Source organism: Harpia harpyja, chromosome Z (assembly GCF_026419915.1).
Source record: "Harpia harpyja isolate bHarHar1 chromosome Z, bHarHar1 primary haplotype, whole genome shotgun sequence".
Classification (NCBI taxonomy): Eukaryota; Metazoa; Chordata; class Aves; order Accipitriformes; family Accipitridae; genus Harpia; species Harpia harpyja.
In genome coordinates this window covers 77854577-77998755 of record NC_068969.1, presented here as the reverse complement: position 1 = coordinate 77998755, position 144179 = coordinate 77854577, and the positions used below count along the sequence as shown (strand labels likewise).

At 40.7% G+C, this 144179-nt stretch overlaps 4 protein-coding genes across 10 annotated transcripts; 3 read left to right on the top strand and 1 right to left on the bottom strand.

The window, feature by feature from the left end:
• Positions 1-69988: 69988 nt before the first annotated feature.
• OSTF1 (osteoclast stimulating factor 1) lies at positions 69989-90199 on the bottom strand. Its single transcript, XM_052777871.1, has 10 exons — positions 90036-90199; positions 79979-80025; positions 79281-79331; positions 79132-79195; positions 76343-76396; positions 75780-75887; positions 75265-75314; positions 75070-75148; positions 74504-74602; positions 69989-71707 (listed from the first exon to the last, which is right to left on the bottom strand). The coding sequence occupies exons 1-10, from the start codon at positions 90067-90069 to the stop codon at positions 71649-71651; spliced, it is 645 nt and encodes a 214-aa protein (XP_052633831.1). The 5' UTR covers positions 90070-90199; the 3' UTR covers positions 69989-71648.
• Positions 90200-90441: 242 nt separating this feature from the next.
• Positions 90442-100032, top strand: NMRK1 (nicotinamide riboside kinase 1). Of its 6 annotated transcripts, none has more exons than XR_008233584.1 (9): positions 90443-90569; positions 93084-93143; positions 93561-93651; positions 94320-94368; positions 95824-95995; positions 96074-96145; positions 97174-97280; positions 97779-98339; positions 98722-100032. XR_008233584.1 is itself a non-coding variant. In XM_052777873.1 (9 exons), the coding sequence occupies exons 2-9, from the start codon at positions 93115-93117 to the stop codon at positions 98739-98741; spliced, it is 630 nt and encodes a 209-aa protein (XP_052633833.1). In that variant the 5' UTR covers positions 90445-90569; positions 93084-93114; the 3' UTR covers positions 98742-100032. The 6 variants fall into 6 exon arrangements, 5 of the variants coding, with proteins under 5 accessions (XP_052633834.1, XP_052633832.1, XP_052633836.1 ...); XM_052777873.1 differs by having other exon boundaries at positions 90445-90569; positions 98250-98339; XM_052777872.1 differs by having other exon boundaries at positions 97779-100032.
• Positions 100033-104657: 4625 nt separating this feature from the next.
• CARNMT1 (carnosine N-methyltransferase 1) lies at positions 104658-130142 on the top strand. 2 transcript variants are annotated; one of them, XR_008233583.1, is made up of 8 exons: positions 104658-105075; positions 108954-109149; positions 110154-110317; positions 117604-117744; positions 123070-123248; positions 126130-126239; positions 127145-127248; positions 127538-130142. XR_008233583.1 is itself a non-coding variant. In XM_052777870.1 (8 exons), exons 1-8 carry the CDS (start codon positions 104726-104728, stop codon positions 127637-127639), a joined length of 1350 nt encoding a protein of 449 aa, XP_052633830.1. In that variant the 5' UTR covers positions 104659-104725; the 3' UTR covers positions 127640-130142. The 2 variants fall into 2 exon arrangements, 1 of the variants encoding a protein (XP_052633830.1); XM_052777870.1 differs by having other exon boundaries at positions 104659-105075; positions 126130-126243.
• Positions 130143-130447: 305 nt separating this feature from the next.
• Positions 130448-137450, top strand: CZH9orf40 (chromosome Z C9orf40 homolog). The gene is made up of 2 exons (XM_052777878.1): positions 130448-130815; positions 135644-137450. Exons 1-2 carry the CDS (start codon positions 130480-130482, stop codon positions 135800-135802), a joined length of 495 nt encoding a protein of 164 aa, XP_052633838.1. The 5' UTR covers positions 130448-130479; the 3' UTR covers positions 135803-137450.
• The last annotated feature ends 6729 nt before the right edge of the window (positions 137451-144179 follow it).

The following is a 144179-nucleotide window of genomic DNA, read 5'->3' as shown; positions in this document are numbered from 1 at the left end:
TTCATAATGTGTCAAGCATCCACACTGTATGGAAATCTGACTTGAACTTACTGTCTTATCCCAGAATAATCCAATGTAGCAAGTATTTCTCTATAGTTAAATTCAAAAAGTACTGTAGACAACCCTTAAGAGGATTGTTATTATGTGAATTAGCAACCAGACATGGTAAAAACAGCAGTTCTCTTATTCCAACAGTAAACCGAGTTGACTCATGTGAAGCATGCAGGAGCAGGTCATAAATGCAATCTACCAGCTGTAAGAGCCAAGTGCATAGTGACAACATGGGCCTCTGATGTACACCCTCGTGTAATCGCCCATCACATAATCCATGTAGCAATTTGCCCTCTAATGAAAGGAGGAGAACATAGGCTTATAAAAATGAATTAAATTTGAACATCAAACAAGCAAGCAATGATACAAAATGAGAGTAAACATTACCCAGGATACAATTACTTCAGAATGTGACTTCTCAGTTGTCTGTTATCTATACGTTTTCTCAGTTATCATACGCAGGGTTTGTAGCATCACCTATCACTAAGATTGCCTAACATCTCCCATTATAAGACCTAGTTTTCAATTGCTTATAACTCTGCTAAAATATAACACTAGGCTGAAGTTTTATGCCAGATGTCTGTCTTGTCTAATTTTTTAAAACATTAACCAAATACTTTCAGCTGTTTCCAAGGTCAAGAATAGAAAGAAACGAGGCTTTGTGGGGAAAAAAAAAAAGGGGGGGGGGGGGGGGAGGAGAAGAGGCCAGGGAGAACTAATAGAACTTGACTGCTGCTAGTACTTATGTTTCTTCACTTCAGTTGAGTTCAGGTATTTCTGCAGATGACTGTATTAAGCCTGTAGACATATCTTCAGTGTCCTGAATACAGTCTAATTGTCTTCTGCAAACTGGGGGATTGACAGAGAAGCTGAAAGTCTGAAACAAGACAAAAAAGAATAACAAATTATTTTAATATCTTCTAAGCACTCAGGGCAGCTTAACCTGTTGTAACTTTTCAGGTACTAGCTAGTAGTTTGTGCTAGATTTGAAATATAGCCATTATTTAGTGTCTGTGGCCTTTTTCACACAGTGATAAACGAGTAAGATGACTGTTCAGGAAATGCACTATACGCTTATAATTAAGGTAATCAGACCATGCAAGGCATTGAGTCAGATGCTGTGAAAGGTAATGTAATAAGGATGGCCAAATCCTGAGCTCTTCCAAAGGCAGTTATTTGAGATTTTTGGTCTTCTGGACTGATTCTGATTTCAGACAGGTTTTACAGGCTTCGCAGAGGTGTATCAGAAAGCAGAGTCAGTCCCTTACAGCACTTAGGCATTTTGGCCTTTTAGACAGCTAGAAATGCCTTCTCTTTCAGGTCCGAAGGTCACTCGCTGGAAAGAAGTACAATGATCCTGCCATGACCCTGCAGCGACCTTGAAATCCCTTAGTCATTGGTTCTTTATTCATAGCTAAGTGTGAAATTGCTCCTTCTGCTGTTCAACTCTTTCTGAGTCACAGCAAAGTTTTTTCCCAATGCTTTGTCTCCTGTGAATATTGGTTTTATTATTCCTCAGAAAAATGTATTCTTTTACTATTTTTTTCTCTAATTCCTGATATTTTCAGCATGATTTTGGATGCATTGTAACTGTTTTACCATTCTGGAAAGCATATTGTACAGCAAGAAACCAGGAATCCAGCCTCATTCAGAGAGATTCAAAAAACTGACTTTTTCACAACAGTATGATGTTGCAAAATGTGTCATTGTTGGGGGGGCGGGGGGAGGGTTTAAATGCACCAAGATTACTTGGTATCAACAGAGAAGAAGATGAGGAGGAATGTGGTTTTGGTTTAGATCAGTGATGGGCAGTAGTCCAGGAAGCTAGAAAGGCAGGTTTGACCAGTGACAGACTGGAAGCAGAGAAAACAGAAAACTTAGAATGGTGCTTTTCATCTTCATGTGGTACAAACTGAAAACTGCCAAACAAGCTTTGGGTTTCCTCAAAGCTCTTAATGTCATCTCCACAGTTTTGAGTCCCTTCTTCAGTATCAATTTTTAATAACTCCTAGGCTACTGATGGAAGTGGCCTGTCTACCCCCATAGCCAATATTCAGCATTTACTTTCAAGAAGTCTGCAAATGTAGCAGCTGAACAGATGTGTTTGAAAATCTAAATTTTAGAGATGTATCCCTCTGAAGATCCCTTCCCAAGATTTTTTGTGCCTCAGTTTCTGGATGTGCAATGAATGTATCAATGATTCCTCACCATGCAGAGGTGTTGTGAGAATCAGCAGGTTTGAAGTGTCTGAGGGATGGTGGGCACAATGTACTTGGAATAAGCAGACAATTTGGGGCCTTAGAGATTTTTAAAGGTTTTACTTTAAATACGCATCAGAGAATTTTTATTGTACATAGAGCCATGACATGCTAACATCAAATACCCCATTAGAAGCATCTAACTGCACTCGACATGGTGAGACATGTCCAGTGCCTCCAGCCTGGGGCTGCCTGTACCCAGCCTGTTCTACTGGGGCAGCAAAAGTACTCTTCTCTTTGTAAGATAAAGGCCACATTGTGTGGGCATGTATTTGTCCTTTCATTCATTTTTCACTCTGCTTTGTTTTGTGAGCTTAAAACTGACTTTAGATTACTTCAGATTTCAGGCTAGAGAAGTGATAGTCATTTCAGTCAATTGGGTCTTGAAGATCCAAATTCTATTAACTGATGGCATGGGCAACCTGCTTGACTTCTCTGTGTTGTCCTTCCTTTCTCCCTATTTATTCTTGTCATCTCTTCAGAAAGTTAGAGCCTATCTTCATTTATGTGCTTACCCATTGCCTGTTATGATGGGACTTTGTTTTTTAGATTCTGTTCTGGTATTGCTAATTCTTTATTTCTGTATTTGTTGAGAGAGCTATTGCTAGTTCAGAAGTTTATAATTTAACATGAAATAGTTAATAATAAAACCCTAGGGTCTGGCAAGCAGAAAACCCTGTTTTTATTTCCCATTGAAGTTGGACTGCATGAGGAATGAGAGTAGGGATGAGATGTTACATTACTATCAGAAACAGTATTTCACTAATGCTGAAAGCAGCAGACTAAACAGTAGTCTGTCTAACGTTGCAACATTAACCTTACTGTTCTATTCAGAAATAGAACTCACAAGCTGATTGTGATTGGTCTAAAATTAAAAATCAGGTAAAAGGTTCCTTACTGTTGCAGTCAGGAGAGAGGACAGAGAACCTCTGCATTGTGTTTGTCTTCATAGTTGTTTTTATATAGATCAAAAGAAGTATGGAGCAGTGAAGACAAATGTAATGTTAAAACTGTTCAACATAGAAAGTAAAGCCAAGGTTAGGAAGTTAGAACAGCTATGATCTGCTTAGGTCAAGCATTACTTTATGATTCAGTAGAATAAAAAAGAAAACACTGTTCTTTTTGACTGCAGGAATTGTTACACATAGTAATGAGCTAATCCCAGCTATGGCTATGCAGGCACAGTAGGCAAACTAACCAAAATCATTGTGCTCTGGCCAGTAGCTTTTGCACAGCCTTAGAAATTAGACTTTGTTAGTGACTGTTGCCTGGATCTCATTGAATATTGCCAGGGACTTTTTTATAATACATTACAAATGTTAATAGATTTAGCATGGTTCTGTTAACTGAAGATTATGTATTTATACAACAGGAAAAAATAAAAATTCCTGACAATACAAGGAAGCTTTAACAGAAAAGTAAAGCAAACACATTTTTTTTTAGGGCCCATGCTCTTTAAGGTTTTTATAAATTATCTGGATACAGGAGTCAAATGCACATTAAGTAAGTTTGCTGATGATACTAAACTAGGAGGAGCTGTGGGCTCCTTCGAGGGTAGAGAGGTCTTACAGAGAGATCTGGACAGAATAGAGAGCTGGACAGTCACCAACCGCATGAAATTTAACAAGAGCAAGTGCCGGCTTCTCCACCTGGAATGGGGTGATCCTGGTTATACGTACAAACTGGGGGACAAGAGGCTGGTGAGCAGCCCTGCAGAAAGAGATCTGGGGGTTTGGGTTGATGGCAAGTTGAATATGAGTCAACAGTGTGCCCTGGCAGTCAAAAAGGCCAACTGTGTCTGGGGTGCATCAAGCACAGCATCGCTAGCCCGTCTAGGGAGGTGATTGTCCCACTCTACACTGCACTGGTGCGGCCCCACCTCGACTACTGTGGGCAGTTGTGGGCACCTCAGTATAAGAAGGACATCAGACTACTACAGTGTGTACAGAGGGGGGCAACCAAGATGGTGAAAGGCCTTGAGGGCAAAATTTCTGAGGAACGGCTGAGGTCACTTGGCTTGTTCACCTGGGAGAAGAGAAGGCTGAGGGGTGACCTCATGGCAGTCTCCAGCTTCCTAATGGAGGGCAGTGGAGGGGCAGCTGCTGATCTCCTCTCTCTGGTGACCAGCAATAGGACTCAAGGAGGTGGAATGACACTGCATCAACAGAAGTTCAGATTGGACATTAGGAAAAGGTTCTTCACTGAGAGGGTCAGTCACTGGAATGGTGTCCCCAGGGAAGTGGTCATGGCCCCAAGCCTGTCAGAGTTCAAGGAGCATCGGGACAATGCTCTTAGTCATATGGTTTAGTTTTAGGTAGTCCAGGTGAGAAGCAGGGAGTTGGATTTGATGATCCTTATGGGTCCCTTCCAACTTGAGATATTCTATGATTCTGTGATTTTATGATCTTTCATATCATATGGTATGAGCCACAGCATTCCTATCAAGACCAAGTAATTTACAGCACGTTATAGTTGACAGACAGTAATGCCAAAATTTCCCAAACTGCTGAACAGCTCCATATTGTTCAACAATTTCTAAAGCTGTAGTCCTACCTTCAGATAAGTTGCCATGCAGAAAGCCTACGGAACTTGTATGATGAGTCCAGTGTGAATTCTTCCCCTGGAATCATTCTCAAAGCCCATGGACATGCAGGAGGTCAACCCAAGCATCGCTTTGTGAAGCTGTAACTGTCCTGAGCCTGTGATGAGGACTGATTCTGTCTCACCTCCAGTCCATTCTGCTAAGACTGGAGAACCCTTCAGCTCATGCCCTTATCTCAGTGATAACCAGCCTCAAATGGCTGCTGTAACACTCTAGGAGAACTTATTTCAGATCTACATAGAATATGCTGTAACAATCTCAACGTGGAGAGCATCCCAGAGAGAGTTAACTTGATTTAGTAAATGGGTTTTGACAGAAAATAGGCTGGAGATAATTAAAGCAGCATTGTGTAAGGAACTAATTAGTGTTGGGTGGGGAAATGGAATCCCTTCTCCATCTCCAGCCACTTTGTATGCCATGCAGAGCCCCATCCTCTGTTCATGACAGTAATATCTAAGTGCTTTCCAGTACTGTAGTGAGCAACAATTTGGCCTGTTACACATCTTACTATTTTAATTTCTCTCCCTGAGGCCAAATGTGTTGTGGAATGGTTCTTATTCTGAGTTTCCTTCTGGGTAACATAATACATATGTTAAGGAAAGAAGTTCAAAGAAAAGAAGTGTTGGTATAAGCTATCTTCTTCCTCCTCCCTTACCCCCAGAAATCATATATCTAGATGCTACTTTGAACATCAAAATTTGAACTTCACCATCTCAGATTCTCCAATTAGCATTCATCCTATCATTTAGTTATGTATAGCTGCTTAGGCAAGTTTCTAGGTGACACTTTGGGAGATCTTTCTTTCTCACCAACCAAGTCAACTCATTCTTACTAGGCAGCTGGATATTGACAGTGGTAGAATAATACCCTGTATGTCTGACTATTTATGGGATAAATAACTACTTACTAGGAAAGAGAGACTGAGAGAGAGAGACTGAGATTCTACCTGCCCATTGTTAATGTTTTTTCACCAGTGCAAACTGGAAGTGAGAGAAGGAGGTAAGAGACATGATTCCTCTAACTTGAGATGAGAGGAAATTGCAACCTTTGTCTTGTGTTTCACGGTATTCTAAATAACAGGATATTGTCTGAGAAGCACTGACCCCTGCATCTAATATTAGCTAAGGTTTACAGCTGCAAATCTTGTCTGGGGGAGGTGTCTCCCTGAAACAACAATAATTGTTAGCATTTCAGGGAGGCTGGTAACAAAGAGTTTGGATGAGTATCTTTCTTGCTATCAAGGGTGCCTCTGACCCAGAAACAAGAGGCAAGGATCATCTTCAAGTTATCTATTTAGACAGGAAATGAAATGTATGTTTTCTGAAAAGGACAGAAGGAATTAGTAGTAAGACCACAGCAAGGTCTTATTAATAACTTTCCAGTCTGCCTTCTCTTCAAGGTCTGGGAAAGTGTCCTCTTTTTAAACCATTGGTATTTAGAGCTTAATGTTTCAGAGCTTTCTGGGTACTTATGGCCTATCCTACTTCAGTAAAAGGAAAGACACACCAGAGTTATTGTTGGTAGGACCCAGATGAAATAGTTCTGGCAAGAGCTGACTGATTCTTGCAAAATGTTGTACTACCTAGACTCCAGCAGAAATCAAGGAGATGATACAGCTTTGTTAAAACACCCCTTGATTTTCCAACAATTTCATTGCCAGTTGCAGGTTTCTTAGAACCATAAGCTTTAATGTGGTAAGTTTTGTGGACTTGGATTTGTTTTGTTGAATCTCTGTGCAAACAAATGAGAGTTCAATATAGATCATGGAAGCATTCCCAGCAGGCAAAAGGCAGTATATAAAATACTATGTAGAAGGACGTCTTTGTTAATCATTTTTCACCTTTAAGTACAGTGATTGGAATAAGCAGACAATTTGGGGCCTTAGAGATTTTTAAAGGTTTTACTTTAAATACGCATCAGAGAATTTTTATTGTACATAGAGCCACGACATGCTAACATCAAATACCCCATTAGAAGCATCTAACTGCACTCGACATGGTGAGACATGTCCAGTGCCTCCAGCCTGGGCTGCCTGTACCCAGCCTGTTCTACTGGGGCAGCAAAAGCACTCACAAAAGTGTTATGGAGCTGGAGGGAGAATGAAGTCTTTTGTTTGCTGAAATGTTGTGCTTCTGTGGAAGACAACCACATTCAAAAGCCTTTTTTTTCTTTTTATTTCCCTGGCTGCTCTTCCTGAAGGATGTTCAGCCTGTAACCCCCAACTCCAGCCCACCCCCATGCTTGGCACTGCACATGCTTTGCAAAGCTGCAAGGCAGGCGACCCTAACACATTATGTTTCTTTAAAACAGGTACAGAAACTTCCTTTTTCTATTTTCCAAACATATCCCAATGCCACATCTATATCTTTCATTTAAAAATGAACAACAAAAAAACAGGTCAGCCTGGCCTTTCCCAAGGCTGCCTTATAAACAGTTTTCACTGTTCTGTGTGAAGGATGACAAATTTACCTAGGGCTTGGAGAAAGACAACTCAGCTGATGGCAAGTAGACAAAGCCAATCCCCTTGGTTATGGATACATAAAGAAGTAAGGCAAAGGGAGAGAGAAGAAAAAAAACTGGGGAGAAGAGGATCCATGTTATTGGATGTACAGTAACAGCTGGATCTCAAGTTCCTCTCCCCCATGACTGTTTTCCAGGAAATGGATCCCAGGTAGACATGAAACTTGCCTGAGTCTACAGGAAACAATGTTTCTCCTATGAGACCCAGCCCTTAGCCTTTCTGGTTTTCCAACATAAAATAACATCTTCTCTGGAAAAATGGCTGTGGAAGACTAGATTCCTAGATCAGGCAGCTCTTGAGAAACTGTTGAACTAAACCCTTTAAAAAGGAATTTTGGCTGCTTAGCTCTTCAGAGGCCAGCTTGAGACATGCACCTGCTGCCAAGGCCCACTGTAGCAGATGGTTTCCTCTCTCAGCCAGTGGTGCTCAGCACCTGGCAGAAATGGGCACTTTTTGGAAGCACCACTGATTATTTTCTCCATAGTTACTTAATCTTCATACCAATGTGGCTTCATAGACACCAACAAAATTTCAGTGGCATGGAAGCAGTGCAACAGAGTGGGAAATTGAGCATGAGCCTCTGAATGCATTAAAGCAAACCTGTTTTTCTTCTTCCTAGCCTTCTCTCTCTCTACCCTTCTTCTTTACATTCAAATAGTGATATGAATTGCTTCTGATAATTATGTCTTTTTCCCCTTGCACTTAATTAAAATCTTTAGTAACTTTTTTTTATTAGTGTTCCAATTTAATTGAAACATACAAACAATTGTTACAGTTTGCTGTGCTGCATTTGTGGCAGAGTGAAAACCCAATTTCAGTTAGAGCAGATTAACTTGTGGGGAAAAAAAAAAAGCAGCTATATTAACATGGTTGCATAGAATTTTTTAAGGAGGGATATTGCTGATTATGGGTGAAGTTCTGGACAACACTGGGATGCAGGAGTTACACTCACTTCAGAGGTTAATTGCTGCAACTTACAACCAGCAAGCAAAATCACTGATTGGATTTAGACTCCAAATGGTAGTCTTGTCGGTGTAGTCCCAAGACATGGGTTTACAAGGAGTGCCAAGTGACCTTAGCATCCTCACTGCTACATTGTCCAGTGTTGTACTTTTACATATCTTGTGGTGTGGTTGTATTGCAGTATATTTCCTTTCCTCTATTTCAGCATCAGTGGTTCACCTGCCTCTAGCCTACATGACATCACTATTAGTAATATACAAAATTCCACAGGACTATTGCATTAGCCTATGCAAAGACATGCTACAAAGAATGTCAGAGCAATAAACTGTGGTTTAGCTGCTTATCAATAATGCACAGAAATGAAACAACAATAATTACATTTTCTTTACATTTACTTCAAATTTAAACATTAGTTATGATAAACTCTTACAAAAGTCATTCTAGAATACGTATAGGTCATGTCAGAACAAACATCTTTACTTTCAGAGCATTTTGAATGAATAGCCTTTTGTCTTCTCAGCTTGACCAGCTCAGTGACTTGGTTGCCAGGAATCTAAGTGTACACACTTTAGAGAGAAAGAAATATTAAAACAGTTCTATGAAATCTTCTCCAGGAATGACCTAAAACTATTTCCAACACAGAAAAATACCACTCGGTTAAAGTCTGATATCTTTTAGCCCTGGCAAAATCCAGTACTATAACTTTCACCAAAAGGCTAGGGTCCTTTCCTTTCTGAGATTCCCATAAAGACCCCAGCAGAGCTATGACAGACCAGATTTTAAGGACCTGACAATGTTACATGCAGGAGAAACTGCTGGTCACTCTTCTTAAACACTGGTCATCAGTGCTGTTGCTGGAGCAGACCATGTTTTGGAAGGATGTTTTGCGTCTGTGGAAGCAAGAAGACACCCTCTGGCAGGTGATTTGCATGCTCAATTAGTTGCTCTTTGGAACAGTTGAGGGTTTGCAGCAGTACCGCATTTCTCCAGGATGCTGACTACCTGATGGCAGAGCCAGACCCTGGTTTACAGCCCTGCCTTGGCCTGTAGCATGTCCCTGTGAAAGAGAGGCAAAGCCTGAGTGCCGGCTGTCCTGCTGTGGGACCAGTCAGGGCTCTAGGACGACATTTGGCACTGCTGTATGGAGCACCATGTAAAGGAGTGTTGCAGGGAACAGAGCACCTCCTCATCCTGCTCTGTGCACATGAAATTGATCAGGCGGTACCTGCTGCCTTCCCCTTTCCCACAGGTGGTGAGTTCAGTTCAGTGCTGTAAGTAAGGGTTCTCAGCCCAGTGCTTGTAAACCCTCCAACCCAAGATCAGCATATGTATCAAATGGACATGCTGGCAAACAGTAGTCTCCTACCAATTGAAACCCTGTCCCAGGATGTTGCGGCATTTTTTTTCTATGTATTCTCTGCATACAGAGTATTTTATAGTAAGCTCATCTTCTTTTATTTAAAAACAACAGCATTTTACTCCCAGCAATTTATTGTGCAGTTAGAAGGGTTAAAGCTGTAAGATAACCTGTTGTCAGGATGGGCTTAACATGTAAGGTTTGCCTTGATTGATCCCAGTCCTCAAGTTCATTCACATAAAAGTTCCTCATTTAGGCAGCGCAAAGGAGATGAGTGGGTCAGCATCAGTACTGAAAACGTACAGCACCAAACTGGGACATGCCAGACTGCTTACTTCTAGTAGGATGCAACAAACTTGAGCGTGCCTCAGTTCCCCACTGTCGTGGTTTAACCCCAGCCAGCAACTAAACACCACGCAGCCGCTCACTCACTCCCCCCCCACCCAGTGGGATGGGGGAGAAAATCGGGAAAAGAAGCAAAACCCGTGGGCTGAGATAAGAACGGTTTAATAGAACAGAAAAGAAGAAGCTAATAATGATAATGATAACACTAATAAAATGACAACAGCAATAATGAAAGGATTGGAATGTACAAATGATGCGCAGTGCAATTGCTCACCACCCACCGACCGACACCCAGCCAGTCCCCCGAGCGGCGAATCCCTGCCCCCACTTCCCCATTCCTATACTAGATAGGACGTCACATGGTATGGAATACACCGTTGGCCAGTTTGGGTCAGGTGCCCTGGCTGTGTCCTGTGCCAACTTCTTGTGCTCCTCCAGCTTTCTCGCTGGCTGGGCATGAGAAGCTGAAAAATCCTTGACATTAGTCTAAACACTACTGAGCAACAACTGAAGACATAAGTGTTATCAACAGTCTTCGCATACTGAACTCAAAACATAGCACTGTACCAGCTACTAGGAAGACAGTTAACTCTATCCCAGCTGAAACCAGGACAGTATCCACCCCTTATTCTATACCATTGACGTCATGCACAGTTCCCATACCTTTAGTTACATCCTGATCAATCATCATCACCTTTGCATCCCTTTAAGACATGAACAATAAGATAGATATATATATATATGTATACACACACAGAGATACGATTCCTTTAGTTCATGGGTCATGTTCATAAAATGTTCATTGAGTTCATTTAGTTTCCGACTCTGGGCTCCATCTGTCATACCAGTCTTTCTGGGCAGGAGGGATGGTGCAAAGTCCTCTCAGTCGGTAGAGCAGAATTGGGCTTCAGTGAGGTGTGACAAGCAGGTGACATTTGGCGCAGCAGGAGGATGGTGTGCACCGTTGGATTGTTGCATGCTGGAGTCAGTTCTGGTTCCATCACTACTGCGCTTTGCTCAGTTTTATCACAGTTCTTTTCTTGCTTGATCTAAGTGATTCTTACTATAGTACTATGGATATAGCATATAACAATTATAGTAAGGATAACATACAGTAGCAGGGTTATATAGCAACTAATATACAGTTTAATTCTGGCTATTCTCACCTAAAATTAAATCCCCTTGAGGCACACATCGGACTTCCCCATCTTTTCGCATCACCCACCAAGTGCACCCAGGCCCTCGAGCAAAAGCAATCCCACGAATGGGTTTACCTTTGCCTGAGGCAGGAGTAACCCAGACTGTCTTCCCTAACATATTTTTTATGTGCACTACAGGGACTTTATCCCCTTCTACAGTATGTAAAAATTCTGACTGGGCAGGGCCACCCCGATTGGCAGATCCTCTGGTGTTGACTAACCAGGTGGCTTTTGCTAAATGTGTATCCCAATGTTTGAAAGTTCCACCCCCCATTGCTCTCAATGTAGTCTTTAACAGTCCATTGTATCGCTCAATTTTCCCAGAGGCTGGTGCATGATAGGGGATATGATACACCCACTCAATGCCATGCTCTTTGGCCCAGGTGTCTATGAGGTTGTTTCGGAAATGAGTCCCGTTGTCTGACTCAATTCATTCTGGGGTGCCATGTCGCCACAAGACTTGCTTTTCTAGGCCCAGGATAGTGTTCCAGGCGGTGGCATGGGGTACAGAATATGTTTCCAGCCATCCAGTGGTTGCTTCCACCATCGTGAGCACATAGCGCTTGCCTTGGCGAGTTTGTGGGAGTGTGATATAGTCAATCTGCCAGGCTTCCCCATATTTATATTTCAGCCATCGCCCTCCATACCACAGGGGCTTTAACCGCTTGGCTTGTTTAATTGCAGCACATGTTTCACATTCGTGGATAACCTGTGCAATAGTGTCCATGGTCAAGTCCACCCCTCGATCACGAGCCCATTTATATGTTGCATCTCTTCCCTGGTGGCCTGAAGCATCATGGGCCCACCGAGCCATAAATAGTTCACCCTTATGTTGCCAGTCCAGGTCCACCTGAGCCACTTCAATCTTGGCAGCCTGATCCACCTGTTGGTTGTTTTGATGCTCTTCAGTGGCCCGACTCTTGGGTATGTGAGCATCTACATGACGTACTTTTACAACCAGATTCTCTAGCCGGGATGCAATATCTTGCCACAGTGCGGCAGCCCAGATGGGTTTACCTCTGCGCTGCCAGTTGCTCTGCTTCCATTGCTGTAGCCACCCCCACAGGGCATTTGCCACCATCCATGAGTCAGTATAGAGATAGAGCACTGGCCACTTTTCTCTTTCAGCAATATCTAATGCTAGCTGGATGGCTTTCACCTCTGCGAACTGACTCGATTCACCTTCTCCTTCAGCAGTTTCTGCAACTTGTCATGCAGGACTCCATACGGCAGCTTTCCACCTCCGATGCTTTCCCACGATGCGACAGGATCCGTAAGTGAACAGGGCATATTGCCTCTCATTTTCTGGCAGTTTATTATACAGCGGGGCCTCTTCAGCACATGCCACCTCCTCCTCTGGCGACATTCCAAAATCTTTGCCTTCTGGCCAGTCTGTGATCACTTCCAAAATTCCTGGGCGACTGGGGTTTCCTATGCGAGCCCATTGTGCGATCAGTGCAATCCACTTACTCCACGTGGCATCAGTCGTGTGATGTGTAGAGGAGACCCTCCCTTTGAACATCCAGCCCAGCACTGGTAGTCGGGGTGCTAAGAGGAGCTGTGTTTCAGTACCAACCACTTCTGAGGCAGCTTGAACTCCTTCATATGCTGCCAATATCTCTTTTTCAGTTGGAGTATAGCGAGCCTCGGATCCTCAATATCCTCGACTCCAAAACCCCAGGGGTCGGCCTCGGGTCTCCCCAGGTGCTTTCTGCCAGAGGCTCCAGGTAGGGCCATTCTCCCCAGCTGCAGTATAGAGCACATGTTTAACATCTTGTCCTGTCCGGACTGGTCCAAGGGCTACTGCGTGAACAATCTCCCGTTTAATTTGTTCAAAGGCTTGTTGTTGCTCAGGGCCCCATTTAAAATCATTCTTCTTTCGGGTCACTTGATAGAGAGGGCTTACAATCAGACTGTAATTTGGAATATGCATTCTCCAAAACCCCACGACACCTAAGAAGGCCTGTGTTTCCTTTTTATTAGTTGGTGGAGACATAGCTGCTATTTTGTTAATCACGTCCATTGGGATCTGACGACGTCCATCTTGCCATTTTATTCCTAAAAACCGGATCTCCTGTGCAGGTCCCTTGACCTTACTTTCTTTTATGGCAAAACCGGCTTTCAGAAGGATTTGGATTATTTTCTTCCCTTTCTCAAAGACTTCTTCTGCCGTGTTGCCCCATACGATGATGTCATCAATGTATTGCAGGTGTTCCGGAGCTTCACCTTTTTCCAGTGCAGTCTGAATTAGACCATGGCAAATGGTGGGGCTGTGTTTCCACCCCTGGGGCAATCGATTCCAAGTGTACTGGACACCCCTCCAAGTAAAGGCAAATTGTGGACGACACTCTGCTGCCAGAGGGATTGAGAAAAACGCATTAGCAATGTCAATTGTAGCATACCACTTGGCTGCCTTTGACTCTAGTTCGTATTGAAGTTCTAGCATATCTGGAACGGCAGCACTCAGCGGTGGCGTAACTTCATTCAGGCCACGATAGTCAACTGTTAGTCTCCACTCCCCATTAGACTTTCGCACGGGCCATATGGGACTATTAAAGGGTGAGTGAGTTTTGCTGATCGCTCCTTGGCTCTCCAGTTGGCGAATCAACTTGTGGATGGGAATCAGAGAGTCTCGGTTGGTGCGATATTGGCGCCGGTGCACTGTCGTGGTAGCAATTGGTACTTGTTGTTCTTCAACCCTCAGCAACCCCACAGTCGAAGGGTCTTGAGAGAGACCAGGCAGGGTAGACAGCTGTTCCGTGCCCTCCATCTCCAAGGCAGCTATACCAAAAGCCCATCGATACCCCTTTGGGTCCTTAAAATACCCTCTCCTGAGATAGTCTATGCCAAGGATGCACAGAGCCTCTGGACCAGTCACAATGGGGTGTTTCTGCCATTCATTCCCAGTTAGGCTTACTTCAGCTTCCAATACAGCTAACTCTTGGGATCCCCCTGTCACACCAGAAATACAAATGGGTTCTGCCCCTTTATAACTTGATGGCATTAGAGTGCACTGTGCGCCGGTGTCTACTAGAGCCTTATACTCCTGTGGGTCTAACGTGCCAGGCCATCGAATCCACACAGTCCAATAGACCTGGTTATCCCTTTCCTCCACCTGGCTGGAGGCAGGGCCCCTCTAATTCTGGTCAGAGTATCCAGTATTCACTTCTCGTAAAATTGGCCTAGAAGTCCCTTCAAGAGGATCAGAAATAAGATCAGCCCTTCTACTCTGTTTGGAAACCGGAGCGGCATTTTTCCTGGTAGAATCCCCTTTTGTGGTGTTTTTTCCTCGCAGCTCACGTACCCGTGCATTTAGGACTGAGGTAGGTTTTCCAACCCATTTCCTCATGTCCTCTCCGTGATCACATAAGTAAAACCACAAGGCACCTCACGGTGTGTACTTTCTATATTCTCTCTCTTGGGCAGAGGAGCGCTCACTCCTAATAGCTGAGACATTGGTCCTTACAGGTGGGCAATAGGACACCTCCTCTTTGAATTGCTGGAAATCCTCGGACAGCTTCTCCACAGCCGAAATGCAGGCTTGTAGGGAGGAGGAGAGATTTTCTTCGTATTGACGGAGTTGGCGAGCCACTTCATCCACTGTCGGTGCCTCTTCGTCTTTCCAGGTCATTATTGCCAGTGAGTTGGCATAGGACGATGGTGCGCTCAGTACAAACTTCTGCCACATGGGTCGTGTGCATTGGACTTCGTCTGGATCTTTGGGTAATTGTGGGTTGTCTCTAGCACAGCTAATTCCCTCAGATATTGGATACCTTTTTCCATGGTTCTCCACTTGCTTGATTGACATATAACATCTTCCTTAAAGGGGTACCTTTCCTTCACACTTGACAGGAGTCGCTTCCAGAGGCTGATGGCTTGTGTCCCTCTTCCAATTGCCTTGTCAATGCCACCTTCCCTGGCAAGCGATCCCAGCTGCTTGGCTTCCCTACCTTCTAATTCCAAGCTATTAGCCCCATTGTCCCAGCATCGGAGGCCAGGTGATAATATGCTCACCTATACGGCGGCCAAAATCTTTTCGCATATCCCGCAGCTCACTCAAGGATAGGGACCGGGTTATTACCTCTGGTTCTGCCTCTTCCTCCTGTTCCCGTGATGACCCTGGTTCACCTTCATCCTTTGCTAAGAGAACTGATTTTTTTGTATATTTCTTTTTCTGTACGGGGGCAACTGATACTGGTGCAGGTTGGTCTGCTGGTTCAGTTGCAGTACCACTTGCCGGGTCTTGGATAACCGCAGTGTCTGTTGCCAAGGTTTGGGTAGCTGCTGTGCTCGTTGCTGGGGCTGGAGGGACCTCAGTGCCCGTTGCCGAGGTTTGGGTAGCTGCCATGCTCATTGCTGAGGCTGGAGGGGCTGCAGTGTCTGTCGCTGAGGTTTGGGTAGCCACAGTGCTCGTCGCCGGGGCTGGAGGGGCCGCAGTGCCCGTTGCCGAGGTTTGAGTGACCGCAGTGCTCATCGTTTTGTTGTTAGGTCCAGAGACCTTCTCTTCCCCTTGAGGGTACTGAGTGGTGTCAAACAGGGCTCGATAGGCATGGGCCAGGCCTCAGCACGTCGCAGTAATTTGTATCTCTCTGGAGCTGCCGGGGTGACAGCATACCTTTTCCAAATATTGTACTAGTTCTTCTGGATTCTGCACTTGTTCAGGGGTGAATTTCCAAAACATTGGAGGTGCCCACTTTTCTAGGTACTTGCCCATACTACCCCACACACCCTGCCACTCATAATTATCCAGCCTTGGGGCAGATCTCTGGGTGATTTTCTTAAATAGTTGTTTAACCTTAAACGAGAGCTGAACCACATTCAGAAGCATGCTAATTCCTAGCAGTAGGGCTAGGACCATGCCGGTCCCAACATCCCAAGAGTATTCAAATTTTTCAAAATTCTCAAACACCATTGTAACTGGACTGAAGGAGAAAGGAGAGGGGAAGAAAGGTATCTCCCGCCCATAGACTGGTTTTCCAAGGAGGAAAGGTAAATGGTATAATTATTAATAGTTTCCCACAGATGGCTCCCACAGTATAAAGGTGACAATGCTGAGTGCAAGTACTGGATTAATCCCACAGCCGACGACTTTATCATACCATAAACCAGTGTTATACAATACATCAAAGCGAAAACCTTAATCCACCTCCCACAGATGATAAGCAGCAGAAGAGGGACTACATACAGCAAGCAAGGTGATACATAACAGAACTTTAAAAACCAGAGCAACAACTCTAAGAACACATAAATCAACATAATGACCAGCGACTATTAGACTGATATAACGAATGCTTATAACAAATTTGTTTTAACAAGCTCTGGTCAGGTTTGTCGTTATCTCAACCCTTCGTGCCCCACGTTGGGCGCCAAAAAGGACTGTCGTGGTTTAACCCCAGCCAGCAACTAAACACCACGCAGCCGCTCACTCACTCCCCCCCCACCCAGTGGGATGGGGGAGAAAATCGGGAAAAGAAGCAAAACCCGTGGGTTGAGACAAGAACGGTTTAATAGAACAGAAAAGAAGAAGCTAATAATGATAATGATAACACTAATAAAATGACAACAGTAATAATGAAAGGATTGGAATGTACAAATGATGCGCAGTGCAATTGCTCACCACCCACCGACCGACACCCAGCCAGTCCCCCGAGCGGCGAATCCCTGCCCCCACTTCCCCATTCCTATACTAGATAGGACGTCACATGGTATGGAATACACCGTTGGCCAGTTTGGGTCAGGTGCCCTGGCTGTGTCCTGTGCCAACTTCTTGTGCCCCTCCAGCTTTTTCGCTGGCTGGGGATGAGAAGCTGAAAAAACCTTGACATTAGTCTAAACACTACTGAGCAACAACTGAAGACATCAGTGTTATCAACATTCTTTGCATACTGAACTCAAAACATAGCACTGTACCAGCTACTAGGAAGACAATTAACGCTATCTCAGCTGAAACCAGGACACCCACCTGTCAAATAGGATAAAAATTTGTCAGGTAGGCTAGTGCTGTTAGAAGGACATGTATTTCTCTTGAAGGTCATGGAAAGCCCAGAGCCTATGAAGAACACTGGCAAGAAACAAATGATAAGTTTGCAGAATTGTGGGCATCTTCAGTTAATCATACAATACAGGTGCACAATGCACATACTACAGAAACAGTGGTTTATGCTTAGCTTTTAACCTGCAACTGAAGAAACTAAAACATTTACCAACAGCAACCATGGTGCCTCCTCCAGGATGTTCAGGATGTTTTACTGACCAGAATTCAGAGCATGAGAGTACTCATGAATGTCTGACAATATTTATCAGGCAAAAGAATCATTTTCATAAGGTATATTTAGTATTTCATACTTAATTGGACAGAGAAGAAAATACTTGGCAGGGATCTGCTTTACATGCTGTATCCACTTAAGGAAGAAGAAAAACATGACTCCTTGGAAGAATCTTCAAAATTATGAGCAGTTCAGTAAAGCATCCCGGGGATTGCATTTTCTGTACATTGCACGGAGAGGTTGGCACACAACACCTGCACTCCATAAAGTCTTCAGTCTGAAGGTCTATACTGACTAATAAAAAAATAGATAAAACAGTATTAGCAAGTTAATGGTGTTCCAGTATTCCCCTTTCACAACTGATTCTGAACCCTCTGAGTCAAAAAGAACAACTTAAAATTGTCTCAAACACCTGAGAAACTATGGGGAAATGGTGAACATTTTCAAATTTGATGAAAGTATTTTGATCTGGTTTTGCAATTAGATGAGACCCACTGCAGATGGCAGATTTAGACTGTAAGGAGACAGGCTTTCATGCTCATAGCAGGTTGGGGACAAGGAAGACACACAAAGCAACAAGCTCAGTTTTCATAGCAGAGGAAGGAATTTCCTTATGGAGAAAACATTACTTCAGTTATGACTGGCAGTCAAAAAGGGCAAGTGTACACTGAACCATCCTTATTTTGGTACAAGTTTCCCTGTATTTCTGAAGGTGTAGGTCACTGTATGATGAGTACTCTTTTATGCAGGACATTAATTTTCCTTCTTTGCTGCCTCCACATCTTATCCATGGAATGTTCAGGAGCTAGCCATGTATTATAGCTTTATCTAATATAGCTTTACCTTTACTCTTTGGTAATATGCTTCTGCAGCCAATTGAAATTGTCAGTTATTGTCACAGAAGTAAGCATTAATTATGAGAAAACTCTTGTGGTCATATATTTTTGCATGAGAAAAATAATTAGGAGAACATTTTGATTTTCAGAATGGAGCTTGTCCTGGTTTCAGCTGGGATAGAGTTAATTGTCTTCCTAGTACCTGGTACAGTGCTATGTTTTGAGTTCAGTATGCGAAGACTGTTGATAACACTGATGTCTTCAGTTGTTGCTCAGTAGTGTTTAGACTAATGTCAAGGTTCTTTCAGCTTCTCATGCCCAGCCAGCGAGAAAGCTGGAGGGGCACAAGAAGTTGGCACAGGACACAGCCAGGGCACCTGACCCAAACTGGCCAACGGTGTATTCCATACCATGTGACGTCCCATCTAGTATAGGAACTGGAAGTGGGCGCGGGGGAATCGCCGCTCGGGGGACTGGCTGGGTGTCGGTTGGTGGGTGGTGAGCAATTGCACTGCACATCATTTGTACATTCCAATCCTTTCATTATTACTGTTGTCATTTTATTAGTGTTATCATTATCATTATTAGCTTCTTCTTTTCTGTTCTATTAAACCGTTCTTATCTCAGCCCACGGGTTTTGCTTCTTTTCCCGATTTTCTCCCCCATCCCACTGGGTGGGGGGGGAGTGAGTGAGCGGCTGCGTGGTGTTTAGTTGCTGGCTGGGGTTAAACCATGACAGAGCTGTTCTGAAAAACAGAACAGTATTATGGTTCAAATTCTGGTTTTCAAATCCCAAATTGCTTCAGTTAAGGAAAAAGGACAAGTATTATAAATACTTTTCCTGTGGGTTTTGACACATTTTCATGGTATCAAAGGGAAATTTTAATTATTCTTTAAGAACAATCTCTTTGGGGAAAAAAAGTCAGGTGCAAAATAAGTGCACCAACTCTACATGTGAAATTTGAGGCCATCTTTTTTTAAAGCAATTGCTGTGGCCTCCATATAATAGATGTTCAGGCAGTGTAACCAGCTGACACTCTACATATGGTGGAGCCCAGGTATGGTTGGTTATGGGCTAATGACTCACCAGCTGTAAGTAACTAATCAGTTAGAAGCTGGTAAAACAAGTTTCAAAGCGGGTTGGTTCTGATATCAGTGTATTCATAGAGTGATTCCTGTGATAATGTGTGATGAACAGGGAAGACTGAAGTAGCTGGGAGGGAGGGAATGAATGAATGAGTGAATGAATGAATGAATGAATGAGACCTTGTCCTGTCTCAAACATGGGCTCCATGGATGACAGCCAGAAACAGAGGTGAGCCTGGATCAAATATTTTTTTGCCTCTGAGGAGGTTAGAAGTGGCAATAATGCTAAGCTAAACTGAAGAGGCTCTCTTAGTGACTGAATTGCATAATATTTTTACGGTTTTATCTTTTACATGAGTAAGAACTATAAAAAAAAATCCTCACTTCAGTTGTGAACTGAAAAATGGAATAATGTGATGATTAGGAGTTGTTTATGGGCTAAAATTTGGGGTTTAATTCTTCTTTTCCTTTCTCTGATTTGAAAGTAATGCATCCAGTGTGTCAATCTCAAACAGCACAGCCTGAAGAGCTCCTCCTTCTATGTGTAATGACATAGGCAGGTACTGCCTGATTGATTTCACATGAAATCATGATATGTCATGATTTGCTGTGATATATTCCTCTTGTAGCTCTTCTGTTCAGTACAGGCAGATTTCTTCCACTGTTTATTCATACTTCTCTTTTCTTTTCTTCCAAATAAAGCACTAAATATTGCATTTCAGTCCAGCAAAAAAATCTGCTTAGATTAATTCTATGCCTTTTATAGAAAAAGTTATTACATGCTCTACCACTGTTACCGCTGCCTTTATTTTTATTATACTGCTTATAATTACTACTGAAAATGGCAGCTGTTTACAATCTGATGTTCATCTTGATCACATTTGAATATTAGTTTTTCACCATGGCTAGAAGTTAATTGGCAGGTAGGTCTGCAGTGTACACAGAGTTAACACAGGAGGTGCAAGATGGATGGAAAGGAAGTCATAAATACTCACCGCAGATGGCTTTATTCTTTGGCATGGAGTCAGCAAGGATCATTGTCTCTGAATGGTAGTATGTTCCAGGTCATTTAAAGATGCCATCAATGACAGCAATGTGTTGGCCAAGACATGGATTAGATGTCCTAATAAGATTCTTTGATGTTTAGATCCACTAAACTAACAGAAGCTCTAATAATAACGTAACATGGTTTAAAAATACCCTCTGATAATGGAGTTTGGAAGAAGCCTTAGCACGTCTTGGGACTGATTCTTGGGACTGGTTCTGACCTGGGTCAGTCCAGGGCGACTGTGGCCTTGAGCATGACTCAGTGCCAGGCACCAAAGATGTGTGCCTGCTTACTTCCAGCTGTTCTTCATGCTCAATAAGAAGGGTGAAGGAGGGCAAAGGCTCTGCTCTGTAAGATGCTGTGAACATGCTGCAAGGCTAAATGCTGCTTGTGTTTGAACTTAGAGAGCTTCAGGAGGCACAAAAAAGCAAAGAAACAACCTGGCATGTGCTACCAGGGCTCCTTATAGGCTTAGCCTATATTCAGTGTGTTATGTCCAGATTCACATGCAACCTAAAACACAGTCCTGAGAAGGAAAATGGGAGAGTTGCTGTTAGCATTGTCATCTCTCCCTCTCTGTAGTGGTAATTTTCAAAATTGATACCAATTGATACCTCCCAGCTAGGAATTGCACTTTTTCCAGTTAGCGTTGTTTAACTGTGACAACTTGCAGCAGTATAGCAGAAGTATTTCTACCTGTACCAAAGTGATTGTACTAGAACAAGTCTTCTTTTGCAGAGAATAACTCCCTTTATCACTGAGGTTAGTACAAATTACATACATTTAAAGACTTTATGGTTTTGTGGATTAAACAATAAGGTAAAAATTGACCCACAGCATTAGATTCTGTGGAAGACTCAGGTATAAAATTTACTGAGCACCAGTTCCTCCGTGTGTCAAGGATGTATCTGAGCCACTCCCCTGGCTGAGCTTAAAAATCAAGAGAAAGAAATACAAAGTGATTACATTCCCTTCTCAGCCAGACCTAAACCATGAAATTAAGAAATTACATAAAAACTCTTTTCCTAGGTTAATAACTATGTTAAAAGACTGGAAACCTACTTGCTTGCTTTGTAACAGACATGTTTCCCAATAAAGTAAAAAAGAAGAAGCTCACATCTGCAGGGATTGAAGTCAGCAGATTTCTTTGCAGGGGTGCTGCTCCCTGGTGTGTAATTAAAACCCTAGAAGAAATCTACCTAAACAAACAATAGCTTTGTTATGACAAGAGTTGCCAGATGGTGCTTGGTCATGCAGGTTTACAAGTTGTTTTTGTTTTTTAACATATATATAGCAAACTTCCTTTGAAGTAAATTTCTCTTGCTGTAAGTGGATTTATGCAGGAGAAAACAGATAGCAGGGGACTTTGATTTCTGCTTTATCCTCCCTGTATTTATGCCCCTCTTCCAGCGATACATCTGCTTGCAGACTGGTAGGCTCAGTGGTACCGTTTGGTGTGATACTCCATGTCATTTACTTTTCTCTTCTTCCCAGAAAGCACTGCCGGTCTTTGATGTCTGGTTCTGCATGGGAAAGAGATCTGCCAAGAGCATCTCATGACATGTTTTGTGCTCAAAAAGGGCCTTTTTTTCCAAAAAGGAAATGTGATTTGAAAAAAATTGAGAAGATCTTGAATTCCCAGTTGGGACCTATATTTTCTCACTGCAGTGTTTGATGGACTCCTGTGAAGAAAAGCACTTAAAGGGGGTTGCAGGTTGGAGTGGGCTGCCAGCACCCTCTGTGCCAGATGCCAGATCCGGGTAGTGGGGTTCCTGCTGTGTGGTGCCACAGCCCTAGCAGCCCCCCTGGGGACAGGGCTCCTGGATCTCCTCTGTTCCTGTTGCAAGGGGAGATTTTAAATCCAGAAATTGTCCCACTTCACACACCCTCTCCCCCCTCAAATTGTCCTATCTCAGCAGTTCTCATTTTTCTTCCTCATCTTTTGAAAATATCAATATTAATCAGAACAGAAATTCTGCATTTTTATTAGCTTTCCTCAGAAAAGGTGATGCAATTTGTGCTTTCAATAAACAGATCAGTCTGCCCCTGCTTTACAGATGAAGAAGGTAAACCACAGATAAAGTGGCTTCTTTGAGATTGCACAGAATATCATGGCAAAACTGAGAACAGTGGCTCGGTTCCTCAACTTTCCCTCTGTATCTGCTGCTCCAGGGACAATATCCTGGATTTATTTCAGAGATCACATAATCAGAAACTGTGTCAAAGTGTTTCCCGAATCAGGAAGATTAGCTTAGTTCTGTGGTGCTAAATCCTGGTTCATCTCAAACCTTCTGCTTACAGAAACAGTCAAAAGTGCATGCTACATGTTTGGGTCGTTTCAAGTTTGAGATATCCAGATGTGCAGGGAAGAAAAGGCTGGAGGTATAACTGGGCTGCACCGCATTAGTTGCTAACCCATTGATAAATAACATCCTTGAAGTTTGTCATTTATACTGGACCCAGAACTGTCACTGATTGTAACTGAACTATTGTATAAACACAGCCGTGGCAAAATATTTGGGACAAATGTTTGACGTGATGGTGTGGCGAAGTACATGGCAATCATGTGGTATCACCTCATTAAACTACTGTTCTGTGATCAGCTCCATCTGCCTGTCACAAAGGTGTTTCCTATCGCAAGCGCTTCATTTTTAAGCTGTGTTTTTCTGATGCGGCTGTACAGATTCAACCTCGGAATTAATTTAAAAATCAACCCATATAACATCAATGTGCAAACCTCTTCTCCACTGACTTGTCATCTGCTGTGTACACCAAGATGACAGGTAACTTTATCAAACAGTTAAAAAGGAGTTTGTCCATTTCATGGGCTTATCATTTGTTCTTATCTTGTCAGGGTTCCAGAGGAACAAAGGTGTCCAGCTGCTCATGAACCTCAAAGAAGGAAAATACTTGCTTCCTGTTGCCTTTTGGGTGTGACTAAGTCATCAGATGCTAGTACGCTCAGAGGACAGCTCCACATGTATCCCTTTTTAAACAGTGCTGTTTCATTACAATGATAAAACAGTTACTAGTATGGTTGTACGATTAAGAATTATAGAAATAGAAATTATCTATTTCCTTCACAGCAATGGGTGAAAAACACAGGAGGAAATAAGAATGGAACAAAAATGTGAAAATAACACAGAATGTAAAACTACTAAGTACAATGAGAGATGCAGCAGGACTTTGAAGGGAATTCAAGTTCAACAAGACAGAGAGATTATCCTGGAGACCTGGAGGTGTGGAGCAGGGGCTTTCTAGAAATCCTGCTGTGCTCTGCATCTGCCTCCCTCTGTGGGGCACTCAGTGATGTGCAACAGGGTTCTCCAGGTCTGGGCAGAAAAAAGTTTGCAGCAGCACAGAGATGCATTAGCAGTGGCATAGATCAGAGCAGTGGGAGCTTCACAGTCTCTGGAAGGAAGGTGACAATGAGATGTCTTTACAGCATGGACTCATCAGAGCAATGGGAAAAACATCAGTGTCCCCCACTAGCCGTGAGGCAAGCTGTGAAGAAGGAGGGGGCTGGTAGAGGAGAGTCAGGGACCCTGTCTGGGCTGCAGGTAGGGGTCTGAGGCGGGGGGGCTTGCTGCACCTCTAAACATCCACTCAAGTGAATTTCATTTACTGGCCTTTAGCAACCATTCCTAAGAGCACAAAACAAGGGAATTGCAATCAGCACAGGGTAATAGCCATGGCTGTAGTGGCTTAGCTGGGAGGAGAAAAAGGGTAAGGTACAAGTGTTTCAGTCCTCCCAAGGATCCTGAGGGCTTGTGAGTGAAAAGACCCAGAGGTAAGTGATGCGAGTTTGGTTATGTGGAGCTAGAAATAGGAGTCAGCTCTGAGTCAGGGTTCAAGCAATTAATTTGTTTCAGTGCAGGACGCTTTGACAGACTGAGCTCAGCCCTTGCTGTGGCCATTGGCAGCAGCCAGTGCATTACATGGAGCTATGGCAACGTAAAAGAAATATTGTAACTTCACTTCTTTGATGTATTACACTTCCAAATTTTCACTTGCTGTCTAAGAGTCAATTCAAGATAGATACGTGGAAGGAATAATACATGCATGGATGTGCCTGTCTACCACAGCCATGTCTGTTTGCTAATCATGGTACTTACAATGCTGAAAAATACACTGTGATGTTCATGAAATGAAGACATTTTAGGCCATGCCTTGTCTGAACCTGACATGTTACTTCACCAGTTGTTGGGTTTGTTTATTGGTTTACCATCATCCTGCAATTTGTTTTCCGTAATCTTTAGGGGAACCCCACCGATTTATTTGAACTGTCTCCATGCTGCTACTTTGATGCTAACCTGCAAGACTTTCCTCCTTTGAATCTATTCTGTGTCTGCCTTTGTCATGATGTCTTTTGACATAAACGGCAGGCTCCGGCAGAAGTCCCAAGGAGTTCATGCTCTTTTCAAACTCAACTTTATGTTCTCATCCACAAAAAAAAATTAGAACACTTTTACATACAGTGCTTTAAAGGCAAGTTGCTCTTATTTTCTTCTGCCCCTCTTCTGCCTGTCTGAGTCTCTAAGCTCTTCAGCCCAAAGATCATGCCCAGGGTTATAAAAGCTTGTATGAAAAGTAACAGGTATTATCCTGATCCCAGCCTATGGTCCTTGTGCATCATAAACAAGCACAAATTCCAGTTATTTTGGTGGGGGTGTGTTGGATATAAAGGCTTCAGTATTGTTGGGTTTACCAAAGAGTTTGACAGGAGCTTGTCTGAAAGTATGCATGTCTCTGCTCTGAAGGGGATGAGACATTTTTTTAATGCCAGCAACAGGGTACATCTTTCTAAAGCTGTTTCTGAGCACTGTGGAAAGAGGATCCGTCAGCAGATTTGGGCTGGCTGGCTGAAAAACAGTCTCTGCCTTTCCTGCAGAGGCAGACTGAAGTAGATGATTTGATGGCATGGAATAGACAGATTCTTAAATAACATTGTTGGTTTTGTAGGCTAGTAAGTTTTATACTTTTAAAACTTTTGTGATGAAACCACATTGTTCTAGCACAACAACAACTAAATGTAACATAATGTTGGGGCCGCTGGGGTGCTCAGATGGATGAGTAGCTAGCTTTGAGGGAGGCATTTTCCCCTTCTGTAATAGTTTGAGAGGTGAGCTTGTTTATTGTTTAAGTGAACTGGCTTTAAAAATGACATAAAGGCATCCCTTTATGCTCTGTTGTTGCTTGCTTTAATCCTCAAATTTTGCTTAAACTGAGCACTTGGTAGGATGCCTTTTCTATTACTGTTACTGTCGTTATTACTGTTCTTTCAGCATCTCTGTCTCCTTTTAGTTCAGGGCCACAGAGTCAATGAGAATCCATTTCCCCTGCCACAAAATTATTGAATGTCACTGTGTTAAATCCTGGTCCAATCAAATAATAAGGTCTATAATTAAGAAATTATGGCATTGCTTAAGTGTCCCCTGTTCTTTGATCAAAAGGTCTAATTTAATTTGAAAACATGAGGCTGTGCTGATGTCTGGGCCAATCAGTCTAGACTAGAGCAATGTGTGTGGGCCAGATGCAGAGTTTGGCTGCTCTCTTCACTGAAGTCGCAACCCTTGTTTTAAAATTCTTGAAGTACTGGAAGTTGGGGCAGGGGCTGTTTTGTTTTCATTTATTTGTTTTAAACTGAAGACAGCAGCCAGCTCACCTCTGTTCATGGGACTCTGTCAACACTTGCCTGCTTTATCTGGCAGGACAAGATGAGCTTTGAAAAAAAAGATTCTCCTGCTGAAAAGCAATGAAACTTCAAAAATGAAATGTGAGGAATTAAATGCTCCTGGAAGTTGAAATCTTGGATGCTCGCCTCTCTGATGTAAGCACTTGGCATTGCAGAGCCTCTGTCCAGCTTAGTGCACCCCAGGATGTGTCAGGAGCATGGGACAGTGACTCAAGGAAGCCCCTGCACATACCAACAGCTGCCGTGCCATGGTCCTGGTCCCACAGCCCCATGCCTCCCGTGCCAAACCACATGGCAGGAACAGGAGAGGTGAAACTGTCTTATGTCCTGTTTACTTACACATCTGCTTAGTTTGGCTTCCAGCCTCCAAGAGTTAACTGTAGTGTCCTGTCCAGGTGATGGTTTCTATACTGGCAGGTGGCATGAGACTTTTTGAGGACTGCTAGTGTTCAGGGTCTATCTTCACTGGAACAATTACTGATGCAGAGAAAAAGCACTAATTCTCTGGAGCATCCGTATCTGAGCAATTCTGAGGAAGGCAGAGGGTGACTACATTCACATGCCAATAACTGAGTTTATATATATGCACCAATAACCATGGCTCTACCCCAACTGCACCACATGCTCTGGCCCATCTTGCTCCTGAATGTCCCTTCTCACTCCAGCTGTCTTTCTCCTCCAGGGAGGGGGAAAGCAGTGTTATAAAGAAACTCATGTGGAGGAAAAAATGTGGACTACTTGTCTCTGGCTTATATTTGATAACTGTAAAACTGAGTAGTGGCTGTGTCGATATGAAATACCAGAATACCAGCTTGAAATTGGCTTTATTAAATAGCTTGTGTGTGGGAAGAGTATATGTAATTTTTAGTGGTTTTTAATAATTCCCTTTTTATTAAATTTTTCAAGTATAACAAGATATGTTACAATGTTATCATTTTCAAACAACGATAACCTGTTTCCCTTGGGCACTAGTGGTTTATAAAACTCTTGAGCTAAGACTTGTTACATTTTCATAATTAAGGCTCTATCCTATATTCTTTGATATTCCCACCTTGTATTACCTGTAGTGGCAGTTTTAGACATACAGACAATCTGGTATGGAGCCCGTAATAGTGAAAAAAGTAGCTAGGACCATATATTTAGTGAGTATAGAAAAAAATTGTTTGCTTAAATTAAAGACAAACCAATAAACGAACAAGAAGAATAAAAATATTTCATGAGTAGTTCACCAGCCTTGCAACATTGCTATCACAAAAGTCACTCAATTCAGCTACTGCTCTGTAGCATCTCTCTGAGCCTATGTCATGGATTTGTGACAGAGATTTTTGTGCTTGAACCCAAGCTTTCCAATGCCTACTTAAATCACTCCTGAATTGAATCATGGTGTATATTCTGTGTGTAGTGCTTTGTGTCTTTTGATTTAGAGGTGCATTTAAATCTCAGTGCTTTTTTTTAAGACCTTAGTCTTATTGAGGGACAAACCTGAATCTGCTTTGAGCTTCACCTACTCTGTCAAATATGGACATATAGGAATAGCTACAGACAGGCAAAGCAGGACACATTGGCCAAACCCATGGAAAGCAACATCAAGAACTTCATCTTGTACAATCCCTGCGAGCAACAAAGCTAAGCAACCACTTAATGGCTTCCCTAAAATCTCTCAAGCAATTGCTGGGTCTAGAAGACCACATCTTATCTAGCTAGTCACTGAGACTTTTCCTCTTTAACAATTCTTTAATTATTTGTTTCCTCTGAAACCCATTTAAAAGGACGTTTCATTCTTTTGTAATTTCTTCCAGAAAACCTCTCCTTGGTTGCTTTGGTTCTGATGGACCAATTTATTCCAAGTCAGATAATAAGATGCAAACACCTGTAGACTTCTCGCTCTGCCTATGACAAGACTGTGGTCTGCTCCTCTTCCTAGAAATTCCACACAGAGAAATCAAACCACACAAACTGAAATTATTTTTACATGTTTCAAGTTATTTCAAATATATTCTCATGTTTTCTGCAAAATGGTAATGTAAGGATTTAATTTTTAATAATGTAGCTTTTCTAAAGCTAAGAGTCTTCTAGGCTAGAGAAATGTTATTCCTTGTGTTATTTTTAGCTAATTCTGTAGTAGACTTGTATGTCATCTTGTCTGTTTCAAAGACCTATGTTTGGACTGCAGGACAGTCCAAAAGACTCAGATACATAAAACTATTTGTTGTAGCTCACTACATTCATCTGCAGTTGCAGATCTTGTGAGGTTGAGGAATTTTGCTTTCACGAATGTCACTACCTCAGATTCTCAGCAGAAAAACCAATACCATGAATTGCAGTTCAGCAGTCACCATTATTTCAGAAAGTTGCCACCACCTTAACATCTACCACGTTGCTTGAAAAGCAAGCAAAAGATTTCGTTTTGAATAGTGCGTTTCAAGAATATAAAAAATTCAGCTGAAAATACTTCCTGAGATAATAAGATGAAGAACAAAAGAAAAATAAAACTAGTGCAGCCTCATTAAACAGAGCTAGGTAGAGGATTTTCCTTCTGCAAAGGGGATCCCATCTCTGATGGGTGTAATTGCCTGCGTTATGCCAACAAGAGAGGCTTCTCTGGTGGTCCTGGGTTATTCTGAAGAGTAGTGGTGTTGAACAGTATCCATCGGTGGACAATCCCTAAAGACAGAGGCTTATTTGGAAGGCAGGGGACACTGATTTTAAACCTTGGTGCAAACTGTCCTGTTTCCTCCAGTAAAACCTAACTTGCTGGAGTTTTTCCATGTGGCATTGAGTACAGTGAAGCACATGGAGGGAAAGCTCTGTCTTCTTTCTAACAGAGCCAACAAGGCTGCCTGGGATGGATGGAGACGGTGTTTCTCTGGATATCAGTTTCAAAGGCCCAGGAGCTCTGTTTTTACATCAGCATTTCTCCCTTGCTCATTTTGCTATTGAATACAGCCATTCCCCTGCAGTCCCTCTCATTACCTCCAGCCTCTTCTAGCCACAGCCATGAAGGTTTTTCTTCTCTGAACTGCCCTGAGCAGCAGAGGAGGGTTGAAGGAGGATGAAGATTCCATTTGGGTGAGAGCAAAGGCTGCCAAGGCATGCTGGGGAGACCTGCACCATGGTGTGGTACTGGGGGTGGTTCTTGTAGCTTTGCCTGTGCCCAGTGAATATGTCTGTACAGCAGGGTATCAGAGTTATCAAGACTGACTGAGATATCTTGGTGGTTAAGGCATTCTTTCCAGAGCTGGGAAGTGATCCAAAGCAAGTGCCAAACCCATGGGAAACTGGTTGTGCCTGTCCTGAAAACCTGGGCTTTCATTTCCAAAGGCATTCCAAAACTGTTCCAAAAGGAAAGTATTTTATTTCCAGTTAAATGGAACATCTGTTTCAACACAAAATACATTTATCCTGTTTTCTTTTCATTTGTTACGGTGAAAAAAATAGACTCCATGTAAATGTTGAATTTTCCATAGTTTTCTCCTTACCTTTCTGCTTCAGCTTTTGAACAAAATTGGTAGTTTATTCACATACCCCTGGTCAAATGTGGGAGCTTTCCTATGCCGTACAGTTCCTTGTGGAAGGGAGAATAATGTTGGGGTTTTTTTAATTCCCCTTATTGTTTTATTTAACAGTAGTGGTACTCAAGATGCATTTTTACAACCAAAGGAGCTCAGCAGAATCCTAAAAGATAACTTGTAATGGTAGGATAAATGTAATGCTGATCAGTCCCAGGATTTCACTGCTGGTGATCTGAAATAAGCAATTGCTTCTGAGCAACAGAGAAAGACAAAAGTGCAAGCAGAGGACATGACTCTAGGAATAATAATAAACAAAGCTGCAAAATGAACCACTATCTTCACTGACTTGGCATGGCTCACAGGGGTCTGGGAACTTGCTAATGAGGCTGCCAGTATTCCAAAGTTTGTACACCACTCTTTTTAAATAAAAGTAGCTAGGGGTATATCTCCCAAAGTCAGAACAGTCTCCAATACGTGAAAAACATCCCTGATAATTCACAGCTATTGGCTTATTACAAAAAGCTGTAATTCAACCCAGAGGCATAACTAGCAAATATCACCAACTGTAAGAGCACATTTCAGGGGCCTACAAAAATTAAATTGCAAGGAACATTCCTGAGAGTGCATTTTAGTTCTTGCTTTTCAGTTGAGAGCAAAGATTATTATTATCACTGTACTGGCATTTGTGAGGAGCTCATGCAGCAAAGATAGATTATTGCATGGGGAGATAAAGGAGACAATGGCTTGAAAAGTGTAGTGATGACAAATCCAGATTACAAGGAATGAATCAAAATTTTGGAGAGTGGCAGAAAATGAAGGTACTACCAATATTTTCCCTGCAATTAAAGCTGTCATTGTTTCATTTACCATTTTTAGATCATGGGTCAGGTTTTCTTGCCATGTATGAGCAGGTAAATCTGGACAAACTTGAACAAGGTCACTTAATGGCAACCATTTTGGCAGCTTTGCTGTTAAAGTTAGAATTTCATCAGTGGTGCAGAGAAGGGGACACTGACACTGGATGCATACTGTGAAAGTAATCTGGGTCCCCTGAGCTAATATAGAGCTTAATTGAATCATGGGTCAAGTGATGCAAAAAGCTAAGGGAGCTGTAGTATGGCCCACAAACTGGCAATATTCCATCTACCATAAAGTTTAAGAGGAATAGATGATCAAATATTTTATTGGATATTGAAATGTTAGGAGACCCTGTGTCTCTGATCCAAGAGCTCATCCTTTCTCTAGCTGAACTTGAGCTGCAGCTCCAATTGTACGTGCCAACATGACAGAGGGATTTGAAGAAGGTGGAATTACCTCGGTTTTTTTGAAGTTGTAGTTGTCTAGGTAAATACAAATACTGCTTGACTTTGTCCTTATGTTTGCTAACGCTGCAGTTTTTCTTTTCCTTTTCCGTTTCCTTTTTCTTTTCCTCTTTTCCTTTTCCTTTTCCTCTTTCTTTTTTTCCTTTTCCTTTTTCCTTTTTCCTTTTTCCTTTCCCTTTTAGATATTAGGCCTGCACTCCATAGGCCATATGCATGGATCTCTGCACTTAGTCATATATTCATGTTGTGCAAGGCTGTGTGGTGCTTAGTTGCTAGCTGGGGTTAAACCACAATAGGATTTTAAAAACAGATCAGTGTGCAGGTATTTAGCTAGGTAAATTATACTAAACTCAGAAGAGCCATGTGCTAAAATCCTTGGCACCATCTTCAAATTTCAGACCTGGAAATCTTACTTAGAGCAATAGTGAAGATAGGTAGCTGATGTTGACAGTTTTCCCTTGCCTGCACTGCACCTGTGTTCTGGGGTGCACACATGCACGCGCACATACACACACACACAGAGAACCCACTATATCAACACACAGGCATATTCTGTAGATCCTTGTTCATTCCTGCAGTATAGTTGGTGAACTGGAAAATTCAGTATTTATTATACTGCAATATTTTCACTCTTCTGAAAAATGTCCTGTACTTCACAGTTACTTGGATTTTTTGCTGTTGTCAGTCTGAATCTGCCCACTAGAAGCCTTGCACAAAAAGTGGTTTCTCTTGTGTTAATTGATTCGTATGGATGAGTGAAACAGGTACACACCACACAATAATTGTGGTCATTGATGGAGATATACAGCCACATCCTGCTACTGAAATTGCACACAGATCTATTCGGAGCAGACTCCTCATCAGGTGCTAAGCTCTGGCATATCTGATTTGTCTATGTTTAAAGGATTTGGTCTATTCAAAAGTGGCACATCATTAGCAATGAAAAGAAAATGCTTCATATTCTTAAAGCCAAATTTTCAATTACCAGATTACATACATTTTCTGACTCATTTATGATAGGATTAAAAGACCATTTGGTTGATGTATGTGCCCCATATACAAAACCTTAGATTTTGTTCTTCTTTTATTTTTAAGGAGAGATGAAAGCAAATGCAAAGATTTAATACAGCAAGGCTGTCTCTTACATATATTGCCAATTTGCCATGCCAGAAATTAGTGTACAAATCACTTTGTGGCAATGCTCTGCCATCAGTTTCATGCTCTGCAGCCCTTTCAACATCAGTAGCATTGCATGGCATAAATCAAGAAACAATTAAGATACTCTGGGGAGGAGATGTTCTCCATGTGACCGGATATGACACTTTTTGTCCTGATATTTTAAGACTATTATATGTAAATTTTCTTTACACACATCAGAATTACAGTGTTTGTAAATATAATGAATGATTAATTAGCCTACATTTATAGAAGAGATTTTACTTCAAAACATATCATAACCTCTTCCAGGTTGTCTAACTGCCATTTTTACTCCGGTCTTTTTATGGTAGGGAGTTTATGTATGTGTATCTCACTACTGATTTCAAGAGATTTTCCGATTTGAGTGCAAACCAAGAAGGATTAGATGACCAAAGTAATGAATATCTCAACCCTGGATTGACTTCTCAAGCCTAGGCTGGCTGGACAGCAATGGAAAATCATTGCTACTTTGTGCTTCACACAGTTTAATAGGAAACTTTTTAATTCTGGCACACTGCCCAGTAGGCAGATGGAGTGGTAGGTAGTTTGCACAGTGATGTGAGGAAATGGAGCAGAAAGTGCCACTCCTGCCACTCAGCACTGAGACTCAAATTGCATTTGCTGTGCCTGTACTTTGGCGATCACAGATGGGAGATTTTTTTTTTCCTTTGAGACATTTTCAAGTGATTCTTACTCTCCCGTCCACCCCTACACAGTAGTAACACACAGCTTCTTGTGCAGCCAGGCAGCGACCTGGGCCCTGAATTAAAAATAACCAAAGGGAATCACCTATGACATGAGATGTAATGGCCAAACAGCATCTCAGTAGTTGAAGGGCTTTACCAAACTGGCTGGAGGGAGATTAAGAGCTTCCCACTACCAGCAGAATTAGGCAGGTGCCTTGATGCTGCAGTTGTTATAAGTCTACTTTATGCAACTTTAAACTACACCAACAAGGCAGATTATGAACACAATGTGTGAGCTGGGACAGTGCCAGGTAAAATAGCTAAATACCAAGACATCTAAGCAATGTAAAATGAACTGCTTTATTGAACTAGTACTTCATAAGTGTATCAACATCTCCACATTCTGCAGAGTCATTGTGAGAGACTGGACAGAGTTAATGCCTCAAACACCTGTCGTGACGGACAGAGACTGGGGCCTGGCTTTTGCGGTTGAGGGAAGGAACGGAACTTGATTGCAAGGCACTGCAACAAGATAAGTTCTGCATACCAACACCACATGGGACATGGGACACCAGAGGCGTGTTGGAGGATGCGCAGTCCCATGTCCTGATGAACTGGGTGGAACAACTCACCGTATGTGGTCAGGGATCACCCACAGTTTATTTGGGGAAGGGGCTCATGACCACCCCCAGTGATGCACGGAAAATCGAGAGTTAATATAAGTCTTTAGGGGCTGTGCGCAGAAAACCAAGAGTGGCATGACTGACATAAGAAAAGGCAGGAATCGGGCTATAAAAGACACCAACATGAGGATTCCCATGTGCGCCCATCACCGGAGGATTACCATGACTGTCAGCATCATCGACTGTTAACTTCATCACAGGATCAAAGGGTGGTGATCTCTCTCTCTCTTCTTTTCTTGTTTTCCTCCCTTTTCTTCTCTTTCTTCTCCTTACGTTTGTAGACGTTTCAATAGAAACCACACTGCCTACTATCATGTCTTCCAGGTTTAGGTTGCTTCTGCCATAAATAAAATGTTTAACTGATCATTTGGTGTTGCTTCACCTTAACTTAGCCCAAGGCAATTCTGAACCCACCATAACCCCTCCCTGGTCTGTCCAGCACGGGTTGTGACAGTGATGTTACAGGTTAAGATGACTGAAGGATGCTCTTGGCTAGCTCAAAGCCATGGAGGAAGGAGCTGGAGGAAATAGTTCAAAGGAAAAGAGATAAGTAAGTTTTAACTGGAACATTTTGAAGATCAGCCAACAAAGAGCATTCCAGTGCCCTCCTAGAGCCGGGCCTTCACTGACTTCTTTGCCTGCATATTAGTACTGCTCAGTGAAAAACCATCTCCTATCTTCCTGGGGCCAAATCAAACCCCTGCTGGAATGAGGGGAATGCTGCAGATGGCTTCCTGTAGGAGTAGAACAAATGCATAACTGAGTTAAGCACTCACTTAGCCCAATAGCTATTTGCTGAATTTTTTTGCATCCACACAAATATTTTGGATTACAGAATCAAATCATAACTGCTTTTTTTAAAACATAGCAGATTAGGGTGGGATTTCTGTCTTTCCACAAGCATTCCAGCTGAAGATTGAACTTTCCATGAGATATGCCCTGAATAGTACTACCAGACCATCAGTATGTTGTCTTGTTAAACTGAAAGCATTTTTTTTTTCTGCTGAATTATGCCAGTGGTTCCATCAACCCCCCCTAGTACAGTCTGACTACCTGAGATGGCCAGAAAACCAAGGGAGTCTTAATTTGTTGCATGCTCTATTGGCCTTTGGAAAGTTGTAGCTACTGATCTCATTGCATAACATCAATTCAGCTACTGTGACCAATTTCAGAACTGGAACCAGAACTGGAGGTGATCAACATTTTAAAGTCCTGTAGAAATGAAGGTGAAAATTATTACATTGCTGTTACTGACTTTTTATTGCAGAAACAGATGTTGGGATTTTACTGGCTGAAATAATCAGCCACAGATCTAGTAGGTCATCAGCCCTGCTTTCCTCACCAAGTGCCACAGTTGTAAAACGAAATGTACATTCCAGAAATTACAAGTTTTATGGGATATGCCAAAAACAGCATCTAGAGAATAAGTGTATAGATGGGGGGGGTATGGAAAAAATTGTAATAGCTTTGTATGATGTTGCTTAGAACACTAAATTTTGTAAATCCACGAAAGTGTTTCTCCATTGGGAAGGAAAATTGGAAAGAAAAGTAAGGGTGAAGTTTTATAATAGAATAACTGAGGTGGCACTGTGTTTAAAAAGCAGAAATATGAAAGAGATATTGAAGATGAGCTAAGGAAATTGAAGTAGAAATTAGGATTTGCTAGCTCTTTTGCCTGTGCTTGGATTATGTATGTCTCCACATGGGAAATTCTTAGTTGTGAGGTACAAACAAAACAAATACAGTCCATTGGTTCAAACTGTATGAGATTTTTTGTTTCTACATTTTGGAAAAATTGTCCAGTTTTCATGTAGTTGATAGCAAGGGAGAGTGAAGGGACCCACTGGGACAGTAGGGAACAGTGAATGAAGGACGAATTGCAACTGAGAAATAGAAAGGCTAAGTGAATGCACTTGCAACTGCCGCCTTTGGACAAGCTGATGGTAATTAAAAAGCATTTTACCTAAAAGATATGCAGCTTGTAAATGTTGTTGAAGATATGAAATAAATCAAATAAAAATAAGGTCGGTGGAAATTTTCTAATGTGACTACAGGCCCAATGTCTTACTGACAATTAACGGGATTTCAATTCATAAATCTTTCAAGATTCAAGGTAGGGATTTTTTTAGAGTAAAATAATGGGAGCTGAATGTCCTGAATTCCTCTATAAGTTCAGTTCTAAACCATTCTGAAAATTTTACCCAGATTCTATATGGGCCTGCAGCTGGCAGTTCAGACAAAGTTGCAACGTATGCATACATAGCACGCACAATGCAAATGGGAATGAACAGGAGGATGTATGAAACTTACTCCTAATGACTGTCTTTACTTGGAGGAAAAGAGCAGGTTTTTGCAAGGGGCAATGAGCCAGAAGAAATAGCTTGGTAATGAAAGGTTATGGGTCCTCTTCAGAAAGGAGAGAAGTCAAACTGTTTCCCAGTTATTGTTCTGCTAATTTCCTGGTCATGCAAGAAACTGTGTTTGTTGAGACAAAGCAGTATTTGTGCAGGTGTACAGTACTGTTCATAAGCACATTTCTTCCTCTGTAGGCCTGAGCTGTGAAAGCTTTTATGTCTGTCTTGGGTAAGAAAAATCTGCACATACTGCCTTTAGGAGTTCAAAGCCCAAATTGAATAGCATCTTCCAAATCATCCCTTACAAAGCTCCTCAGACAAAACCTCAAGAGCTTCAGTTATGGTCTTGCCATTATAACACTGGCCCTGGTATGCTGAGAGCACTTGTTGCATGTGTGAGCAGAACCACTTCTGGAGCTGGCAGGCTGCACCTGCCAGAGCTGAGGCTGAATGGCAGTTCACAGGTACCCAGCAGATTACAATAACAAACAGCTAAAATGATGCTTGTCTCAGAAGTTAAATGCCAGGTTACAAGTTCAAGCGGCTGATGAATCTTTTGGACTTAACCAGCATCCATAACATGCCACTGACAGAGCGGAAATAAAGCTTTACATCAGAATGGTAGACACCAGAAGATAGCAATCTAGGAAGCGTCTGACATCTAGATTTGTTTGGATGTCCCTGCTGCATTGTCAACAGAAATGAGATGAGGAAGAAGGAAAGAGCTCCTGTTGAAGTTAGCCTGCCTTAAGTGATCACCAAAGGACCTCTAATAAAAGACCCTACAGAGCAGTGTGATACGTTGTAGGGTTTTCCCTCACTGCTGTTCCTCCACTGTGGGCCATAATGGCATGAAACAGCTATCGCCTATGCTCAGTCAGGCTCCCCATGAGATGGGAGTGTCATAAGGCATTGGTGTTGCTACCTGACCAACAGAAATATGTTGCCACTAATAGATACGGCATTTCCCATAGAAACGTAACATGAAGAAAGTTTTAGGGAGAAGGGCAAACATAGCTTTGCCTAATATCATAGAAGTAATCTACCTCACACGCAATTTTCTCAGACAGGAACATAATTTATGACTACAGTGAATCCAAACAGGATTGACAAGTTGGTTTTTTCCCTGAAACAAATGGTTGTTGCACACTGGGCATGACTCTTCACCACCTTGTTGCAACTGATGTGATGCTATGCAGATGGCAAGTGGCTATACCCTATAAAGATGATAAATAAGGGATTTGGGTTTCTGCAGATTTATATTTTTTCTGAAGTTTGGATTATTTCAGGGAAAGATTTAGCACTTTTACTAAACAGTTTAAGAGGCTCCTGTACAGTGTTTTGTGTCACTCATTTGTCTGCGTGCTAATGCCTGCTTCAATAGGATCTGGTTGACAATCACAAACATAACATCAAAGTTGTCTGTAAAGGATCTTTTAATGTCCCACATTAGCATCTATTTCATGTAATTTGGACTGGCTTCACCTCCTCCCTCAAAGAAACTTGGAGGTCATTTCTAGCAGATCCTGTAAGGGGTGAAAGGGTTGTGGCAAATTGGTGCATGCAGGTGAAGTCTCTGCTCTGGTGGAGCTCCTTAAAGCCTACAGAGAGAGAATGGGGCTGTCAAAGCTGAGTGAGAAACAGGGCTAGCTTGCCAAAGAGATCTGTAATAGAAGTTACACATGTTACTGGCAATTTGTAGTAAAACTCAGCAAAGCTTAGAAAAATCTACCAAGTGAATTGCCTCCTTTATTTGCTTTTCTGTGTTCTTAGAAAAATGTCTGCTGTGAGTACTGAGCTGTCACCATTTGGCAACTGGAAGGCCAGACATGTTAACATGAAGGCAGACCTATGTGCAATGATGTGATTTCCACACACTCTGAAGACATCATCCCATAAACAAAATGCACAGTGCACTGTAGCTTATGTAGCTTACATGGCTACATTGAAAGTAGTGGGAAATATCAGCTGAGGTTATAATACAAAGTCCTATCTTGCTTCCTGAATTGCATCTTATGAAGGTTGTTGTTATGGGTATAAAACTATAGATGTTAACATTTTTAAAATTGCAGCCTACAGAAATGAGCACTTGCCCTAGTACCACCGTACAGCTATGAACACAACCTGAAAACAATATAGCTGAAAACAACCTCAGGAGCCCCCTGGAAACCAGTCTTGCACCTATCATGTTACCAGCTTGAATGTGTGGCCTCAGGAGTGGCTAGGTTGCACCCTTTGAAGAGACAGAGGGTGATGCATGCCCCGGTATGCCCAGCGTACCTAATGCTGAGAGTGTGCACTCTTGGTCAGAGCAGGTGGGTGGCCAGCGAGGCGGGGGAAGGAGTGGAGATGACTGAGCTCATGGTGATTGCAGTTTCTCTTGCACAGTGTAAGGTCTGATAAACCAGTTATCTTGTATCGGTAGTAGGTCCATCGATGATGTTAGAACAAAGTTTATGTAATAAAATGGAGAAACTGATCTCTGAATATGTTTCTCTATGTACTGTGAAATAACACTCCTGTGTTTATCTTGTAGAAGAGTGCATAATGTTATGTTGTAACTAAAGAATGTTATTTTAAATTGAGACCTAACTTTTAGTTATACAGGAATGTGCATTCTTGGACAGAATTCAGGATGCTCACTGTATTATTTACAAGTGGTGATGGAACCTAAGTGTAGAACTAAGCAGTAATTTTACCAAACTATTTTCATAAGAAATTAAATATAACGAGACCTTTTAATGAAAATGTTTCTTAGATTCAAAGTTGTCCTAAGAAGGTTTTCTGGGCCTGGGATGGAATCTGCAATCAGCAGGAGCCAAAGATCTGAGATCAGGGCTTCCCGTATCCTGGCTGAGTACATTACCAACCAGATACTTTACTTGTATGAGGAACAATCTTCTGATAAGCATTTCACCAGTACAATTCAGAGGAAAATAAATTCCAAAGCCAATTCCTGGTTTTAGTTGGGTTTAAGTGGATATCTGATAAACTGCACCTAGAATCTGAAAGCACCTAGTGGTCCTCTTGTACTGATGCCTGACCATTATTTTTGTTATGAATATTTGACTGTAACCTTATCATGAAAAACATTGCAGTTAATACTGAATATTTATTGAATGCACACAGAAAAACCTAACCTGACAAATCTTAAAAGAATGCTGACCTTGTGATGGAAATACTGTGATTAATAGATTGGTCCTTGCATTTTTTTTTTTAAGGATCCTGCTGTCCTTTGGTTTAGACTTTGATACAGCACGATAATTTTAATCAAATGAAAGTGCATGTAGTGGCCTGTGGTTGGACAGGTAGGAACTGTTCTCAGGGAGAGTTTTTTAACTTTTCTCACCCATTTTCAAATGAAGCTCATTTGCAAAGGCTTTGACAAGCTCCATGGTATGCATGCCCTGCAAAGATAGAACTCCTTTGCCTCTATTAATTTGTAGCCTAAAGAGATCCCACTGAGCCACCTACAATCTTTTGTCTTTCTAAGATTTAATCCAAGGATCAGAAGGGGAAAATAGCTGTAAAACGACGTGGCCATCTACTGATAGAAAACTGTATAGCTTCTAAAAGGTGTGCAACTGGAAGGAAGGGTGCATAGATTTCAGTACTTGGTTAATGTGAGTTCTCTAAAGATGCCATCCTCCACAGGGTGGAATTGCATGAAGACCCAACTGTATTTAATGAAGAGCAGGTGTAAACAATGGATGATCAGATTACTAGTTAGAATTTTCCCACCTAGGAAAAAAATACTGGTAGAATTACAGCAGCATTAATCCTCCTGTGGATAATCTGTTGTTGATATGCATGCGCATGCATAAGTTTCACTGCTCTAACTTTATGCAGGTAGTTACACCTTCAAGTCCCCAGTGGGAACATGGCCCTAGAGGTAAGCATGTCACTGCAGGCGCTCAGATGCTTAAGAACTCCAAGGTCCCCTCTTCCCTTTTTCCTACTTTTACACCACTGCCAGTGAAGAGAGACTGTAGAAATCTCCTGAGTATGAAGGCAGTTACACACAGAATCACAGAATGGTTTGGTTTGGAAGGGACCTTAAGGATCATCTAGTTCCAACTCCTCTGCCATGGGCAGGGACACCTTCCACTAGACCAGGTTGCTCAAAGCCCCATCCAACCTGGCCTTGAACACTTCCAGGGATGAGGCTTCCACAACTTCTCTGGGTGACCTGTTCCAGTTCCTCAACACCCTCACAGTGAAGAATTTCTTCCTTACATCTAATGTAAATCTACCCCATTTCTGTTTAAAGGCATTATCCCTCGTCCTATCGCTACAGTCCCTGTTAAAGAGTTCCTCCCCATTTTTCCCTTAGGCCCCTTTTAGGTACTGGAAGGCTGCTATAAGGCCTCCCTGGAGCCTTCTCTTCTCCAGGCTGAACAACCCCAACTCTCTCAGCCTGTCTTCATAGGAGAGGTGCTCCAGCCCTCTGATCATCTTTGTGGCCCTCCTCTGGACTCAATCCAACAGGTCCATGTCCTTCTTATGTCGGGAGCCCCAGAGCTGGACACAGTACTCCAGGTGGGGTCTCACCAAAGCAGAGCAGAGGGGGAGAATCACCTCCCTCGACCTGCTGGTCACACTTCTTTTGATGCAGCCTAGCATACAGTTGGCTCTCTGCGCTGCAAGTGCACATTGCTGGGTCACGTTGAGCTTCTTGTCAACCAACACCCCCAAGTCCTTCTCCTCAGGGCTGCTCTCAATCACTTATCGTCCAGCCTGTATTTGTGCTTGGGATTGCCCCAACCCATGTGCAGGACCTTACACCTGACCTTGTTGAACTTCATGTTTGCACGGGCCCACCTCTCAAGCCTGTCAAGGTCCCTCTGGGCAGCATCCCTTCTCTCCAGCGTGTCAATGGCACCACAGAGCTTGGTGTTGTCAGCAGACTTGCTGAGGCTGCACTCAATCCCACTGTCCATGTTGTCAACAGAGATGTTAAACAGTGCCAGTCCCAATACTGACTCCTGAGGAAGCCACTCATCACTGGTCTCCACTTTGACATCGAGCCATTGACTGCAACTGTTTGAGTGCGACCATCCAGCCAATTCATTATCCACTGATTGGTCCATCCAACAAATCCCTATGTCTCCAATTTAGAGACAAGGATAACTTGTGGGACAGTGTCAAATGCTTTCCACAAGTCCCAGTAGATGACGTCAGTTGCTCTTCCCTTATCCACCAATGCCATAACCCCATCGTAGAAGGCCACCAAATTTGTCAGGCACAATTTGCCCTTAGTGAAGCCATGTTGGCTGTCACCAATCACATCCTTATTTTTCATGTGCCTTAGCATAGTTTTCAGGAGGATCTACTCCATGATCTTGCCAGGCACAGAGGTGAGACTGACTGGCCTGTAGTTCTCCGGGTCTTCTTTTTTTCCCTTTTTAAAAATGAGAGTTATTTTCCCCTTTTTCAGTCAGTGGGAACTTCCCCAGACTGCCACAACTTCTCAAATATGAGAACTTAACCATTTCATTCACCAGTTCCCTCAGGGCCCGCAGATGCATCTCATCAGGTCCCATGGACTTGTACACCTTCAGGTTCCTTAGATGGTCTCGAACCTCATCTTCACCTACAGTGGGCAGTACATCATGCAATGTAAAACTTCAATCAGTCTTCTAAGTGGTGTATGGTTGATACTCTACAAGAAATAAAGACCTCTGTCCAAATCTAAAGCATCTCCAGTTTACATTTTCCTAAAAACAGGTGAGAAAGAGGTTTGATATTTAGACACTGCCTTGGTAGAAGCAATATTAGAAACACCGAAGTTGGGTATTGTGAGTAATAAAGCCATGCCAGTATTTAAGAGATTACCCATCAGGTTTGTTTGTGACTCATCCTTCCTGGTCTTTCTGAGCCCCTTCAGCACTGCTGTGATATAAATGTCAGCAAAGTAATTATCCTGGGGACTTTCAGGCCAATTCACCTCTGACAGTTCTGTGAATGCACTTTTCTCTACAAGGATATGCAGAAAGCAATTAATGGTTCTTCTGTGAGCTGTTCTGCAAAATAATTCTTGCACATAAGGATCAAGTTTGCTATTGGCTGCAGCTGTTTCAGTCACAGTGAAGTACCATCACAGGGGAGATTATACTAGTTAGCCCAGGGGTTTAGAGATCAAGGCCCCCTCCCTACCCTTAAGGGAGGGAGGGGGCCTTCCAGAAGGAAAACACCTCTTTGCTCCATACTCTGCATGAATATCAAAATTATCTGAGGAGAAGGTGAGATCACAGAAGTAGGCAGAATTTAAATGCCAAGCAGGAAGTAGAAATAGCAACATTGACAGAGGTTAGAATAAGCTGCTACAGATTGAGGCAGAGGCACAATACCTTTCAATGAGCATGTGCTGGTTGTGGCTGGGAGTTAGTTTTCTTCATAGTAGCTAGTACGGGGCTATGTTTTGGGTTTGTGCTGAAAACAGTGTTGATAATGCAAAGATGTTTTCGTTATTGCTGAGCAGTGCTTACACAGAGTCAAAGTCATTCCTGCTTCTCATTCCACCCCACCAGCAAGGAGGCTGGGGGTGCACAAGAAGTTGGAGGGGACACAGCTGGGACAGCTGACCCAAACTGACCACAGGGATATTCCAGACCATATGGCGCCATGCTCAGCATATAAAGCTGGGGGGAAGAAGAAGGAAGGGGGGGACGTTTGGAGTGATGGCATTTGTCTTCCCAAGTAATGGTTATGCGCGATGGAGCTCTGCTTTCCTGGAGATGGCTGAACACCTGCCTGCCAATGGGAAGTGGTGACTGAATTCCTTGTTTTGCTTTGCTTGTGTGCACAGCTTTTGCTTTACCTATTAAACTGGCTTTATCTCAACCCATGTGTTTTCTCAATTTTACCCTTCTGATTCACTTCCCCATCCCAACAGGGAGGAATGAGCAAGTGACTGCATGGTGTTTAGTTGCCAGCTGGGGTTAAACCATGACAGAGCATAAATGCACTGCCTTCAGACTAGAAAAAGAAAGTTTAACTTTCCCTCTGTGGAGTGACATGATAAGCTGGATTTGATCTTGCGTATGAACTGTGCACTAATAACTGAGTTCTTATGTGGATATAGGTATATCTGTGTGTATGTATACATGCTCCTTGTGAATACAATGATGCAGATACCTTCTGATGTACTAGTATACAGCAAGAATCACCTTCCATGTGTCAGTCATCTGCTACTGCTATGTTCAGACAAGTCCCTCAAGATATTCCAATTAATTTAGACACATAACCCATTTTAAGGAGACTGTGGACATGAATGACATATGCACATATGTATGTGTATGGAGAAAATCCACTGACAGTTAAGTCACCCTCTGTGATTAGATGGATGAGGAATGGATGAATGGAAAGATTCACAGGCTGACAGCTTCATAATGTATACATAACTAGGAGGCCAAATCAAGCTACATTCATCCTCAATGTCTGAGAGGAAGATAAGGGCAAAGTTAGTCCTTTCCTGTCCTACCAAGTTATTTCATTTTCTGACATGACTGCTCCACAGGTAGAAATACACACTGATACATATTTCATCACAGTGGCTACCTGTCAGATGGAAGTTGGAAAACACATTGGCAAAAGAGGATAACAGCATTAGGTATCTAGCTCTGAGTTTTGCCAGTAAAATAATTGCACTAGAAAGCTACCTTTGACAGCTGCTACTTGTTAGGAAATGCATGCGGCAGGATGCTCAGCCAAGGAAGGAGCATATGCTGTACAAACAGATGAAGTAATGTGACAGCAAAGGGTTAAAGTTCACCTTGTTCTGGTTTCGGTCCCATATTCTCTCTTCTCTTTTCCTATAGCTGAAGCCTTCCTGTTAACCAAAATCTTCCTGTGTCATTCTAGGAGAAGCACTCAACGGTTGCATAGCCAGAGACTGTGATTACTGAGTCACTTCAATCCAATATAAATCCATGCTAATTCTAGGAGAAGTGATGCTGCTTCACCACCACTCATCACTGCTGTGGGCACAGGCACTTGTGAGGCTGTGTGTCAGGCACCGTAAAGGAAATGATTTGTCTGAAAATGTTGGGGTGTGCCAGCAGGGGCATGCATTCATGCTAGATTAAAGTGAACCCACAGCTACGGCCTGAGAAAGGGTGGCTTCTGGCTCAGGTGTCCATGAAAGGCTGGGTGGGGATGTGGGAGCCAGTGGACAATCAGAACCAGCACATGAAGTCAGCTCTCTAGAGACCCTAATCAGAAACTTAGGCGTAGCCGTCCGTAGCTCCAGGGCAAAGGTATGCGAGGCTTTATGCTTCCCCTTTTTTTTTACTTTTTCTATAAAAGTTGCTCTGAACTATGTTGAAATAAACGTGGAGCCCCAGCCTTTAAATGTGCTGTGTTTTTATAGAAGCTGGGGCTAACTCTTAGCTCAAACTGGTGTTCATCTAAAAAACATTGACAGTATGGACATGTGAGTCCAGGGCAGGAACCTAACCACTTAGATTTAGCTGTGGGTGCTAGGTGACGAACGAGTGTAAAGCAAACTGCCTCTGCCTAGAGGTTACATTTTGCCACAGGCAATAGGCATGGCTGAGTGCAAGTCTTGATGCTCTCTCAGCAGTCAGAGCTTCACAGTTGGGAAGCATATCTTAATTTTTAGCTTAATGTGTGCAACAGAATTAATTATCCCTTGTTTAGAAAACAGAAAATATTTGAAACAACAGATTCTTTTTTTAAATGGCAATAGGAGGATAGCAATAGTTGTTTGAAGGGTTTCTTTATTTTTTTGTCAGTATTTTGTGGATTATAAAAATACTTTCATGCTTTCTCTTTTAAAAAAAGGTTGGCAGGAAAATAATCTTTTTCATCTGTTTTTAGCCTTAAATTTGTACTTTCTTTGCTCTCCTGAGGGTTTTTTCACAGTTATGAGGGCTAGAAATGTCTGAACTTTTAATAAAAAGCGCACTGAGATTCTTATAAAAGATTTTGATTTCTGGCAGCCCAGGCTTGAAAGGAAAAAAGCCATATATCACAGAACCTGCATGAAAATTAAGATAGCTGGCAATGTAATAAAGTGTGTCATCTTTCAAACTTTCTGTTTTTCTATACTTTTACCTGCATTTTTTCACAGATCATTATCTCCCATCTACAAACTTAGCTCTTTTGAAGAAGTGTGCTCTATTATCAAGGTGAAAGAAATAATGGGAATTGGGAAGAAAAAAGTAGGAAAAAATACAAGGTATGAGATCATGATTTAATAAAGAAGTTAACAAAAAGAAACGCCTGTCCTAGAAAACAGTGATTCACAACAAGCCAGAATATAGCTTCAAATCCTTTCCTAGGTTTTGTTTGTTTGTTTGTTTGGTGCTTTGTTGTTCTTTTTTGGTTTTGTGGGAAAAGTAAGTTCCACTGTACCTTTTAAACTCCTGACCTCTGATCATTATCAGGTAAGAACCTTATCAATTATCATAAATGTAGTTACACTGCTTTTCGTATTATGCAGAAAATCATGCATGGCAAAACTTGTGCTTCTTATCTACTTCTATAAATGTGTTATGCTGAAAGTAGATTTTTTTAATTTTCTTTTTCTTTTTTTGTCTGTAAAGATGAAATAAGCCTAAAGGATTTTTTTAGAAAGGAGTTAAGAATTTCTCCTGACAAAATACTTTTATTCCCCTTCCCCATTTTCTCCCAGAAGAAATGACTGTTGATTCCTTTCCTTGAAGATTAACAGTTTAATCTTAAATGATTGATGTTATTTTACTCGAAATAGAAACTTTGGTTATGATTCAATTCACAGGACCAAGCCCTTTTGGTGTCATCCTCTAACACAAGAAAATTTCATTAGGCTCTCTGCTGTGCCATGGAAAGGGAATTAAAACACTTAACTAAATTATGCCTCTTAATTTTTTCCAAATTTCTCCTTTCAGTCCCGCATGGTCCCCTTGTTACATCCGGACACTGCCTTCAACCTATTATCTTGAACTTTTTTCGGGTTTCTGACCCAGGATCTGCTTTTGTGATCATTTATTTATTGAAAACAATGATCTGACTAGACATAAGAATGAGATCTGTTCTTTATAAATTATCTAGGTGTTGGCTAAATGTTGGATTCAGTTTATGATTAACTATCATTTGCTCAGTTTTCCAAGGTTTTCTGTTCTGCATTGCTAGTTTCTGGTGGTAAACTCTGGTCCAGGTAGTTCTGACAGGCCTTGTATGGTATTGCTCTTTGGTTTACAGTTGAATACATGACTGGTGCCATGTGGCTTGTAGGTAATGATTTAAATCTTGGATTTAAATCTTTAAATCCAATTCTTTAAATTTTGGAAATATTAAAAAAATACTTAAATTAATTGACTTGACTGTCCTGACTAAAACAGGGCAAGTTTTCTCTGCAATTACAAAAAGAGGGCTTTATGTGAATCTGGCTGAGGCAAAACTACTGCTAGAAACTTTTGCATGAGCACTGCCCTTATGTTAAGCCTCCACAAATTTCAGATCTACAGAGAAAGTGTGAATCAGTTGTCTTGTAACAGTTAAGAATAAAATGTTCCCACAAAACTAAAGCTGCTAAATCTTTTCACTGCTCACATTGCCTGGGCAGTTGGCTGGCTTCCAGCGAGGATAAACGGAGGCTCAGCCCATGGGGATGTGAAAGATTTGAGGGCATCATCAACAGGGAATTAAGCATCAGCTTTTTACTGACAGTTTGCTTGTGTAGAGGCAGCAACTGCCATGACACTTCTCAAACAAGGTCTTCTACAATATTAAAGTAAGGTTTTGTTTGTTGGTTTTTTTCAGGAGAGAAAAGGCATTAGAAAAAGTCTTGTATGTGAATCTTTGTTATCTTTGAAAAATGTATTTGAATTGAAAGTTTTCTCTTGCAGTATTATGAAATTAAACTGCTGAATATGAGGTGGTTGGTGCAGCTCTCACACTCCCAACAACTTGCCAGAAGTCTGAACTTGTCCGTACTGCCAAAATTCCCAGATTGCAAAGATGGAGAAACTATTGTTTTATCTAGCCAACAAGCAATAATGATGGACCCTGGAAAATTCTTGCTTAGTCTTACCTAAGGAACATTACAAATGTTTATAATAAAACCAAAAAAGGTAATATTGCCATCTACCCCTGGCTATCATCAGCAGTGTGTTAAAACTCTATGTACGCAAGACTGGCCTCCAAGGGCTGGCTCTTGGTTGTCCCATTCAAAGTGCCTGGTTGGTCACTCTGGAGCAAGATGCTGTGATGCAGGAGGAGATCAAACCTGTGCTAAAGACTTCTAAGGAATAATGGTGAATACTTGGGATTTGCAAGCCTATGTTTTAATGAAACAGAAAATGCATCACAGTGAATGGTTAATTGTGGCTATGTGTTAGGGAAGGACTGCTAGAAAGGAGTTTGTACAGTCACAAATTCAGATTTTGGAGGACAACATAGATGTTTCAATTGCACTGCTTTTAACATTAAACCTAACTGGTGCTATTATAACACTTTATAATTAATAAGATCATTTTTAAGCATAAACCAACTAGTCAGAGTTAAGGTTTGTAAGATATTGTACGTCATGCTAGTATTTTTTAAAGAAAACATAGTTCTAACCCATTGGATTTCCTCCATGCCATGGCATAGAAACTTCAAACTCTCGTGGTACCAAACTTTGGATTGCTAATGTTTCTGCATCTGAAGCACCTCCACGAATTTCAATATTGTGTGCATCCACAAAAGGAGAGACACTTCGTGATGTATGGCACAATTACTACGTATGGATTGGAATATATCTTATTATAGAGAGGAAATTATCTGCCAGTTCCATAACTTGCTATTTCTCAGAATTTAGGATATTAGATTTTTTTCATCTAAATGAATACCACCACTTTAACTGAACACAAAACTATTTTCTCTCCCCCAAAGATTGATGTTGGACTGACTATATTTTGTCAGCTCTGCAATAAAATAAGGATATCTCTCACTGATTTTGATTTATACTTTCAATATTGTATTTTAGAAAAAAAATATGCTCATTGCTCTTATTATTTTGCCAGATGAAACTTTCTAATAAAATTGTGGTTTATACGTGTGCAATAAATATACATCCAGTCTGTGTTGTGTTATATGTTGGACCACATGGTGTTCCAGCTTTTAAAGAGGATGATTATATCCTGCAGAACTAGAGGTACCATTCAATAGATTATTTTTTTTCTTTTTTAGTAGGGAAAATGAAATTGGGTATGATTTTTTTGTCAGATATGAGAGCTACTTAAGTGTACTTTGAGGCTAAATCTGATGTGCTAAATGCATTTAAAGACTGAGCTGTGTGAAATCTATTAGAATTAGAACAGAAACAGCAGATCAACAGTTTTGTCCCTCCAGCACACTACTGTGGTTTTGGCAGTGGCCAATACCCTATTTTTCATAAAACGATCAACTGGTCACCTACCAAAACCATGGGTGCTACATTTGGTCAGTTACACAGTGTCAGAGACTACATCTTGTGAGGGAGACCAGATTCTTCCTAATCTCCAAAATAATGGATATATTCCCAAATAACCAGGGTTTACACTTTAACTGAAACTTTAGATCTGCTTCATACCTGAGCATTCAAAACAGCCTCCATGTTGGTTTTGTTTTATCTGGCTTTTGAATACAATGGCATGTATGGGGCTGTGTAAACTGAAAGAGTGTTTGTATATTCAGGTGAACTGGTCCAAATCACACAGTGAAAAGGCAAAAAAGGTGGAAAAACAAGGAACAGAAGATTAGCATCAAGAGGATCTTGGTGCTTTTTTATGGCACTTCTATAGTTGAGGGGAAAATTTAAACATAGGTGGTACGAAAGAGAACTGCTAATCTGTATATGATAAGCATCAGGTAATTCCATAAAATATGAGATTTTTTTGTACAACATGAATCAGGGTCATGTATTAATAACAGTTTTATGGCTTCCCACAGCAAGAGTATTGCAAATATTGCATATCATTTGGACTGAAGAGCATTTAGCAGAGGTATTTAAAAATTGTTTACAGTATCAAGGCTAATTCTATTAGTGGAAAGCTCCTTTTAAATCATGCAGCTAATCCAGAAGTCTACAGAAAGTGAATTTGTGTTTCACTCAGGAATGTGAATTTGTGTAATAGGTGTAGAAAAGCAATTTATAGTAGAAATAGTTTTTCAATCCTGTTTTTCAGAAGCTGTATAAACTGGTGATTTTTGTTCTAAGTGAGCAAACTTTCAACCATTAATTGTGATCAAATTTGCATCATTGTTGTGTACAGTTATTATGTTCTATATAAAATATCTGCCTTAGAGATCTTACTGCTCAGTGAAGGTATGTTTCTGAGACAACGTGTGATGCTTCCATGTTAGGGAAAAAAGGACCTGTGAGAAGAGGAACAAAAGTAGAAAGAATCTCCCTTCATCTCAATTCTCTATAGTTTTCCTAATCATTTCAAAGCATAGTTCTACTTTGAAGAAAGACCAGATTGTGTCTGTGGAGCGATGCTAAAAAAGGGCTGATGCAAGCAGAATTCCAGGCACAGTAAAATGCATCCAAATGTGACTTACTTAGTAAGCATACCTAGAGGTAAATTGAGCCATGCTTCAGCTGTTGCATAACAACACAACAGTTTATAATTTATAGAGCTCATCTCACAGTTCATACTTACATTTGTAGATTTTGCCAGACTTATTTGCAAAGAAAAGTTTAAAATTTGGTTAAGGATTACACGGTCAAGTCCTAACCAAGCACAGGCGACAAATAGCACCTACATCTTGGCATTGTAAAAGGAATTTGTTCTAATAAGATTCCTTGAAGATTCCTTGGTGCCTTCAAGAAATGGGTTTTTCTTCTGGCTTTTACACAGAAACAAATCAGGCAGTTGGCAAATCTCTCTGCTGCTTTCTTTTCCCAAACAGAGATAACAGCACTTCCGTGAAATTCTTCCCTAGCACTAAAATTTCTGATGACTAGTGAGCAGGAGCATGAGGAACAGGTAGGACTAGAAATTAGTCTGTACAAAATGTCAAATGTTCAAACATCCCATCTTTAGATTCAAAAAACAGTGTAATGAAATTGTTGTAGGATGAGGGGGGGAGGAGAGGATAATGCACAGATAATGGCCATAAAGACCAACTTCTGGTGAAATACATTCAGATAAGCTGATTTAAAAATGAAAACAATCTAATGCACATGAAGAAACAGGACAACTTTGTTTCAGAGAGTCTTACAAGACATTTCTATTCCACTTAGCATATACTCTGGTTTTCCTTCTAGGCCTGAATTGCTACTGCCCTTCACCATGCAATCAGTTATTGAGATTTTTTTTTTTTATTATTACCTTCTACACTAATTGATGGTACTATAAAAGCTATTTACTACACATAAATCTTTCCTTGCTTTCTTCTTCAGACTCCATATGTGACTCCATATGTGACCACACATGTGACCAACAGAGGTAGACTTTTATTTTGAAGCTCATCCCTAGTATAACCAGTATTTGCAGGTCTCCATGCTCTGCTCATATCTGGTTTACAGAGGGGAAAGATTTCCCCTTCTGCAGTGAGATAAGAATGACATAATATTTTCCACACATTTTATCTTTAAATCTTGATTCTCTCAATTTTTTAAAACACCAGGCAGTTTCCTAACATAAGTCTTGTGAAGCATTTGCACACTTTAGCGAATCTTTCATGCCCAGTCCTCCATCAACTTTCAACCTTTCAACTGTGTTCAGGCTTTTAGAAAATTCAGTGGCACTCTCCTGTAGCTCTTCAAAGTAGCCACCTTGTGCTTTGTTGTGTTTTCAAATTTCTTTAAAAGGAAGTTTCAGGAAAGATGGTCTAAGACATTACAGTAGAACTGTGTCTCTTTGGCAAGCTGTTCTCCATCTCACATGTCACAACAAGTTTGTAAGGAATTTCTTTTGCAATAGATACAGCAGACTTGATAACAACTACTGCCATGATTGCTTGCTCAGATAAAATCATCTCTTCAGGAGTGTGTTTTCTGTTTGGATGGCAAGTTATCTCTACAGTCAGTGTCAAAGTCCCTTCCCATGCGTGGGGATGGGAGCAAAGATAGCAGACAATTTACTCCACAGAGCCCTGTTCTTTTTGCATTGTCATTAGCTAGACTTGAACTGGTCTAGACTTGAAATGTACTTAGCCAGAATGGAATATTTTTTTTACTACTTCTCCTTGGTAAGAAAAACCATTTCTATATCTTTAAAATCTATAAATTGACACGACCTTTTGGACGTTAAGGGGCAGCATAAAAATAAACTGAAATAATGAGTGATTTGGGAAAACAAGAGTATATTCAGGTAAGAGAGCAATCCAAGTCAAAACCAGTAAACAGCTTCCTGCTGGCTCAGTATTTGCTCTCCAGGGGATTGGGCAAGTACAGGAGGGAGAGCTAGGAAGAAGGAAGAATTGTGTGGCCAGGAGGAGTGTGAAAGGACTTTTATTTGTCCAGGCCAAGTTCCAAAATTAACCTATTTCTTTTTTCAGTGTTTTCATGTCACTCCTTTGATCTTTCTAGCACTGAGGAGATACCAGCCACCTTAGAAGGGGAAAGCCATCCGATGGCCCGAGGTCTCCTGGGAGCAAGCATGAAAACTTGCTTGGGAATTTTAAACCCATGTTTCAGATTGGCACCTGACAAACAGTACTCACCACATCTTTGCAATAAAATGATACCAGTGCACATGCAAGACCAGCCTTTGCCAAACCATTTGCAGTGCCATTTAAGGAAAGTTTTCAGAAGCGTCATTCCTTGTAATCCAACTTCTTTACTTCAGTTGCAAGGGTAAATAACAAAGTAATTTATCTGAACAGGTGAAATGTTAAACATAAAGATGCAGTCCTGATTTTATGGAGGGTTTTTTTATTTTTATTGCAATTCTCTGCCATTTTAGGACTACAAAAAAAGGCTGAAAAAAGCAGTATTACTGCTTTATGCATGGTATTTGTTAAAACACGAGGTGGGGGGAAGGTTCAGACAGGTTTTTACACCAAGAGCAAGAGTTAATCAAAAATTACATTGCTTAGGGTGGCTTTGTAAAGAGTTTATTGCTTCTGCTTTCTTACTCATGTGACCAGAAGAATGTAAGACAGATGTTCTTTAACATAAGGGATGAATGGTCACAGTAACTTAGTGTCAAATTAAAATTGCATGCGTCTTTCTTAAAGCAGTTTTAAGATGAGGTAGAAAATCTGCAGGTATTAAAAATGTATATCTGAGATCACAAAAGAATATCCTCTCTTGCAGTACTTAAGCACTATTGAGTGCTCTTCAAGTGTTCAGAAAATAATTCTGAAGCTACTTTAAAGTGCTGCAGACAATGTGCTTTAATCTTACAGGGGCATCCGGTAGGCTATGTAGCTCTGAAAGGAAACTTGCCTTGGCTTCCAGATTGTTCATCTTCAAGTTACTAAGTTTTCAAAAGCACAGCAGCTGTTGCAGTAAGGCACGAATTGTTTGGGTTTTTTTTTCCTGTCGTGTCTTTGTTTCAAATTAGTTCTGCTAACTTCTTGAACATTTGAACCCCTCACTGTAATGCTGGGAAGTTTATGGTTTTTATTACTAAGGCAGTTTTGTTGTTTATTTTAAAAGTTACTACTTCTCAAATAGCGTATCATAGAAAATGAAAATTTTATAGAATTGCAGTACTATGGCAAATAAAAAGTTGTGTAACAAAAGGCACCTTACTGTATTTTTCAAATAAAATATGGGTAAACATATTTCAGGCATCTTCCCGAGCAGCTCTTCTTTTTAATGACCACTGATATTGTATAAGTAGATTGAAAAGTTAGTATCAAAATGATGGTTGCTATCAAATGAGTCATAGTTTTTTGTCTGTATATAATATGATGGGACAAGTTAGGCCTGCCTCACCATTTTTTCTAAGGAAGTTAGCAATACCTGGTCAGAGGATAAATTCTAGAATAACTGAGGTGTGCCCTCATAGATGTCAGCAGTTCAAAGTGCATAGGCATTAACTCTAGGAAAAGTGTTAAAATTGACTTCTTTATCACTGCTGGAATTTTGCACAAGTCTTGCCAGAAGAAGTTACTCTAGAAGTCTGGTTTTCTCTTAACTGACTGTATTTGTAAGCCCTTTCTGATATTGTAAGGATTAATTTTCTAACAGTTGAGACAGCGGTTAGCATGGGACCCTTGGAGCACACAAGGGAACAATACACTCAGCCTTTCCTAGGACAGAAAACTTACTGTAAAAATTTGTGCTGTAACATTAAATGCTGGGAAGAGGGACAACTAAAACAACAACAACAAAAAAAGGTCACAAGTGAAAGAATTAAAATCCTTCAGTGAAGGCAGGAAACTTCTTTGTTTCTGAATTGAGAAAGACAGATGATGGTGAGTGAAACAGGAAGGCAGGAAAGAAGACTGCCCATCACAGTTATAATGAGAGAGGCTATCTGAGCCAAACAGATTAAAGCATATGAAAAGCAGGAAGCTTCTGAAATTAATATTGCCTTTGCTGCATTTTCAGCAGGTGACGAGAACAGAAAGACTCATTAGGAAAACAGGAGAGAAATTGCCATTTCTTTCCTCACTACCAAGCATGGTGAGGTTGCATGGGGCAGGCTTCTTTTCTCAGTAGGTAAAGCTCAGGTTCAGCTAGAAAAGGAGAGCAAAACTGAAGGTGCTGGTGCAAAGTAAAGTTAATAAATTCTGTATGCCAGAGGCTTGTCAAACAGACAGATCATTTGGCTGTGTTTCTTGACAGAAATTTTTCAGCATGTTGGAACAGTGAAAACCAGAAGCTCTAACAAAAGTTTTGTTACACCTTAAACTGCCTGTTTTCTATGAGCATGACCAGGGACATGCAAGGTCATACTTCCCTGCAAGTGTGTTAATAATAATTACAATACAGCAGCAGCCAGTTGAGCCCTCACTTAGAAAGATGAATGTGTGGACAGCACACTTGCAGCATATGCTCTTAGGCAGACAAGAGAATAAAGCAGGGAAAGGCTCCCTCCAGAGCACCTGATGGATAGGTCATTAACACATGCAGCTGTCAGAGTAGCAGCAGCCAAAAACGCCCTCTTTACCAGAGGAAAACATACTGTAGGGTGTCATTAATGTGCCCTGGCCTAACGGCTCTGAAATTCCTAGTTTTCTGACACACTTGGTGTTCCAGACAGAAGAGTTTTCCTTTTCTTTATTATATATTACTTAACCAAGTATGCAGTCTTCAGTACCACAAAGAAAACATGTTTGATAAGTCTGCCTTCCATGCTGCAGAAGTTAACAAGAGCTTGTAGATGGGAATAAAACATGGTAAATGGAAAAATTTTAAAGTGGGGTAAAAAACGTTACCCTAGCTACCCTAGCCTGGGTTGCCATCAATAAATGGCAAGTGCTTGCTCAGTTAATTGATTGTGTATGGATTTATCACCAGGACAAATGCATTGCCACTGTCCCTGCTGTCAGTCATGGTGACCTCAATGTCGGGTCACACCAGGGGCCTTTACCTCAGCTGGCACAAGTAAACCTGAAGAGGGTTTGGCTCACTATGTCCTCTGACTTCAGGCAATAAAGTTCATACACAAATTTACCAGCTGGGAAATGGTGTTTGCCCTGTCCCAATAGGCTGCTTTGGTCAAAAAAGAGCTTCCCACAGTGGCTGCCAAACTGTCTGAAACACAGCAGCACAGCCCTTTTCCCCCCAATCCTCTGGGCCCTTCCTTCCACCAGTTCAGGTGAAAATACTGCATATTAACACAATTTATCCATCTTGTGTGAAAAGGATACAGTAGTGTAACTATAAATTCACTCAGCATAGTTGACTGCGGATAAGGTGAATTGATTTTCCATTCTCTGTCTCTCAGAGCTTATTTCCTTGAAGAGACAAGTCTGGATACAACCTGGGTAAGCAGTAAATCAAAAAGGCTTTTTTTCCTTGCTGTATAGTTGGATAAGTTTCAGTGACCATTGCTCTTGCTTTTCTTTATATTTTTAATATTTTTTATAAAAGAGTGTATCCTAATGTCACCCTGGGGATGTTGGGAATAGTCAGCAAGGTTAAGAGCTCTGAAATTCATTGAATAAGCTCATGTACTACAGCTTAGGCTTCATGTTTGACCAAAAGTACCTTTTTTATTACTTCTAATAGTCTATAAATTCTCCTGTTTCCAAAACCTCGAATCTCTAAGGTTTATTTGTCAGATTTTTTTTTTTTTTCTGTTTTCTTAAGCCTTGGGCCTTTAAATTTTGAAAGTGTTTAGACATTGTAGTCAGTGCAATAAAAGTTCAATTATCACTTTATACATGCCATTGTAACTACCCAGTCATATAAGATCAATTTCTGACTCAAGCTGTTTATGGTCTAGTTCAGGTACAGCAAAGATGGTTTTTAAGGAATAGTAGAATTAAAAGAACCGAGGATGTACCAAGATACCTATCAAAACATCTTTAATTAATTTTTGAGTGAGAATAGGGTTGTCTGAGTAGAAGGGCTTTGCTTCAAGCAAACAGTTGTAGTAGTAATAAAGCTGAGGGTAAAAACGGATAAGATTTGGGGTTACATAGGAAGGCCAGTAGATCAACATCTGATTTGCAGAAGACCTCTAACAACTCTGCTGTTCATTAAAAGAGCTCATAAAACTGAATGCAGACAGACAGGGGACCTGATCTAGGAAATGCATGGGGACATTAAGACATGTCTGCTGCCCAGGGCTGCTTCTGAGTGAAGCCTAAAGATATACAGTTTCTCAAACACCATGACGTCTTGCTCAACTCAGCTGCCAAGCAAAAACCTGTCAAAGTAAGTGGTGCCTGTCCATGTAAATGAAAAGCTGCATAGTAAGGCACACCCTCAACTTTCTTAAAGCTTCTTTTAGTTTTATTCCTCTTAAACTTCACACACTGAAACCCCGTCAGCCACCCGGCCATACAGTCACATGGAATACTGAGAGTGGTAGGGGAGACTGCTTACATCTCCTTGCTGCTATATGCATGGTGCTTTTTCCTTGAAGCGGGGGTACCTTGTTCCCATACATTTTGCAGTATAAAGCTAGAGAGCAAAGTTATGTTTGTTGATTTGTTTTCTCTTTTTCTCTCTGTCTATATTTTTCGACCCAAAAAACTGTTTCATTTCCAAATGCTTTTATTCCTAGCACTTTGCTGAAGCTTGACCTCTTACTGGTCTCCCAGCAAAATGTGGTATGTTGTTGTGCTACAGATGTCACAATAAGAGAAAAGACAAATCAAGGGCTACATTAAAATCCCAGTGAACCAAATCAGTTCGCCATAATCTCATACCTAGGATACCTGTGAGCTTGTTTCTGTGATGAGTTAGTGATTGAATCATGGCAAATGAATATTTTTACACAATAGTTTTTGAACAATCATCTGGCTTATTTAATAAGACGGGGGCACTCCGGCTGATATATTAATATCAATATAAAATATAAATAAGTACTTTTACACAATAGTTTTTGAACAATCTGGCTTATTTAATAAGATGGGGGCATGCCAGCTATTGATATATTGATATGTTGATATAAATTAGAGCTTGTAAAATGAAATGTTGCCAGAGTACAATGCTATATGCAAACCAGAGTATTTCTTGGAGAAAAATCAGTTTTGGCAAGTTCTCGCAGAGGAGAGGGGGCTCATAAGAGCATGTCTAGCAGTCTGTGCTTGGCGAAATATCATCAGGTGATGGGAGCCACAGGCAGAAAGGAAAACTGAACATAAACTTCTTATACTTTATATGCAAGTACTTTGGGATTTTTAAAAAAAAAAACCAAACCAAACTTTTGCTCTTCCTCAGTTGAAGAGGAAAAGATGAGTCCTGGGCCAGGGTTTTCATGCTGCAGGTCACCCACAGGCACGCTGACATAGTCCTGTTCCCTGAAAACGAGAGAGGTTTTGTTTAGATTGTAGTTCAAGGAAAGGAAGAAGTTGAAATGTCCAAAGCTCTAGTAAAATAAAGCTTCTGTTCTTCAGCTAGTTTCACCGAAATCAGTAAGACATTCTTGTGCTGAGAAGCCTTTGAGCACTGCTGGCTGGGTGGTTACATTTTATAAATCGATAGCACGTGCCTTCCTCCAGTGAGTTGAGGATTTGTAGGAAGGTTGCTCGGTGCGTGCCTGCTGTGGAGCTGCGCGTGCCTTGTTGCAACGCTCATAGGCGCGGCTTAGGGGCAGTTAGTTTCAGCTTATGCTGTGGGTGATACCTGGCTACTCGAAGCGCAGGATGTGAGGAGCAGAGGGAGAACACCGAGGCTGGGAAACCTGGGAGCTGTTTTTAGTGCTGTTACCAGTGTCCTCTTGTGGCTCAGACACTGCCGTGCCAGGAGAACATTTAACTTGGGCCAGGAATGGTAGACTGCTGCGAACAGTCTGCATTGCAGGTGTCTCATCTATTGCTCTGCATGTTGCCCACTTCGTCCTCCAGCATCGACGTGTAAGTTGTCAATGTGCATGCACGTTGCATCTCTCCTTCTAAGCCTTCCTTCCTTCTGAGGAAAAGGGTAAGTTACATGGGAGGTGTCTTTATATGCTGCTAAAATCTTGGGGTTTCATTCTCCCAGAGAATGTTTTTACCATGTGTTTCTACCCACTCACTTCTCAGTCACTCCCTCCTGTATGCTGGCAGTTTTTGGCCACCTTAAATTCAAACCACAGGTGTTAATAGGCTATCTCCATGAAGCCTGCTGCAGTTTAGGTACAAAACTTCTGGGAAACGACAAGATTTTATTGAGGGGAATATCACAAAATCCATGATTTCTTGGACATGTGCCTGGAATTTGCATTCATGTGAAGTTACTGCAAGAACTTGGCAAAGACAGGGTTTCATGTTGTAAGACATCTAGGGTAGGGAGTGTATCAAGTGCATGAAATGCCTGCATGACAAAATTAAGAACAGCATTAGCAAATTTGACAAGTCCACCCTGTTTTGAGGAGTCTGGGCCTTGAGCTCATATCCCGCTGACCTACCCTAATCAATCACTACCCAGTGAGCAGATAAGAAATGAGCAGATTGGGGGAGGTGGAAGGGGGTGCTCCAGAAAATACCTTGACAAAAGTCCTCGGAGCTGCTCTCAGTGCCAGATGTCCATGCACTGGTAGCAGCATGACTGAGTTTATTGGCTGCATTTTCTGGTCAAATCAAGGAACAGTCTGAGTAGAGTGTGAGTAGCAATTGGTGTATCTAGTATCAGCAAGTTCTCAGGAACTTCTGGTAGACTGTGAGCAAGGCATTGTCACAGAGGAGGGGGTTTGGGATCAAATGAAGAGGAGCCAGGGTAAAAAGGAAGAAACAGCTCTTTTGCCTTGCAGAGGAAAGAGACAAAAAGCACACCATCATTTAACTTATCATTCCTCTTAACTTCTAAGCAGCCAACTATTACAGTATTGGCCTTCATAATCCATGTTGCTGAGACTGCTGCTCTGTCTGCTGGTAGCATGCCTGCAAACCAAGAGTGTCCTGGGTCCCCCCCTATTTCCTCTTACCCACAGGTGTCACACAGAACATGTCTTACTGCAGTAACAAAGGGAGTATGAGCCATTTATGTTTGTGTGGTCCTGCTTTCTGCCTGGCAAATGTATATTCCACTGGCAACCTTTGGGTGTCCCTAAGCTGCTTTTTGCAAAGTTGTATGGCTTTTTACAAAAGTTGTGTCGCTGTAATACAGCTGAACAAGCTAGAGAGATAGAGCGTAGTGGACACAGAACAAGAATAGCTCTCCTTGTTCATACAAGGAAGTGCCACATTCTTCTGCACTGTGCATCTCTGGTGTGTCCCATACAGTGATTTATGAACTATCATCCACGAACAGTTGCCGTTGTCAGTAGACAGATGTGTGCATTAAACAAACTATAAGTATGTGAGTGCCTCTGCTGATCTCAGGATGTTTAGAAAAGCAGCCATTGTAGTCCTCCTTTCACTTTTGGAGTATCAGTTACATCTACAGCATTTTGGGGCAGTTGACTTCCAGATTACAGCTAGCTAGTAGAAACTGTCCTCTCAATATGCTACTTAATAGAAGGAGTGCAAGCTCTTCACACTGCTTCATAGACAGAGGTTTCCTCTGTTTTCCTGTTCTGCTGCAGAGACCTTGGACCGGATCCCAAGGCTTTGGGGTGGTGTCAGGAGGCACGAAAAAGATCTGAAAAATCTGGGCAAAACAGCACATTAAAAAGGCTATATGAGCATCATGAAGCTGAAAAACAGACAAAACAATTGATTGACTCAAAGATTTTATTACTGTAACTTCTAAGACATGGTTCCATCTACCTGGAGCTTTGTCCACGGATAGGTCCCAGACCAGGGGTCTGGAAACGCTCATGCCTGTTACAGGTATGCGATTGTAAGGAGTGAAATCAACAGTCTGCCAGAAGGAAGCTCAGAGGTAAGCATACAGTGGGTATCTCTGACACCAGACCTGCTTTCTGGGGGCAATTCTTTCACACAGTTCCACTGTCAAAAGAATCACAGAAGAACTGCTTGAACTGTTTAGTACTGTTTATATCCCAAAACTCAGAGTAGCAGATCACAAACAGATTTCCAAGTATTTATGTTAAAGGATTTTTATCAACTTTGAAGAAATCAAGGCCATTCAAATGACCTTTTATCATCCTTAGACATACAGACTAGTGTAGCAAATGAATCAGTCCCTCAGAGGAATGCTGTAAAAGTATTTGCAGGCAGATCCCTAGCATACCGCTAAGTTGTAGTTTCATCTTTTATTAGCATTTTCTAATCCTCCAGACTTCACTGAGATTTCCTCCACTTGCATATACACAATAGCTTCATGACACATTAGCTATGACTAAGAAAACCCAAGAGGACTGAACTTTAGATTCTTCCAGTATCGTGGATTGATCATAAAGAGGAGAGGAAAGCCTGCAGACATTTCTCAGCTCACCACAGATAATGTAGATACGAGGTAAATTAAGTGACTCCGAGGAGGAACACACCTGGCAACACATGGAGCAAGGCAGCATGGTTACTGTCACCTTTTACAAAATGGTAAGCAACATTTATAGTGGCAGGCAAGTTGGGTCAGTGAGTTGATATTGACCTGTCAGATAAATGGAAAAATGTCTTTCATGTACAGTTGTTAAAAATACCGTTGAACAAAAAGATTGGAAGCTATGCTTATTAAATGATACAAAATACCATTTTGTATTGCTGCGTTTCACAAAAGAGCTGTTGGGGGCATCTGTGCTCAAATCCAATTGCTTCAGGGATCTGCTGCTCACATCCAAAACAGGCAGCATGCTTGCGTGACGGTATTAGTCTAGAGGGTCACTGAAAGTGCTGCTTGAGTCATTTAGAAGTTTCTACATGACGAGACATAAAAAACTACCTCAACTATTAACCTCCAGGTGTGTGCTAGCTTGCTGGAGGATGATATCCCCAGGGTATCTGACGAGGGAATGGAAAAGTTGATCTGAATTTTTCCAAGACTATAGAAGCTTTCATTCTTTTACAGAGAAAAAAGGTGATCAAGAAAAAATAAAAAAGACAGAAAACTCCTAAAGCATACTTAAATTACTTTTTATGCCTTAAAGAAAATTCTTAGCTTGGAACCAGCTTTAGCTTTAAAAATATTACTACAGTGGAAATACACACCAGAGTAGGGCTGCAAGCTGTACTAATCTAGAAGAAAGAGGAGAAACATACCCTGTTAAAAATCAGCAGAAAAGGCCATCTCATAGTAAAATGGTCATTGGAAACTGCAGAGTTTTGCCCCTGAGGATTTGTTTTTACATTAGTATGAAAAGGTTTCATTGAACTGGTAAAATAGAATCAGGTATGAGAATGCCACTTACCAAGTATGACTAAGAGATACTTGGTCTTGCAGCCTTACACACCAGGAAGTGGGATATAGAAAGTTTTGGGGTGTTTTTAGGGGTTTTTTTTCCACCAAAGACAAACAGCCTTTTATCATTTCACTTCTGATATCTTTTATGGCACATCAGCCAAATTCTATCACAAAATCTGATTGCTTGGGTTGCAACAGGTTCTCTAGCAATTGTTGAGAAGCACTTTATGAAGTGAGCTTGTAGTGCTGGCTTTGCAGTGATATTACTCATTCTTTTCTTCTGCTACAAATCAATATATAATTTAGTGAAAACAGAATAAAATCTCATTCACACTTGCACAAAAAAACCCCAAACCCAAACCCAACCCCCAAACTCCCCCAAACTCAAACCCACAACAAATTTGCCACCCTTGTTTGCTCTGTGCCAAAAGGTATGTGGAGTGACAGACTCATCCATTTGAATATGGCATGGAGTGGTAAGAACAGGGAAAAGGGCAGAGAATATTTTACAAATTCTCCCTCAGAGGAGGAAATTGATTTAAGGGAGACATTACAGCCTGAGCTGAATCACAATTCCCTATTCTGTAACTGTATTCTCTTCATTCCTCCTTCCAGGTGCGTAAATTTGCATCTGTCTTTCTTAAAAACCACTTCATTTGAACAGACCCTCATAAACTGCATTATTATTTACTGTTTCACAAATTTGTTATTACATCCACATATCTGGTCAACAGTGATTGTAAATTTTGGTATCATTGATGTGTGACGTAGTTTTCAGCATTTAACAGATCTTTGCCAAAATAGACCTTTTTCTGAGTATGAGATAGTAGACATACCTTGCATTATAACTGTATTTGAATGAGAATATCATGTAGCATTAAGTTACATAGTGCCTGAAAACAGATATGCTGCTTCTGAAAACTGGCCAACTTCACAAATAGCACCATCAGGTTTGATGAGACACTCAGGCTAATGCTGCATTGGTGTTACACTGCTAGCCTTTATTGGTAAACTCAATGTTATGGGTCTGTATGGCGTGGTTTTTTTGGTAGCAGGGGAGGGGCTGCAGGGGTGGCTCCTGTGAGAAGCTGCTAGAAGCTTCCCCGGCTCCAAGTCCGACCCGCCTCTGGCCCAGGCCGAGCACATCAGTGACGGTCGTAGCGCCTCTGGTAGAACAGATTTGAGAAGGGGAACCTGCAGTGAGTAGGGGGATCAGAATGTGAGAGGAACCCCTCTGCAGACACCGAGGCCAGTGCAGAAGGAGGTGAGGAGGAGCAGGGGAGGAGGGGCTGCCCCTGCAGCCCATGGTGAGACGGCAGGCTGTCCCCCCCAGCCCATGGAGGGGAGCGGGGGAGCAGGTGCCCACCTGCAGCCCGGGGAGAGAGGAGCCCACGCCAGAGCAGGGGGATGCCCCCCAAGATGGCTGTGACTCCACGGGAAAGCCCGCGCTGGAGCAGTCTGTGCCTGAAGGACTGCAACACACAAAGGGACCCACGTTGGAGCAGTTCATGAAGAACTGCAGCCCATGGGAAGGGCTCACGTTGGAGAAGTTCATGGAGGACTGTGTCCTGTGGGAGGGACCCCACGCTGGAGCAGAGGAAGAGTGAGGAGTCCTCCCCCTGAGGAGGAAGGAGTGGCAGAGACAAGGTGTGATGAACTGACCCCAACCCCCATTCCCTGCCCCCCTGCGCTGCCGGGGGGAGGAGGTAGAGAGAACCAGGAGTGGAGCTGAGCCGGGAAGGAGGGAAGGGTGGGGGGAAGGTGTTTCAAGGTTTGGTTTTCCTTCTCAGTATCCTTGCTTTGTTTCGATTTGTAGTAAATTAAATTGATTTTGTTTTTTCCCTAAGTTGAGCCTGTCTTTTGCCCAATACCATAAGTGGTGAGTGATCCCTCCCTGTCCTTGTCTCGACCCACGAGCCTGCCTTTATATTTTCTCCTCATCCCACTGGGACCGGGGGGAGGAGAGAGTGAGCGGCTGCATGGTGCTTTGTTACTGGTTGGGTTTAAACGACGACAGTCCATCATACCAAATTTCTGCAGGCTTACTGCAGCTGTGCTGCTTTTCCTTCCTGCATATGGACACAACATTTTCTTCTGTCTGCCTGGAATTTTCTAGTGTTCAAGGTTATGTTCCAGCTTTAAATACTCATCCTTAACAATGTTAAAAGCCTTTCGCACTAAGGAACTGGAAAATATTTCATTGTGATATATATAAATGGCTGATAATGAATTATAATATTCATATTATCATTCTTCCTTTGTTAACTCTCCCGGTTTTCCTGCATCTTGTGCTGTGCTTGCTCTAAGATGGCCAACCTTGATATGGTTCCTTAGAACAATTCATATTGGCCATGGTCTACTCTCTTTCTTGAAAGGCCTCTGGATGAGAATACAAATACTGACATGACCTTAAGAGAAGTACAGCAGATAGGAATGTTTTGTTTCTTCTGGACCTGTGGTGGGGCACAGCTGTGTATTACATCATGTGAAGGGGATGTCTGTGTGCATGGTCCTGATGGTGGGTAAGTGGAAGAGCATATGTAGAACCTATACGGCCTGCCCTTATCAGTTTTCTGATGCTTGAAAAAAAATCAGCCAAACCCTCCGTTCCACTTAGTCCATTACCATGTCCATTTATCCACTCTGGTGCAGAATTGAACATGGTCATTGTCTGCTGCATTAGACTGTGTTAAATGGTTGCAACAGCCAATAAAATTAAGGTAACTGAGAACGCAGTGACTTGTCTTGCCTACAAATTATATCTGTTCTGCCTTTAAAAGTGAGATTAAGTCATCTTTCCAAGTAATTGGTAGAAGGCTAGGAAATTAAATTAGCAGAAAAGATGTTTTTAAGGAGAGAGATACAGCTTATCTTAAAGCATAGGGGAGCAGGAAATGACTAACCACAAACCTAAGCAAGTCTTGGTTCTTCCCTCTCCTTTCTCTTTCCTTCTGCATCCCCCAGGCTAAACAGAAAGATATATACATATATTTATTTTTTTTAAGAAAAAATAAAGAAGGAATCCTGAATTAAACTGGAGGTTAAGTCCGCCAGCTAGAAAGTGGTGCAAATATGCTGCAAGGATGAAAGTTTTACAGTAGAATTCACACATTAATACTTAAACGGGGAAATCGTCCTGAAGGCAGAGTTGTTTGTGTATATATCCATGCACCCTTTCTCTTAAAAAAAAAATCATATTTTATGCTGATTTGGGTAATTTCCTTTGGATGATCCCTCACACTCCCAGACTGGCCTAATCCCAGCTTCTGGATGTAGTTCCACGATAGCCTATTTCAAGAGTCTTCCTCATTGCAAAACTGTTGAAAACAGCTGTTTCAGAAGAGTAGGAGAAACACCATGATTGACTTCAGATCATGTCTAGACTTCTGTTTTGAGCCTGGAAGTCTTGTGATTGTTAATACACTTAATTACACATCCTGCTCTGCATCCGCTACAAATTTAGTTCACAGGAATACTACCTGACTAGGCAAAAGAAATATTTGCCCATCTAGTGAAATGAAAGTAAACTACTGAAGGACTGGCCAGCAGATTTTTGTGAAGTGCCAGGATTTTTTGGTCAAAATCAACAAGTTTTACTGCAATCACAGGGTAAGCATTCATGTAAACTGAGATGATTTATGTTTAATGAACTGATCAATACAGGAAAATTTTCCATGTGTTCTTATTAGGAGAACCAATCAGAATGTTTTTCTACAAATCAGGCTTTCTTCTCTAGTACGTAAATATAACTAATTTTTACAGAAGAGAGTTATGAAAAATTCAAATCAAGAAATTCATTCCATTTATAGCGAGCAAGTAATATTTTTGTGCTATCTTATACTGCATCATTTAACCAGAAATCAAGAGACTGGGCACAGCTCTTTAGCTTCAATTTGCTTGACTGCAAGTGCAGCTGTATTTTGCAGTCTGTCTGTGTAGTCACCTTGTGCAGACAATAAGTTTGTTTGTACAGCATAATGATTAGGATCTGGTCAACACAGAAAACAGAATTGCCTAGAGGATGTAATGAGGTCTGCAGACTTTATGCTTCTGATACAGAAAGTGGAATAATTCAGCTTTGTTCTTTAAACCCCAAAAGAACCACTTAGCTCATTAGCAAAGTCCACTTGATAAGGTAATGAAAGTGATGTATTTGGGTCCACCAAGCCACATGTGTGATCAATTTTCAGAGCACAGTATGAAGAAAATCACTAGTTTACATAACTTTATTTAAAATAAAATCAAAATGATTGATGAAATAATAAAGCTCTGACATACAGGAGCAAAAATCAGTAATATATTAACATACCAGAGTCTGGATTAAAATGTCTTTTAACACAAGTGGCAAGTACTTTAGAATCAATCAATGCTTAGCAGCTCTTAATTACTTGTAAAAAGCAGAATTTTTCAACTTGTGTCTTAATACATGAAGTATTAAGCAGATTTTTTCAACTCATGGCTCAAAGCATTAAGTTACAGGTATGTAAAACCACCAAACATGCAAAAAATATTTTTTACTTCTTTCATGTTGAGACTGAAATTGCCCCTTCTGAATTAAGGCCAAAGCAAATGCTTCTTGGAAACCAGAAACTGAGTTTTGACAAATGATCATTTAAGAAAGCCCCAAATCAAGCCATAGATATGTGCACACTTTAATTATACAATCAGGTAACAGTAATTTCAGGCTGCCTGTATGGATTTACATAAAAATAATGCTATTATGTTGGTGTGCAGGTACTTAAATACCTGGTCCTTCTACCATGTATGCAGAGATGCCATACTGCACTCTTACCTTTATGCATCTGAGAAGACGCATGAGTTTTCACTAACCCACAGGTCAACAAAAATACTAGATTTATAAAGTCCATGCGCTAAGTTTAGTTTTTAATTTTTTTTCCTTTTCTTCAACTTTCAAGATACTTTTAACTGTTGAAGGAAATCCACTCACTGAGGTAAGGAGAGGGCTACAGTGCACTTCAGTGGGTCATCCAGTTTCAGCAACTGGAAAACTAAGACTAGCACAAGAATATCAAATTTTGTTTAAACTTCTTAAGTACTACACTGAAATGCAAAGAATAACAGTACATAAGCTGCAGGCAACTGGTGTCACTAGGAAAAGTACAAAGCCAGAGCTCAGCTAATTAACAGCTAACAGCCCTTAAAATGGCCATGTAACACTAAACTGGAGTTTCCCTAAAATAACGAGTAAAACTGGAATCTTTTAAGTGGTAAGAGAACTGGTGAAGCTGTGTCTGCTGTAGCCTGCCTTTGGGTGAAGCTCAATGGAAATTACTCCTAGTTAGATATAAGCATCCTAGACTCTTCGAACCTGTTTTCTCCTGTGTAATAATGGCTTTTCATTTTGAGTTCATTTAATTTGAACAACCTTGTCACACCTACTTAAGTAATCCAAGCATTTTCAGCACTAGTTGGAAGAAGCATACATAAACTGTTCATCTTCAGAGAACTCCCTACTCATGGGAAACTATGTGCAGTGGTTCAGCCTCTGCAGTGGTTCATGCTTTCAAATTATTGTCTGACTAGAGACCAACTCTATAGTCTTTTAGCAGGATGAAATTTGGAAGCATTTTGATTATTCCATGACTTTCTACTGCTGTAACTCCATGTGGGAACTATTTTTTTAGAAAAGTGTTCACAGCATTATAACTGATCAGATGGAGTTGTTAAAACCAAAGCAAATGCTAGCTCAGGGCTTTAATCAATCTTAAGTTTCTCTTAAGTACAACACCTGCTACTCAACCTGCCTCTTGTACAACTTTTTCATTAACAAAATGTTTACTGCTCTTGCTTTCAGCATAACTGCATGTAGTCCAGCTACATTTTTTGTTTCTTTGTTCCTTTTCTGTTTTAAACTCATAGCTAGGCAGTAGGATGTCAGATCTCCGTGGGATTTTCTAGCAAAATAGCTTAAACAGAAATCTTACGGAAAAGCATAAATTAGCTTTTGTAGAGAAGTAAAAATTGATAGACTGAGAAGGAAATGTACTACTCTTTCATGAATTTCAGATTACACGAAACGTGCTGTAACTTTACCTACATTAGGGAAATTATATGGGAAGATAAAATTAAAACCTTCAGTTACAAAAGCATGAGGTGAATTACTAATACTCTGGAACTACTTGTGTTAGAGAAGTCTCCTGAACAGGACAGACACATTAAAATTGGATGTAAATTTTGAGGATTTAATTCTAATTTTATGTTGAACATCTCCAAAGAGGGTTAAGGATTAATTTCAGTATATCCTTGTAGACATGAAGTCAATTAGAGGTATGACTGCAGTAAAGCTCTGAGCAAAAATACAGTGTATTAAGCAACAAAAATCAAGAAAACAAAAATAGGTTTGTAGTGAACTTAAAGACACAGTTCCTCCATTTCCCCATGTATCTTCACTGGTTTCCAGACTTGCTTCAGACCTTCACATCAGAAATATGATTATGATCAATTTGCTTGTGGTACCTTATGTCTTCATATCTGTTTTATGTTAAATCTCACTAAAGTCCTTTAAGTTAAGAATCAATCTTTGAAGAGGAAGAAGAAATATAGATTTCCATGCTAAGAAACGGCACATATTCCAAATAATCCAACTCTCTAAGAAAAAGCTCCCAAGTGATGGTGGAGAACAGATATAGATCCTCTGATGTGTGCTTCATGATTTCAGTGAAAGCTCCAACTCTCAATGGAGCAGGGTAAGTTATGCACACTTTCCTGGCTCCATAAACTTAATGTATGTGGAACAGCTGAGCACTGGTACACTGCCAAGATCTGTGCTGTTCTACATGCACTAAAAAAACCCACATAAATTACCACTATCTTTGCAACAGGCTCCCGTAGCCTCTGATCTCAGGAGTTGCTTACAGCTACAGGAATTGGCCCTGCTTTTGTAACTGAGAGAGTGAACATTTGCTGGACTATTCTTAATTTTTCCAGTGACATTGCTCATGTGTCAGTTGATGATTGTCTCACAGAAATATTTTCCAGTGTGCTATAGATCTGCACAACAGAGCCCAAAGGAAGGCTACTAAGCTTGGGAGAAGGACAAAGTGGTGATGCAGCTTTCTAGGAGAGGCTGCAGACTGGATACATCATCTTCAGCATCAGTTATCAGCTGGGAAACAGCAGGGCATCAGGTAAATGAGTACATGGTAGTTTTTTCCCTGCCAAAGGCAGACACTACCACCAGTCCAAATTCTGGCCCCAAATTTCTCATGTAAAGTTACCATTTTCTGAACTGTTTTTGTACTACTGTCTTATTTTTAGCTTCTCTACTTTTTTGTGTAGCTTTAAAAAAAACGCAGCTGTTGTCTTTTCATCTGTTTAGCAAATGAGGATAGATTTTGTACCAAATTAGGTATCAAATTAATGTATTTTGAAGAATCCTGTTTCAAGTTCTTCAAAACCATTTCTGCTTGTTTCTGTCTCCTGATATGATCAAAGCACAGTACAACTAGCATTGTCCTGAAACACTTTTTGTAATTTCAGCTGACATCTGTCTCAAGAAGCAGCAAATTGATGGCCCGTTACATTTTACTCTGCTGTGTTCCATTTCAATGGCTTTATTAGAAGATGGCAACAGCTGAAAACAAATCTTTAATTCAGTGATTTATGCTGCATGCTCAAATACCTGACTTTGTAGCATATAACAGAAATGATCACAAGGTCAGGCTAACTTACTTTCAGCAGTCTTTGGTCCTTGATATAAAACTCAAGCAGAAGAAACACAATGCTGTCTTCAGAAATTAGGATTCAGGAGCAGGGAGGGCTCTAAGCTGGAGAGTGTGTTAGAAAATGGGCCACTGATTTTAAACATTTAATGTGACTGTTTTAAGCAAATTACATTTCAGGTGATGGGACATATAAGAGCAGCTGAATTCAGTAAGGTGGGTTTTGTCTTAGTAGAACAGTATAATAACTTGAAGATTACCCACATGGACTGTCTAAGAACTACACTAAAGACAGTTCAAGAAATGTCCCATTTTCTCTTCTAGAAAACAGGGATTAAGTATTCAGGTTTTGGTGAAACAGACAGGAAATTTACTGGTTTAGTTTGAAAAAGCCTCAAATAAATCAGTACAATTTCTATCCTCTCACAGTACAGCACTTCTAACTGGAACATAGCTGATTTCCAACAGAAAGGGACACACGTAATTCAACCAGAAGCACACCAGACAGAATATCCTTCAATTGCAGTTAGTAGACACCATGAGCTTGACAACTTTCATTTTGCTGCTCTTCTTAAAAACCTACTTTTCTTATTGTTACAAACCTGAATGCAGCTGTCCTTGGAGAGTCTTAAATTTATCCAAGAGCCTACAGTGACACACACATTGGAGAAAAGTAAGGGGAGTAAGTAGGTTTGCGTAACTAGTAAGACATTGTATCATCGTACTCCAGCTGTAATTCCTTCTAGCTATAAGACTTTTGCTGTTTTTTCTAAATCAAAACTTAACTGCTAGAGTTAGGCAAAAAGTAATTTATTGCCTGAAAGTTTTCACAGTCATTTGTATTTCACAAGATGAGTAGACAGTTGCATGAGGAAAAACAAAGTTAAAAAAAAAAAAGCAGTAATTTTGGTCCTAGAAACAAATTACAGCACTAGCTAGCTGCCTTGTGATGTAACTGTGTCTCCTTCAGGACACTCCAGTAAGGACTTCACAGGCTATCTTTGGGCCCAACTTGCACTTCTGTCACGATTCTTCCCTTGCAGCACCTAGATCTGTTCGCAGAAGAACACAGTGTCTTCCAGCAGCAGCTAATTCCACAGATGTAAGCATAACATTAAAATTTTAAATCAAATGCTGCAATTAACTTGTAGGATGTTGAACCCATGGTAGCAGAAGACATCACATTAAGAGTTATTTATGAACACAAATTTTGCCTCCAAAGCTTGACAGAGAAACTGGTGACTTGGGAAGAGCCATTCTCTCCATGTCCTGTGACACTGAAGAATTTTAACCTTGTGAGCTTCATTTATGCAGGAAAAAGACTCACATAAGAGATACCTGAACCTTCTTGCGGCTCTACCCTTAGTACAGGTCCTTTTTTTGCTTGCACAGTGAAACTGCATCATGTTAATCAACAGCATGCAACATAACACATGGCTTGACTGTGGTAAAAGTCTGAGCTAGTAAAAACAGCTGGCTGATAAAATGTGAAGCAGGACAGTGTCTATTATGAGTCACATTCAACAATTGTTCTAATGAAAGCTACAGAGAAAAACTTGGTGGCTTTGGTTTTTATTTCTTCCCCTCTAGGATCTTCAGGTTCACACAAAACAAAACATTGCTGTTCAGTTAATCACAGTATTTCACAGGGCTAAAACATTTGTTCTATGGTTTTAACACTTAAACAGTTTAGAATTATATCTGCAGATGACTACTTGTGCAACGCCTCCATCCTACACAGTTCTGGTCAATCAAATGCTGCCTTCTTTGGTAAGTGCTCATTTAACAAGCTATACCTATATCTAGTTCTTTCCAGGATAATAAAAATAATCTGGTTCAATATATATTTAAAAGTGGGATGTTAGAGTGCTCTAGACTTCTTTTAATCTCTAAAATACTTAGTGTGATTTTCATTTATCCCCAATCTTTTGCAAGAGCTTTTCATTTATCCCCAATCTTTCACAAGAGCTTTTTTTTTTTTTTTTTTTAAGTATCACAGACTTGTGCTGGAGTGTATCTGTCAAAGTTGCTAATAGGGAAGTTAGCAACAAAAATTGAAAATGAGATTGTAACTCAAATACTTGTAACGTTTTCTTACCATCACAGTAAGGAACAATCCTTCAGTAGCGTATAATATTTGGCTGCAGCTATTTGAGCAATCTGAAGGACATACTTATTTTTTAACTCTGCAGGGAAGATTCAAAGTGGCTCAATTAATTTTTTAGTTCTCTTTAATTCACAAGAAGAAGCAATAAATTTTAAAAATGTTTATTCAGCTTCAGATATCTCTTCTAAAGATACCTGTGGTATATTTGAAATACATCTTCCCTCATTCCTTCAAACATGTTTAAGCTTTGAGGTACTTTAGGACAAAATATAAGAATACTTTTAAAAAATAAAAGTGAGAGATCAGTAAAAAAAAATTAGGCAAGATAAATAGAAAAATATTCTGTCTTCCTTTCACTATGAATAGTTTCAGCATAATGCACTTCAAAAAGCAAAATAATCAAGTCAAAGTCCAAAATTAAGTGTATTTCTCAAAACAGAACTGACTTAAGCAAGCATTTCACCTGAGTTTACATTTCAGGGATTGGGCCCATAGCAATAGAGAAGACAAAGCATCCAGGGGCAGACCATCCCATGTCATTCTACCCCTTAAAGGAGTACAGGAAGGAATAAGGGGAAAAAATTTTACCAAAAAAATCAAACCTTGTCTTGCTGGCTCTATGTGGGCAAAAGATAGTCACTCTTTACAGCAGCATCTCTACTCATGCCTGTCAGCCAGTACTGACTCTGCCAGTATTATCTTATCTGCACAAAGGAACCTATACCCAGGGAGATTTTGGGAAACATTAGCAAGGATGTCCTGCTGTCCCAGAGGGACCTTTCAGTTTGAGAAGTGTATTCAGAGACACAAGGCACTTGCTGGGAAGGCCTGAGATGAGACGTATGAGTGTTAGAAAGCAGTCCTTTGCCCATTCAACAATAAGGGAATGCCACACTTCCTCTGTGAGATAATTCCAAAGGAACTCTGATTTAAAATGTGGCATCTACTGGCACACATCAAGATTATTCCTTTGGAAAGCATGATTTCACCCTCTCATTTATATGTTGTATCAGAAGACTCTAAGTAAGGTATTTTTACAGTTGTAAAGGTATGTTTTGGGAATGACATAAGCAATGCAAGTTATAGTTCTTTAGGCTGAATGAAAAAAGCTAATCGGAGTCTTCATCATCAAGGTATTCCTCTGCATTACTTAATGTTCGGACTGTACCTGGAAAAAAACAAAGCGCTCTCTTAATCCAGAATAAAATCAGAAAAAGCTTCACATTTGCCATGCTTGCAAACAAGCATCTAAGAAACCTGATTCCTCTATCGTTTAGAGCTGTTAGGGCTACACAGATGGGGCTGTAGATCTGGATCTCAAAGGCAGGGCTAAACCAGTAATCACATCTCCTACATACAAGATTTCTTCTGTTCGTGACCTTCAAGAGCCATCTGCTGGCTCCTTGGAACCTCTACAGCAGAGTTGGAACTCCTATTTTCTGTATATATTATCTTTAAAAAGCAAAGGAAAGGATGGGTGAGTTGGTGAAAGAGCCTCTATGGTTTTATTCTGAGTGCCTAGCTGGTTGCCATTCTCTGCTTAAAATCAAACACATTCCACCTATCCTCTCCCCTCCCTCTTTACTCACCCAGGTTTTTTCCTGAATATTTATTTCTTAGATCTACTTATGAGCTTTTGCAGGATAGTGAGCAGAAAACAGGAGTATTAAAGTATATTCACCAGATGTGCAGCAGCACGTGGAGAACTACACCTACCTTTGGGACTGTACAAAGATAAACAGCACAGGCTTTTTCTGATAGATTATTTGCCTACAGATTTTCAAATATCTGGGAATAGGAATATGGATTACATATAAAATATATTATATTGTACTACTAAGAGCCAGGAACCACAAGATCCTAACCAGTCATAGCTTTGCAATAATATATTAAAACAAAGTACTAAAAATATCAGGTGCAGACATAACAAAACTGACATAATTCACAGGAGTGATAACCATGTTATCCTAGACTTCTGGAAGAAGAAAAATGAGTAGATTTAAAACTGACCAGCTCAACTGTTTTGATAAAAGAAATCTAAGAGAATTTTTTTTTCCTTTTTGAGTAGAAGCAACAAAGGAAGAAAGGAAAGAAAAGAAAGAAATTCTAGAGCCCTGTGCTCAAGGGGCCATACTTCAAGAAAGGACAAATCCCATTTCTTCTGTATAACAATTGTTCCCTCATTCAGGAGCACAACCACCACAATTTTTTTGTATTTCTATGACAGGACTTTACTAGCTTTCATTTCTTAGCATACACTTCAGCAATCATGACATTTGAATGTCTGTGTATACATGTAAAACAAAACTGAACATTTAAGTGGAAGCAAAGCAAGCCTCCTTGGATAAAACAATGTTTTATAGACGGACTACAATAAATACCATATTTATTAGGAACAGATTTGAAACTGGGGACAGGGAGACTACTGATTTAGGACTGAATCTCTGAAAAAGAACAATCATTTCACTCAGACTTTGGAAATCCTGAAATGTAGAACCAATATACACAGAAATGAAATGAATAAAAAAACCCCAAGAAAATACAAAATACAACAAAAGTATACAGATCAGTGGTGTCACAGAGATTATAAAAGGCCAAATTAAGACAGAAAAACAAACAAGGAAGCTAATACTGAAATTCCAGTTCGACTGAGAAATTCAGCTCTTATATCAAGGCAATCAAGAAAAAGAGTGTGTGAGAGCACCAGAGACTGGCGATAGATGAAGTGACAAAGGATGAAAAATCAGTCAGCCATGAAACAAAATTAACTTGGAGTGAAGCAAGTGCACCAGAAGTAGAAGTTACCTAGTATCAGAAAATGAAACATTAACACAATTATTAGGGCCATTAGAACAGAGAGTACTCCTGTACCAGGTGCCTACAATGGACAAAGATTAACTAAGTGCTCCTAACAGGCATTAACTAACATTAGAAAAAAAATGAAAACAGAAGAAATTCCACCCTTTGTTAAAACTGCTTTCTTCAGTCAAAACTGATGGAAATAATTCGTCAAGGTTTTCTGGAAAATCCTGATGTTACCTCTATCAAAAAGCTGGACAGTATTTTTGCTGCAACTGCTCTTCTTGGCCTTCTAAAGCTGCAGTCAGCTATTCTACCATTTAATTTCCATAACCACTAATCACCCACAGGTTAGTATTCCCTCTGTTCTCACCAGCCCTGTGACAATACAGTTGCTAGACTGCATATCTCACTGATAAAAACACAAGCAGAGTTACAGCTTGTAAGTACTTTCTCATTTAATGTGTAATTCACCTAGGGTTTCCACCCTAACTTCAGCCTCCTGAAAGCTACAGGTAACATTAATTATGTCATACTGAATATTCAGTCTTTGTTCAGCTTTTTAAAATAGCCATGTATCTCTAACTCTTTTGTACATAGATGCTGTGCCATTAGGAGAGATGAACACAAGTGGGAGGCAGTGAGACAACTTTGATAAGTACCTGAAGGCATTCTTTCTTTATTTCTCTATTACAGAGTCACTCAGGGAGACAACGAAATAAGAAATGTAAAAAAATTAGCAGTAAGAAAATAAAAGAGAAGCATCTGTTGGTGTTTGTTTGGCTTAGTTTGGAAGAACAGACAGCAGTAAGGGGGAACATACCACATTGTTTTACTCTCATACCATGTCCCTTGTGGTATACTACTTTTAAAGCAGTTTCCATCCTTGCTTTCTTTCTGTCTCTCCACATCTCTGAACTCTCCTGCCTCTTGCTGACAAAAGATGGCATTTTGTGTGGAATCAGCAATATTGAATGTGATAAACCACAGGTCTCTATCATAGCCCTGCTGAACTTGCCCTCTCAAGTGAACCATCCCAAACACAACTCTTAGCCCATGTAGCTCCCAAGTGGTTTTTATGGCTATCAAGATATTGATATTTGGCCAAAACATTAAGTGTCCTCTAAAAAGGAAAACTGTATCAGTATAACAAAATCAGAAATACCTGCACTCTGTTTCTTTTTAAGCAGGGAAGCGCAAGATGCATTGGTCGCCATGTCTAAAGCCAGTTTCTTCTCATTGTTCTTCAGATCTGTTCTTGCTCCTTTATAACAGAAAGTTTTCATCATGAATCAGTCCCAGCTATTTCTTGAGCAATGGTATTAAGATACAAGTTTCAGTAGCATGGGTAGAACAGTAATGGACAAGGGAATCTCATCTGTGGACTGCTCTGAAGCAGAATAAAAACTATGGATGCTCTTCCATAAGCTACAGTTGGCTAGGGAACTTGCTGGCTGCTCTCCCTTTCCAGGAAGCAGATGTTCATTGCCGTTCTGGGGTTAAGTACCTAATTTTGTCCGCAAAGCAGCATGAAATTCATCTTAAGCAGGTGAGGTATCTACTTTCCAAACAGCTGCCAGGATTTTCTCTAAGGCTTATAAAGTCAGGCAGGTAAGCTGGCTAAGGACTGCACCTGTGTTATAGGAAAACCCTTAAAAAAATACAGATTAATAAACATTCAGGAATCTAGTCTGCTACACAGATTGTTGAAACCTTGGTGAAGATCTTTACCCTTTGCCAGCAGCATGTCTACAATATCTGCATAACCTTTCCATGCAGCAGCATGCAAAGCTGTGTCTCCCAGTTTGTTCTGTAGAGTTAGAGGGAAAAGCAACAGGATTAAAATATAGCAAAAAAACCTTTCAGCTTGTACCAAGGATGAATAACATCACACCTCTACTGTAAGGGTCTGTTGGTTTAACCTACCTGTTGGTTTAACTCTAGGTTTGCCTGAGTAAACAGAACATCCACTATATCTGCAGAAAACAAGATGGGGGGAATAAAGAGAAAAATTTAGTGGAAACAAAATAGGCTTTGTGTTCATAGTATAAATTTTGGTTAAGATTCAATGAAAGAGCAATCCAATCAGCCAGTGAAAATCTGTAACAAGCAGACTGCATTGAGCAAACAACCATCAGTCACAAAGAAATGCTACTGCATAAGATACCCAAAACAATACAACACTTCTTTTTGGTCTGTCCTTCTTCCCACTCTGCTTCTAAGTTACACTGATTAGAATGCCTACATCAACAGCAACAACAAAACACACAGCATTTGATGGAGCTGAACCTCCCTCCTAGCTTTAACTTTTCTTTTAAAAAAACTAGAAGGACATTAAAAAAAATCTGGCTTTATTATTTAGTACTGCAATTTTAGCAATCAGTCTAACAAGCAAATCAAGAAAACCAGAGAACAGTAATTTCAAATTAATTCTCCAATACCTTTGTGGCCTCCATGGCATGCCCAGTACAGAGCTGTGTTTCCTGCTTTGTCTAAGCCATTGACGCCAACTCGATTATCCAAACACTCTCTCAACCAGCTTAGGTTGCCTGAAAGACAAATCCAGTTTTGAGGGTTTTTTTCTTTGAAAAGTTAACAGAACCATTAAAGGCACACAGTTCTTTCTGAAGGTTGTCAGTCCCCCCTCCTATGAACTTAAGAGGAGGAAAAAGTAATTAGCAGCAACATTTATAATTCCTAAAACAACCAGTCCAAGTCATACCAAACATCTTTTCTTTCACTCCCAGAAGACCTTTAGATCCCTGTGTAGTTAAATGGATGGTACCAATCTCTTTTTCTGTGTATACAATCACAGAGTGGCAATTCTACCAGGCTGTAAACCGGCTCAGCTTCTGAAAGCTGCAAAACTTACCAGATAACTTGTTCAAGATACCAGACAACCAAAACAGACAGGACATCTTCGTTCCAAATATATTATTATTTTAGCAGAAAGCAAACACATCATCCTTTAACATTACACAACTAGAACCCAAATCACACTTACCACGTTTGGCAGCTTCATGCAGTGGGTTATCAATAGACTCAGCTTGCTCTGCCACTGAAATGAAACAGAGAGTAAATTCTAACTACTTCTGAAACTGAACAGATATTTGATGTCTATGTGGAAATAAAACTTTGATTTATTCCAGAAGAACCAGTAATACATATTTGATTCTAATGTGAAAAGGGATTTGAGAGTGATGGACTAGTCAGATGTACTTCAATTTCCTGTGTATGGGAAAGCAATTCAGAGGAGAGCTTGTGAAAACTTCAAAGAACAGCATCAAATTGATCGGTGGTTACAAGCCACTGGGAATCTGGCAATATTTCATCTTGGTTGTTACTTCCCTTTCTACACTTGTAAGATGGTTTTGAGCAGTTGCATGTGGCTAGGCTTTCACCCTACAGCTTGCCATCTGTAGTTATGAGTGAATTATTTCCCACACATCTGTGAAGGCTAACTAAAAAAATCCACTGTCAATAGGATTCCTATTTGTTTTACAGAGATTTTTTATTTTCCCTGGAAAACTTGCAGGAGGTCTGCAAATCAAAACTGCCTAAACAATGAATGTAGTGATGGGCAGACTGGAGTTCAGGCTTCTGTAGACCTCTTCTTCATCTCACAAGCTTTAGGTTTTACTAGAGAGGAGTCACAAACAGTTCCCGGTCACTGTGCTGTTGCAACAGCAAAAAAACTGAACAGCACTGTGAAACAGTTGCAAGTGGGACCATAATCTGAAAACTCTTTTTTAAAATCTTCTTTTTCAGGTGGCAAACACTGTGACTACGAAGGATACAGGCAAGTAGGACAGTGTACAATCTGAGATGAGCAGGCTCTGCAGGATTTCACATGCTTATCTCTCTAGCTGTGAGTAAAATAAAACCCAAATGCTAGATTCTGGTATTTTGGTTTAAAACAATCTGAGCAAACAGTGAACAGAATCCTAAATCAGAGTGGGAGAAGCCAGTCCCAGAGCAGACAGCCATTACACAAGCAGAACATGCTCGTCATATTGAGCAGTGCTTGTTGTGCACAGTAGAAAGCATTAACACTAACACTGTCTCAAAAGCCTAAAAATGACTTTGCCTTTAGAAAATTCTTGTCCGAAGTGCAGTAATAAGTATTTTTAATACAGATACACTGATTCTGTCATCTTCAGCTTTTCTGTTCACAGTCTTTTCAGATGTATTAGTTCAAGCCCAGCAGATGGAGCACAAGACCCCACCAGAGACTCAGTAGTTTCATGTCTGTCTCCGCCTTTTGCAAAAAGGTTGTGGAAGAGCACAGGAGAGCACAGTGTTTCAGTGGTTAAGACTAAACCTAGGCAGTCCTAATGGGTGGCAACCAGTGGAAGCAGGCCTTTGGGGCTTTTGCACAATTTGCCTAAATCAGAAGACACATTCCTGGTACTCTTTATTTTTAGGGTCTGCAAAGGCTTCTCTTCTGCTTACACATGAAATTTTTGCAAATGTGCAGAGACACCACCACCTCACACACCCCTGCCTGGCCTAAAATGGAAGTTAAACCATTGCTCAGGTAACTTTTCAGTAAAGCACTCTGGAAGCAACTTTTCCAAATGATCTCAATGGGAACACAAACTGAATTAGTAAGTTGGTGGGTTTATTTTAAATATAACACACTTCAATTTTCAAAAGAAAGTTGAATGTAGGTAAGCATGTGTAAACTATTCTTCTTTTATATAACACTGACCACTTCTGGCAGATGGCAAGAGTAGGAATCAGTCTGGAAGTCACAAACTAAAGTGACATTTGATGCCATGGTCTCAATAACAACCACAGGCTTCTGTGAATGTATTTCTACTAACTACAAGTCAGGGCAGGGAATCATAGCATTGCTACCATAATGTCTCCTAGGGAAGAAGGGACAGCATGAAGCAACCACAGTTACTAACGTTATTAGCAGTTCTGACAATCTGTCATGTGACACTGCTACTCTGCCTACATTTCCTGGGAGGACTTGGAAGAATTGTGCTGTGTTGTCTGTACTCATGGCTTTTCAAAGTGATTTTAGTTGAATCTGAAAAAGCAATTTCTAGTAAGTCCAAACAGGTATGGGATATTTAATGTGGTGCAATCCCCCCCAAACCCAATGTTTTCTGTGGCTGAATATATTCATTAAAAAGTAACAAATGGCAAACAACCCTATTTCTTAAGGGGGGGGGGGCAAAGGAGGTCTACAGAATTGCTCACAATCTGTTTTAGCTTCCTGTCCATATGCAGATTTACTTAAATCCAGTATTGATTATCTATCTCTGTAACAAGCCACCCCACACTGTGTCAGACTTCTTGATCTCAAAGCTACTAAAGGCTGCAGCTGTCCATCCTTAGGTATACTTAAAAATAAAAGGCAATGTACACACTGAAGGAATATAGCCAAGATACTGCTAATGAGAAGATCTTAAAAACTGCAGTACATTCATTGAGGGTATCAAGAATACAAGCCTATAGTTTCATGTGCCCTCTGTAAAACCATCCTTTAGCTCCAAGCGTTCTTCCCCTCAAAACTGAGAGCATCTCTTGCTGTTAACCTGCACAACCAGAAACATGAACACTTGGCAAACTCAAGCTGTACCTAGGTTATAAAAAACATAAGACAGCCTGTCCACTGCTGATGTACAGTGGTGACTGGTATCGCAGATGTATTCTGAAATACTGTGGTACAGGACTGTCAAATGCCAATACTGTGATCAGTTTTTGAACTGTAACAGTTATTTTTATTTAGTGATTTCCTTTGTGAATGATTTTACCAAATGAAAATATTCTAGACATTACCATAGTTGCTTGGAATTAGTCCAGTTCTCCCTTTGCAAGTTCCTTTCCACCAATTTGTATCACTCTGCAGAGAAACAGGAAAATATTTTAGAAGGGATAAGCCACATGTCAGAAGTATTCAGTCTATATGGGATGTCTTGTAGACTCACCATATCTGAGATGTAAATGATATCTCCTTCTTCAAAGTACAGTTCATCTGGCTTAAAAAAAATTAAAAAAAGGAAAAGTAAACAAAAATCTGAATGTGTATACTTAGGTAAAACAAGTCCCTGGATAAAGTAGAACACATTCAGCTCTTCTTTCAAAAGAACAATAACTCAAATTCTGTAGCAACTAGACAACAGCCTGACAGTTTTTCATACTATAGTTTGACTTGCCTACAGCTAACTTTTTGGATCTCTGACCTTCATGATAGCTAAAGAAAAAGACTGTGGCCTTTCCGACAGAGCACTGTGCAAAAAAAGCAGTGAAATATATCTTGTATTTGTTAACTTCATTCCCTTTTTGGTTGGTCCCAGTTCATCAAATCTCTTAGCTCTCGATTATCTTTGTTGCCTTTGGAAGAAAAGAAAAACATCACTTAGATTGCTGATCTTAGATTGCAGGTAACTGATGCTAGAGGAGAAAGCATGCTGCTTTTAAAAAAAGAGCTGGACATAAAAAAGGAAAGTGATGATTAATCAGGCAGTTTTAGTCACATTAAGAACCGATATCCATCAACAGGCTTTTTCACGGAAAACATAGTACAGTAAGTCTAACAGGCCAACCCTAGCAGAACTGAAGAAATGCTATTATAGACAAAATTAAAATTAAGTTTCTCAAAACCCTAAAATCTAGATATACTTACCGTTCTGGGCTCAAATGTATACAGGGCCCTGAACACTTTAACCTGCCCTGAAAAAAGAAAAAAAAAACCACAAACCAGTATCAGTATCATGACTTCTAAAGACAGCATATACATACAGCCCTCAAATCCAAATAAATTCCTTTCCTTAACCCTTAAAGCTGCTTGCTGAAGGAATCTGTGCTATGCCTCTGTCAATGAAAATCATGATGAAAAGACTCAACCCAGCAGCACAGGTTCTGAAGGAAATGGGCCAACTGGTCAGCTAAATGCAAGCTTCCTCTTGTGCACACTTAATACGGTCTTCATAGGTCACCATGCAAGTCAACTGTTGCCATCAGTTTCTGAGGCAAAGTTAGTTTCAGTCATATACACCCTTATACACACACTCATACAAGTTGTATATATTTTATTAATACTATCAGATTTGTCAAATGATACAGAATTAAGGAAAGAATAAAGAAACAAAACAATGACCAAAATCTGCAACGTTCTCATACCTACCTGTAGTTGTTACTAATTAGGAAAATAATGCAGTAGCACAGAATCATTGCATTTAAGAAAAATGACAAATGGTCACCAAGTCCTATTTATGGAATGTACAACTGATATGGTGTTCTGTTCAGATGCTTAAAATAAGCTATAGTGTTTACAATTCTAATAAGTGGGCAATGTTTATTTTAATAGGGCAGTTTTGAAGACATTGTCAGCAGCATCCAAGCCAAGAAAAGATAACCTTAATGCAGAGAGGTACAAATTTAATTGCATAAACTGCAAAAGAAGCATTTCTATAAACATTTTTCTAAAAAATTCAATAAAGGTACATTTCAAGAACACCAAGCAGAAAGTCTTGATGAAAGAAAGCAGAAAGATGAGTACAGGAGAAGAAACATATATCTTACATAATTTTATTAGCTGAACTGCTGAAGTCCACTGAACTCAGTGGAGAAATATATTATGCAGACTGTTCTGTATTGTTTACTTTTAAATATCTTAAGTCTTAAGTATGTAGGTTTGTTTACTTTTAAACATGTTGAGTATGTAGCTGTATTTCAGGTTCTTACACTATACTTCACATGTTTATATAGATTAACTTGTGATTAAAGCAGTATTTGGTCCATCAGGACAATGTATTACTTAGACCATACTTAGCTGAGGCTATTTTGTATCCTCAAACTTATGAACTTACTGCCAAAGATTAGTACTGTACAATAAAGTGTGCACCCACAAAATCTTTTGTAGTACATTGTATGGAGAGAACTGAGTAACAAGAGAGTAGGTTTCCTTATGTCTCAAGAATAAGCCTTTACCCTTTTGTAAAGAAGAACCATTGCTACAAAATTTTTGCCTGTTTTTTGCCAGATGGAGCCTTTATTACCCCAGTATCTAAAGCCTACCCACAATAGTGATCATTTTAGGAAGTTAACTTAAGGGCTTTAGAAATGTCAGTCTAAATCTATATATGCTGACAAGCTTGAGAAGGGAGGATGGTACTCAACTGTATATGCTGCCGTTTCGCAGCATACCTCACAGTCTTGGGGTGACTCTTAAAAGATGTTTTCAAATACCTCTGGATATTCCCTAGCAAGAGCCATGCCACAGCGTATGTTTATGAAGTGGTATTTACCAAGGCATAACTACGAAGCAAAACATTTCTGTAGTCCTCTGTCATAGGCTTTTCTGGAGCTAAGTGTATGGAAAAGTATCACCATGAAAATAATCTGTGTAAACTTGCTAGATTGCCAAATGCATGTAGACACTCTATACATGATTTTTCTTCCAATTTGTAACTGTACCCCCATTACAGATCTTATTTTTTAGTAACACCATAGAATTTCAATTTGGCTTTACTGGTTCTCTCACACAGCAGCCATTTCCTAGATATAAAAGGTCCAACACTTCTCAGGCCTTTGCCTCAGAAACTAAGTACCTGCACTATAGCAACAGCTAAAAAGGATGAAACCTGTGTTCTGTTCATTACCCATATAGAAATTATTAACAAGGACAGTAGACAGTAATTTGTCCTATGAGCTTCAGAATGAAATGTCGGAACTGCAGCTGGGGAGAAGCCAAACAAAAAAAAAAGAGAACGGGATGGGTGACACGGAGTACTGTCCCTTGTGCTTGGCTTTCTTACATAGATGACAGAAAAATGCAAGACAGAACTGCACACTGATGACTCTGGCAACTTTAACCATCACCCACCAATTTTCAAGGTTTTATGTAAGTAAAAGGAGGAAATGGACAACAAAAGGGAAGAGTAAGAAATATTAAAAGGGGAAATGAGAATACAGCAGAAGACAGGGAAAAGCAAGAAATATAGATTTGTGTGTTGTATGTGTTTCCTGTAATAATGTACTCCATCTGTGTCAACGGGTTTTCTAAACCTATCACACCCTAAGGGAAGGAAAAGAATGGAAACACTGATGCTGATAGAAGTTTTGCTGACATGTTGTTTAAACAAAAGGCAATTAATGGTGGGGGGTTTTTGTCTTTTTGGGTTTGTTTTGTTTTAATGCTATACAACTGAAACAGACAGTTACTTCCCCAAATGTCAAGCTGTGGTGTCACACACAGCACAACACATTCTAAAACATTTTCCTGTGATGAAATACAAAGTACAGATTTGCATCTGTAGAACTGCAGGTCTGGTTAACTTTACAGCACCTTATATGGGAGTTAAACTCTACTCGTTACTGGCACCAATCTTCTAAATATTTCCTGATAAACAGACATGAAGGCTTGTTATATTGCTGCATTTAAGAGCCAAGAACAGGACTTTAGCACTTGGCATGGCAATTATTTGTGCCAAATTTTAATGCAAAGTATCAGTCTAGAAGATTTAAAATAACAAAATGTAAGGACAAAGGGCACATTAGACTTGAATCTTTGTTCTGCAACTACCGACAAATTGTATTTTACTGGGCACATGAGTACCTGTAATCACTTGAAGTACTTTTATCTAGTAATGCCCATCCCTAGGCATGCAGACAGACCTAGAGCTTGCATTAGCGGGTGTCCTTTGGAATAAGCAAAAAGTTAGGGAGCACAGGAGGTCCTCAGGTGCTTTCCCTTACTACCATCTCTCCACTACAAACCACATTGTAAGATTCATATAGGATGGAGAACTAATACATGAGCACTGATTGGAAGTTGACTGACTGTACCTCCCCACCATGTACTTCTAGAGGGCAAAATAACTGGAATCCAGAAGACACATGTAACTTTTTAAGATTTCAAGGCACCAGGCAAACATTAATGACTTTTTTCTCAGCATGACTAATGAGGGGAGTATCCTTTTTAAAAAGGAAAGGAAATGGAGGCACAGTGCAGTGATGTGTCCCACAATAAACCTTTTTCTAAGCACAGGGACAAATTTAAAAGATTCTTTTCAAACCCACACTTTAGCCACAAGACTGTCTTCTCCCTTCTCATGGAATTTGTATTAAACATCTGCAGAACAACTATCTGACAAATAAAAAAAGATAACTTATTACACATACTAAACAGATACAAATATTCTCAGCATACAAACTCCCCAAGCCACAATTTGCCAAACTCTCCCCCAGCAACACAACAGGATAAAGGAGTCAAACTAACAATTCCCTCTAACTAGCAACATAAACCAAACAGCTTTATCAGGCTGGGCTGACCTCGCACCCTTCAAATTATTTTGGATAACTTCTATAAGTTATGCTTTTATGAGGAAAGGAAACAGGCAACTGATTTCTAATATGACCCTCTCCCAGCTAAGTGCATAAAAGAAAAGAAACTGAGGTGCTCAACAGTAACAGCAGCTTAAAAATGCAGCTTCTGATATGTACTGAACTGAAACAAGATCACTGCTGTGCTTTGTAATACAAAGTAATAAATAAAAAGACCATTTTCTCAAGAGACTAGAAGCTTTTTGTTTCCTCCTAGCAATTTTGAGGTTTATTTTTAATTAATTGCAGTATCATTAACAGAAGATTGTTTCCAAAGAAGCCCTAAGTGTTTTCACAACAAGGAGTTACTGTTTCTCTCACAGTGATGCTTTTTCTTTTCCACTTCCTTTCGGTTCTTTTACACCAGCTTCTCTGTACCACTACAGACACTAGCGTTAAAATCCCCTTTTACTCAACTTGCCACCAAAGCATTCTCTGCTTTCCTCTTGTTTGCTTTCACTCATTAAAGAAAAAAAAAAGGGGAAAAAAAAAAAAAGGACCCACCCATCCATGGCATTACTTATTTACATTTTGAGTTAGGCTGAACTTCCAGCACCAAAGGGGAGGGAAAGCAATTTCATTAGCTGTCAGTTTATCTTACTCCCTCCAGAAAAAAAAAAAAAAAGTACTTTGTGCAAGAGCCATTTATTTTAATTAAGAAAATAATCATGGCAGTAAGCCAATGTTCACAGGAGCTACCAAGGCTTGGCCCCAGTGGAGTGATAGGAGTCTTTTGTTAACATTTCACACCCTGCTTCGCCTGCCATAGACAGACATAAACACATCTCATTGATGCAAACAAGGTTCTACAAATCAGATATTGATCTTGATGCAGCATCTTTTCATTAGCTATATCCAGAGTGAGCAGTTCTAGACTACCACAAAAATCAGAATAATTAACCTACTGTAGATAAACAGACTCACTGGGTGTCACAAAGCACTGTCAGTGCCTATAATACAGACAATGGGATATTCTCTGTGCTCTAGAAAATCAGAATTGGCCATGGTCATCTACAGATAAATTACAAAACTTCAAGTCTATCAACTCCCATACCGGTTCAAGCTAATCCTGGGCTAACTGTCATCAGCCATCCTCCTCCTTGCTCCCCTAAGGCTATGCAGAAGCAGTTGAGAATTAGGTACTCTCTCTAGCACCAACTTGATTGAAAACAACTGATTTGAATCCCCAGCTCTAACAAATGGACCAAAAAGAGAATATATGCATAAGATTTGGGATGTGGGAGGAAAAAGGACAGTTTACATGTTCCAGGGCCTATGCTGGTTTCAGAGTCTCCTCCTAGAACATGTATAACTGGGAATATGAATTTTGATAAATGTTCAGATGAATTTCTCTGAAGTGAGAGGCATCTTCTGCCTGACATCACAGAAAGCATGGTGGCAGAAGGACAGTGTGTTTGTTTTCTCAGTGTTGGCCTAAGAACCTTCAAAGGAATTACACAGCCTGGCACTGTGTACCAGCAATTTGAAGTCACAATCTTTCGGTCAATTGACAATGACAAAGGTAAACTGCAGATCAGAAAAATTTGCAATATGCTTGCAGTTTGCTTTAGTAAGCAAAGAGATGTTCATTTTATGATCTGCATGTCTCTCAGGAGACAGGCAATTTTATTAGAAAGACATTATGGCCAGACTGAAACTTTTTTTTCTGGCTTCTCAGGAACTGGAAAATAAGGTGCTTTACACCCAGATCTTCAAGCAGGAATAAAAGTAGTGGAAATAGGTTTTACAGGAGTGCAGCTTGTATTTTGGCATTTTGATCACAGGGTCTTGCACAGAGACACAACAGAGTACAACAGCATTTAAGGACTGCCACAACTGAGACAGAAAAAAGTGGAGTCCCCGCTGTTTAGAGAACCATCTTCCACTTCTAAGTAGTGGTTGTTAGAAAGGGGAAGTGAACATAGGGCATACAAATCAGAGTGGAGGAAGGGGGGAGGGTGTATTAAACAAAAAAGCCTAGGAATCTGTTTAGGGACATGTTGAAAAGAATGCAAAAGGTAGACTGGTGCCAGTGTAGATGACAAACTGGGGTAGCCCAGGAACAGTCATGGACTCCACCAGTCAGTAGCTGGTGCGGAAGGAACAAATAACATTTGTTTACAGAAAATCAGAATTTAAGAATATTCTCTCAGAAGATGTATGTGAACACAATTTCACAAATTAATTTTGGCTGGCACAGTTTGATGCTGAAATCTTCTACTTCTTGTAATTTTATTTCTCCAAACACACAGAATGCCTTCACTTGTAGGAAGCTTGTTTGTGGCCCCAGCAGCTTGCAGTAAGAAGAGGGTTTGGGGTCACAAATGCAAGTTTAAAATTCATGTTGAAATCAGACTTGGTACTGTTTAATTGTTCCTCTGATGTTTTCCTCCCCATAGAGCTGATGACCACAGCATAACTCCATTCACATGCTCACATCTCCCTAGCTAACAGAAATCTTTCTTTGACTACAGAAACAACCCAAACTACCACCACCTAAGCCAAATTTAAGCCTACTTGTAAAACCTTAGGCATGTGACTCAATGCAGGTCTTCTGCTCCTGTGAATGCGGTCACAGCTCCTACTTTATCTAAGAATTAAGGTGAACTTGATTGTGATTCAAACTAAATACTTATACTCAGAATTCTATTTTTAACTGTGACAGCTATGAGTGGCTGCAAAGTCAACAAAGCTACTTTAAGGTAGTAACCCTTTATGTTACATACGTTATGTTTCCTCCTGCCTCCCTTCCCCTCAGTTGGAATAATTTAAAACTGTAGTTTCCTTGGGACAAAGGCTGGTCTTTCTCCATAAAATGTAAATGATGTGTGGACTCTAGGCCAGGATCAAAAAATCTTTACTCTATCTGTTGAATATGAAATTAAGTAAGGTCTCTTTAAAATATTAATATACCACTTTCATCTCCCCAAAGCTGCTGCTGCACACTGTGTAAGGCTCTAATAAAAAAATGCATAATCAGAGAGCACTGTTCAAGGACACAACTAGCAGAAGCCAATATAGCTTGTCAAGTTTCAAGGACTTAGCAAGTAACTTTTGTAAACAGGATTAACATCCAACACAGAATGTTTAAGAGGTTTATGAACTCTGCACATAATGTAGTTTGAGACATCAATAGAATTTTTGAAAGATGGAGGGCAAACCCTACCCTTGCATAACGCTGACAGAGAAAGTTTCTGCTATTTTCAACTCCCACTCCACTCCTTTGTATCTTCAACAGCAACTCTAAATAGAGAATACAGCTAGAAAACAATAATAATACAAAGTCCCAAGAGAAAAGCAAAGCTAGGCACTTGTTTAAAAAAGAAAAGTCTAAAACCACTAGAAATTAAAAGCCCTCTAAAGCCTCTGAAAACAATCATGACCCCTTACTCAAGGGCTAACCACAGAACCCAAAATACTAGCTCAAGTGTTGACAAACATATCAGATGATTGCCTAAAACATATTGATGACAAAACGATCTCTCTGTAACTGAAATCCTAATGTGCTGTGCATGCCACAGGATTAACAGAAGAGCCTTCTGTCAGATAAAATGCTCTCATGTACTGAAGAAAACCACACAATGCTATAGCTAGTTGGTTTTTCTCCCTTCACACATTTTTTCCCCCCACTGTCTAGCCATCCAACTCTAATGCTGAACACCCCTGTGATGAGCAGTGAACACTCGCTGTTTTAGAAAGGATGAATATTTGTTTCACTAAATGTTTTCACTTGCCTACCACCTGCTCTATCTCCTTCCATCTCTACCTAGACTGCACCTTTTTTCCCCCCTGAACACAAAGGAAAGGACTACAGCAACCAATGTCTTTTCTCTTCTGTCTTGAACTGTAACAATGCAACAGCAAGGCAAGCAGGTTTGCTGCTCCCTGGCACAGGTTATAGCCCAGTTTATAGACTGGATACCTGGTAATAGTCAGTGAAGAAAAATTAACACAGCTTGACCAAATGCACCAAGACATTCCACCAACTGCAGTCTAAAAGCTGCCAAAAGAGACAGCATTACGCTGCTGTAGGAACTATTTCACCACATGCAGTTCCTGTATTTATCTGTTTTTAATTAGCACATTTTAACATCTATAACCCTGAGAGATTCAATGACAGTACCATTGACATAACTGATATTAAAGACAGAACAAAGCCAGTCATACGACTACAGAAAATTTTTGGTGTGTGCTAGAAGACAGTCCGTTCCTGAAAATGCCTTGGAAAAAAATTAACACAACAGCCTCCATAAGACTTTCTTTCTTCAAAAAATAGGGATTCGGCAAAATTAATCTATTACCCTTAATCAGCTCTGAAAGCCACTACCAAGAGAGTCTTACTCTCTTCCTCCTCCTTCTTCAGCCATTTATTTCTACTCATTTCCTTTTGCTGTGTCAAGCACTCATGCGGTAAACGAGCTCAGCAAGTTCATTAGACATAGAAATAACCTAACATAAAAAGTCAGAGCACCGATCCAGCTTGTCATGTCACTAAATGGAATGGACAGGGGATGGTGGGGGTGTGGAGGTGGTAGGTAACCTGTCCTTTTGATGGCAATCTGCATTTTATCAGATCAAGCATACCACAAAACTGCACCCCAGGAAACTAGCAAGAGACACCTAGTATTAGACGTAACTCATCTGAGTTAGCTCCTGCAGGTTAGGTAGGACTATAGACTTTAACTCCTTAAGAATCTTAGGTTAAATTTAACTCATCTTTTTCCAAATCAGAAAACTGAGTTATCAACTTCACTGGAAAAATCTACTCTTCTTACACATTTGGCTGTTAAGAGCAACACCACACCCTTTCAGAAGCCCACAGATTTCCTCAGTATGGGTTTTCAGTGAGAGTCCACAACAGCAATGCTTCTGTTACTGTCTTTTTCATTTCAAGTAAGCTGTTTTCAAAGACACTTATCAAACTGCAGGGCAGAGGAAATTCTTCCAAGGGTGAAACTCTACATTGAGGGCTTTACCAGGTTTTGCTTCTGTGGGTAGGTCAAGACTGACGGTTTAAATGGTCTAAACTGGGTTTGCACTTACTTGACTTCAAATTAAAAACTTGTTTTATAAGTTGTCTAGTTGAAATACTCAATTAGGCTACGTATTTAACTACTTCTAAAAAATGTCAGTATTTCAAATAGTATTCTAGGTGTGAAAAACATTGAAATTCAGATGTATTTAGGGATCAGATAATCATGTTTTGGGAGAAAACAACTAGTCCTATCTATTTAATTACATTCCCAATGAATTTTTAACTTTAAAGTAAGAATTTAACCTCTCATACTGGGAGACGATACACACACATGATAAACAACAACTGCATTTTCCAGATCAGCTCCTTATTTAAAAAAACAACAACAAACTAAACCTAATTACTTAAATTTTGACAGAATAATGTACGTTTACCTAAAAGATGCCACTTCTATTCCAAGGTTTAAAACCCCACAACTTCCAAAGGTTTTTCAATAGTCTTCGAAAAATCTGTGACTAATTTTTTGGAACTAACTTTGCACTGAATCTATCTGGAAAGGGTGCAGGAGCAAAAATTTATGCATCAATGACTAAATGCACTAGGAAGGGCAACACGCACGTTTGCACCAGAACGTCAAAGGGCAGACACACTGAGAGTTTGCTGTTGGGAGTCCTACGACAGAAAGCAGTGGATGCCACGGGAGAAGGAGAACGTAGCATGGGACCAGACTAGAAAACGGCTTTCATGACCGTATCGCTAGTCCAGGCAGTCACAGGGCAAACCTCAAGAGTATTTCGACACCTGTTTCTTAACATGTTGAAAGGTTTCCTGTGCGCTTCAGCCTACACAAGCTTCCCCTCGACAGCAGCCGGTGGCGTGGCCGCGGGCAGCACAGCCCCCGGGCCTCGCCCCGCCTCAGAGGCGGAAGGCCGGGGCGAGGGGGCTCTGCGCAAGCCCGAGAGACGGGCGGGAGGGAGCGGGGGGGGGCCTGTCCCCCGGCGGCGGCCTTCCCCCGGGGGCACTCTCGACCCTTCTCCCGAGCAAGAGCGGGCGCAGCATCCCGCCCAGGCACGACGCCTGCTTGCCGAGGGAGGCTCCGCCGCGGAAGGGGCTGCCTCCCCGGCCGACACCGAGCAAGCGGTGCGGAGGTTAATGGCGGCGGGGCGGGGAAAGCAAGGGGTAGGCGGCCCTGCCCCGCTGCCCCCCCCTCCCTCCCTCCCGGCCGGGCTCCCTGCTCTGACAGCCCAGACCCGACCCCCAAACCGTCCACGTGTCAGCGGGCAGGGGGCTGCTCCGCGCCCCGCACCGACTGCGCGCGGCCGGGGGCAGCCGGCGGAGCGGCCGGGAGACGGCGGGTCGGGCCGCCGGGCCCCTCCCTTACCTGGCTTGGCCGGTTTAGGTGGCGGCTTGGACATGGCTGGGGCCGGCCCAAGCGCGGACGGGGAAGCGGCGGGGCGGCGACCAGCTGCCTGCGAGCGGGCCCGCGGTAGAAGGGCGCGGGGGGCAGCAGCGCGAGCCCTCGCCGGGCTCCCGGGAGCGGTGCGCGGCGGGCAGCGGGAGGGAGGGAGGAAGGAAGCGGGGGGACGGGGGAGAGGGGGGCGGGACTTATAGGCAGCGGCTCCCAGTGGCGGCCGTGGGCCCTTCGCCAGCCCCAGCCAATCCCCGCGCGCGCCGCCGCCCCGCCCCTCGCTATCCCCCCCCCCACCGGCGGGTTGCCGCCGCGGGAGGGGCAAGCGGCCTGCGGAGGCGGCCACTGGGGGTGCGCAGCTGGGGCGGGACAGCGGCGGGGCGCGTGAAGCGGTGGGGCTTGTGCCCAAGGGGTGGTTGGCGGCGGCGAAGGCCGAGGAGCGCGCGCGCGTACCTGCGGGGCGCCGAGCCGAGCCGAGCCGAGCCGAACCGTGGCCCGGCGACACCGGTGGGTTGCGAGGTGCCCCGTCTCGGGCGTGTGACGGGAGCTTCGTGCCGGCGGGGGCCGCCCCGGCTGGGTGGTAGACACGCCTTGGACAGCTCTGTAGCTGGGCGTAAGAGGCGGGGGCTCCGGCTGCGTGGAAGCCCTTCGGGCGGAGCGGCTTCTTCCGGGTACCCCCCCCGGTATCTTTAAGGAGTGGTTAAGGTTAAAGGTTCAGCCCAGAGACGCTGAAGCGTTGTGAGCTGTTGGGAAAGGTGCGGGGCTCTGTGGCCGTCGGCGTGCGCTCGCTCCCCTTGGCTCCTCCGCCAGCCCTCGAGTGTGGGTTTGGTGTCCCGGAGAGACGATTCCTACTCGGGTCTGGTGGTGGTCCCTAGAAGGAAGCATGCTTCGGCTGTTAGTTACCGTGTGCTGCTGGAGCTTTGTCATGCTGTGCCGTTAAAAACAGGGTGATAGCAGTTCTACGGTAGGGTTGTCATGGGTTTATGTTCTGTTTAAAGATGCTACGCCGAGCCCAGGTAGAGTAGTTCAGGATTTCTGCGTTGCAACACTGGTGACAAATTTGCCTTTGCAGTTTGTGTTACTCATTACTCTGGGGGGAGGAGGAGTTGGTGGGCTTTTTCATCCCGGTGTTTTTTTGCCTTAAACTGGGATTAACTTTCATATGGACAATGACGTAAATTAGAGTCCAAAGCTCAGCACGTGTATCCAGGTGTTATTTAGATTGTTACAAAGCATTTTTTGTGAGTCAAAGGCTAATCCTCTGGAACACAAACCTTACTGATGATTTTTAGAAAAGAGTTGGGTTTTTGCTTTTTTTAATGGACTGAGTATCATCACTTCCTGAGAACAGATCATCTGTTTGCACTCTTTGAATAGATAGCCAATTACCATAAACAGGCGATGCATCACTGGACTTGAGAATTACAATATTCTTAGAAGACCCTTGCATGCTAATGTATAAAACTTGCCAGTGCCGACTACTGTAGGTGTGCAGCACCACTGCAGAGCTATGGCTGTCACACTGGTGATAACTTGAACTAGTCAGTATGTCTTTTTTTTTTTTTTTTTTAACGGAAGAAACATATAAAGCAACCATGCAAAGATCATATAACAGACCCATGAAACAGTTGAACTTGCAGTCATTGCACCAAATGCAAAAGGGTATTATTACTTCAGACTCCGCCTGAATGCCTAAAACTTACTTTCACAGAAATAGTGTGGGTTTATTTCCCTGCTGATGCCCCGTAACAGTCTTCTTGCCTAGTATAGTACAGATATTTGTTTGTCAGGGAGGGGAGACGGTGTTACCTGCTCAGTCCTTTCAGGTCTTAGGTGTCATAGGCCCTACCTCTTTAAATGTGACTTAGGAGGACAGAGCAGGTGAAAAACAGGGTGTTTGCATGTGGTTAAATAGTTATTAACTGATGTGTGCTTATGGAAAGCAATGCTTGACAAATGTTAAACTGGCTTGACAAACTCTGTAGATTAGCACTGCTGCCAAGAGAAGCAGCCCCATTACTACCTGTCCTGCTACACCGTACCGTTGCAGGCACAGGTAACTGGATGGTAAACTGGAGGGAATTTTTTCAGCTGAAAACTAACATTCTTCCCCTCGCTCCTCCTTTGCAGAACTGTATTTCAGCTGGAGTAGTTTTCCAGTATAGTTCACTATGGACTCTGCAAACACCTGCTCTAGAAGAAAGTTCTAGGAGAAGAGTCAGGGAAAGACAGGATTGTGTCTTCTGGCACCAAAGGTGTTCAGCCTGCCAGAGCCTAAGGGTTGTTTTTTTGGCAGCAACAGGGATATGGGTGGGCAAATGTAACCTTTTTCAGAGTTTTAGTCTTCAATCTTTTCTGGAGAAGATTGAGTGCTATCTAGTCCTTCTCAGTGCTAAGTCAGCTAGGATGGCTTAAACTGCCCTTACAGTAGTTTTAATGACTTCAGATTATTCTGTGGTGGAGCAGAGGAGGAGCACTTGTATGGTCTGTGCTGTTAACTCTCACCACAAGGGAGTAGTGAATTCTTACACTGCTGAGACCAGATTCATAAAAGAGTCTTTGAACATACTCTTTATTATAACCCTTAATGAAATTTTAAAAACATCTTTCTCCTCAGCATGTCACTTATTTCTTTTTAAGTTTTTTGTTTGTTTTGCCACCGCAGCTTCTGTTTACCTAGTCTTTTTTATATCATTAATGCTTGAGCTAGTGATTGTACTTTTCTTTAGAGACTTATGTGGTATTAATATTGGTAGAATTAAGTCTCTCAGAGTTCTCCCCAAATGATTAAAATACTGTCAAAGGTAAAATGCATTGAAATCTGTGAAGCGGCATGTATGTTGCAGGTTTTTTGTTAGCATTAGAACAAGCAGTTGAGGTTCTGACAGTAGCTTTGCAAAAAGAAAAAAAAAGGACAAAAGGACAGAAAATAAGGCTTATCTATAAATGGTATTTCTTAATACAATAGCTGCTTTCTTTGTTGCTGAATTAAGAGTTTTCACTGGCGACTATTTTTCACAGTGAAAAGGAAGAACTGAGGAGAAAACAAACCATGAAAGTATTGGTTATTGGCCTTGGAGGGTAAGTATTAGCAAATTAAATTTCCTCTACAGCTCAAGACTGGTCTTCCTTTCAGAATGAAGTGATATAATTTCTATTTCTGAATGGGTATTTTTTGAAAATAGATTACAAATACAACTTATAATTGTGTCATTTTATGGCATGTAACATTTAAGAAATTGTTCGGTCTCTGTTGGAGATCTCAGGTACCATCTCTCTCTAACCTCTTTCTTGGCACTGCTAGATTTACTGTCTGAAAGCTGTTGGAACCTGCCAGAAAATTTCTAGAGGTAGAGTATTTAATGTGAATAAACTTCTGGGGGGTTTTGGTTGGTGTCTTTTTGTCTAACTATACAGAAGTGTGTGTGTGAGGTTGTACATATGTTTAAAAGATTGGTTTTTGTCTTCATGCAGTTTTTACTATGTTTTCTAACTCAGTGTAACAAATGGGGGGAAAACAACGCTGGCAGAAAAGCTTAAGAAAATGCTTCCCAACTGCGATATAATCTCTCAAGATGACTTCTTTAAGGTAACAGTATTGATGGAAGGACCTGATAGGTAAAAGTAGGCTTGAGTAGATTTTTAGTATCATTTCTTCTCTTTTCAGTTCTCCTATTGATAAACTTTTAAAATTGATGCTGCTTAAAATAATGTTAACTTAATGAGAAAGAGAAATAAAATGAGCACTGGGGTAACTGAAATTTCAGTGGTCAAAACCACTGAGTATACTCAGCAAAAAAGAAGTTTACTGTCTTCTTTGATACCCTTTTAAAATAAGGAATGGATATACGTTGGATGCATTTTTCAAGATACTTTGTTCTAAATGAAGTTAATGATATTGTATTAACCCTACACCCATACAGCAATAGGTAGTTCTTTGTCTCCCAAATCAAAACAGAAAAACAACTTTTGCATTGACATTGGAGTTTTTTATTAAGGAGGGTGAAGGAGCTCTTATTTCTGAAGTAAAGCTCTAATGAATTTAAGAGGTATGATTTGGAGAATTTGTTTTTCTAGATTTAATAAAGTGTTGGTATTGTATTTTAACAGTTGTATACAGCAGTTTAATTTTGAAGAGAAATTTAATCAATTGGGATAAAAAAGTGTATAACTCTTATGTTTGTAACTGAAGAGTATGTATCTGTGACAGTGGTCATAAAAGCAGCCTTGAAAATATTCACTTTTTTTCCCCTTCAGCCAGAGTCTGAAGTAGAAACAGATGAACGTGGATTTAAGCTATATGATGGTCAGTAACTTTGATGCATTGCTTTTGAAAATCGGACTGAAATTCTGTTCTGCTGAGCTTCAACACTTCTTCCCCTCTTCCCCCTGCCCCTCTTCCATTCTGAGCAAGGCAGTAAACAAATGGTTGTTTCAGAGCATTCCTTTGCTCAGTTTCTTTCAGGCCACTGAGATAAAGAAGAAAACTTGCTGAACTAGTAAATAGCTCAAGTTAGTGCTTGACCTTTCCTTCTCCCTTTTTAATCTTTTCCTCTATTTCTACAGTTGCGTCTGGTGCAGTAGCAAATGGTGCTGTTCAGTTAGAAGTCTTGGCTTGCAGCACTGGCATAAGCTTAACCTCATCACTTTCCCTGTAATGATGGATTTTTATTTTTTTTTCACTTTGATAATGAACTCAGGGGATATCACCACTGAGTCTCTTTCATTGTCATATTCCAAATCATTCAAAACTTGGGTCTGATCCTGACACGTTTATATCATGTCAGATCTCACATACAGACCAAGTGTTTTGAAGTTCATGGTTAATGCTGTCTCAACATGCCAATTTAGTCTTAGAAAGTTCTAGATCCAAATCCACTTTAGGCCAGTGCTTTGGTTCAGGTCTTATCTAGTTGTGAACAGTTGCTTATTAGCTAATCTCTGTTGATACTTGGTGATAACAAAATGTATTACTCAGAACATTGGCCAGAACCTTAAACTGTATCTGAAAACTGACTCTTATCAGCTATGCAGTCTTTGGCTCAAGTTCTAGACTTAATGAAACTGAAATGTGAAATTGGAGGGATAAGTTGGACATTGTGGTTCAAATATCTGGGTTCAATGCTGCTCTTACAAGCTCCTCTAAAATGTGTTTGCTCTTATGTTACCCAAAGGCTGCCTTCTCTCTACCATTCAGTACTCAATACATTCTTACATACCTGCAGACAAAAATAGTTGCTACACTGCCCTGTTTTGCTTTGTATGCCAGCCTCTTTTCAATCCATCCATCCCCACCCTCCAAATACCTGAACACAGTAAAAACCCAAAGCAAAAATGTTGAGCACCCGCTCCCTTCGCCTGTGTCAGTGACAATTGACAGAAGGGTGGAGGTCTCGGGGTAAGTAAGTTTTCACAAGTTTTTTGGAATAGGAGAACAGTCCATGCAGTTTCTGTTGCCAAGGGAAAGGCTGTGAAATGAGTTCACACACTTTTTAGTGCCACAGAGTTGAGAGAGACCACATCCACCAGAAATAACCCCACCCTGGGGAAAGCTTTAGTTTCAGGGTATCATCAGTTGCAAACATGTAACTAATTGTATGTGTGAGAGAGAATTTGGGGGGTAATCCTGTTCCCTTTCATTTAGACTTGTATGTAGATTATTTGATTCTTACTGATTAACGTAGGGGTACTTAAGGGTTTGTTGGTTGTTTTTTTTTATTCTCTGTTTTTAAGGTGTGCCTAACTTTCTGTTTTCATCTAGTACTTGATGCCCTCTATATGGATGAAATGGTGAAAAGTATTCGCAATTGGATGAAAAGCCCAACAAGCTCAGGTGTTGTGATGCAAGAGCCACAGAATACATGTGACAATCTGAAAGATACAGAAGATGTTTATATTTTGATTGTTGAAGGCTTTCTGCTGTACAATTATAAGTAAGCAGTAACATGTAACCTGGTATATTAAAAGCTGCCCTAAAAAGGAAGTGGGAACTAAATATTTTATTATCTTAGGCCACTTAATGAACTATGGAATAGAAGATATTTTTTGACCCTTCCTTATGAAGAGTGCAAAAGGAGAAGGAGGTAAGATTATTTGGTTTTTGCTCACAGAGGTTCATTGTACCCCCCGTAAGCTGGAGTGGTTCTTTTGTACTAGTTTTTCTTCAGTGCTTGCCAAATGTAAGCTATTAAGATCATCTGTCCTCTGTGATTCCCAGGGAAGACTGTGTGGGTATTTAACCAACATTAACAAAAGCATGCAGAGATGGGTGGGGAGGGTTGGTTTGGGTTTTTTTTGCATTTTGGAGCACAGGGATATTAGTGTTAAATGTTTTATAAACACTGAAAAGATAATTTGTTGTCCAGGTAAATTATTACTGACTGCATATTGGAGTTAAACCATATTTAAAATGAGAAACAGTTAAAAAAAGCAGTCTTTGGTTGAATACAGCTACACAATGATTATTGTTAAAGTAACAATGTTCATGTGTGGTTTTATTGTACACTTTGTTTAGGCTGTGCATTAGTTGTACCGTATATCTGATTTAGATTATTGAGCCATTGTCTGACTTGCCTCCAAGTTTGGAGGAAGACCGTGTGCTTGGAGCAATACATGTGCATGAAGTCCAAATCTGTTGGCTGGGTGAAGAAATCATCTATTCAGCTAGCTTTGGTTGATTCTACTTTCTTGGTTCTCACTAGACTCACCTTTAAAGGACTTCAGTGTCCAGGCTGGAAGTGACTAGACAAAACTGCTAGTCATTTAAAACTTGAGAAACCTGTATACCCAATAAAAAAAAAAAAAGAAAAAGTAATTTGTTTTGGTAACACTTTCAATACAGCTTAATTTATGTGTAATACCTTTTTCAATTAAAAAAAAAACCAAACTTCTACCTTATCTTAAATCTATTTTGATTGGCAAAAATAGGTAAGTTAGCAAGAGTTCAGTATCACAGATTATATTAAAACAAAGGAGCCACCATTGCTCCAACAGTTATGCAGCCTGCCAGTCGTTTTTTTTTTTTTATTTTGGATAGATGCTCTTATTAAACCAGCTGAAACTAGGGGAAAATGTAAAACTTGTATGGGAAAGCAAATATATTTTTGTGTAGCACCAGAGTCTATCAGCCAGCAGATACACCGGGGTACTTCGATGGACACGTGTGGCCTATGTATCTGAAATATAAAAATGAATTGGAAGAGAATGCAAGTAACATTGGTATGGTATCCTTAATTTTAAACTTATAAAATGTTGCAGTGTGGCACTTGTGCAGGTTTTTGGGGGTTGTGGGTTTTTTTGAATGGGATGAAGTTTTGTTCAAAGGTTTTTGTGGCACTTGGACAGTAGGTTTGGACCTTTTGTTGGTTTATTTTTCAAGTCTATAGGGTTTCTGCTTTTTTAACAATGAAAATTATGAAGTTAAAAAATAGAAATGTTCTGATCACTAATTAAGTCCATTTAACAAGCTAGTTTGTGTGTGCATGTGCACATACATATGTATAGCTAAATAGGAAGCTTCTGAAACGATAGATGATGCACTGGCAGAATTCTTCAGAATGGAACTGAAATTCTGGTTGAAGTCCTATAATAAGATGAAGATACTTCCTAGGTGCTGACTGTACACACTACAGTCACCAGTCTCGCATGAGAAGTGTCAAAGCTGGGCCAGATGATGGGACGCTGACATGAGCTTGTGTAAAGTTCACGCTTGTACAGCTCTTGAACTGCCCACTTCTGGAGTGGGGGCCACAGGAAAGAGAAGTCAGGTGGCTGCTTCATCAGCACACAGCTTCTTACTGTACAGTGAGCATGGGAACCGCAGTGCCGTTCCCTGACTTGCTCAAACCCTGAAGCTGAGGAAGAACCTGAGGTCTTCCACTGCATAGGAACATTTCTGCTGAATTATTCCATTGCTCTACTGTCCTAACGTTATTACCACTACCTTTATGGAGACTTCTATACCACAAAAAAAATTGTAAATTAATTCTTAATTAGAATACTTTTCCATTATGTTGTTTTTTAACATGTAAAATGAATTTGGGAAAGAAGAAAAGGGAGGTACTGTTCTTGGGTTTTATTTTTTCATCTCTTCTGATGGCACCCATAGAAATACCGAAAACTTTGCCAATTGCCATTACAGATAACTGGTATAGAATTCACGAAAACTTTTTCTTTGGTCTTTCTTAGTTTATTTGGATGGCACAAAATCCCAAGAGGAGCTTTTATCCTGTGTGTATAGTGATATAATACAGGAATTAAAAAAGCTGAGGGAAGGAAGTAAGTAATGTTACTGGAAATTGAATCTGCTTATCCCATTCCAAGTTAACAAGAAGCTAATCCTTTTATATGAAAATAACTGCAAGTATTATATAGATCTATATCTCCTTATGTATTACAGTCCTTATACATGTTTGCCCATTACTCTTAAGTCATCATAAGCTTTAAGTTCCTTGAAACTGGATGTTCTGAAATAATAGGTGAATCCACTGTTATCTAGTGATAAAATAATAATAAAAAAGGGGGAACAGAAGGAATATGGGGCAAAACATTGATGAAAGAAGATGTGTTGGTGGCATTAGTTTCTAATACACAGTGGTGTCACATGCAAACAGCAAAGTGACACTACAGGTTAAATGTGTACTTTTTATTTTTATTTTAGATCAGCGGGTCACAGCATGATAATGTAGAAAGCCTGGGTTCCATTTGATACGAATTGAAAACCCCAAGACTGTCATACTTGGCAGGCCAACCGAGCAGATGTTATGTGTACATCCATAATACTAGTTCATACAACACAAGTGGATTTGTAGTGACTATTAACTCTGTAAGCCTCAAATATTGTTGAGTAGTATCAACAGTGCATTATTATTTAGAATTCCTTTAACCAGTCATGCTTTGGCTTATCTTTAAATCTGATTGAATGTGTACATTTTAAAGAATATAAATATATTTTTGTGTGTAAAACTAAACAGTAAAGATGCAGTTCTGCTGGATTAATAAGTATATCTGAACATGAATGAATGCAATTTGAAGTGTTTGTATAGGAATGACAGTGATTACCTCTAATATTTTTATGAGCTTCTAATCACTGATAAACATGGGTAGAGGAACTAGCTATATGCTGAGGCAATAATACGTTTAAGATTGTATAAGCTGTTACACTTCTTATTCAGTAACTGAAGCTGTTACTGAATACATCAGAACTCAACTTATTTAGACTTGCTAAATATCTCTGTGGTGTTTGTCAAGTAATTTTTGTGTTGTGTATTGGTTGGACCCGTTGAGAATGGATATTTAAAAAAATCCAAACCTGAAGGGAAGTCAGGTTGTTGGAAAAAGATGGGGGAATAAGCTGTCAGAGAGAATGCAGATGCATCGCTAACAAGATTAAGTACATGTATTGTGCAGAGATCGAGGATTGGGATGACACAGACTACTAGACAATAAATGCATGCTTCAGGGAGGAGGAAGGAAGAAATAATTCTTATTAATATTCATAGCTCAGGTTGAAATTATAGTAATGAAAGTGTTCAGAAAGTATGCTAAATGTATGTTAAAGCTTTGTTATAGGATTTATGTACATATGTTTAAACTAGGAAACTGGGAAGTTGAATCATATTTGGTTGCTGAATAAGTAATGTATTAACTCTTACATTTTCTATACAATAACTTACATTTTTATCAGCCAGAATAAAAATCAAGCTACAGACATGAAGAGCAAAGGATGGACTATATTACTTACTATGTGTCAGCTGAACTAATCACAGTGATGGAAATGTAATGCTTTATTGTTAACAGTATTAAGAGTCCTAAACCTGTATATAAGAAAAAGTTCTTAAACAGATTACAGCTATGTAAAGCTGTGTTTAAGACAAAGTGCTTCCAGATACTTTTTTGTATTATTGTTTTGCAGTAAAAATACTTCAAGTTGCATTTGTTCAAATGCAGTGAGGGACTGTCTGACTTTAAACTGTATTTTTGTTTTTATTTCCCTTTGGAAGGGGTGCAACTGTGAGAGATTAGCTCATACTTGGATGGTTGTGGTGTGTTGACCTTGGCTAGCCACCAGGTGCCCACCAAGCCACTCCATCACTCCCCCTCCTCAACTGGAAGGGGCGGGGGGGGATAAAATGAAAGGCTCATGGGTCAAGATAAGGACAGGGAGATCACTCAGCAATTACTGTCACAGGCAAAACAGACTTGGCTTGGGGAAATTAATTTACTGCCAATCAAATCAGAGTAGGATAGTAAGAAATAAGAACAGATCTTCAACACCTTCACCCCACCCCTCCCTTCTTCCTGCGCACAACTTCACTCCTGATTTTCTCTACCTCCTTCCCCTGAGCGGCACAGGGGGACAGGGAATGGGGGTTGTGGTCAGTTCATCACACGTCTCTGCCACTCCTTCCTCCTCACTCTCTTCCCTTCCTCCATCTCCCCATTTCCTTCATCCACCTGCTCTGGCTTGGGGTCCTCCACAGACTGCAGGGTGGATATCTGCTCCACTGTGGAACTCCATGGGCAGGGGGGCAACCTGCCTCACCATGTGTAGGGCACGAGAAGACTTTGTTACGGTAACCCAGGACAGCTTGCCTCCCCTATCCGAGTACGCAGAGTCCCAAGCATGCGTGACCTCTCTGTTACAGTAAGCTGGGGTAGTTCACTTCCCCCCATCTGCATATACCCCTGCACAGGCGCAAACATGACGGCCAGCTGCAGATCTCAGAATTCGGACAATAGTACCTGCATTACCTCAGCAAGTACGCTCATGAGCAAGACAGGACAGTGCATATGCACGATATGTTAAACAGTGCAAGTTTTATTATCCACCCCTGCAGTGCTTTCCCTTGAGCTTCACTCCCGAGCAGGGCTCCCATTTGATGGGATCAGGTCCCCATTTGATTAGCATCGGTGTCCCGGGCCTCCCACTGTGGTAATGCTATGTTTTCTGTAAAGCCAAAGCTTTCACTTTTTGAGTGATGTGCCTTGTCCCTGAGGGATCCACACCTGCTTTTCGCTTGTAACACCATGGTCTTCACCACAGGCTGCAGGGGAATCTCTGCTCCAGCGCCTGGAGCACCTCCTCCCCCTCCTTCTTCACTGACCTTGGTGTCTGCAGGGCTGTTTCTCTCACATCTTCTCACTCCTCTCTCCCAGCTGCTGTTGCAGTTTTTTCCCCCTTCTTAAATACGTTATCACAGAGGTGCTACCACCATCACTGATGGGCTCAGCCTTGGCCAGCAGCGGGTCCGTCTTGGAGCTGGCTGGCATTGGCTCTATCGGACATGAGGGAAGCTTCTGGCATCTTCTCACAGAAGCCACCCCTGTAAGCCCCCTGCTACCAAAACCTTGCCATGTAAGACCAATACAATGGTGAGGGGAAGAAATATTTTGTTGTTGCTTTTCCCATCCCTGCATGGAACTTGTAGGCTTATGGTGCCCCTTTGATAAACTTGGAGAAATGCGTGAGTACCTGTTGGTTCTAGAGGAACATAAGGGATCCTTTTATGAGTTGAGAAGGGTAGGAAGAGGAAGTGAAGGGTTAAGACTTAATGGGCTCCTCTCAGGAGGAGGAAGAATTTCAGTATTGGCAGTCCCTGAGTGATTTTATTCAGCAAGTTTAGTAGCGATTCAGAGGAAAGAATGAACAATGAAATCACCCAACTTTGCAGATGATCCAGAGCTTCCTCAAGTAGTCCAACATTGGTCCAGTGGCAAGGAGGTCAGTTTTGTGAGATCCTTCCATGGGCAAAAGGGGTAGATAAGCCCAAGTTCAGATTTATGCATTTGTGCTGTAAATCAGAATATACATGGTACTGAACTTGTAGTTCCGCAACTTGTAGTTACAGCTCAGGCCAGAGATCTTTGACAATTCTTCTGAAACCATCACCACAGTGCGGAGCTCCATCAAAATATTAGGTAGGCATTTAAGGGTATTGCAAACAAAACAGGTGGTGCTACTTTGTGCCTGTGTAAAACTGGTAGACCCACGTTTTCTGTATTAGGCAGTTTCAATTTCTACATCAGGAGGGAACCCATAGTGAAGTTAAAAGAAGGGCAACTAATGTGATCAAGGGAATGGAGCAGCCATTTTTTGAGGAGAGACTAAAAATGCTGGGACCCTTCACTCTGGAGAGGAGAAGACTGAGGGGAAAAATTTCAAGGTTTACAAAATCTTGAAAGCTGTGAGTCAAGTGAATGCAGAACCTGTATTCACCAAATTGTACAAATACTAGTTTAGGGGGCACTCCTCCTTCACTTGAAACAGATTGACCAATTATATTAAGCTGGTATTTCACATAGCAGGCAGCGAGCTTCTAAGATTTAATGGCATAGGAGGCAGACAGTACCAGCAAGTTCAAAAGGGATTGGGAAGATGAATTAACACCATGCCTGTATATAGTAAAAGAAGTAGGCAGAGCTATACCATGGATGGACTGTAGAAATTGGCCAGGCTCACCTGTGGTGCCTAAATTGTGTGTCCTCTTGCCAGTTGCCACAGCAACTCACCTCAGTGGGAAAAGACAATGAACTCTTCTGTGTCTCTTTGGGAGATGAAATATTTCAGGTGCCATTACAAAAGCTTACAGAACACGCCTGCAATGTTGGAATGTTGGGAGAATGCTTTTGCTTTGAAGGTGGTACAGCCCCTGACAGGAAAAATCTAGTTTGCCCCTGGCGGGTGCCTTTTGACTGCCAGGGCTGTGCTAGCTGTAAAGTAGTTGGGAAGAGCTGCAGGACAGGAGCCTGTGGTTCTTTTGTGAAGAAAGGAAGTTCTTTCGGAAGTGGCATCACCCTCTGCTGGTTGCAACTTCAGGCTGTCATAGCTGAAAGAAAGCTTTGCTAAGTGTCTTGCATATGTTTAGAAACACGATGGCGATAGAAGTGGTGGTGTTCTCTAGAAGGCTAATGGCTTATGTATAAGCACAGAAATGCAAGTACAGTGAAAGTGATTTCTTCATGATATCAAAATAAGGGAAAAAACACGACAGTATAGTAGTCATAAACGCCAATGTAGTAGGAACAAACTTTTCATCTCGCAGAGCTATTGCTCCCGCTCTAACCTTCAAAGTTAAGTCTAAAAGCTGAATTTCTAACTGTTTACACTTTGTATCATTGATTCAGATGTTGGTTTTGTCACATACACGGTGTTTCCTACTTTACGAAACCGCTTAATATGCCCTTGGGAACAATGACTCGTCTATGCAACTGGGGATGATATCTGTGCTTTCTCTGGCACTGCCACTGAACACCTTTGTAGTCAAAACTGTCCCGTCAGTTAACGTAGATGCAAGAGAGCAAGAGCAGCGCAAGAGTAAAGAAAACTGGAAAACATTAAGAGTGAGGGTCAATTAACGTAGTTGCAAGACAGCAAGAGCAGCACGAGAGTGAAGAGAACTGGAAAACATTGAGTAAAGTGAGAGTGTTTGTTAGGAGGCTGATGCTCCTACTTGCACAGAGAGGAGGTTAGTGTGCCAAAAAACTTCTCTTCTGTTCCTCAGCTGACATTCCTTGGTTTACTAAAAGACTACCAATTCCTGCATGTCTTTAGACAGAGAATGTTGTAGGGTAGTACTCTTCAGGTCCTCAAACCGAGGAGGGGATAGGCCCATACAAAGGAGGGCCTCTGGTATGAGCCGCCTCTTCTCAAAGGAAGTTGGAAAGGTGCATGGTGACTTGCTGCAGGACACAGACAGTGTCAGTACCTGGTCAAACAAGTTTTGTCAGGTGGAGGAGGATGTGCTCAATTGTCGACAGTGTGAAAGTATGTTACTGTATTAGCATTTAGTGACTCATGCATTGCTGGACACTGCTTAACTTGCCTCCTTGCTTTTCACTGCCCACAGTTGGTACTCGTGCTTGTTTTCAGGAAGCATACTCCGGCTTTGGTCCGGCGCAGAGGGACTTGCAGGGCTCCCTTTGCGGCTCCTGCCTCTCATCAGCGCAGCAACCTCCGTGCTTGTGGCTGGCTGTGGGATGGGGCTGGATGCCTAACTTACCACAACCTGGAGCAGCCGACCAGACTGAGGCTTGTGGCCCGCTGAGCGAGAGCCGGGCTTTATTAACTGCTGAACTTGTACTTCATTAACTTCTGCGTGAGGACTCCAGAGGGGCCAGGGCAGGCACGCATCCTCCTCAGGTCTGCTTCAGAGGCGTTTCAGCATCATTGCTGCCACGTGGCGAACCCAGCGTGCCATTTTTACAGGCTGGGACTAGCACTTTTCCACAGTGAGTCTTCTCTCCCTCCTTGCGGCAGCTAACGTGTGGATATCGAGTACTCTGCCAGGGCACTGATCTAAAACACCGGCCGCGGGGCTGCCTCAGCCTCTCGCCTGGGGGCTCCACCGTTAACCTGGCCACCTCGTCGCCCGTGCAGAAATCACCCGAGACTTGGCGGCCGCCGCAGCCACACGCACGCCCGCCCGTCTGCCGGTTACGTTACGTTACGTTACCTCACCTTACTTCACCGCCGCCCCGGCCCACCCACCGCCGGCAGAGGTGCGCCTGCGCCTGCTGCCGCCCATCTTCTCGCGATATTCCCTGCCTGCTTGCCTGCCTGGGCAGGCTTGGCGCCCCTCGGTCTGCCTCCCTCCGCCCCGCGCCGGAAGTGCGCGGAGGAGTGTGCGCGCGGGGCGCGACCGTTGGCGGCGGCCGTTGCGAGGATGTCGGCCACGTGCGCCGTGTCCCGTAAAGCGCAGCCGCCGCCGCTGCCGCCGCGTCCTCCGAGCGAGAGGGATCCGCCAGCCAAGGCGATGCGCAGGGGGCTGCGGCGGGGCCACGAGGAGGAGCGGGAGCAGATGCCGTGGCCGGGAGAGAGCGCGGTCGGCGGGTGCGGCGAGCCCGAGGTGGAGCAGGCGGCTTCGCTGAGCGACGAGCGGCGCAGGCGACAGCCGCAAGAGCCGAGGGCGCTGGCGGCCGCGGCAGCCGGGGAGGAGGAGGAGGCGGCGGCGGAGGAGGAGCGGCTGGAGCGGGAGCATTTCCGGAGGATCATCAACGCCTTCCGATACTACGGGTAACCGAGACCTGCCGCCCCGTGCGTGGGGCCCGGCGAGCGTCCCCTCCCTCCCTCCTCGCACCCACCTGCCTCCGCATGTGTCAGGAGCTCGCCGGCCCCGCGGGCGGCCCACCGGGCTCCCGGAGCTCTTTCCTCTTCCGTGCATGTCGTGTGGCCGCCGCCCTCGGTCTGTACGCCCCGAGGAGCGCCGTGCCTGTGGCGGGGGGACAGAAACTCGAGTCGGGAAGGGACCTCCGCTCCCCTTTCCTTTCTAAATGCGCCCAAAGTCGCCTCGGTGTGTTTGTCGGCTAGGAAACATAAAAGGGGGGGAAGCCACAAGTAATCTCAAAGTAAGACGCACCTGAAGAGGGTGCGAAAGGTCTCTTTTTATAAGATAAAATGCTTTAAAATGCTGTAGAGTACTCAACACAATAGTAGTTCCTGCTGGTAAAGAAGTGCAAACGGTGTTTCGATTGTTGGGGAAATTTTTGAACGACGTGTTAATTTGCACGAGAGATAAGACCTGTTGATAGGGCTGATGGATGCCATTTTTTATAACTTTAGTTTTCTAGACATTTGTGGAGTCAGTAAAGGCCTCGATGGCCTTATAGGAATGAGATTAAGGCGAGGGGACGGGGACCCGACTTTATATCCGAATCCATTGAATGGAAGCAGAAACAAAAGTTACTCAAATAGCGAGGTGGAGGGGACTGGCTGAAAAAGTCCAGTCCTCTGCAGTATTTTGGTAAACTCTTCTGTTACTCTAGGCTTGGGAAGCAGATTTGGGTTAGAGCTACACTACATATTTCTATACTTCAGTTGTCAAACCCCAATCGTGTGAATCATTATTATGTGCTGGGCAATTTTTGTCAATGTAAAACAAGCATAATTTTTACATGACAGTGGAGTTCTTGGGAGGAGTGGGTCATACTTAGAGTATTTCTCCTGTTTACTCTTTTTATGTCTTGGGTTTTTTCTTGTTGTTGTTTTCCAGGACTAATATTTGAGTGGGAGGTTGGTCTAGATGACACTTCAATGTCTCTTCCAAACGGAATTCTCTAATTCAATTTGGCTGCACCAAAGACTTTATGTTAGTTATTACTATTAGCACAACAACCAACTGTAATTTACTTACATCAGTGATGTAGTTGTGTTGTTCCAAAAGTGGGGTCATATACCTGGTGTGCAAAATGCCAAAATACACACAGAGTAGATGTATTTTATTCCAGTTCATATTTGAGCAAAGATGGGGGCTAGGTGGTAAACCACAAAGGTAGCACACCTCCTGTATCCTCAGGCCTTAGAAGCTGGGAACATCCTTCTCAACCTCATGGTCAACTGTGGCTCTGGGTTGCTTTTGAATACTTCAGTTTAAGTAAACACGTAACAAAAGGATATAACTCAAATTTCCAGTACAGAAATAGAATTTAATTACCTCTGCCTCAAAGAAATAACTGAGAATTTAAGTGAAATTACATATCTTGCTAGTCAAAAATAATTTAATTGGAAATGTCTGTATGAATAAGGCAATAGCATGCTTTCAGATGAGTCCAGATTAAAGTTCTTGTCTTCTGGAGATACATGGACTTAATTTCATTCTTTGTGCGTAGTTCTTCTGATTTCAGTGAACTATTCATTCTGCTAGAAGGTTGCAATTCAACATGAAAGGGTGGAGGATTAGTTCAAAGAGTTTTTCTGACAAAACTTTCAAGATGATGATACTAAGCTAAGCTGATGTGTGTTATATAGAGGATGAGTTTATTTTTCTTACTGTTCCTTCTCTGGTTTTTGTTCTTAAATGTCACTTTAAACCAGTGTAGCTATTGCAATGAACATGCCCTTCTTAGTAGCATATATGTAATTTTAGAGATGTTAACTGGTCAAATTTCCAGAATGAGGTTGCAGCTAAAATTGCAGCAATTGCACCTTACTCTCTGACAGCTAGTTTTCAACTCTGTGCTGCTGTATGCTGACACAAGAGTTTGAGAAACTGCAGTATGACTTGACCTGATAAAGTGATTTGCTGCAGCCAAAAGGGGCAGTATCCCTTGTCCTGGCTTTGTGACCTCTCTCTCTAGAGTCCTGTCGTGGTTTCAGCCCAGCTGGTAACAAAGCACCACGCAGCTGCTCACTTACTCCCCCCCCTCCCCTGCCCTGGCCACGGTGGGATGAGGAGAAAACATAAAGGCAGGCTCGTGGGTTGAGATAAGGACAAGGAGGGATCACTCACCAATTATGGTCATGGGCAAAAGACAGGCTCAACTTGGGGAAGAAACAAAATCAATTTAATTTGCTACAAATCAAATCAAAACAAGGATATTAGGAAGTAAAACCAAACCTTGGAACACCTTCCCCCCACCCCTCCCTTCTTCCTGGGCTCAACGCCACTCCCAGTTCTCTCTACAGGGGGATGGGGAATGGGGGTTGGGGTCAGTTCATCACATCTTGTCTCTGCTGCTCCTTCCTCCTCAGGGGGAGGACTCCTCACCCTTCCCCTGCTCCAGCGTGGGGTCTCTCCCACGGGACACAGTTCTCCACAAACTGCTCCAGCGCGAGTCCTTCCCACGGGCTGCAGTTCTCCACAAACTTCCCTGGCGTGGGTCCTTTCTGAGGGCTGATCTTCAGCCACGCACCGCTCCAGCGTGGGCTTTCCCATAGATTCATGGCCATCTTTGGGGGCCTCCGCTCCCCTCCATGGGCTCCGGGGGGGGACAGCCTGCCGTCTCACCAGCGGCTGCAGGGGCATCCCCTCCTCCGGTGCTCCTCCTTCCCTCCTTCTGCACTGACCTCGGTGTCTGCAGAGGGGTTCCTCTCACATTCCGATCCCCCTACTCACTGCAGGTTCCCCCTCTTAAATCTGTTCTCCCAGGGGCGCTGCCACCGTCGCTGATGGGCTCGGCCTGGGCCAGCGGTAGGTCCGACTTGGAGCTGGGGAAGCTTCTAGCAGCTTCTCACAGGAGCCACCCCTGCAGCCCCCTCCCCCACTACCAAAAAACCCGTGTCACACAAACCCATAACAAGTTCTTATGACTGTGCTCAGCCAACCTGACTTGTTAAACTGACAGAAATCAAATCCAGCAAAATCTATACAGGTCTCTTCAGGGTTAGCAACTTAAATGAGCTTTGTGCCAGGCCTGGTGAGTGCTAGAACAAGGTGGAGAGCAGAACTGTTCTGGGTAAGGAGAAGGAAGAAGAAAAAAAAACCCCAGACCTCTTTCTTGTGGCAGTAGATTCACCTTTTTTATGGAACTTCTATTTTGGGGAAGTGGAGGAGTTATTTTTAGCCTGGATCAGTTACTTGATCAAATTCACAGTACTCACACTTGAGGGGAATATGCTGAAAAAAAAAAAGGGTAGCTTAGTGTCTTACTGAGGCTGCCAGAACTCCAGTATGGTCCAGCTGTGACTTCTATGGTTCTTTTAGAAGCAGTTGATTCTGAGGATCCCTGTTCACGCTCCATGTCCCATTATTCCTCTAGCTAAAGTTTACCGTAGCATTCAGCTATTCATTCAATTTAAATTGCATTTGTGAAACAATCTGGCTGGTTTTGATGGGTTTGGGGGCTGGTTGGTCATTAAATTTTGTAGATCCATGTATTAAGATAGCCATCACCTGTGCTGGAAATGAGTGGCTGATGATGAAACTGCAAGAAGAAAACAATGGTCCTCTTAAACTGCAGCATGTTGAGCAGTAATGTAGAACTAAAGCTTAAAACAAACATTTGCCTAAAAAAATATTGAAAACTTGTTCTCTAGTAAGGAATTGCAAAGTCTGATCACTTTCTATGTCTAAAGAAATGAGTAATTGTAATTAGAGTAGCTTAGAGTGAATTATTTATATTTAGTGTGTGTACTGCTTCTTAATGTCTAAAGCCCTTAAACTTTTTGCTTTTTAGAACAAATATGCACGAACGAGTCAACAGAACAGAGAGGCAGTTTAAATCTCTCCCACCTAGCCAACAGAATCTTCTTCCTCAATTCCTTCCTCACCTTGACAAGATTCGGAAGTGCATTGATCATAATCAAGAGATACTACAGACCATTGTGAATGACTGCGTTCATATGTTTGAAAATAAAGAATATGGAGAAGATGTATGTTAAAATGGAATTTTTCATACTCCAAAATTAAATTCTGTACGCTTTTGAGATTTTCTACATTTGTTTTTCGCACCTTTAGGCCTCCAACTGTCTTTTTTTGCCTTCTTTATTTTCCCCTTTCTTATTTCCTGTTTGCTTACATTTTCTCACTCTTGTCTTTCACATCTTGTAGAACTGATGTTTAATAAAACTATTTGTTGTTAGTCCTTGTAGTTATACCTATGGAAACTAATTGTGAATCTGGCAAATGACAGTACTTACTTACTGTAAACAAGCAGTTTTTCACTCCAGAGTTCTAGTTCTACCCTGGTTACATTTTAAACTTACTTTTTCAGTTAACTATGTAGAGCATAAATGGTATTGTCTGTCTTACTGTAGGTTATTACATGTTAAGCATTCTAAATCAGTTACAATTTTAGATAGGCCAAGAATTTTTAATGTTTTCATCTGTAAAAACTTTTTCACTACTTACCTGCTCTTTCAGTGTGGCATATCTATAAAAAAAAATTGCGCTCAGACTTAAAAGACTGGCAGAGATGGAAACTGAAGTCCTTTTTTGGTATCTGCAGGCAAGGTAACAGTAATGGGCAGCTCTAATGTGAGCTTCTCAGTGTTGCCTTATCAGTACCTAAAGGGATCCTCTTCTCAGGATAAGCAGGTCAGCCTCTGCACTAGCTAAGCCCTGGTCCTTTCCTGAATAAGGATTACCAATTGTGCTCTGCTATGCCATACTGTGTATTGGTTTTTTGATCTGGAACCTTGGTCTCTTGGGTGCCAAACTGAGATCAGTAAACTCAATTTGTTTGGGATTATGGGTTGGATTTGAGCCCTGGTCCCAGGAGTGAAAGGCGAGTGCTTTGTCAGATAAAACTCCCAACAGTCCTTATAGCATGGCTTTTGTCTGTTTATAATTTACTTTTTTTTTTTTTTTTCCTTTCAAGACTAAAGGTACTTGGTACAGTTTCCACTAACTTTTCCCCCCCACCCACTTTAATCAGGGAAGAGGGAAGATTACACCAGCTTCAACGTTTGACATGGATAAATTAAAATCCACTTTGAAGCAATTTGTGAGAGACTGGAGTGAAGAGGGAAAGCCTGAGAGAGATTCCTGCTACCAGCCAATCATTAGTGAAATTGTAAAGAACTTCCCAAAAGAAAGATGGTAATAGTGTTTTAAGACTTACTTTTATGTGGGCATACGCTGTTGCATTAATCTAACAAGTTTTTGTCAGGTAATGAAAAGCTTGGATTTAAAAATACAGAAATTATTGTGAATGCAGTAGAATTTATTTTTTAATCAAGAACGTTTTTGTTTCTAATACAAGGTGTTGGAAAAGAGCATAGTCATAAACTTCAGAAAGGAATACCAGGTAAACAAGAAATAATTTTTTTTTTTTTTTTTCCTGCAGCTTGATGTAATGGGAGATCTGTTAACTTTTCAAATAAGAGACCTCAGGAAGTTGTGAAGTTAATTCAGTTGTGCTCAGTGCGGTAAAGTGTGCAGGTTAGCAGATTCTCAGAGAGCGTGTGCTGCATGCAGATGAAGGGAAGGACCCTTGTGACAGCAGCGAGTATGAGTATTGCCCTTCATGGTGGAAGGAGGAAAGAAGACTCTTAACCTCTAGCACAGTTTTATTGCACTAAGAATTTACCCTGCAAATACTTAATTCTAGCCTTGGTTTCAGATAGGTGTTACAAGACAAGTCTTAAAGTCTTGCTGCATTATGTGAGGGTAGCTTTGTAACTGCGTTGGATTGTGAACACCACCAAAATAGTCATTGGCGGGGTGTTTTAGGTAACTTTAAGTAGGAGTATAGTAGTAGAATCTCAGAAGGTACTACTGCTGTAAGAATGTGTTAATGGTTCTGTCATTTAGTCAGCCTAGTCATCATAAAGTACATTTCAGTTTAAACTTAACACTCTTATAATGGGAAAAATCTGTGAACTTTGTACTCATAAATGTAACGGGTCAGAACTTAGGTTTGATATAGCTTAGTGGTACTGTGGGTTTCCTTTTTTCTCAGTAATTGCTAATAATGCATTTCTACCAATTTGAAAATATCTTCCACTAGCCATCTTTTCATTAGTAAAGACTGTTAGTGGTGGCAGAACATGGGAGTGAACATAGTTGGTTGTTTCTTCTTTTGCCTTGGGATAACTTATCTCCAGGTGGATGCACCACTAAAAATGTTTTATCTGAAGGTGAACTTTCTGCAACATTTTTAGTGCTAATAGTGCCCTAAATAAGATAAAAATGAATTAAATACTACAGATTACCTGATGTAACTCTGATGTGCAGATGTAGAAAAAGTCATAGTTTTGAAAGTAATCATCCTAATCTTCAAGGTAGCAGTTCACCTTTTTCTCTGTATGCTAGCTTTTAAAGCATTTTGGTTATGGGAGAGGTACCTTACGTCAAGAGATATGTGACTGAAGGTGAAAAGTCTTGACTTTTACATTTATCATCAATTCTATTTCAAAACTTCCAGTTGGTGTTAGGAAACAACATGTGGTAACAGATTGGGTGAATCTGAAGTTGATAGCTTTGTGCTTTTTTACCAGGAATTCTGTTTGTTGTTGTCAAACACAACTAATGTGACAGTGCTTCTGTCCCTGTTGTAATGGCTCTGAAATACCAGTTTGGGGTTTTTTTGTCACTACAGAAATCTCAAAACATCAGTGTATAGATCAAACATCACTACTACAAGTTTGAGTTTGTCAGATGAAACAATTTTTTTTATTTATAAAATGTGTATTACATATATACCTGTTTAAAAGTTTAGTATCGCATGATCATTATGGAGCTGTCCTAGCACTTAGGTAAAACCTTTTCTCTGTTAACGTATCGTTACTATCATCAGCTTGCTCTTTTTCCTAGTGACCAGAGGCTCTCCTACTTAGGTGTAATTTATCTCTTTGAGGCGAGAAGCAGAGATGTTCAGGAGGGCCTGTTCTCTTTGTGCATTATCAGGCATAACTGGCAGTGCTACCTCACCCTTGTGCGAGAAGTAACTTCCCTGGCAGGGCAAGCTGGTTGGTCAGTCTGGTTCCTTTTTTACAGTTTTGGAGGGGAGCAGTTGTTTCAGTTTGAAGGGATGGACAAGGCCTGAACTAACTGTAGTGAAGTTATTCTGGCTGTTGTGTATAGCGGGTACAAAGTTTTCTCCGGAGAGGACTGACTGTTGGCGCTGATGGAGGAAAACAGCCTGTAGATACAACCTCACAGTGCAGCTCTGCATTTCTTTAGAGTTCCCTTTTGTAGCACAGAATGCTGAAGTCTCCTGAGATGAAGTGAATGCTAGAGAAAAAGTGTATTGTTGGCAGTGGGTGATGAAAACAGCTTTGTCTAGATGCATTTTGCATTGAAAAAGATGGAGAAATAAATATTTTAAATTTAAAACTGTCAGTACAAGTCACCTTTTACTTTTTAATGGCTTCAATGGAATTGTACATTCAGTTTCTAGTTAACATTATTTGTCAACATTATATTCCATGCATTGGAATAATGTGAAAAAGGAGTTTAAATTTTTGAAACTATTCAAGTATGTTTTGCTCCACGCATGCACATTTTGTGTTGCTCTTCTTTGCAAGATTAGCCTGTATTGGTTCAGCTGGGTCCACAAAGAACAGGAAAAGAAGTGCTCTAAATGCTTGCTCTTCTGGGACGCAGAAGAGATACAAGCAATGGTGGAAAGCGCCTGTAAATTAGAACAGTCTTGTGAGTAGGTGCTACTGTTATCTTGTGTTTCAGTCCAGTCTTTTGAAGACCGTCATCTAAAATTAAAATAAAATGGCAAAAGCTGTTTCTGCCTCCCATTCCTCTTCAGAAGTAATTCCTTCTTTCTGTTTAGCACCTTAACACAGAATCTGTTAGTAGGATCAACAAAGCAGTTTTAAGTGAAGTCCCATGAGATAAGGTCTTCCTGAAGAACTGATAGACTTCCTGTGTTATTCATGTTGGAATTGACTTGTGTTTAATCTCACGGGGTCTCTATAATACTGTCTACTTTTTGATGAAGCCTTTTAAATTTCTTTGATTTCTTGGATCCGAATGAACCATGATCACTGCTTTCTGTGGGAGAAAATAGTAGAACATAGGTACATTTTTATTTTTTGATGGAATGTGTTCATTAAAGAATTTTTATGGGGAAAACATTAAGTTGACAATCTAAATAAGCATACTGGTATATTCGGTTTTTTTTCTAATTCCCCTCTTCTTTTGTTGTCTTTATTTTCTTTTACTTCTACTGTTAGCCTTCCTACTTATGTGAGAGGATGCAAAGATCATCAGCTTCCTGTCCAAAAGGAACCAAAGAAATAGTTAACCTTTTAGTTTATTATTCCATGGCCAAGAACAGGAACTTAGGTATTTTCTCCAAGTTTTCCTTCATTCATTAACTTGGCCTCTGGAACCACCTATAACTTGAAATTTAAATCTATCATGCTGTCTGGCAATTGATTGCATTTTCCAAGATGCTGGCAGGACAGCCCAAAAGAAATCGTCAGTGCTTAGTTTTCTTTCTATTTGAAAAACATAGCTTATTAGTACTAAGCCTGAGCTTGGCTATACTTCTTGCATGTACTCAGTCACATTTATAGTGATGATAAAATTTCTGCCTTATACGAATTTTATTTAACTTCATTTAAAATACATCTGTTCTTGCAGGGTTTTTAATCTTGTCAAACATTGCACTTAGTCTAAACTTTGCTTTAAACGTTGGATTTAAGAGCAAACTATATCTTCAGTATTACTGCAGTCCACTGAAGGCTTTGCAGGTCTTTACATGGAAGTATATAAACCTCAGCTGCTAAGTTTGGAGAATAATTGCTCTTCAAATGATTGAGCTTTATAGCTACCTTCGTTATTATTTTATTTGATAAGTAGTTGTCTCTCTGAAAATATGATTACAGTAAAATTATGAGAAATACTATACTGAGAATTGCATCTGTTCACTGTCTAAATTTACAAACATTAGAGAGATAAGAAAGACGTCAGGAAAGAAGGTGTCCCACAGTGTGATTCTATGCTGATATTTCCACTGATCATCTGTGTATGGGCTGTATATTTCTTATCACTTCTTATCATTAGATAGCATTGAATTGCAGTGTTTAGTTTATGAAAATGAGGTTTGTGTTTGATGACACACACTAATTTTTCTTTTATTGAAATTCAGTTTACCCCTTCAGCACCATCATTTTTTTGTTAAAGCACAATAGGCATAAAATAAGAAGCTTCTATTTTCATAATGTATATTTTTTCCCTTTAAAAAAGGACACCAACTTAAAATTTTCATTAATGGCATTAAAATTCTAAAAGCTGAAAATAAATCACACTGCAAAATGCAGTACAATAATGACATGACAGATTTTAGTTGTTTCTGATACTTCTCCACTGTCTTTTTAAGAGACTGCTGCGGTTTCAGTAGTTGGGCCAAACAGTACCATGCAGCCCTCTTCCCTTCTCTTTGGCCAGCTCCTTGTCCCCACAGCTGTTGGGTTGATAGGCCAATATTTCTTCTCTATTGATATTTCTTCCCTATTGCCCCACAGGTTTTTAATGGGTACTTGTTGGATACCTATTTAAGTTCCTAGCCAGTGCTAGATCTGTGTCATAGAAATCCTGCTGCTGCTGGCTAGTTCAAGACTAGTTTCACTGTAGGTAACCTTTGGCTATTATCAGTTATCACAGTCTTGGATGTTTTTTTAATTGTCTTTTGCTACTGCAGCAATTGCATAACCACCAAAGGAAAGCAGGTTTTTCTAGCCCCCTAAATTATCTTATGACTGTAGCCATTAAAAAAGCAGTTTCTGTGCAATTAAAAATTCTTAGCTGTTCTAAGGATTCAAAAATTAGCATTATATAGTGCATCGGCATGCTCACACTACCACTGGTTTTGTACCTTAATTTTTTTGAAATTCATAAATGGTTTGTCACTAAATTCCTTTTAAGTCTTGAAAAGTAAAAGGTGTTTGAGCATTTTTTTTTTGATAGCAGGACACTATCAACAGTCACCACTTGTTATGCAGTAAGTTTGCCACATACCTAATTTCTGGTATTATAGATTTGAAAAAATACTCTTAAACCATTTTGGAAGGCTAGTGTCAATGTTAGTGGACTCAGATTTGATTATATTGTATTGTTAGCTGTGTTCTGTATGCTGAAATGAAGTTGGTGACCAGCACCAGACCCTAGCAACTCTTATGAAGAGGATAGATATAAATTAAATTGCTAGCAAGTTTCCAGGCAGACCCTTAATAAAGGTGCAAAGGAAGGTGCAGTTAAAATCAACTATTTTCTAAGAGAGAATTGGGAAAATTAGTTGAGAGATAGAAAAGCTTTCTATTGTGAATTAAAAAGATGGAAGAGAATTACAGGCAATTTAAAATCAACTTACTTGGCTGTTAGAGGCTTTATCTTGGTTTAGGATGAATAAAGGTGCCCTGCATAGCTATTAGTTATTAGGTTGTTTTAAGAAAAGTGTGTTTTCTAATCAATGTGTGATAATGTTGAAGTGGCATAAGTCTTTTCAACCCCCTCATTATAGAAATGTCCACATGGGGGTGCAAAAACCTGTGTAGAGCTAGCCTAAATATTTTATAAATAAAGTTAAATTGTAAGGAAATGAAGAAATAGATGAGGTTAGAAATGCATTTGGAGTAACAGTGTACCACTACGAATAGAAAAAGCTGTAAGATTGAGGTTTTTCTAGCTTCTCCCAGAAAGTGGATTTTCTTCCTCCTCTTTCTGGGTCCCTATTTTCAAAAATTTCATCTTGAGCAAGTAGTTTTCCCCTGAATTAATCTTTCTTTTTTTCAGTAGAACTTCCTGGCTAGCTTTCTGCTGGCTTTCCTTCTAGAAGAGATAAGGAGAACCGTTGCTTCACAGGAGTGCTCTTAAGTAATAGCAAAGTCTTGATTTCCTGCTTCTTGTTAATTGGTATAATAATATTCAATATAATCAATACAATAATATCATAATTTCATAAAAACATTGGTCTGTCAGCCCAACAGCTGTGGGGAGAGGAGGCTGGCCAATCAGTATAATAATAATAAAACAAAGAATCTGAAAGTATAATGGAATGGAAATGAAAATCAGGAATGAGAAGAACTTTGATTTTCCATTTGGGAGGTTTCATTAATTAGATGATTAAGCCACAAACCAAAAGGCACTGTTAAAACTGCTTTGCTAGTCTGTGTGACCTTCAGAAGAGAATAATGCTTTCTTTTGGTTTTGGGTAATAGTCTTCAGAAATGTACTACTTTTCAGAATTTGCATAACTCCTTCACTCATCCTCATGCTTATGCAACATGCTAACTCTTTCGAACCCTTTTTGGCATCCTGAATTTTTATGTAGTCACAGGCTTTGCGTTCTGCTTTCTTTCATCATGTTTGGAAATGCTGATAGTGGCTTCCGTCATTTAGTTGCATATAAATTGATAAATGTATGTTTTGTCTTTGAAGGTTACATGCAAAAGAGAGGGTAGTCTTTGAGTGTTCATACTTGGGTTTTTGGTATATGAAATGATGAAGTGTTGTTCATGACTGGAAAACGAAAAATTGTTTCTTTTTAGATTACGTATATTTTCAGTTTGTTGTGGCAGTGTCTTGGTCTGTGAGTGAAGGTTTGATTGCATTGTGATGGAAGTCTAATGGTTAGAATATGTATATATTGCCTTTTCTGCCTGGAAGAGGAGAAAATTTTGAGATTCTTAGTTTTCTTTATTAGTTGCTGAACTTGGAAGATGGGAGAGGTTTTTCTAGGTATCTCAGTAAACACACACTGCCAGACGTCTTCTGCTGGTTGTCTTCAGCTGGATGCTTAGTTATGGGAATTGAAGGGTTAGAGAGCTGCAATGTACTTCGATCTAGGAAATCTTACGTCACTTAATGTGCTTCAGTGAAATCGGTGAGCAGCATATGTAAAACCCACAGTTGCTGAGAAGGTAACTACTTTAAGGTTTTTACAGTCTGAATTGCTCATCAGCTTATGGAAGTTTTGCTTGTTTTGTGTTTCTGATGTCAAAATACTTGTTTATTTTTCATGTGATGTAAATATTCTAGAAATCTTCTTGGTTACTAGTTATCAGTGAGCCTTACAGAAAAATAAATCGTGCTATATGATAATGTTCTTTCTTTGATTCACTTAAGATTTTTTTTAGCTTGATAACTGTAAAAGTGTTCAGGAAAAGAACTGTTTTGTAATTGTGCTCTGTATTCTGAATGAGGGTTGTATATATTCTTATGGGTCATTTCTGTGAATTGTTTTGACTGCACAATTAACCTATGTCATCAGAACTAGCTCAGTTTGCATTTAAAAAGTAAAGTCATACAGGAAATACATTATAATATCTAAGTATATGGTGGGGGGAAATGTTTGACTGGACCTCTGTAAGTTTTGTTAAGAGGTATCAGATAAAGACTTAACTATTATTTTTGTTCTGTTGCAGGGATTTCTCCAAAGTTAATATCCTGGTACCTGGTGCTGGGCTAGGTAGATTGGCGTGGGAAATAGCTATGCTCGGTTATGCTTGCCAAGGAAATGAATGGAGCCTCTTTATGCTCTTTTCTTCTAACTTTGTACTCAACAGGTACATAGCTTATGTTTTACTTGCTGATTGAAACCTAGGGAGGCAAAATTATAAATGAGAAAAACTTGAATAAATAGAACTCACAAGAACAGATTTGTAAGTCCTAACACAGGACACACATAACCACTCGTAGAATGTTTTAATGAAAAAAAAAAATATCAGTGGGATAAATGGGGGAGGAAACCATTCTTATCCGAGTCATTAAAATTATAGCAGGAAGCATGGCTTTTAAGTTACGAGACTTAAAATCTCTAGATTGTACCACAGATTTTCTGCAAAATCTTGAATAGGTTTTATGGTTTATTTCACATCTGTTTCTGTAAAATGCATGCCTATCTCACTGGTGTCAAATATAGGCTAGTTAATATGTGCATGGTACTTAGAGTTGGTGAGTAGTAACAGAGGAATCTTGTTAAAGAAAGTGTTACATTCCATGCTAAAATTTTAGGCACTGTTTTGACATGAAAAAGAAACCACTGAAGCATGCTGAACCACTTCTTAAGCAAGTGGCTAAAATAATAGAGTTAATAGTTCTACAATTAATGCTGAAATACTAAATTTGAAGGTAGTAAATTTTGCTTTATAGGTTCAACTTCGAGTGACATTTCTGTATTTGGTATTCTGTCACCTAAATTGGAAATTACTGGTTTTATAATGAACTTGTTAGAGAGGATAGAAGGCAGCAAATGCAATTGTTCGTTTTCAGAAAGAGGGTGGGAAGACTACGGGTGGACAAGTATGAAAGAGGTCTGAGACGGTGTTTTGTTTTTTGGGGGAGTTGGTACCAGGTTCAGAGAGACAGAATTTGCCAGTTCATTCTTCAATCTGAAATGATACACCTTGACTGAAAACACCTAAACTATTGGCTTGTATTTGGTATTGTCATGAAGTTTTGGAGCCCTGTTTGTAGACTGATTGTCCACAGCAGACTGTGATGATATTAAATCTGTTATAGCTTACTGTTCAAAAACAAGGGGGAAACGCTGTTTATTACAGCTGCTGCATGTCTCCTTAAAACAGTATTGGTCAGTGTGATGAAAACAGATATTTGCCAGAGGTTTATTTGTTCTTTTTCTTATGTCTTTCTTAAATGACAGCTGTGGTTTAACCCTAGCTGGTAACTAAGCACCGCACAGCCACTCACTCACCCCCCCACCCAGTGGGATGGGGGAGAGAATTGGGGGAGGGGGAGTAAAACTCATGGGTTGAGATAAGAGCAGTTTAATAGAACAAAGGAGGAAACTAATAATAGTAAAATGACAATAATGGTAAAAGGATTGGAATATACAAAACAGGTGATGCTCAGTGCAATTGCTCACCACTCACTGACTCATGCCCAGTTAGTTCCCAAGCAGCGATCCCCCCAGGCCAACTCCCCCCAGTTTATATGCTAGACATGATAGCACATGTTATGGAATACCCCTTTGGCCAGTTTGGGTCAGCTGTCGTGGCTGTGTCCCCACCCAACTTCTTGTGCCCCTCCAGGCCTTCTTGCTGGCTGGTCATGAGAAGCTGAAAAATCCTTGGCTTAGTCTAAACACTACTTAGCAACAACTGAAAACATCAGTGTTATCAACATTCTTCTCATACTAAACCCAAACCATAACACTATACCAGCTACTAGAAAGAAAAGTAACTCTTCCCCAGCTGAAAGTAGGACAGTGACTCATCTGGTGGTGAAATTGCATATTACAGTTGAGCTGATCTAAAGCTTGCAGCTACTGAAAGGGCGTCACATTCTTCTTGTCCTTAGCTATACAGCCCTGCTGGTTTTTATGCTCTTTGGAAATTCTGAAATTATTTAAAGCAGCATACAAGTATTCATTTGCCATCTTTGGGAGCACTCATCAGCTGTCATAGCAGTTCAAACCTGAAAGTTAACTTCACCCCTAGCTACCTCTGATGACATGTTTTTTGTCTTCCTTAAATAATGAGTCTTTGGCCTATGTGTGGAATTCTCCTGAAAATCCATGCTTAGCTTATGATAGTAATCATTTTTAGCATCTAATGCTCATGTGGTGTTTCTGTTTATATAAGATATTTAGGAAAGGTGTATATGCATGAGATTTGCTAACAGTATTAGATTTTAGCCAGCAAAATTAAGCGTTGCTCAGCTGCTGTAATCTTGATCTTTGCTGGGCAAGTTGTCAGTTACAAGTTTCCTTGTTAGCATGGAAGAGAATACTGCTAATGTGACTCTGAATTTCAGTCAATTCAGTTGAAGTCCAAGCATTCCTTTCTGCCAGATCTAATTGTGGGCTTGGAATGCCTATTAAGAAGGTGTTAGGGACTTCTGGGTCTTTCTTTTTAGTCTTAAGTGGCTGTTCGCAGTTAGCCTTCTGAAATGGATGTTTGCCTTCCTGGAACTGGAAGAAACAGCAATGATCAATATAAGCTGAAGATACCAGTTCAGGAAGAGTGGTAAGAAAGAAGGATTTTGCAAATTAGTTTTTAACTACAGTCTTAATTTAATTAATTTTTGTTCTCAGTTGATAAAACCATGAGGATTTTGCTAACATTCTTAGTTTGGATATACCTTCTTTCTTTGACCTTGGTTTATTTTTAGGAAGACAAAGTACTGTCTTGAGTGTCCAGCCAACCACTGCAGTGGGCTCCTAGATGTGGCACAGTGACTTAAGTCTTCTGTGTACGAAGTGGTATAATTCTCTTAAATTGTGAACTTTTGTTACTGTGGATAAAGTTGCACAGCATGGTATGTAGAGAGTGCATCAAAGCATAACTGTGGTCACTGTATTTGAAATTAATTAGAATGCATTATTCCATTGAGGAAGCTCTAATTTGAAAACAAAGTGACCCTGCAGTAGTTAAGCTACAATGGCTCCAAGGCTGCTGCAGTTCTTGTATGGGAAATTGTGCTTTTTCTTGTATGGGTAAGGTTCTTATTGCTGCTGTATTTTGCTAGTGTTTACATGAGTTCTGAATATAATGACAGATGGCAGAGGTGATCGTTGGTGATGTAGAGACACACTTCATTTCTTATATGTTTTGGAAGAGAAAAAACTGAAAAGCATAATCTGTTGTCCTGGCTCTGGAAAGCATACCAAAATTTTCAGGCAGTCTAGAACCACAGGTCATATGTTACTTGCCTTTGACATCTGACAGGAGGGGAAACAACACTAGGGTGGTATCTGTGTGGAGGAGACTGGAGCAGGTGATTGCTGACTTTGTTTTTTGCATCTGGAGATTCAGAGCATGTGGTCCGTAGCCTTGGTCCAACAGCTGTTCAGTAGCAGCCTACTAATATTTGAGAAAGTTCAGCTGAAGTAATAGAAAATCACTTTGTAGCCAAGCCAGAGTAGGGTTAGTTTAAAAAAGCTTTAATTAAGACCAGTAGAATTCATGCTAATAATTGGCTAATACTTACTTTCTGGGGAGAATGTAATTTCAGATAAATCTTGGCATTTGAGAAGGCTGCTTAACTGTATTTGTTGCATGTCCAAGAATGCCTTGGGATGAAAACAGTTAGGCATTTTATCTTTAAATCTGTGGTCAGAAGTAGCATTTGACCTACCTATCTTTTCCAGAACTGTCTTTTTGACTGAATGTTGAACAATAAATGCCCTGCCCCTATGGAAATACTGAAGTGTGTCACACCTAGCTGAAGATGTTAGATTTTTACAACATAACTTACATCATTCATCTTTTGTTGGAAGGATGGAATTGCGAAGGACTGCAGTACTTAGTTTTGAAGTATAAATTACTGAAGCTGGAAAGGAAGGTTTTAGAACTTGAATATGGAAAGGGATTGGTCTTTTATATTAAATTTGGAATTCTTTTGGGGACTGCTCAAAAGTCTACATGAATATACTTTTTGCTGAGAAAAAAAAATACAGGGATGTGTGTGTGTTCCCTTATAGTTCGGAAAAAAACCCCCTCCTTTCTAATCTGCTCGGATCTCTTACTTTCTTTACCTTGCTTTTGGGTAAATTTTCATTGTTAAAGAAAAATGTTCTGAGGATAATACAGATTGACTGGGAACATAAGGAGAATGCTAGAATAGTTAACACACATTTTGTTGGCCAATGTCGGGGTTTTGGGGTGGGGTTTTTTGTTGTTGTTGAGGGGGTGTTGTTTGTTTGGGTTTTTTGGGGGGGGGTGGCTTTTTGTTTGTTTTGTTTTGTTTTTTAACCAAAATAGAAATGCCTTTCTTGAATATAATGTTGCCAATGTTATAAGGTTTTTTCCCTGCTTTTTTTCCTTTAATTGACGGCATATATCTGTTATTTATTTATTCATTCTATATAGAGGCATTTAATGAGCGCAGTATACTGCTGCTCATCTACAGGTTGGTTTTGTATTTTTTTTTTTTTTACTGATAAAATGAAATATAAGTATGACATGAAGAAGGTAAAAAATGTTATTTCAAAGACCTGACTACAGATGTTTTCTATCCACCAGCCAAAAGAGTGCATGTTCTATAACCTGGTAGATTGTTTGCACTTTATGAAGGGTTTGGCAATACATGTTTATGGGATGGATGTGTCCTCTGTTGTCTCTGAAAGAAAATGAATTCATTTTTTAGTTTAAAACTGTGGGAAAAGCTGCTTTTTATACTCTAATGCTGTATTTTATCAATTTGTAAAGTAAGAGTTGACGTAGTTGGTCATGTCAACCCACAAATTTTATTTTACAAAGACCTGTTTACTTAGCATAATTGCAGCACTCCAGATGTCACTAACTTAAAATGACATCCAGTGCAAAACTATTATGCTTTGCAAAATGGAATTTATTTATTGAAATTTAGAAGAATCCTTTCAGTTAGCGTCTGAAAAATGCTTTTGTTCTGCTGTGCTTCAAAACCCCTATGATTATGGTTCAAAAAAGACAGAAAAGTCTAGAATGAGAACAAATGTTTCCAATAAAATTCATGTAACTAAAGTTACTAATTTTCTTTTTTTAATAGAAAAAAATCATTCAGAAAGGCTTAGCTTTACTGAACATACTAAATTATAAATTTTGTTAATCTTATTGAAGAATCTTGTGCATTTTCTTTTCAGTGGAGAAATAAGTTGGGGAAAATGGTAAAAAAGTGGCAAAAGAAAATTTTAAAATTAAAAAAGGCAGTTATTTTGTGGTGGTAATTTGTGTGTCAAGAGTAGAATTGGGTTTTCGATCAGTTCATAAATTGATGGGCGGTCTGAAGTGTTATGAACTAGATAAAAGTCCTTTAGAAAACATGTAGCTTTTGCAAGAACTTTATCAACAAAACAATAGATGTTGGTGAAAGTCTTTGACTCCTACATTTATAGATAATAGATGAGCAATGAGTTGAAACTGAATTGTGCTGATTTCTGTATTTTGCAGATGCTCTGAAATTAACTCATGTAAGCTTTATCCCTGGATTCATCAGTTTAGCAATAACAGAAGATCTGCTGATCAGATACGTCCAATTTATTTCCCTGATGTTGATCCTCACAGTCTTCCTTCTGGTTCAAACTTCTCTATGACAGCAGGGGATTTTCAAGAAATTTATTCCGAGTGCAGTGAGTAAATGCAAGCTTCTAGGCTATCCATGTAACTGTATTGTCAGAGTATTTGTTATGGGACAGTTAATGATTACAAATAGAAGGGAACTGTATCTACAAGCATTAAGCAAAAAGTACTAACTGTACTAAGATTTTCTTAGTACAAATCAGCTTTTCTTCTTAGTTATAACAAAATGTGGATACCTCCTTGTCTAACAGATCTTTGTTGTGGTAGCTCCTTTTAGAGTAAGACAGCATAGTAGTATCATGGAAAGGTTTACTTGATCTAGAAAAGTGATGTTACTGTGGTGGATCGACCCTGGCTGGACGCCAGGTGCCCACCAAAGCTGCTGTTATCACTCTTACTCCAAATTAGCTGGACAGGGGAGAGAAAATATAATGAAAAGCTCATCAGTCAAGATAAGGACAGGGAGAGATCACTCAACCAATTACTGTCACGGGCAAAACAGACTCGACTTAGGGAGAATTAACTTAACTTATTGCCAATCAACCAGAGTAGGGTAATGAGAAATAAAACCAAATCTTGAGACACCTTCCCTCTACCCCTCCCTTCTTCCCGGGCACAACTTCACTCCCGGATTCTCTACCAACCCCCCCAGCGGCACAGGGGGACGGGGAATGGGGTTTACGGTCAGTTCATCACATGTTATTTTCTGCCGCTTCATCCTCCTCAGGGGCAGGACTCATCACACTCTTCCCCTGCTCCAGCATGGGGTCCCTCCCATGGGAAACTTCTCCACAAACTCTCCAACATGGGTCCTTCCCACGGGCTGCAGTTCTTCATAAGCTGCTCCAGCATGGGTCCCTTCCATGGAGTGCAGTCCTTCAGGCACAGACTACTCCAGCGTGGGTCCCCCACGGCGTCACAAGTCCTGCCAGCAAGCCTGCTCCAGCATGGGCGCCTCTCTCCATGGGGTCCCAGGTCCTGCCAGGAGCCTGCTCCAGCACGGGCTTCCCACAGGGTCACAGCTTCCTGCGGGCACCCACCTGCTCTGGCATGGGGTCCTACACGGGCTGCAGGTGGATATCTGCTCCACCGTGGACCTTCATGGGCTGCAGGGGGACAGCCTGCCTCACCATGGTCTTCCCCATGGGCTGCAGGGGAATCTGCTCCGGCGCCTGGAGCACCTCCTCCCCCTCCTTCTTCACTGACCTTGGTATCTGCAAGAGTTGTTTCTCCTACATATTCTCACTCCTCTCTCCGGCTGCTGTTTCTGTGCCTGCTGCAACTCTTTTTTCCCTTCTTAAATATGTTATCCCAGAGTTGCCACCACTGTAGCTGGTGGGCTCAGCCTTGGCCAGCGGTGGGTCCATCTTAGAGCCGGCTGGCCTTGGCTCTGTCAGACATGGGGGAAGCTTCTAGCAGCTTCTCACAGAAGCCACCCCTGGTACAGCCCCCCCCGCCCCGCTACCAAAACCTTGTAACACAAACCTAATACAGCTACAAAGGGAACAATGTAACTAGTCACTTCTCTTCTTTAGTATAAAAAATAGAAACATGAGTATTTTTTTGTTGATTTATTTCCTGTTGTAAAAGCAAACTAAACTGTTTCAGTAGTAGCAAATTACAAATGAAAAAAATATATACTTAGTGACTGCCAATAGTAAATATTTCAGAAGCATCTTATGGACATGATAATTATCAAAGATTCAGACTTCTGTCAGGACAAATAACCTCATTTTTTCTTGTGATACCAGGTTAGTTGTGCTGTCCTCATTGCAGCTATGAAGTAATGTTTTATGACTAACCTAATGTTGAATTAACCTGTAGAAGACTATCCTATTTATGCCTACTCTACCAATTGCATATTCGGGATTTGATCAAGGGTAGCACTTACCCAGTTGTTTTATATGTAGTCTAATATTCTAATATATGCCTTTGTAGGAGTCACAATTTTTTCCTTACACAGTATTGGATTATCACCCGAGACATCTATTTTCTGTTTCCACCTTTCTGTCCCTATTAGACCCATAGCTATTGTTCACCAGGATTATATAGTTATTGATCTGCCCCTTATTGTGCAGCTAGACTTCAAGAAACTTTCTGGCAGGAGCCTTTCTTAATAGTTACTTAATTTTCTGAAGGTTCTGTCTTACATTAGAACCTTTGATACTGGCATAAATTGAGTTTTAATTTTTTTATTTACACAACTTAAAACTTTTGCCATTTCAAGGATACATGTTTAGAGAAAAAGAGGAAGACATGCTTTAAAAGGTAGACTTTGAAAGATCCTGCTTGTTACATTAAGTGGTAAAAAACAGCTAGAGAAATACTCAGATACTGAATAAAGTGTTTTAAAGCTATGTGATTTGTGAAAGTACACTTTAGTGTACAGACTTGTATTGCTCTAGGTATTAACTAGAGAGGCTCAAAATCACTATTTTTGTAGTTGTATTTTTAACAGTTGTGGTAATGAAGTTCATAGGACAGGTGAGTAACAGCACACTTGGGCCTTCATTTATGTAAAATGTGTTATAATATTTACGTTTTACGGTATAGAATATAAATATATCTCATAATGCATATTAATAATTTTATAAAATGCATAAATAATAAATATGTGTAATATCTTAGAGTGTGCATGTGTATATATACACACAGACATATATATAGGTCACACAAGCCCAAACTTAACTGGTTTTAACATAAACCAAAATATTTTATTTACTTGTAAATGAAATTGAGAGCCTTCAGCTGTTGTTAGTTGAAGGTAATGCTGAGTATACAAACAAATGAGTATATAAACAAATAAATATATATATATGCTGAGTATATAAACAATACAAATGTAAACAAATTAAAAAAGTTTAATTATGAACTTTTACAGAGGTAGAGACATTGAAACTAATCTCTGTATACTTTGCTCTTTTTATGCAGATACATGGGACTGCATAGCGACTTGCTTTTTCATAGATACAGCACATAATGTTATTGATTACATTGATACTATATGGAAAATACTAAAGCCTGGAGGAATATGGATAAATGTAGGCAAGTGTGACCAACCTCTTCCTGCTACCCCTGACTTGTTCGATCATGTAACAGGCATCTAGTACTTGAAAAGAGTTGTGGGGATGAATGTGTCTGTGCTGAAAACTCTATAGAGCTAGAAACATCTAGGGCTTGGAAGTTACCTCAGATGTGTTCAGAATATGTCCAGATGTTTGCTAGTTACAATCGAGTCAACACCATGTGATTTTTAAATAGAGAATTAAATCTTCCCAGTGGGAGGTTTTGCATTCATGCATCAAACATTTGTTATTTGACAAATGTAGTGTCCTGTATTCTTTTTTGCTCTTTTTCTAAGAAAACAGGACTTGTTTTGCGTGTAAATACATCCTTGCATTTTTTTCTTAATCTGTTGTCTAATTTGTACTGTGCTTCTAAGCAGAAGCTTTGGGAATGAGATTTATCTATGCCTTGGCTCAAAAGAAAAGAGACTTAAGTCTTCCATGGTGAAGGAATGGTAGACAAAACTCAGGAGTTAAACATTTTGGATGGTAGAAATTGGTCAGTCACTGGTCAGTCAGTCACTACACGAGTCCTGGCCAGTCAAGTGAGCTACTGAGTGTAGGTCACAGTATGTCCTGTCTTCTGTTTATAGAGACAGCAGTGATGCTAGACTGAAGAAATTTTAAGATTCAGAAAACACAGTTTGGTAAGAAATGAGACTGTTGTTGAATAAGCAGCTGAACTTATTTGTTTTCATTTTGCATTGATTCTGAAATTCGTTATAAAAATCATATTTGAGTGATGGAAGTGTGTTCTTTTGTCTGTATTTGAATATGTGAGTCTAGCTATAAGCATTCTTTGGACTTTCAGTGTGTGCTTTTGATTTTTAAAATATTTTTGTCTTTTTGATAGCCATCTCCATTGTATCTTTGTACTCTAGGTCCTCTCCTGTACCACTTCGAAAACTTGGGAAATGAACTTTCTATAGAATTAAGCTACGAGGATATAAAAAATGTTATACTGCAATATGGATTCCATATAGAGGTAAGAAGACGCTGTAGTTTGCAATAAGTAAGTAGTATTGGTATAAACTAGATAAACTGCTTTGAATAAACCCTTACCTTAAATTTAGCTCAACATAATGGCATATACTAATAACTTCTAGGAGAATTAAATGTTTGTGTTGCAAATTATTTGCTATCCTCATTTTTTAAGACATGTATAGATGGGCCTTGAAATCTAGTAAGTATATAGCAATTTCTTTCTTATTAACAGAAACTTGTGTAATTCTTGTAGAGAAGGTGTTTTGAAAACTGCCGGGGTTGTTTTTCAGGTGGAGAAAGAATCTGTACTGTCAACTTACACTGTGAATGAACTCTCCATGATGAAATACTACTATGAATGCGTGTTGTTTGTGGTGAGAAAACCAGAATAGAAGTGGTCTGAATAGGTTAATCAGAAAAAAATGATGGCTTGAAAGGTAGAAATGAGAATAAAATGGACTGGGTGATGTCTGGACACAACCTCGAATCAGTGGTGCCTTCTTATTCCTAATAGGATTTAGATAGTGTCTATTTTCTTAATATCTCTGTTGCTATCCAGACATGTACAATGCCATGTGTATTTGTAATATACTTGTGAAAACGGGGGAGGAAATGATCACATACACTGTCTTTGTGCTTTGGAATGCATTAAAAATAAGAGCAAAAAAAGTTTTCTTGAGAATAAATACTAGTGTTTGGCATACCTAGGCTAATTCTCTGCATATGCTGCCTCACTTTTCATAGATTTATAATGATTTTCTTTTTTCTACTTTCTGATTTTAGGAATGCATAGAGGTGCTTACTGTACTAGCTGTGTCACATTTAGAGAAGTATTTCTAAACCTACACTTAAAATCATGAAGTCTGAAATGGTTGGAAAGTGATAAAATTATTCTTGATAGATAAAATAGCCATCAGAACTGTTCGAGCATTTTCTGTGGAACTGAAACAAAGTAGATTATTATACAAATTGTAAACTTTGACTGTACCACTATTCACACTTTAATCAAAACACAGAACTTAGAGCCAATTTGAAATACTGTGTGAAGGCAGAATACTGAGTGAAGAAAAAGCAGCACATCACAGGGTAGCCTCTGGTATGTTAACCTCAGTTCCGGAATAACACCAATTTTGACTAATCTGTTTACCCTTGTGACTTACTGACTTCTTGGTTCCTTTTCCTAATGTTTTTTTTTCCTGGCAGATGTGGCTTAGGTGAATATTTAATCTGCAAATTGTGATACCATACAAGAGGCTGAATCTTCTGTCACTTAGAAGTTATGTACATGAGAAAACATTAATTAATAATCACTGTGCTGAGAGGAGGTGTCATGTTAGCCATTTTGTTTTCTTAATATATTGGTTACCTTAAGTGCTATTTTTCATCCATTTATAAAAATTTCTTTAAAATATAAAACATCATAAGGAATTAAGTTGTTTTTCATATTTGGTCATAATGGCACTGGACGTTAGCTTGTTTGTTTCCCATTATTTCTAGTCCCTTTTTTCATGGTGATGTCCCAATCGCATCTCTTTAATAGATCTGTTACTGGCTTTTGGATTTTTCCCATTTAAGGCCAGAAATTTGTGCCTTTGTTCCTAAATTGAAAGTCTGCAAGGAGGGAAAACACACACTTTTTTTTTTTATATAGTTTCAATACTGTGTGAGAGAACATGTGCCTGGGTATCTTTCAGTGTTGTGCCCCTTTCTGCTGAGAATCCTTGAGAATAAAGGCTTCTTGTGTACAGAAGTTTTCAGTTAGAGCTTTGTTTAAAGTAGTCTTATTTGAATTCTCTCGTCTTCCTAAAAGTGGCCGACCAAGATTTAGCTCCATAAAAGAACTGTCAAAGTTCTACCATGCTCCAAGAAAAATGTGTTTAAAGCTGAAACACTGCCATTGCAACAAGTAGATTAAAAATAAAAGCGCTCGCACACCTAAAAATAAGGAGAAAAAAAAAAAAGTTGCTTTAATTTCCTTATTGTGCTATTTATCTTTTGAGGGACTTTGTGATTCTTTGCTTTCATTCTGATTTTTTTTTTCCTTATATAGAATATTAGTATTTTACTTGATTTTCAAGCTCCTTGAAATAGGATGTTAGGTAAATGTCAATTATGCTGTTGCTGGGTAGTGTATCTACCTGTAATATTGCCCAGTTTCTGCCTCCTACCCAGTCTGTAGTTACACTTGCACTGTGGTGTTCTTGTTTTTCACAAATAGGCAATTGAAATCTTGCTTTCTGGTTGAATGTCGATATCCTTTGTTCTGGTGGTTTTGTTCTTTCCCACCCCATGTTGTCACAAGTGCCATTTTTGTGTTATTTTTGGAAAATATGTTTTTATTTACTTACATCAGGTATATAGTGATGTGCTTCTGTTTCTAATGTAGAAAATGCTGGTTTTCCCCACTGTTCTCCTTTTAAATTATAACAGTTGCATTAAGAGTTAGTAATGCAGAGTAATCTTGTGAATAAGCTGTATGAGTGATTAGTGATTTACCTGCAGTCCTATTTATGATTTCTCTAAATTCATCACTTGTAGTTTTATGTGCAGGGATGACCATGTATTATTGAATGTGATCACATTCTTCTAGTCAATTGTATACATGGGGGGGAAAACGCTTAAGGTGTTGTATCAGCTGAAGCCAAGACCATGTAAACTATTAAACTGTACGTGGTACTGGGAGTAAAATAAAATCCTGCATAATCTTCAGTGTAATACTTCTTTCTGTGGAGCAAGTTTGACAAATGTGTAAAGTGTCCCATATTTTTATTTATATACAGTACACTCTAAAATCAGTTATGAAGGTATGAAGGGGAATCGTGAACTTCCCACTATTTTCAGCGTGTGTCATGGACTTGATTTTTCTTGGATATTAAAATTTGCCGTATGACTGGTCTCCCTCATGTTTGATTTTATCCTTTGCTCTGAGGTACGAGGGAGCTGTCGGCGGCTTTCTCTGTTCCTGCTTCCCCCACCCTGCCTGCCGTAAGCACGGCAGGTGTGGCGGCGGCTGTGGCAGTCCTCGCCGGGGCACAGCCCTCACCCCCGGCAGCCCGCCCCTCGCCGGTGGGCGGGGCCGAGCGCCGCGCCCCGCCCCCCAGCGGCCGCGAGGGCCGGCGGCAAGCGGGAGGCGCATGCGCTCTCCCCCGCGCGGCGGCCGTGCGTGCATTCCCGAGGGACGCGCGCTCCGCGGAGCTGTCGGCGGTCGCCCCCCCCCCCCCCCCCCCCCTTCATGGCCAAGCGGCGCGCGGAGCCGTTAGTGTGTCACGTGCCCGTTAAACGGCTCTTGCGGGAGCCGCCGCCGCCGCCCCGCGCTTTCGCGCCCGAGCGGCGCCCCCGGGGCGAAGCGACGGGCGCCGGCCCCGCCGCCCCGAAACGGAAGCTGGAGGAGGCAGAGGCGCCGCCGGGCAAGCGGCCCGGGCTGCGGGGGAGCAGCTCCCGCGGGGAGCAGGGGGACGCGGGGGGCAGGCGGCGGCGGCGGCGCGGCGGGCCCGCGGCGCCCCAGGACGAGCGAACGGCGGAGGGACGCGCCGGCGGCCGGGGCAAAGAGCGGGCCGCCGCCGCTGAGGTAACGGAGCGGGGCTGGGGCGCCGGGAGGCCTACCGGGCAGGATGCCGTGGTGCGGCCGTGGGCGGGCCCGGGCCGCTCGCCTCCGGCGGGAGGGGGGGGGGTGGAACGGCGGGCGCCGTTGGTGGCAGCTGAGGCGTTGCCGTGGGTGGGGCCGCGCCCTCAGCCCGCCGCGCCGGGACGCGGGTGCCAGCCGTGGGGGCGGCGGGCCGTGCGGCCGGCGGAGTCGCCCGGCCTTAGGCGGGCACAGGACAGCGCTCGGTGCCTCGCAGCCCCTGCTGTGCCTCCCGGTGCTGATCGGTCGTGGGCCTCCTAAAGCTGTTTTTTTCCCCTTTTTTCTTCCCCGAAGCAAAAGAAGTAACATTTCTAGCTTGGTTTGTTTTTTTTTCTTTTTTGCCCATATAGAAGAACTGATGGGAAACAGCCTGTCTGGAGTTCACCTTAAGTCTATCTTCAGCCACATCCCCATCCAAAAGTATGGTGGAAGCTTGAAGAGTTTATTTTGATAGCGTCTCTGTTGTTTGAGGCTGCGGGTCAGGCTTACTATAAGATCTGACCACTTACTTCCTTAACTTTTTGTTTGGGATGGCTATTTAGGAGCGTCGTGGTTTAAGCCCAGCCAGTAACAGAGGAACATGCAGCTGCTCGCTCACTCCGCCCCCTCCGCCCCCCACCCCCAATACTTATGGTCACGGGCAAAAGACAGGCTCAACTATCAGTTCATCACACCTTGTCTCTGCCGCTCCTTCCTCCTCAGGAGGAGGACTCCTCATTTTTCCCCTGCTCCAGCGTGGGGTCCCTCCCGCAGGAGACAGTCCTCCATGAACTGCTCCAATGTTGAGTCCTTCCCATGGGCTGCAGTTCTCCACAAACTAACTGGCATGGGTCCTTTCTCCAGGCTGCAGTCCTTCAGGTGCAGACTGCTCCAGTGCAGGCTTTCCTATGGAGTCACAGCAGCCTTCTTCAGGAGCATCCCCCTGCTCCGTCATGGGGTCCTCCCCGGGCTGCAGGTGGGCAGCTGCTCCTCCGCTCCCTTCCATGGGCTGGGGGGGGACAGCCTGCCATCTCACCATGGGCTGCAGGGGCATCCCCTCCTCCTTCACTGACCTTGGTGTCTGCAGAGAGGTTCCTCTCACATATTCTCACTCCTCTCTCCCAGCTGCTGTTGCAGTGTTTTCCCCTTCTTAAATCTGTTCTCCCAGAGGCACTACCACCGTCGCTGATGGGCTCGGTCTGGGCCAGAGGCGGGTCTGACTTGGAGCCGGGGAAGCTTCTAGCAGCTTCTCACAGGAGCCACCCCTGCAGCCCCTCCCCCGCTACCAAAATCTCACCACACAAACCCCAAACAAGTAGCGATACCAGAGCTATCCTTTAATCAGAACATCTAGTGAAGGCAGTGGTTGGGGAAGGGCATCAGTTACTTAACGATCAGGATATATTGAAATGTGCAGTTGACTTCTGGTGTTCCTGGTTAACTTTGAACAATGTACATTCTTCTCCCTGGCCCTGTCCACATTTTACACAGTAGGCCAGAAAACAAAACATCGTACTAAGAAAGTTTTAGTTTTCCAAAAATAAAATGCTAGGTCAAATTTTGCATCTATCTAGAACTTTGATAGATGTAAACTCACCTTTCCTCCCACCTGGACCTTTTAAGTAAAACCAAAGTATTCAAACCAGTGATATAGAAGTGGCAGAAAGTCTAATCAGGTCAGATGGACTTTGAACTCCAGTTCTAGACTCTGGTTTTGAAAAGTTGGGGCCTTTGATAGTGTAACACCCATCTGTGATCTGTAAAGAAAATTGTGGCTTTTCTTCCTCAGGTTCTGCCTTGTGGTGGTTTCTTGGTTGCTTGGGGGGGATGCTTGTGATGGATGGTAGAATTAAGGCGCAAAGGAATTGAGGAAAAAAATCTTATGTCCTAGGAAAACTACACATCCTTTTTAGGCAGTGCCTTTTAAACACAAGCTTATCTTTCATTTTTGAAGACAGAACAAGCATCTTCTGAAGCGAAGCAAATTAAACCTCCACAGGTTTAATTGAGCAAACCTCCACAGAACAGTTTTACTTGATCACACAGATGTGATGCTGAATTCTTTCCTTATCCCTAGGGTTATTGGGCATAATTTTGTAAGCTTTAGCAGTGGTAGGAAGGCAATAAGCCACTTGGATTTCCACACAGTAAAGGGTGTTTCTCTATATAAAATATTTTTGTAGGACTGTATTTTTAACAGGTTGTTTCCCTAAGTACAGTATTGTATAAAAAATATTTTTGCTTTAAAATAAATCTTGGTTAACGGCAGGCAAGAGGTGTTTCTTCCATCTTCTGTGTGTCCTACCTGTATGTTTTAAATTTTTCACAAAGATAATTCTGATGATGATTTTTACACCTTTCTGAAGATAGAGCTGTAGGTTGGGATTATTCTTTGCTGTTTTGTGGCTTGTGTAGTTCAGTAATAAACATGCCAACGATACTGTTAATTTCACACTGGTTTTGTTAAAGTTACAAGCAATTCCAATTATATTACAGTTGGCCAGAGAAGAAATATTATCTGAGTTTTATTTGCAAGCACACCTATGCAACTGGAGTTGGAAAATTAGCTCCTTAAAAATTAAACAACTTCATCCACAGAAACTGAGCTTTTTTATCTCTGAGCTTGTTGCATGTTACTTATCTTGCTAAGATTTCTTCTCAAAACCTGTGTTGAAACATACTTAGGTGAATGTGAATGCTCGGTATTTTATTTTGCATTTTATGTATGAGGGTTTAGTGTCTGTGCCTGTCTTTTGTGTTCCTTGGGTTTGTTCATTTTCACGCTGAATCTTTCTTGGAGATACAAATAAACTGAAATACTGCTGCTCTGGAGACTTGAATGCTCTTGAGATTAATCCTTTTTGTCATCTGAGTCCAAAATTAAGAGTATGTATATTTTTGTATTACAAAATTTTAGATTATAATCTTTTAAACAAGAATAGTGTCATTTACTGTGTGCGTACGAAGCACCTAGCACAGGGATGTTCTGACTTTGAGTATGTAGCTCTCACAGTGTGAGCAGTAACTTATTAAAGTATAAGGGGAGTTTGGATTACACATGGGGAGAATTTGTAAGGGTAGCTGACAGTTTCTGAAACTCCATTGCTGGCGATATTTTTCAAAGCACTTGTTAGCCACCTGCCCTGCAGGGTTCTGTGTGAGTGATGCTGCCTAGGTTGGAATACGAACTGGAAAATCTTCCCTTTCTCTTTTGCACTTTGTTGTTAATCCTGTGCAGTACAAAAATTTCAGTTTACAAGAGTATTTATGCAAATGTGTGCAACTACTTATGGTTTGGCTTTCTTCCAGTTTCCATACAATCAATCCTTCTCTTCCTGTGGCACTATATCATTTAATTGGTTTTGGTCTTGATTCCCATTAATGAGAACTTTGGTTCTTTAATTTTCCCTGAAGACAATATTTTCCTAGCAAGCAAATTCACATTAGTAGTACTCTACAGGCACGCAGCTATCTTGCTGCTATGAAATGTCAACACCTTTCATACCTCTCTTAATTATTACAGGTCTTGAATAATGCAGGGGTTTTGTAGTAAGAATAGGTTACCTAGTGCAACAAATTGTACTACATGAGAGGATTGTGTGGTAACAAATAGAAAAATGTGTGTTCTTTAAATTGAAAGTATGGTGAATTTACGTACTTCTCGCTTTTGGGGAGTGGGGGAAGCATCATTTTTCCAGTATCTGAGAGGGTTTAGGGACGATACTTACTGTGATTTTTTTGAACATTACATTTTTTTAGTTGCAGAACCAGCAAACAAAGCATGACATTTTTAAAGAGCCATACCAAAACAGTTATACCAGTTTATTTGTTAAAAATACTTCTGTTCAGCACCCATTACAGCTGAGACATTACAGTAAAATATTTAGAAATTCTGATTGTATGTTAGGAAAAATACAAAGCAATATTATGTGGAAATGCATTATTTTAGGTTTGTGGCAGCATTCAGTGGTTTTACATATCAGAAGAAAGTACATGCTGAAGACCTAAGGAATGACTTGAGAATTCCTCTTGTTACGTGTATCCTATCCATAAAAACATGCACAGATTGGCCACTGTTTATACCCACTACATATGGTTATAAACAAACTGTGTTTTCTAACAGACATTTAAAAAAAAAAAAAAATGTGGTGCCATACTAAAGTAGTAGATGATTACATGTTCCTCCAAGGTTTACCAAAAGTTCTTAAACTTTTCCCTCCCTGCCCGTAGACGAGGTCTTCATTTTTCTCATGAATACTTGAGTACAAAATGTAGCTACAGAAAAGAAGAAACAGAATGTGGTAGAAACACTACCCAGTGCTTTACTTTTCCTACAAGTATCATCTGAGTGGATGTAAAATAGCTAAATACAATCTTCTGAATACCAGCTTCTAACTGTGCATGAAATTTGTATACCATTGTGAGAAGAAAAAGCAGTGAACAGTTTTTGTATGCAAAGTCCAATAACTGCGCGTTTTACAGTATTGTTCTGTGCAGAGATTGCAAGTTGAGGAAATTGGTGGAGTTATGGAAGTATTCCCAGAAGTTGTGTAGTTCTTTGCAAGAATATTTGAAAATACAAAAGTAAATTATGATTTGATTGAGATTTTCTATGGTGTTTTCCATAGAAATAGCTCATTTTTTTTCTGTATAAAATGATAAGAACTATTAATATGGAACAGCTGAGTAACTCTTCCTTGTTTCAGATTCTTTTATAGAAGTTTCTTTTTATTATTTTGTACTTATGTGAAATACATTAATGTTTTGTTGCCTTTATGTTTGTCTCTTTTCAAAGCAAGAAGAAGAATTCTGTCAGTATAACTCATTCCTGTATTGGAGAGCACCACTGCCTGCTATTGATTTGTCTGATATTCAGAACCTAGATGGAGGGACTCCACCAGAAGCTAAAACTCCTTCAAGGACTGATGCTATGGAGACTGAAATGGAGACCTGATCAATTGTTTCATAGTTGTACATCTACTTGCAGGAAACTTGTTTCTGTTTGGATTCAGGTTTTTCTACTTGGGAGAAAAATGAGCATGCTTCTGCCTTTTTGAAGAAGTAGTATTATGTCAGTCTGCAAAAGCAAGTCTGAGTTGTCTTAAGTGGATGGGATAATCACTATTAGGTACTTCATAGTAAGCTGTCTGGAGGTGTACAGTGTAGAGGAGGCTATGATGTCTAGCAAGAATGCTTGAAAATACGGAGGCAGGCTAAAAGAAGACTACAGAAAATTAGAACTTTGGGATGCAATTAAAAGAAACAGGTGAATATGTTACATGTCTAAAGGAAATGGAAAATCATCTTGCCTGTCCTGAACAAAAAGATATAACTGTGGTACCTAAAAGTGAAATATTTATAATGTGAATTTATCATAAAGCATACAAACTCTAGCAATTTTTAATGTGGGGTTTTTTTCCGTGTTTAATAGCTAAACCAAAAAGTAAGAGCCTACTAAAACCAGACAAAACATTCCCTTTTCTATGCAAACCAAAACCAAATGTGGCAGGGAGGGGGAAGGAAAAGGGGATCTTTTCTTCGCTGCCACTGTTGTGAAAGTTTTTCACATTCTCCTTGTGAAAAATTTTTTTCACCTTCTCCATTTCACATTACCCAAAGCAGTGGTCAGCCAGCTTTTAGGTTTTTGGTCCATTCTCAAGTTAATGCTATTCTTACTCTTTGTGACATTAGCTCTGAATCAGTCAGTAGCATTGAAATGGCAGGCGTGCGCAGGTGTGTCAGGGAAAGTTAATGGAATATAAAATTGCCACATACACTGACTGAGGTGTAGTTTTTACTGAGACTGGATCTTGCAAAAAATTTTTACAAAAGTTCACTAAATAGTGTTTTTTGCTGTGAAATATGACTTAATGCTTGTCTTCTGTAATTTATTTACAAGCTGAAGTACAATTAGAAATACTTGTTTTTAATAATAGACTGAAGTTGTATGGGCAGACTGTCAGCCTTTGCGAATGTGATTTGTCTTTAAGGATAGCAAACACTATTTTTGCTGGAATCATCACTGAAGAAGGCAACTTCTGAAATTTTCTAATTTTTTAAAAGTAATGTATTTACTAAAGGACAATAAAGTGTTGCCTGTGTGTATTTGAAAACTTTGGGACTATTACTATGTAAAGTTCCTCACTTTTTTTCTTCAGATTGTTGCTTCTATAACTTTGCCATTTTATTAGGTCTTTCTGCCTAAAATAGTCAGCTTGTCAGCCTTCTTTGTAAACATTTGGAAACTTTTTTTCAGTATTTGTGCTGTAAGGTATCTGTATTTGTTCATTAATATTCATTAGGGTCATTAGATTGTTAGGGTCTCTTAGTACCCACAGAAGAAAGGAGGTGGCTTAGTGACTCAAACATTTCATGGTGCTTGGTTGGATGTGCTTCTGCCTGCTGTCAGATTAGCTGGATACATATTTAAACAATATTTATTCTTCTCTCACATTTTTAATGATATTTTTATAAGTCCAAATACATCAACTTGTCTTAGGAGGTACTTTAAAAATGTTTTTAAAAACAAACTCCTTTTCTGGCAAGACTGCAAGTGCTATTTCATGTTTACTATAACCAAAATAAATTAGTGAGGAAACAGATTAATTAGTTTGTTGAGGTGTTTGTTTTGGTTTTGTTTTTTCTTTACCCTAGGTAATACATGCATTCCTGTATTTGTGGGTTTTATAATATTTCACACCATCCAGAATTCTCAGGATCCAGTATTTTGCATTATTAGCTAGTATCTTTGCAGAAATACTTTAGTCACTTAAAATCTGCTTGGAGCTTCATATGCAGTAGGTATGTCCTAGCAATAGACTGCATTTTATTGTTAAAATCTGTCTCTCCTTTCCACTGTATTCACAGGACAAAAGAGGTTTTATTATTGTCTTTAGAATACATATTTGAGCTATTCCATAACAAAATAAATAAGCCTTTAAACCAAATGAAGCTTGCACTGTGTTGTAGGCCATATGTTTACTTTATTTGCAATTACGCTGTAGGCAAGCACTTGCTTCTCGGCTTGTTCCAGTCATGGGCTCTGGGTTATGGGCTGGAATGTTACAGCTACTTTCAGAGCATTTGCTGAACTGATTAATTTTTTCCATTCATCTGTTTGCAAATACAGGCAAATTTAAAAGCCTTGGAAAACTTTTTTAAATGAGTCTGAGAGTTTGAGTTACACAAAAGGCTGGGCAAGGTAAGGGGGAGTGATGATAGATTACATAAACTTTGCATTAGAGCTGTCAAAAGGTGTAATCAAGACATGTCATTGCTTAGTGTCTGGTTTCTCCAGATACCATGCGTCACGGTGGGCTACCACAACACTGGTCTTGGCTTCCAACTCCGTATTTCTAGAGCGCTCTTATTCAATGGCTGTACATAAACTGTAAGCAAGCTTCAGATGTTTTAATTTGCATGTGCATTCATACCCAGTCAGAAGAAAATGTTCTTTTGAAATAACAAAATGTCAGCACAAATTCTAAGACATCTCAGGAGTAGCGTAATACCTAGCAACTGATAATCTTAATTTGATGTGTTCTTAAACTTTGAGAAAAAAATTGTTTATATTCTCTCTAGGTAACTGGGAGTTTGCTTTTCTCTAAAATGTTCCTCTTCAAAAGGAAGAACCACTGTCACAAGAGTAAGAAAATGTACAGTGTAACCACAGAGATCATCTGGATACTACCCAGGTTGATACGGGTGTTGCACATGGAAGTAGCACAGTAAGGGTATGGGCATACTGATGAGAAATGAAATGGCTGGAATTAAACATGTTTCAGAGCAGATTTAAACAGCAAAGTAGTATTACCAGCTTGCCTGCTTTTGTAAATTTTCTGTCTCATTCTAAACTTAAGGCCTGCTTTTCATGGACTGATTTGTGTTTATTGAAGGCCTGTACTGTATTTATGGTTCCCAAGATAGATGAGCCTCCAGGAGAAGCTTAAAGCTCAGTCCAAATCAGGAAAGTGAAGAACTACTATGAAAAACAGGCTGCACTGATGACCATGTCTTGCATAACTAGACTGTGGTAGAAAGAAAGAAAAAAGAAGAAAGTGGGGAATGGAAGATAGGTGATGATGATTGTCGTGGTTTAACCCCAGCCAGCAACTAAACACCACGCAGCCGCTCACTCACTCCCCCACACCCAGTGGGATGGGGGAGAAAATCAGGAAAAGAAGCAAAACCCGTGGGCTGAGATAAGAACGGTTTAATAGAACAGAAAAGAAGAAACTAATAATGATAATGATGACACTAATAAAATGACAACAGTAATAATGAAAGGATTGGAATGTACAAATGATGCGCAGTGCAATTGCTCACCACCTGCCGACCGACACCCAGTCAGTCCCCGAGCAGTGATTCCCCGCCCCCACTCCCCCGTTCCTATACTAGATGTGATGTCACATGGTATGGAATACCCCCGTTGGCCAGTTTGGGTCAGGTGCCCTGGCTGTGTCCTGTGCCAACTTCTTGTGCTCCTCCAGCTTTCTCAATGGCTGGGCATGAGAAGCTGAAAAATCCTTGACATTAGTCTAAACACTACTGAGCAACAACTGAAAACATCAGTGTTATCAACATTGTTCGCATACTGAACTCAAAACATAGCACTGTACCAGCTACTAGGAAGACAGTTAACTCTATCCCAGCTGAAACCAGGACAATGATGAAGTAGCGTAGCAAATGAGTGCATAGTTGGCCAGCAGAGCAATGACATGAAGTAATATTTTCAGCATTGGCTCCATCTTCAGCACAGCAATATTTACAGTAGTTTAAATATCGTGATCAACAGTAAATCTTAGGTTTCTCACTGTTTTGACAGTTACTGCTTGATGTTTTTTCCTGTTGGCAAGGCCAAGAATTTAATGGACATTAAAAAAGTACAACACGCTTATGTATATGGATAGTTTGAAAATCCACAGGATCCTCTGTGTAGAAAATAGGACAGTGCAAGTATATGTTTCCAGGTGGCACCAAAGATAATTGCTGTCCAGCATTTGGCAGCTATTTCTGGTTACAGCAGATTCGTTGTGGGGAATTCTTGTGTATTTTTGTGAAAGCATCTGATGATGGCTGCATCAAATACACTGCATGGACTCATTGCTTGGTATATTAAAGCTTATGTTCAAAGAAGCATTTCAAAATAGCTAGTATGCTTGGGCTGGCTTATTTCCATGCTTACAGTTATAACCTTGACTCTCTAGGTGGCAATACACATACACAGTAAACTACAGTGAATCTGGAAAAAGTTTTGGGTATGCTTTTATTCTGAACCGCTACTGAAAATTCAAGCAGTGACATCATGAATGTTAATCATTTCCTTACTGTGATATATAAATAAAGGCAGGTCAACTCACAAGTTCCTGATTATAAGGTGACACAAGGTCTTCAGCATAATTGGAATAAAAACGTTTTGTCAAGAATTGGTTCATCTCCTGTTTCTCCCCCCCCCCCCCCCAAAAAAAAAGCTATCAACACTTGGGAGTTTGTTGTCACTACTTGTTAGCACTGTTTCCACTAGTTAGAACTCGAAAGCAAGCTTCATCTGTGTTTTGGATGGAAACTTCAGTCTGTGGCTGAAGGCTACTTGAAATGTACTCATTAAATATGAGGAAGAAAAAGGTAAGTGCTAATTCATAAGAAACTAACTCATGAAGTAGTGTTTACATTTTGGTATGTAGGTAACTATATTTGAAATGTATGAGGAAATTTCAAATGGGGTTTTTCAAGTGTTAACTAAAAGGTTGGGTTTTTTAAATTCCTATTTCAAACTTTATTAGAGAATTTGATATTGATGCAGCAAACAGTATATTTTAATTATTGATATTTAATTTGTAAGTGAACTCAGTTATTAACAAATACGTTTTAAATGCTCTTGGTCAAAAAAATAGCATTCATGACTTCTTAGTCACTTCTAAGGACTTAAAATTCATTGTTCTTTCTTCTTTTAAAGCCATACAGATCATAACTCTTTCACTAGTGAAGGAAAAAATAGTTTTCTTATTACTGATATGTTACCTTTCCCAGGGAAAAAAATTGTGAAAGGAGGACGGAGGCAAAGTCAGTTTTTGTTTGTAATTTTATTTTGCTTTTAAGAATGATTGTGGTGGATGGTAGTTTTCCTGGTTTTGTTTTGTCTTCTTTTATAATAGTGAATTTTTGAAAGAAGGGATATGGACTGGCTAAACATTACATTTTTTTCCACTTTTCTTATATGAATACCCGGGGTTCATGTTTGGATTGGAATGTGATTAAATAAGTGGCTTACCAAGTAGAGATTGAGAAAAGTAAACAAAAATAGTATTGTAATATCTTCAGTGAAGTGTAAGCCAGAGGAAAGTTTTTTCATGCAGCGCTATGAATGGAAATGAGCTACATCTATTCACTGTTCTCTTGCATAGGTGAATTTTGTAATGTCCTTCATTTGAGCAGGGCACAGTGCTCTTCTAATTAAATTGGAACATACAATAATTAATTCCATTGGATCTACCCTAAGTGTCAGATGTTCCTCTCTGAAGCCTGATGCTATGTAGTGGTTATTTCCTTTTGATGCTTCAACTTGTAGAATATGAAATTTGCTTTAATTTTATTTTACTTGCTGGCATTTTAAACTAATTTTCTTCTGATTGCATAAAAAGCAATTACTATATAAGAACTACTTTGGCATAAAGTAAGCTACCAAAATCCTATGGTTTCATGATTGTGAGTTGTAAACTGCAATGGTTTTTTATCGAATAATCACAAAATGTTGCATCTGTGTATCCCGTAATAGTTTTTCTACTTCTACCTTTTAGGAAATGGAGAAGCCTGTGATTGAAAAGATGAATATCTGCTTCAGACTCTGTATTTCTAAGTGTGTAATGTGCAAATACAGAGACACCAAAGACAGCTTTTCATTGTTTAAATTGAAGCCATAAAAATAATTCTAAAATGTTATTGTGAAATAGAGTGTGATGTGAGAGGGAAAGGTATGGCTAACAAGCAAAAAATGTTTATACTGTGGACTACTATTATAATAGTAATATCAAGCCTGGAGTGTAAATATCAAAATGCCTTAATTTCTATGACATGGCAAGGCTTCACGGAGAAATAATGATGGTTTTGATGTCCAATATGTTTTGGGGTTTTTTTCTTAGAGTCCATGCATACAATGCATATATGCCCAAAGTGCTTTAAGGATACAGCTTGGTCAGTGGAGTCCCTTTGAGTTGAACAAATAGGTACTGAGAGTGCCTACTTGCCTACTTGTTTTTATGCCAGCAAGTAGCATAAAGGGTAAATAGGCTCTCCATTATCTTTATTTCTCATTATTTTGGGCTGTAAGACAGATTCTCGTACCCACATTTCAATGCATTCCTTTCTCCCCTGTTTATGTTGTGCAGCTTATCTGTGAATATCCTGGATTTGTCAGTGCTAACTACTCCAATCTCAAATCATTTGGGGATTTCTGTTTTATCTTTGTTCAGGTGGTCTTGAATTATTGTGAGGCCAGAATTGCTAATTTATGAAGACCAGTCATTTCAATAATGAGTTCAGCAATCAAAACACTTACTCAGATTCCTTAGACCACATTGTATGGCGTTTACCAGTGTCTTATCATTGACTTAAAGAATGATAAAAGCGCATTATTAGATTTTCAGTAAGGAAAATTAGAAACACTTTGCCTTTTAAAGATATGATTTTGAAGGTCTCTCTATTTCAGTTGTGCTGTTTTACTACAGGTTAGAGTAGTGGAATTTGATTTTTTGAGATGTAGTATTCTGACTTACAGTTCTCAAAATGCAGTGTACTCATGCTGTAGGAAGATTTGTGATTTCAGGACAGCTCACAATAGTGAGCAGTAACTGTTAGCATTTACAAGAACAGGTCCTTGGGTTTTTATCTTAAGTCTCAAGTAGTCAAGGAAACAATTAACAGTATTTTTAGTATGTTTTCTTAAAAAAAAAAGTCTATCTGATCATGTAATATATTTTTTTAAAAATATCAGTCACACCACTTGGAACCAAAAATGCAGCCAAACTAATTTCCTCTCCTAGGCTGGTCAGTTTTTCCTCAGAAAGAAAAAATACATAAGGTGTTTTCATATGAGGTAACTATTTAAGAGAATTATTTCAGTTGCCAATACTGATTTCTGTGATGTTAAAAACTACCATTTAAAACCACAATGTAGCAGTTAGCAAACACATTGGCATAAAAATTATGTAAAGGATAAGACACTGGGTCATAGCAGAAGAATGTTGTTTTAGAAAGGGATGACTGGCGCAGAGGAGAAATCCAAAATAAACTTCTTAATTTGCTGAATGGAAATAAGCTTAAATTTACCTTGCTTTCTTCTTAGAAACCTAGGTACCTAAATGTGAAACTTGAGCAGCTGGCAACAAACAGTGAAGTTAATCAGTTTGAAGGTTCATGGTATGGCGTATTTCTATCATGTAGCATGTGATAGCTCCTCAGAACACCGCCTGAAAGCAGTACTGATCATAACAGCGCCCTGCCTAGCTGACACTAGTACCTCAGTATTTTTACATGGGACTTCTGCCTGCAGTTGACTGCCCGCAGCTTTCAGCGGGGAGTGGTCAGAGCAATGCCCTGCAGACCAGATGCAGCTCATAGGGTGAATCCATGTGGTCACTTGTCTCTTGCGTCGTGGCCATGCCACGAGGCTGGGCCTGATGGGGAGCCCTTCCCCAAACCCCACAGTTGCTAGGACAGCCTGTGAAACCCAACAGCCAAGTGTTAGGGACTTGCCTGCAGAGCAGTCAGCAATTATATCTTAAAGGCACAGTGTCATGTGAGCATGGATGTACCTGCAGGTGCCCACAGCCTTTGGAAGACTGTCCTGGGACAATACTATTCTCTATGAATCAGCCCATCTTCTTACACTGGATAGTCTGGCTTTGCTTTAAGGCTTCTGCACAGACGTATTCCACTCTGAGACCATGTGCGCTCAATGTATCTGAATGACACCCTAATAAGTGTCTTCAGGTTTTCCTCTTGCTTCCAGCCATGGGTCACTAAAGGACAGACTTCCTTCTTCCATTGTGAAACATGGTGCTCCCAGTACATTCCTTGCTGTTTAACCCTTAATTTTGAGGCAGACCGGTTTAGGTTAGTTCAAAATAAAGAGGTCATGTGGATAAAGTTCTTTTTTTTTTCAGTCTCAAGCAGGAAGTTTTTTGTTTGTCTCCTTTCCTCTGAAGCTTGAAGCATTTGCTTTGGCATGTCTTTTGAGTGTGGATAGTAACACAAACCTCCGCCCTCCCAATTCTACCTTCTATATAGTCCCTGTGAGAAAGATATATCTGGTATGAAAAAAAAGGTGGAAAAGA

Bases quoted from the DNA above. Each gene is read 5' to 3' on its own strand.
- OSTF1 (XM_052777871.1), bottom strand. From the start codon at position 90,069: ATGTCCAAGCCGCCACCTAAACCGGCCAAGCCAG. The intron at 79,332-79,978 runs GTAAGTATATCT...ATTTTTTTTAAG, and splicing joins ATACATTTGAGCCCAGAACG to CCAGATGAACTGTACTTTGA. The intron at 76,397-79,131 runs GTAATGTCTAGA...GTTTCATTTCAG, and splicing joins ACTAATTCCAAGCAACTATG to TGGCAGAGCAAGCTGAGTCT.
- NMRK1 (XM_052777872.1), top strand. From the start codon at position 93,115: ATGAAAGTATTGGTTATTGGCCTTGGAGG. The intron at 96,146-97,173 runs GTAAGATTATTT...ATTTTTGTGTAG, and splicing joins GAGTGCAAAAGGAGAAGGAG to CACCAGAGTCTATCAGCCAG. The intron at 97,281-97,778 runs GTATGGTATCCT...ACGCTTGTACAG, and splicing joins AGAGAATGCAAGTAACATTG to CTCTTGAACTGCCCACTTCT.
- CARNMT1 (XM_052777870.1), top strand. From the start codon at position 104,726: ATGTCGGCCACGTGCGCCGTGTCCCGTAAAGCGCAGCCGCCGCCGCTG. The intron at 123,249-126,129 runs GTGAGTAAATGC...CTTTTTATGCAG, and splicing joins AGAAATTTATTCCGAGTGCA to ATACATGGGACTGCATAGCG. The intron at 127,249-127,537 runs GTAAGAAGACGC...GTTGTTTTTCAG, and splicing joins AATATGGATTCCATATAGAG to GTGGAGAAAGAATCTGTACT.
- CZH9orf40 (XM_052777878.1), top strand. From the start codon at position 130,480: ATGGCCAAGCGGCGCGCGGAGCCGTTAGTGTGTCACGTGCCCGTTAAA. The intron at 130,816-135,643 runs GTAACGGAGCGG...CTCTTTTCAAAG, and splicing joins AGCGGGCCGCCGCCGCTGAG to CAAGAAGAAGAATTCTGTCA.